We start from the raw sequence: 144,179 nt of genomic DNA on the forward strand, positions 1-144,179 counted from the left end.
GGCCTACTCGTAGGCTTGCATGGTGAGGAGGTGGCGTAGCTGCTGCGCTGGCGAGCGACCGACGACGGCGGCGGCGACACGTTGAGCGCGACTCTGTCATCCTCCCCCCCCCCCTTTCTTCTGATGCCCGAAACTTCAGAGCCAAATTGCGGTCGATTTCCAATCCGACGGTCCCCAAGTGTCTTAACCGAAGTTGTAGATAATCTTGAGCTTTTCAATTCACATTTAAACCTTGGCCCGAGATAAACATCCAAAAGTCTTCAAATTTGAATTTTTCTCCGGCACATAAGTGAATCTTTTTGTTCTTCCATTCAGTTTCGTCAGTCTCCTGACAGTGTCATCTACCTCACTTTGTGAATCAATTTAGTGATCCAAATCCTTTTCTTCCAGTCCCACTTCTCTCCATTTGTGTTCTACAACATTCAAAGTTTCCATTTTGCCCATAAACACTTGGACCTTTTGTTCTACATTGTTCTGAAATCGGCTCCAAACTTGGCCATTGAATGCTGTTTCAGACTTAGTGAATTTCAGTAATGCAGTTTACAGTGACGAGATGCTAACTTTAGGCCTTCATTTGAAATAGCTCCCTCTGCTATTCTTGATCAACAACACCCAAATCTATTAGTCCAAAGTCCACACTTTAATATGGTGTAGTTGTTTTGATTCACGTATTTGAAAAATTCATCAGAAATAAATTTTGAAAATGGACTCTGCTGCTGTTTTTCTGAATTTTTCCTGTTGTCAGATGGCGAATAGTGCATTTCGGTTTTACTTTCCTTCTTTGATTCTTTTGAGATATCTAGGACCAATTCTGTTCCAATTTCTTGATCCTCAAGTTCTAATCACCCTTACAGGTCTATTCCATATTTTTGCCGAATTTTTCTGAATTTCAAATTCAAAATTCAAATTTCGGTCAAATTTGACCCGAATTTGATTTTTGGCCAATTTCTTTTTCTTTTCTTATCGAATTGCTTCCAATTCTTCAGAGTCACTTTGATGACTAAAATGGCAAGGTATTACAGCCTCTCCCCCTTAACAGAATCTCATCCCGAGATTCCCGGGGTTAAATCCTCGGCTTTGAGAATGGAAAGGAAACTGCGTCAGGTCAACTATTTTTCTCTTTTCTGTACAAGGATAGTGGGGTGATGGCTTTTGTTCATCTGTTCCTGACGGTTTCAAATAATTCAGGATATTTAGACTCTAGGTCTTCAGCCTGTTCCCAAGTAGCTTCATCCGGAGTATGATTTTTCCATTGTACCTTATAAAAGGTGATACTCCGAGTTCGGGTATCTCTTGTCTTTTGATCCAGAATTTTAATAGGCCTTTCCTCATAGGTTAGATCTGATTCGAGCTCAATTTCTGGATCTTCTAGAATCTCTTCTGGAACTCTTAAGCACTTCTTAAGCTGGGATACATGAAATACGTCATGTATAGAAGTAAGTTGGTCTAGTAGTGACAGCTTGTATGCCACTCAACCCTTTCGTTCCAGAATTTCATAAGGACCAATATATCTTGGGGCTAACTTACCCTTTATTCCAAATCGTTGTACTCCTTTCATCGGGGATACTTTCAAGTATACAAAATCTCCGGTATGAAATTCCATGGACCGTCTCCTTTTATCCGAATAACTCTTTTGTCGGGACTGGGCTATTTCCAAATGTTTGCGAATTTTCTGAACCTTTTCCTCGGTTTCCATAACCAGGTCTGATCCCAAATGTGTCCTTTCTCCTACTTCTGACCAATTCAAAGGGGTTCGGCATCTTCGACCATACAGGGCTTCGAAAGGTGCCATTTTAATGCTAGCTTGATAACTATTATTATAGGAGAACTCGGCTAGGGGCAAACATTCATCCCATAGCTTAGAGAAGGTAAGGACACATGCTCTCAACATGTCTTCCAAGATTTGATTAACCCTTTCTGTCTGTCCTCCAGTTTGAGGATGATAGGTAGAACTTCTAATTAGAGTAGTGCCCATGTCCTTTTGCAACTGTTCCCAAAATCTGGAAACAAACTGGGAACCTCGATCAGAGATAATTGTCTTTGGTACTCCGTGCAAGGATACGATCCGGGCTATATAGAGTTTAGCATATGTCGACACTGGATAGGTAGTCTTGACTGGAATAAAGTGAGTTGACTTAGTAAGGCGGTCGACAATAACCCATATGGAATCATATCCTTTTGAAGTGGTAGGCAATCCAACTATAAAGTCCATGGAAATATCCTCCCACTTCCAGACAGGGATTTCTGAAGGTTGAAGTAAACCTGCCGACTTTTGTAGTATGGGCTTAACTCTTCGGCAAGTATCACATTCGGCTACATATCTTGCAATTTCAGGTTTCATCTTGGCCCACCAAAACCTTTGCTTTAAATCTTGGTACATTTTATTGCTTCCGGGATGAATAGCGAACTTAGACAGATGTGCTTCTTCTAAGATCAACTTTCTTAGGTTCTCATCCTTAGGAACTACTATCCTTTTCTTGAAGTATAGTCCTCCATCTTCTTCTTTATTGAATTCGGGGATCTTTCCTTCTCCTTTTTGTTGATAGAGTATCTTAATCCATGGATCTTCTTTTTGAGCTGTTATAATCCTTTCCTTTAGGGTATCTTGTATCATAATATTCTGAAGGGTGCCTTGTTTTATTATTTCCAAACTCAAATCTTCCATTTCCTCACATAAGGTCTTAAGGTTAGACTGGACGGTAGTGCAGTGGCATTGGGCCTTTCTGCTTAAGGCGTCGGCCACCACATTAGCCTTGCCAGGATGATAATGGATTTCTAATTTATAGTCTTTAATCAGTTCCAGCCACCATCTTTGCCTCATGTTTAAATCCATTTGAGTGAAGATGTACTTCAAGCTTTTGTGGTCAGTAAAGATACGACATTCACTACCCAAAAGATAGTGTCGCCATATCTTTAATGCATGCACTATGGCAGCAAGCTCTAAATCATGGGTAGGATAATGCTCTTCATGACGCTTCAGTTGACGTGAAGCATAAGCAATAACTCTGCCTTCTTGCATAAGAACACACCCTATGCCTGTTCCCGAGGCATCACAGTATACGTCAAAGGGCTTCTCTATATCAGGTTGAGCTAGCACCGGGGCTGTAGTCAGCAATTTCTTTAAGACTTGAAATGATTCTTCACACTCAGGTTTCCATTCAAATTTCACTTCTTTCTTCAATAACTCTGTGATTGGTTTGGAAATTTTTGAGAAATTGGGGATGAACCTACGGTAATAGCCAGCCATCCCCAAGAAACTTCTTACTTCATGAACAGAGGTCGGTGATTTCCAATCCAATATGTCCTTGACCTTTCCGGGATCTACTTCAATTCCTTTTTCGGACAATATGTGCCCAAGGAATGGAACTTTCTTTAACCAGAATTCACATTTACTGAACTTGGCATACAACTGATGTTCCCGGAGTCTATTTAGAACAATACGCAAGTGTTGCGCATGTTCCTCTTCATTTTTAGAAAAGACAAGGATATCATCTATAAAGACGACCACAAATTTATCTAACTCCGGCATGAACACTGAATTCATGAGGTACATAAAATGCGCTGGGGCATTTGTCAGTCCGAAAGACATAACCAAGTATTCATACAGTCCATATCGGGTTGAGAAGGCTGTTTTAGGTATGTCTTCGGGTTTTATCTTAATTTGATGGTATCCTGACCGAAGGTCGATTTTTGAAAAGACCTTGGCTCCAGCTAATTGGTCAAACAACAAGTCAATCCGTGGCAACAGATACTTGTTTTTAATGGTTACCGCATTCAAAGGGCGGTAATCCACACATAATCTTAATGTGCCATCCTTCTTTTTAACAAATAGAGCAGGGCAGCCCCATGGCGAAGTGCTAGGTCGGACAAATCCTTTATCCAACAATTCTTGGAGTTGTATTTTTAATTCTGCTAAGTCTTTAGGTGGCATTCGATACGGTCTTCTCGAGATAGGAGCAGTGCCTGGTTCTAACTCAATGGTAAACTCTACCGCTCTATCAGGCGGTAGTCCAGGTAGATCTTCTGGGAACACATCTATAAACTCATTAACCACAGGAATAGATTCTAGAGTCACTGCTCTAGTCTTTTGACCATCTGGTCCAAACAAGGATGAGCGGGTATTTGGAGCTCAAAAGGGTGGCCTTGGTCATCTTTCATACTAACGACCCGATTATCCATATCGATTTGAACTTTATGTTCCTTCATCCAATTTACTCCCAAAATAATATCTATTCCTTGATCTTCCAGAATTAAAGGATAAGCACCCACCTTATTTCCTTCTAGGTTTAAAATCACATTGCGAGCTACTTGATTTGTATTCTGTGTAGCTCCAGTAGCTTGAATAGCATATTTGACATTTAATGTATGTACTTCTAGTTGGTGTTGCGTAACAAACCTTCTACTTATAAAAGTATGTGATGCACCCGAATCAAATAAAACCATGGCAGGATAATTGTTAACAAGCTACATACCTGCCAGAATAGGCTCTCCTTCTGGAATTTCCTCCACGTTCATATAATGAGCTTGTCCTGTCTTTGTGTTCACAAACTTACGACGGACAAACTTCTGCCCAGTGCCCTGACCCGAGGTTTGAGCCCTTAAATTTGCGTTTCCCCCAACCTTGGGAAAACGACAGTCCCGGGCAAAGTGTCCTGGCTTTCCACAGTTAAAACAAACCTGTGGATTCCCTGGAGGAGTAGGGTTACGAAACCCGAGAGGTGGCGCATTTCCAGGATGAGGAGCATTATTGGGAGTTCTAACATTCTAGGGCTGGAAGGGTCTCTACTGAAATGAAGGTCGATACATGGGTCGAGGAGGACCTCGATATACCACCTTCATTCTTTGTGGAGCACTCCCAAAGGTTCCAAAAGGAACATTCTTCCTTTTCAAAGCTTCTTCTTTCCTTAAGGTTTCGTCTAGGATTCTCATCTTTTCTTCCGCGGTAATGGCTGTACTTACCGCAGAGCTATAGTCGGCAAAAGTGCAGGTGGACAACTTCTCCTGCATTCTTGCATTGAGCCCTCAAAGATAACAATCTCTTTTTCTGGACTCGGTATTGACATGTTCTGGTGCATATTTGGCTAAGTGGTCAAACTCATTAGTATACTCAAGAATACTGCGGTTCCCTTGCTGTAGCCCTAAGAATTGCTCCAGTTTCATCCGCATGATACCTTCCGGCACAAACTGTGTCCTGAAGGCTTCCCTAAAGTTCTCCCATGTAACCTCCCTTCCAACTAGCTGCCTAGCCAGATAGCTGGTCCACAAGGTCCCAGTGGGACCTTGGAGCTGGAGTCCTGCAAACTCTGCCTTTTGAGTGGTGGTGCACTGGGGGATTACTCGAAACTTCTGTTCCATTGTTTGAAGCCATTCGTTAGCTTCAAGGGGATGCTCAGCCTTCAAAAATATTGGAGGACGAGCCTCTAGGAACTGGGTGTACGATACACCCCGCTCTGGATCCCGCCGATTTCCACCGTTACCGGTGTTCTGTACGATCATTTGAAGTAATCGAGCCTGTTCGGCCCCTGAGTTCATAAGGCTGGCTATAACATCTGCCAGCGTTGGAGCTCTCGGTAAATTCTCCTCCTGGCCCCCTGACCCTGAAGCTCGTGGACCTCTTGGATCCGTCATGCTGTCAGAGTAAACAGAACATTAATATTTAGGGTGCATTTTATCAACAGTTCCCTGCACACTAATATTTCACACATCACAGCATGACCATACATAAACCACACTTATATACATATTTATTTATAGTACATGACTTGAAGTTACTCTTTACAAAACCACCGTGCTACTCTGTCCATCACACGTATCTTACATAAATATATTACAACATCTCTTAGATAAGGTCTCGCTTCAACCATCGTAAGGGTAGATGCCAAGTTCTTCGGCATTGAGTCCTAGTCGGGCCATTGCTGCTTGCAAAATATCTTGGTCTACTATCATCAACGTTTGCCCTGGAGGAGCGACAGGTGGGGCTTGATTCACTGAGTTCTCACTTCCTGATTCCGGCCCGGGGTCGCTCGAAGTGTAAGAAGTATAGGATGCAGAGGTACTAACTCCGGAATTTCCCTCCATCTCTTCGGGATCTTCCTCTTCTTCCCCATCTTCTTGCTCCGCTTCTTCCCACTGCTGCATCGGCCCGTAGCCTTGTGGATCTAGCCCATCGGCGTTGGCATTGGCCCAGGCAAATTGTTGATTTCCCACGGGAGCTTCACCCTAATCATCTTCCATGTCAACATCAAACCCTTCTAAGTTCTCATGAGCGTACAGATCAATCTCAGGAGCTGCAGGTGGAGCAAGATCTTCCTCCACTCCTACCACATCCACTAACTGGTCTGCTTCTTCTGGGTTCGGTGGCTAGGGCTCTTCTGGTGGTGGAGGCGGTGGAACATTGACGATGTTTTGCGCAGGTACCTGGGCCTGCATCTCCTCCAAAGCCAGACAAAGTGATAAGATCTCATCCAGCTGCTGGAATCTTTCTGCTTCAAGCCTATTAACATTGGATTTGGCTTCCTCCCTTGCTCTATCTGCCATGCTCCTGCTGGCCTCTATGAATCCTTGCATCACCCTGAGTTTCTCTTCATATTCGTCTATTCTTCTGGACTGTTCCCTCATTATTTTCTCCATGTCGTGTTCCCTTGTCAATGCCGCCTTTTTGTACAATTCCTTATCATGTCGGGCGCCCATTAACTCCATCTTGGCATCTTCATTTTTCTGCCTCTGATTGTAATACTCTCTAATGCAAGACTGATGTAAGTTGTACATAGCCGTCATGTAGTCAGAAGCAGCAGCAACCAAGATGTCGTGCTCTACACGAGAAGAGTTCTTCAGAGCTTTAATTCTCCTCTTCCAGATCCCGTCATCTTGATTCTTGATAGGATAGAACCGAGCAGAGCTCGATCCTATCTCTACTTTATGCTTTTCACATAACTCGGTGAGAGCAGTCATAGCCGCCCTTTCAATTGTGTCATTGAACTCAAAGCCTGATTCCATTACTTCTTCTAAACGCCAATTGGGATTGGTGTCCTCATCTGGAATATGCACATAAACAGTGCAGTACTGTTTGTGACCCGTATCTTCCTTCCTCCAATAATATTCTGGAGGGTTATGAAAGCCTAATTCCTGCAGCATCTTCCTTAGCAACTGCACAAACCCTGGCTTATCCAGATAATGGCCGCGGGTCCATCCATCTTGATCGGTGTAACCTTCTTGAAACATCCTATAAAAGAAACGAGGTCAGGTCTAACGGCACTCACCAAACCCAAAAGTTTTTAAAATATGCTTATGCAACATGATGCAACGATTCCTACGGACTCACAGACTCATATACACACTCGTAAAGAAATTGGTGGCATCGTAATCTCTCCCTAAATAACAGACTACCGAATACTAGCGACACGCAGCAAACAGTTAGCATCTGCAAAACAAACAACCAGTTAACACTACTGCCACCTGTGACTCATGTTTTCTTTATTTTAAAATAGAGTCTTAGTTTTTAAATGGTAATATCTGTTGATTATCCCAACCTACGACTCTGATACCAGCTGTGGTGGAACTGTCCAACTTAAACTGGTTTAAATGCGGCACTTATCCGAAATGCACTTAAAACAGTATAAGTCCGGTCGTTCGTCGAGTGTCCCTAGGACTCCTCGAAAGATCCACGTTGTGTCTCATAGCCATACATCAGGATAGTATCCGTGATGGGATAGCATCAACAAATATTATATTTTTACATACATACAATAGGTACGAGTTATTACAAGACTTAGTTTGAAGCAAACTTAATAGTGCAGTGTTAGTTGGAGTTCTAGGACTTAAAACATAAACGGTTCAGGTGGAGATGAGCATTTAAAAACTTCTTCTAAGGGTATTGTGAGACTCATAACAATACCCTAGGGCTTTGGGGCTTCCTCCTCGGTAGACTCCTGCGGTGCTTCTGAAAAGATGGCCACAAGGGATAGCCCTGAGTACGGGGTACTCAGCAAGTCTTATCCGACTAACCAATATAATAGTTTTTCTTTGGAAGTATATGCTAGCTTTTTGGTGTACTTGGCTGATATATTTTTGCCGAAAAGCTTACTACAAGTGATGCCTTAGTTTTATCTTTTATTTGAGTTAAGTTGTTACCTAACCATTCTAGATGATGAGAAAAGATTAAATGCAACAGTAAGGCATTAAGTCATACATCAATCATTATCAGAAGGATATAACATTCATGGATTTATGCTACGATGCTCAACAGTGATCAAGTGCATTCATAACCGAGAATTGCAGCGATCCGGATCATATTACATCCTGCAGGAGAGTACCCTGATCACTAGTTATATACGACTGTCCAGGTCGTACGTAATGACCTTTCGATTAGCAAAATCAATGATTGGGAATAAGACTACCCGGACCCAGGGACGCACCCTCACATGGGACCCCACGTCTGGCCCGATCACCATGTGAGTTTCGGGCTACGCCCCTGCCAATCTCCAGCACGTCAAGCGCGGGTACGAAGTATTCCCGATCAGAGAGTTTACTAACCTACTGGGCTTTACTGGTCCCATACCCAGTAAGTGATCAGATGATTATCACTTGATCAAAGGTTAAGACAACGAATCGAGCCTTAACCAAATTAATCTAGCAGACATAACTACATCCCTAGCTTCTGTCTGCTTCTCAATTTCCAAGTCATCTTCCCATAAATAACATGTATGACTCAAAAAGTTTCCCTTAAGGTTAGTAAACCAAGCATTTAAGCAACTAAGCAATTCTAGACTTGGGTTATCTACTAAAGGTTTGAACAAGTGGCAAAGATGTCCTTAAAACAAGGTATGATCATGCACAAGAATAGGTTTCAAGCAACTCCTAGACTTAGTGCATACATATAGCAAATAACTGAATATAGGACACATGAAATATCGACTTCAAAATAATATGTGTAATACACCGGGGCTTGCCTTGTTCGGTTAAAAAGTTAGTACTGTCCGAAGGGTTGGCCTCGCAGGGGACCAATTCAAAGACTTCTTCAAACTCCGAAGATCCTTCTGAAAATTCCAAGTAATCTCCTTCTGGCGCTTCGGGGTCTATAGCACAACATATGCAGGGGTTAGGAATGCAAATTTTTGAATACAAGACTATACAACTTTCCTTCATGATAAAGTTGCAAGCCAACAAGGACTATACAATTTATCATGATAAAGTTGCAAGCCAACACACAAAAACCCGAAAAGATTAGCCCACAATTTTTATTTCCTTACTCAACCTTACTTAAGGCTTTTTCTTTTATTTTTAGAAAAGGTTATAATTATTTTCTAACTTGAAAACCCTATTTCCTATGAGTTAAGAATAATTTGTGATTATGAAAATGTTATTCCATATTTTATGCATTTTATAAAGATTAAGTATTTATTTAATTACCTTAAAAGAAAGGCATTAATAAATACCTAAATTTTTATTATTTTTCTAGGGTATAAAAATTTTAATGCATAAAGGAAAATAAAACAAGCCTAACAAAATTGGTTTCACTAATTTTGGACACTCCTAGAAATTTCTGTGATTTAAATGGTGAAATTCGGATTTAAACTAATTATTCTATAAAGGAAATCTAATTTTTCCCGAAAAACTCCCCCGGCGACTTTTCTCACGCGGCTCGACTCTACCTCCTCTCACTTGCACTGGGCCCGTGGCGCGGACCCACCCCTTCTCCTATTCCTTCTACCCGCCGGCCTCCTTTCTTCCCCGGCCGGGCCTTACTAGGCCGATTCCTCTTTCTCCTTCTTCTCTTTTCACCCGCGACGGCCCAATGGCCCTCTTTTCTTTTTCCTTTCCCTCGCGAGCGTGGCCTGTCTTCCACTGGGCCTCCGGCCCCTTTTCTCTCCACGGTCGACCGCGCGCGCTCCTGCAGCCCAACTGGCCTCCGCGTCCGGCCGGCCGACTCCCTCTCCCTCTCTTCCCCACTGACGCGCGGGCCCAAGGCTCCAGCGCCTTCTTCTTCCTCCCGCCAAATGCCGCGCGCGACAGGGGGCGGCCGGTGACGGAACTAGGTCAGGAAAGCATCTCCGTGCCTTCAGCACCCGCGCGGGCAACAGTTCCTCGGGAGATGGCCGGAGCCATTCCCTCCACGGCGGCGGGCAGTGGCACCCACGGCCGATCGCGGCTACGCGCGACGACGGCGCAACCTACCCCAACGGCTACTACTACACCATCCTAGGATCCTAAGGACCTGCCTAAGTGAAGCGTCCCCACATAAGTAGAGACTAAATGTGATCCAATTATCAGTCCCAGGAGGCTGATAACACATTTATTCAATAGATAGTTCAGAAACCGTACAACTCCCGAAGGAGCGGGCGGGCAAGCCACACCCAAAGCAAGACTAAAGCGATAACAATACAAATCCAAGTTGCAGTCCAGTCGGACTCCGGGCTGCAATCGGAACTATGCGTCAGCGGAAGCATCCTGCAAAAGGGCCAACACCGCAGGCAGCGTTGGGTGCAGACGCAACCTCCTACTCGAAGTCCTCAGCGACGAAGTCCGGATCCTCCTCTGGAGTAACAACACAAGGGTGAGCACAAAGTACTCAGCAAGCCCAACCCCATCCACGGAGGGGGATACAACAAAAATATGTATACGAATAATCAAGGATTAAGCTATGGTTTATTTGCAGTAAAGCTGAATTTTCAGACACATGCAGGTTTTCATTTCAAAGGAGTTTCGTGAAAACATTTTCGTAAATGATAAATCAAGTGGGGTGGATCCTACACAAAGGATCCAAGTTTTATCGCTACCGGACTCCCCGTCCGCCGTAGCGCACGGCACAACTGCCGGACACTTCCAAAATCCCACACACCCACACACGCCGTAAATACCAGTCATCCCCCAAAAACTAGTTGTGTGATGGAGCCGTAACTCATCCAATGTCGTGGACACGGCTACCCGGATAGGTTTTTAACTCTGCAGAGGTTGTACACTTTTCCCACAAGTAGGGTACCGTATCGCGATCACCTTAGTGACGGTACGGATCCTAACAAAGCCATTACCCACCTTAGCCAATACTGACTAGTCAACTCGGAAGCACCCAAGGGGTTAACAACCCATCCACGGGGTCGAAACCGGGACCTAAGTCACCAAGAGCTTAGTTCTGTTCCAAGGGCTCCCGCTGCTCACCAGCACACCTGAAGCCTAGCAGTTTAGCTAGTGGGGTTTATGCTAAGCCGTTGCCCATACGACGGTCGAGTGGTTGCACGATGATGGAATTAGGCAGGATGACACATCAACTCGGTCCTTAGCCATGACAAGATGGATATCTCCCACTCTGCTCAACCACTAAGGTACGAGCCCAACAACCCGGCATTCCACACAAGAAACACCCATCCATCTCATCCACCACCACTCTTTACACCCGAAAGCCCAACTCCGCAGTTAAAACATACTCACACATTTATTTTCCGAATAAACAGGTGTAGTCATGTTTGAATTTGGATAATGAGTTCCTAAGCATTCTAGCAGTATTTATCATCTAAACAGAGCAACTCATATTTAGAGATAAATATGGGACAACAAGGAATAACCATAACAATCAAGGGGTGGCTATCCAACTAGGTCTTGCGATAAAACAATATGCATCTTATAAAACAGGCCAATAGGTTGTGTCTGAAAAACTGGGTATTAAATATGCATCAAAGGGTGAGATTGGACTTGCCGTTCTCAAAGCCTTCCGGGAGCTCCTGCTCGCGGTACTGGTCCTCGGGCTCGGGCTCGCGGTCGAACTCCTCCTCGCGCTCCTCCTTGGGTACTCCGCCATCTACGGCACACACAAACGAGCACACAATAAATAAAAAGGAAAAAGATTTTACCCGTTGAGCTCCGAACAGGAAATATGAACAAAAAATAGGTAGGAAGGGCATTTTCATGGAATTTTGATATGCCTCGGCGGAAATATATGAGAGGGGGCCGTGGTCGAATTTCGGATCGATTGGAGGAAGTTTGGCGCATGAAATGAAGGCTTAAAGGAGTATTAGAGGCTTTAAAATAGAGTTTAGGACTAAATTGTGAAAACCGAGGACCTATTTGTAATTTCTCTAAAGAGTGGAAGGGCTTATTTGTGGAAGTCTCTGGAGAGAGGTGGAGGGACCGGGTTGTAAATAAAGGAAACTAGAGGGGCAGATCGAAATTCAGGCCTTCTTCCTCCTTCTTTCATTTGCTCCAGAACAGAGGAAGGGGGGGGGGTGCACGGCCGGCGGCAAGCCGGCCGGCTTGACCCACCGGCGACGAGGCCAGGTAGTGCGGGATGGGGAGGAGGGGTAAGGGGGCCCATTTGACCCCTTACCTTGGGCGATTGGGAGGCGGCACCCAAGGGGCGGCGGCGGCAAGGAAGGCAGCGGTGGGAGCTTGGGTGGCGGCGGCGGTTGGTGCTGAGGGGGCGGAAGGAGGAGGGCCGGCGGCTTGGAGATGGTGTTGGAGGTGTGGGGGAGGCGGCCGAGCTCGGCCCCTCTTATATAGGCGGCGAGGAGGGCGGCACCCGAGGCGGCGGGGCTGGCGATTTGACGGCGGCCGAACCTGTCCGGCCGGTGGCGTGCCGGAGTGGTCGTGCGCGTGGTAGGCGTGGCGGGGAGGCGCGAGCGTCGAGGCGTACGGGGGCAGCGACTGCGCAGTGAGTCGAGCCGGGGGGGGATGTGCGGCGGCCGACGGGCGACCTGGCGGAACCGGCGGCGCTCGGCGCGGCACTTGCGGCCCAGGCGCACGTGCAAGCGGCGAACGGGAGGACGGCCGGGCGCTGCTGTGCGCGCGGCGCGCGGAGCGAGGCGGCCGGGCGCAAGCGGCTGGGAGCGGGCGGGCGCACGCGGTCGGCCGGGAGCGGGCGGGCGCACGCGGTCGGCCGGGAGCGGGCGGGCGCACGCGGTCGGCCGGGAGCGGGCGGGCGCACGCGGTCGGCCGGGAGCGGGCGGGCGCACGCGGTCGGCCGGGAGCGCGCGGGCGCACGCGGTCGGCCGGGAGCGCGCGGGCGCACGCGGGCGGCCGAGCTTGCGCCGGTCAGCGCGGCGCTCGTGCTGGTGGGGCTGAATCGGCCGGCACGGCCTGGGAGGCCAGGCATCAGGCGCCAGGGGCCAGGCGCTAAGCGCCAGAGAAAAAGAATGTCCGGCAGGAGAGAAAGGAAAGAGAGGGAGCGAGGAAGAAGAAGAAGAGGGAGAAAACGAGAAAGGGAAAATGGAGTGGGAAAAAGGAGAGGGGCAGCTCAGCAAAAGTTGCGGGATTTAGACGGCTCGCGCGACGGATTGGACGGGCACGCGGCAAAAATTACGGGGAGCGGAAAAAGAGGACTGACGACGTCGGGCCAGAACGACAGGTTCGACGGAAGGGAGAAGATTTGATGGAGCTCAGCGGTCGGAAAATTGCGGTCGATTTCCAATCCGACGGTCCCCAAGTGTCTTAACTGAAGTTGTAGATAATCTTGAGCTTTTCAATTCACATTTAAACCTTGGCCCGAGATAAACATCCAAAAGTCTTCAAATTTGAATTTTTCTCCGGCACATAACTGAATCTTTTTGTTCTTCCATTCAGTTTTGTCAGTCTCCTGACAGTGTCATCTACCTCACTTTGTGAATCAATTTAGTGATCCAAATCCTTTTCTTCCAGTCCCACTTCTCTCCATTTGTGTTCTACAACATTCAAAGTTTCCATTTTGCCCATAAACACTTGCACCTTTTGTTCTACATTGTTCTGAAATAGGCTCCAAACTTGGCCATTGAATGCTGTTTCAGACTTAGTGAATTTCAGTAATGCAGTTTACAGTGACGAGATGCTAACTTTAGGCCTTCATTTGAAATAGCTTCCTCTGCTATTCTTGATCAACAACACCCAAATCTAGTAGTCCAAAGTCCACACTTTAATATGGTGTAGTTGTTTTGATTCACTTATTTGAAAAATTCATCAGAAATCAATTTTGAAAATGGACTCTGCTGCTGTTTTTCTGAATTTTTCCTATTGTCAGATGGTGAATAGTGCATTTCGGTTTTACTTTCCTTCTTTGATTCTTTTGAGATATCTAGGACCAATTCTGTTCCAATTTCTTGATCCTCAAGTTCTAGTCACCCTTACACCTCTATTCCATATTTTTGCTGAATTTTTCTGAATTTCAAATTCAAAATTCAAATTTCGGTCAAATTTGACCCGAATTTGATTTTTGGCCAATTTCTTTTTCTTTTCTTCTTGAATTTCTTCCAATTCTTCAGAGTCACTTTGATGACTAAAATGGCAAGGTATTACAGTGTCGCATTTCTATGATGTCTCAATGTCGTCGTAGATGGAGAGGACACTGTTTGGAGACAACATCTTGAGGATGAGGTAGGTGTGGTGTGGAGTCGCCATAAACCTCGCGAGCATGGGCCTGCCAAAGATGGCATGGTAGAAAGTCTTGAAGTTGTCCAACTCGAAGGTTAGGTGCTTCGTACGGTAGTTGTCGGGCGTGCCAAAGGTGACAGGCAAAAAAACTCGGCCAATAGGATAGGATCCTTTGCCAGGCACGATGCCGTAGAAGGGGTCTTCATAGGGCTAGAGGCAGTCGAAATTGAAGTCCATGCTCTTTAGGGTTTGGGTGAAGATGATGTTGGGCCCGCTACCACCGTCAATCAGCACTTTGGGGAGGAACGCTCGGTCTATGGTTGGGCAGACCACCAATGGGTAGGACCCGGGATATGGAATGTGTACCCAATGATCTTCCTTGGAGAAGGTTATGGGCTACTCTGACTAGCGCTATTGACCGTATGGAGACGAAGTGGACCTCTCGTTGGTGCAGCTTGTGCTTGTGGTTGCTGCAGAATGCCTTAGGGCCACCCACGATGATGTTGACTTCACGGTTTGGTCACTGGAACTCCCCACTCTGGTCAGCACTGGCCTAGTGGGTGTCTGGGTTTGGCTGGTCACAGCACTCCTCCCTGCGCTGGTCGTTACGATCGTTGGGTCGGCGGTCATTGCGATCATCGTGGCAGCGGTCACGGTCGTCTTGATCGTCATGGTGGTGGTCGCGGTCATTGCAGCAATGGTCACCTGGGTCATCACTGTCAATGTGGTGGCGGTTGTCGCAATGAATGCCCTCCCTGCGATATTCGTTGCGGCGAGGTCCTTTGTACTCCACCGACGCACCGAGCTCTTTCTTGAGGACTGTGCAATCCCAAAGATTGTGATGTGCGTCCTTGTGGAAGGGGCACGAAGCGTTGAGGGTGTCATCAAACTCTTCCCGGAGGAAGGTCGTTTGCCTAGCAGGGTCGGCTTCAGCAGTGAGGACCTTGGGGGCCCTTTTTCAAAATCGGGAGGACTCCGATCGTTCTTGATGTTCATCATGGGTCAGCCTAGGTATTGACGACCTGCATCATCTACCCGACCGTCTTGGGGGCAGCCTTATACAGCTTGCAGAACATGTTGCAGTTCATCAGGCTGAAGCGGAAGTACTAGATGATGTCGTGGTCCTCGACGCCAGCCAGCCTGTTGTGGTTCTTGAAGAAGCGGTTCAATTACTCTCGGAGAGTTTTGTTCTTCCTCTGATGGACTTGACCAAGATTCTCCGTGTTGCCAAGTCGGCTGTAGGTGGCCTAGTAGTTCGGGGTAAAAGCTCTAGTGAGCTGACCATAGCTATTGATGCTGCTTGGCGGGAGGTTTTCTAGCCACAGAGGGGTGGGACCCATCACCACCGGGAAATAGGTGGCCATCTAGTCGTAGGTGCCGTTGGCGGCTTTCACCGCAGTGCTGTACATTTTGAGCCATATAGTGGGGTTAGAGCGGCCATCATACTTTTCCTTGATAGCCATCTTGAACAAGGCTGGCCATGCAATGGCCCTGAGGTGGGGAGTGAAGGTGGTGAAGCCATCGATCACTGTGTCATAGCCGTCCTCAAGGTTGTACACGACTGGTGGTGCCCTAGGGCATCCACCGCTGCTGCACCTGGGCAGGACGTAAGCATCTTTAGGGGTGGCGTACATGCGGTTGTAGTCGGCACGACGATGCATCTGATCATCTTGTCATCGGTGGTCCTCTCGTTCCATGTTGTGGTTGTGTCCAGGAGCACCGTAATCACGGTCGTACTCAGCGCGGTGGTGGAGCTCGGTCTCTTCCCGCTCGTGGTGACAGTTTTTGAGGTCGGCGCGGAAGTCACGGCGGTCGCATACCTCTTCACAAACATCAGGTTGCTGACCTTGTCTGCCATTGTCCTCACCATCGCCTCTCCTGCCACGGCGGTGGTTGTCGTGGTTGTCCAGTTGACGGTTGTTGTTGGCGGGTGGGTTGGCAGGTTGCTCCACCAAGTTCTTCATGGACGGGCTCTAGCCAACCTCCCTCGTAGTTTCCATGGTTGCCTCGGTAGTGACCGGATCTGCTATGAGTAGATCAGCTTCGAGAGTGCTGGGTAGATGTGGACAGGGAGCATGCTGACCGGCTATGGGCCCGTTCTTCGATCTGGGCATTAGCAACGCGAATACGTGCTCGGATCCGCCGGAGTGGCTCCGAGTCTAGAAGGTTTTCCAGGTCAGCAAAAGCAGCCCCAAGGTTGGCCTGGGGTGTAGTGAAGACATTATGGGCAGCCTCTTCGAGGTCGGTTTGTATATTGCGGGCGCGCGGGGGGCGCCTGCGTTTGCCCCGGGCACCATCCTGGTCGGTGTTATGAAGGACCGAAACTGCGACCAGACGAGGGGTGAATGGGAGCCTCTAAAATTTCTTTCGAAAACTTAGGCCTGTGTCCAAAAAACAAACCACAAATTCAAAATAAGCGGAAGAGGAGAGATCCACGAGCCAACTAGGTGATTGGATGCCAATGGTAAAGACCAATAGACACAGTGAGATCCTTAAGAAGCAACTGAGCCAAAACCTCAACACAAACTCCTTGAAGACTACACAGTATCTGACTGTTCTGCGGAGAACAGGCAGACGGTCCACAGCATAGGGGAGAACGGTCCGGCCCTAGACTGCACAGTCTCTAACTATTCTGCGGACGAAATGTGAATGGTCCGTGGCAAGAGAGCCGTACGGTCTGGACCAGGTGGACGGTCCGCATGCTGCCACCAAAATTCGCCCACGAACACCACGAACACCAATTCGCCCGAATCTCGATCAAATCAAAACCAAATGCAACCAAAATTGAACCAAGGCATTACAAGGCAGTAGGGAAGCTACTCCTAAGAGATCATCGCTCAAAGATTTGTCAATCAACGGGAAATTCAAATCTCGTGAAAAGCATCACTTTCTCAACTCCAAAAATTGAATCACCCCGATCTATGAACTCGTGAGGTTTTAATCAAAATCCTTTGGTGGAAAGGTTCAACTCACGTCCTAGTTCATCTCAAGACAACCGCTTTGACTCAAAAACCCGCACAAATCACGAATCAAATAAGAACACGAAAGGGGTGGAGAGGAAGCAAATAACACGAAGAACACAAATGGGAATTGCACAAAGAGATCATCCCCCAAATCCCGGAGGACACGAGGAGGTTAGGGCCTCCATTCCCGCAACAAACTTTGGTTCAATTACACGGATTAGGTGCTCAAATCATCCAAGGACCTCTAGAGTGATAAGCTAGAGAGAGAGAGAGATTAGACCCTAATGAAGGGCTAAAACTAGAGAGATGGAAGAGATCATGAAATAACCAGCCTCCCATCCCTATTTATAGTTCAGGACGAAAGACTAAACTACCCCTACAACTACAACTAGGATAACTACCCATGTAGGGGCATTTTGGTCCAAGTTTTCCTACGCTCATCGGTCGGACACGCCGCCTTCATGACTTTGCTTCACCTCGACGCAACCTTCACGATGACGCCATGTGCCCTCCTTCTCGAAGCTCTGGCCGTATCGGGCTCACCCTCGGTTTTGAGGCCCAAACCGGCAAACCTACCTGCGCGTGGTTTTAAGGCCCAAACGACCCAAACCGTCCATCTCGGCTTGGACGCCACGCAACCTCCTCGATGGCAACGCATGTCCGGCCTCCGCCAAGTCTCCTGCTTGACTCGACCAACGCTGTCTCCATCCCATCATGTTCTCTTGCCATTCCATGCACCATGTGGACCGCCCATGACTCCGCCCAGACTCCACGGGTCCATCGGTCCAAGCCTACTCGCGTTCATCCTTCACCGCCCTTGGTCCATTAGCATGAACCTTTCGCTTGACCTTCACCGCACATCGTCAACCGTCACACCGCATCCTACACCTGCACATCACAAGCCAAGAGCAACATCATTCCAACAGAACATTGTCAATTACTCATCATCCAACGGTGACCACCATTGGTCCTCAATCTCCCCCTTGATGAGTGCATTGACAACACCCAACACAAATTCATAGTTTGAAAAAGAAAACAAAAAACTCAAAATAGAAAATCTCAGTCCCCTAAGACAAGGGCAACGGCTCTACACAACTGAGATTAAATCACATGATCCCTCAGGAAGAGGTAGAAAAGGGCTCAACACCAATCATGTGAAGATCACAAGCTCAAGTCAACCGTCGGCTCCTCAAGAAAAGGTAAAAAGCTCAATACAACCAGCAAAAGAGTAAAAGAGCATAAAAACTCACAAAACTCCCACTGAACATATGCACTGCCCCTCCCCTGACACTACAAGGTTTTGTCACTAAAGCCACGGGGTTTTTTTGCAACAGGTGATTTTCGTTGTAATACATAGGGCTTATTACGACAATAGTCCTTGTTGGTTGTAATAGGGTGCCATATTGCCACCATTTTTGTAGCGTTGTGATTACAATTTTAGTGGTTGCAATAGGTACGCTATAGCACAATGAATATATGTTGGTTGTAATTGCGGCGACGTTATTGCCATGCTATTTTATAGTGGTGGTAATAGTTGTCCATATTACAATGATTATAACACGCTGTGATAAGTACTATCGTGCGTTGCAAAAGAGTCTTCGATATAGAAACGAACACAGTGTTGTTGCAAAAGAAATCTTGTTTATTACAATGAAAATGGTGTTGTTGCAATAGAAATCTTGGTTATAACAACAAAAATAGACAATGTTGCAAATGAGTCTTAGATAGTGCAACACTAACATGTATCGTTGCAACTAGTATTAGATATAACAATGAAAATGGTATTGTTGTAAAAGAAATCTTGGTTATAACAACAAACACTTGAATCATTGCTAGACAGAAGGTGCTATTGCAATAATATATAGTCGTTGCAATGTAGGGGAACGCATGGTTGTAATAGATGAGTTTGTGGGTGCCGCCAGCTTGGTTACGTTAGTGGGCCTTTATTTTAGCCCACACATATGGCAGGCCTTTCTTTCACGAGTTGAGAGGCCTAATCCTGATCTATCTCCAAGCGTCGCCTCCTCTCCTTCTTCACATGACACCTCCCCTTCTTCACATGATGCTGCCTTCGTCACGCGATTGCCGCCTGCCGTCACCTTCCCTAGCGTGCGAGTTGTCGAGTGCCAAGGAAGAGTCCCCTTGTTAGTCCTCCACAACCTCTCGACGTGGGACAACACGGGCGTTGTCCGATTCCATCCTCTCAATGCAAGGTATAAAATTGATCCAGATCTATCGCAATTAATGTGCATGCTAATAAACTTGAGTTCTTCAATTTGTATATATATTCATTCAGTTTTTATAATACTTGTTGATAATAATGATACCGATGGAGGAACCTACATTTTATGTAGGTTATTCAGGAATTGTATGGTAGTACAAACCTATGCTTAAATTATTAGTTGGGTTTTTTGCAATATGGCACATGATCATGAGGATCGTAGTTGGATGGAATTGTTACATACATATGCTGCGTGGCAAAATGGAGTTGCTAAATTCATTGAAGATACCTTTGATAGTACCTTTCCAGGATAGACTGTGCCCTGTCCATGTAGTGGATGTCGTCGCATGGCCTATCAAAATAAACAAGTTGTTGAGTTGCACTTGAATGCTAGAGGGTTTGATCCGTATTACAAAAAATAGCATCATACTGGCAGATCTACTAAACGTATTGTTGTGGACGATGATGATCGGGACATTTGTGAAGGTGAAGAAGGTGATAATGATGATGGCATCTCATCCACTAAACTGCTATCATCGCTAATTAGTGGTGCCATACATGGTGAAATTGGAGGTGGTAATATTGAGGAGCCAAATGAGTCAGCAAGGAAATTTTTCAAGTTAGAGGAAGAAGCTAGGAAAGAACTGTACCCAGGTTGCAAGGAGGCTACCCAAAAATCTTTTATTGTGAGGCTATATCAGATTAAGTGCATGTTCGGTATTAGCAACAATGCTCTAGAGCAAGTACTATTATTATTCTACCATGTGCTCCCCAAGGACCATTGTGTCCCAGATACCCTGGACAAAGTTCGAAAGGTAGTTCGAGACCTTGGCTTGGAATACAAAAAGATTCATGCTTGTGTTAATGATTGTGTGTTATTCCATGGAGAAGTGTATGAAAAGCTGAACGCATGTCCAAAATGTGGGGAGAGTAGGTGGAAAGATACATATTTAGAGTGTGGTGCTGATGACACTGGTGGAGTAAAGAAGAAGCTCTTACCTCATAAGATACTGAGGTATTTTCCACTTATTCCTCAACTACAGAGATTATATATGAACAAGACCAGATCAGCGCATATGCGTTGGCACAAGGAAGAATTGGTTGAAGATGGGAAAATGCGGCACCCAGCTAACTCAAAGGCATGGAGGCACGTAGATTCCAAGTATAGTGCATTTGCAAGTGATCCACGTAATGTTAGGGTGGGACTTGCATCAGATTGCTTCAATCCATTTGGGATGTTGAATCTGACTTACACTACATGACCAATAATCATAATTACTTATAACCTGCCTCCTTGGTTGTGCTTCAAACAATCGTATTGGATGATGTCAATGCTAATTCCTAGGCCTAAATCTCGAGGAATTAACATTGATGTATATTTGCAGCCTCTGATTGATGAGCTTAAAGAGCTATGGGAATGGAGTTGATACTTGGGATGCGGAAAAAAAGGAAAATTTTACTCTACATGCAATGCTACTTTGGACAATTAATGATTTTCCTACATATGCGATGTTGTCTGGTTGCAGCACAAAAGGCAGGTTTGCTTGTCCTTATTGTCCTAAGGATACTGATTACTTGTGGTTAAAATATGGTCCAAAACATTGCTACATGGGCCATCATCATTTCTTGCCTACGAACCATAGGTGGTGGAGGAACAAGGTCAACTTCAATAACAAGGTAGAAATGAGGGAGACTCCAGTGCCCCTCAGTGGTGCACAAGTAGTGGAGCAGTACAAGAGTTTCAAGCAAGTCACTTTTGGAGTGACGACTTCGAGGAAGAGGAAGCAGCGCGATGAAGATAATAGATGGCACAACTGGAGGAAGAAGAGTATTTTCTTTGACCTTCCTTACTGAGATTATCTGCTTATACGCCATAATCTCAATGTGATGCATATTGAGAAGAATATATGTGAGAGCCTGCTAGAGACTATGCTTGATTTAGCTGGTAAAAGTAAGGACGGGTGAGAAGGCTAGACTCGATATGCAAGAATTGGGTATAAGGCAGGATCAACATATATGGTTCGATGATAAAGGAAAATACACTTCGCCACTAGTGTTGTACAAGTTAGATGATGATCAAAAGGAAATTCTGTGCAATTTTCTTCAAGGTGTTAAGATGCCCGATGCTTGTGCCTCAAATATCAAGAGATGTGTTGATGTCAATGGTTTTACAGTTGCTGGACTTAAAAGTCATGACTACCATGTTATATTGCAAAAACTTTTACCCTTGGTGGTGTGCCAAATATTGCCTGATGAAGTAGTGATCCCATTGATCGAGATCAGCAGGTTTTTTAGTTTGGTATGTTCAAAGGAGCTTGAGGAAATTGAGATGAAAGAACTTACCAAATCGATTGGAGAGACCCTTTGTCGGCTTGAGATGATATTCCCTCCAGCATTTTTTTATATTATGATGCACTTACCAGTTCATATTGCTTGGGACGTTGAACTCGAGGGCCCTATTTCCTATAGATGGATGTATCCAGTTGAGAGGTACCTACGTACCCTCAAAGGCTATGTTAGCAGAGGGGTACATCTCGGGGGAGTGCCTTACATTCTGTTCTCAGTTCTTTGAAGGTGTTAGTACAAAGCTGAATCGGCCAGAGCATCAAGAAAGGAGCATTGTTAGTGAACCACCAGCTGGTCTAAGTGTATTTGTGAGCATGGACTTGACTAGAAAAAAAAGTAGTCATAGGCACAATATGGAGATACCTTCTCCTGATGACTTGTGTAGGATGAGGCACTACATAATATCCAACTATGATGAGGCTACTCCATGGATAAAGTAAGCTACATGCCTATGTGTTTTTTATATTTTCTTCACTATCTAACTGACATAAGTTTATTGTTTCATCAGTGAGCACATGGACGAATTGAGGAACACCAACTCGCATAATGTTGATAGAAGGCACAAGGCTGAATTTGTACATTGGCTCGAGCGTAAAGTGAGTCATATATATTTATGTTCAATTTTATTCATCACACTTGAATATATATGTTCGTAACATATTTTCTAAATATTTCTGAGTATAGATCAGGAACCTACATGCAGAGGGAAAAGCAGATCAAATGATTTATTCTCTGACTCGTGGTCCTAAACAAATAGTTAGTGTGAGGAACAGGTGTTCCATTAATGGGTTTTTCTTCCAGACATCAGATGTAGAAAAAAATCTGTCAGCATAGAACAATGGTGTTATCATCAAGGGTGATGATGGCATGGAATGGTATCGAGTGATTAAAAAAATCATCATCCTTGATTTTCCTAACCAGCATGAAGTCAGATTGTTTGAGTGTGACTGGTATGATGTTCCTACACCAACTAAGAGCAAATCCAGAGGGTATAGTAAAGATAAATTTGGAATTATCGATATTGATAGCACTCGGTTTCGCTACTCAAATAATCCATACATCCTGGCAACACAAGCGGAGCAAGTGTGTTATGTGAAAGGTGGGAAGTAAGGTACTAAATGGTGCAGTGTCCTCAAAATGAAACCTAGGACCCTGTTTGCCATGCGAGAAGTAGAGGACAGTGATAATAATGTTGGTGATACCAATGTGGAGTCGGTTATCCTAATAGTGGAACAAATTAATGTTGAGGACCAGCAGGAGGCTTTGACAAACTGGATTACGCTAGATATGCAAGGGTTAACTGGTGATGCATCTGTAGTTCAAAAGGTGGTGCCCATGCCTGAACCAGATCGTGCAGACATATCAAAAGATGAAGATGATTTTGATGACACCTACATTGGTGATGGAGTTGTTGCTCCAGTCAATATGCCTGGAGAAGATGAAGATATTTTCTTTGTGTAATTTGGACATGCAAAGTTTACTTCGTGAACTAATGTGCATTTGATATGTCGAATATTCTATGTTATCATGAATAGTGTGCATTAATGATGGATTGATTTAATTAATGATATATATGTGGCATCAATTTTTGTTTTGGATCTTCCGTTGTATTAAAAAAATAAGCATATGCTGACGGCCAACATTTTCGTTGTGCTACCCCACAAGCAAATGACGACGACATATTTTCCGTTGTGATATCCATTGAGCGTATAACCACGATCCATATTGTGTTGCACTACCCTGTACGTATATAACCACGACATATTTCGTTGCGATATGGTTGAAGCATATAACGATGGCACATACCTCGTTGTGATACCTTGTAAGCATATAACAACGCTTTCTCATCGTTGCGATATCCGTTGAGCATATAGTTGCGGCACCCTGTATTTGTAACACGACGACATATTTCGTTGGGATATGGTTGATGCATATAGCAACGACTAGTACTTCGTTGAGATATCCTGTTAGCATATTGCAATAGTATAAGTCTCATATTACAACAACATTCTTACGTTGTATTAACGCTTGTTTGCAACAGCGCAATGTCGTTGCAATAGCCACTATAGCAACGACGCCTATCGTTGCAATTACCAAAATTGCAACGACAATGGGCATTGTAATTTTCACTGATTACTACGACACATGTCATTGCAACAACTCACCCTTATGCCAACGGCTTCCTGTGTCGTTGTAATACCATATTACAACACATGTTTAAGCAACGACAAAATTTTTAAGATAACGACACAAAATCATTGTAATAGCTTGCTATTGCAACAAAACGACCCATATTGCAATGATTTCGTGCTGTGGCGCTAGTGACAAAACCTTATAGTGTGAAAACATGCATACATGCAATCGCTCACAAAACTCCCCCTGAACATATGCATTGCCCCTTTAAAGATAAATGAGTTTGAGTAAATTTCTCTCCCCCTTGTTGACAATGCAAACATCAAGATGAGCATGAGAGTACAAAATGCAAATGATGAAATACATAATCTATGAAGCTTCTCAAATATACCACAAAATACCCTCAAAGTCTACAAGAGAGAAAAATTCTTGCTGGATCAGAAAGAGCAAGAGCATCGCCATTAAGAAGATATTATGTTATAACCAGGAGGTGAGGCAAATATCAAGTTTTAGCAATGTATAAAAAGATCACCAGATGAGCAAACACCTAGTCAAGAATCACCCAAGCAAGAATAAACTAGTCCAAGCCCATACAAGGAACATACATTCTTAATAAGAGATCAGTACAAACACCCACATATGCATCACAAGTCATATGAAGTTTGTTGAAACTAAGTGCCTACTTATTTTGGTAGACATCTTGTAACAACTAAGCAAGCAAGAATATTAACATGAAGCACAAAACTTTTGTGAGTTATTGAATTTTTCTTTTAACATCATTTTTCATCATTCACACAAAAATAAAGTACATGAAGTGCCTTTGCGGCACAAAGAAGCCCTGCTTCTACAAGGAATGCATCATGGGCTAAACATTTGCAATGATACCTAGATCTTTGACCCAATTGAGAAGAACATTAATTCCAACCACAAGCTAGATATGGAACCAGCATTCAAACAAGGGCAAACCATAATCAAGCATCTACTCATGGGTGATAGGTAAGTTAATAAAATAGAATTTAGCATTGGATTTCAAAAACAGTTATCTCATCATGTATATAATATCATCAAGGGCATAACTGCACATTGCATCAAACATTACCAACCAAGGCACTAGCTCACAAGTAGCATAAGATAGTAGTCAAGGCATATAAGAGAAGCTTATCTAGTGCAATATGATACACATGCAATGAAAAGCCAAACAAGCATACTACAAAGAGCTAAATAGAAAAAAATAGCTATACGAGCCACGACGAGCCACCGACGAGCCACGACGAGCCGCCAACGAGCCACGACAAGTCGACGACGAGCCGCGGCACGAGGGCGATCTTGCTGCACGTGGACGAGCTGCTGAGGAGCTGCTGGACGTCGACATGATCGACTACGTACGACTACGTTGATCAACTTCACTGCATCGACACAAATCTACATCTTCCGCACTAGTAGTGTGTCGAGTGGTAATCCCGTGATCCTTATACGGCAGTTTTCCTAGTTTACGCGGTAGAAAATTTTGATTTGCGCTAGTGTAGCCTACCTCGTATCCCTACAGTGGTATCAGAGCCGTAGCTGTTTAGTTTTGGATTCGGGATGTGTGCATATGGAGATATGCGAGTTTTCAATTCGATCTATGTCCTGGTTTCGTGTTCTTGCTGCAATGGTAGTGTAACGACATACTCCTACCGGTCGGGTTTCCGCCATCGGAGTTAAGTGATACACGTAATTCCAGTTGTAGTGTGCGAAGATCAATGTGATTGGTCGAATCAAAATCCAGGTTCATACGCCAGGCGCATGAGATGTGCAATAGTAGATGGGATCTACTGTCGGGGTCGGGATTTTGCCATGTGCGTATGCTTCAGTAAATCAGCCGTAACTTTTCGGTACGATCTCGGATCGGGGCGAATTTATATGAAAATTGATCTACAGAAAAAGTTACACATGAAATTCAATGGCATTGCCATTTTCGGCGAAATTAGATTTCCCAAATTCGGCTTGGAAGATGGAGTTTCAGGCCTCGGAAGTTTGGAACGTTAGGACGCTTAACTCTGTTTTGCAGGATGTATGTATCTTGTGATCAGTATGGCCCCTTTGTGTATGTGATACATGTGTGTAACTCATTCGTGACCTACGTGTCACGCATACGGCAACACGACAGGAGCCATATGTGTTGTCACTTTAATGTATTTAATGGTCTGCGTACCAATCTGTGATGATCCAAGCACCTATGTAATCTTCATTACTAGCCTTTTACTAGCTATTAGGTGTAATAGCATGTTCTAGTTCTTGGAGGACTCATCACCAGGAGGATGGCGCACATGGAATATGGAGATGGAGATCACCATGGTGAACAGGTTCTATGGAGATGGAGATCACCATATGTAAACGGGCTATACTGTGTCACAACTGTGTGAATGCTATTCTATTTATGTTTTACTTTCTGCATGCTATGATGTTAGAAGTAGAACGATCCCTCACAAAGTTTAAGTTAGTATGCCCTCCCAACTAAAACTTGCACCGTCCCATGTCTTGTACAATTAGTGGTGGGTCTATGAAATTAGGGTGCCACTAGTTTTCCTTGATTAGACGGGTTTGTGTCGGACACTTACACGCATAAGGGTTGGTTTGCTTAACAAGGTTAACTTAACGGTTAAGGACCTTGGGGCATAAAGGTTGGGCGCTGAGACATGGAGATGTCACCCAACAATAGGAGTCATATATGATATGATTAGCAAAAGTTGCTTACCGATCTACCTTGTTTGCTAGCGGTGATGCTAAAGCTCACTAGTAGACTTGTTAGTTGTGGATCCTGAATCACTAAGTATCAATAGAGGGATATTGATTTTAGTGGGAGTAGATTCTGTTAAAATAGTTTAATGTGATTTGCTCTATCATGGATACGTTTGTCTTAGTGTATTTTGCATTACTTTTGTTGTAGATTAAATGAAACCTAGCACCACTACACCGTTTGCTTTGCGTTCGGTCCTTGAGAAGGACAAGTTGAATGGAACAAATTACTCGGATTGGATCCGTAACCTGAGAATTGTTCTTAGGGCTGAGAAAAAGGAAGATGTTCTAGACAACCCACTGCCAGAAGAACCTGCTGATGATGCACCTGCTGATGCTAAGAATGCTTACAAGAAAGCATGTGATGCTAACCTCGAAGTAAGCTGCCTTATGCTTGCTTGCATGGAACCCGAGCTGTAGATGCAGTTCAAAACAAACCATGAGGCGCACGATATGATCGTGGCGCTTAGAGACATGTTCCAAACACAGGCCAGGACTGAAAGGTTCAATGTGTCTAAGGCCTTTGTGGAGAGCAAGCTAGCAGAAGGCGCAGCAGTAGGACCACACGTAATCAAGATGGTTGGTTACACTCAACGGTTGGAGAAGCTGGGCTTCCCACTGGGCCAAGAGTTAGCCACTGATTTCATTCTTTCGTCTCTTCCGCCTAGCTATGGGAACTTCATCTCGAACTACCATATGCATGGGACGGAGAAGGGTCTAAATGAACTGTGTGGTATGCTCAAGACAGCAGAGGTAGACATTAAGTAAAGCGCTAGTACCAGCCATGTGATGGCTGTACAGAACAAGCCTACCTTGAAGAAGAAGGGCAATTCTTGGAAGAAGAAGGGTAAGGCTGGAGTGTCCAAGCCAAACCCAGCGCCCAAGGCTAAAGCTGGACCTGCTCCAGATAAAGAGTGCTTTTATTGTCACGAACCTGGTCACTGGAAGAGAAACTGCAAGCAGTACCTAGCTTCGTTGAAGAATGGCGGAAGTAAGAGTACTTCTACCTCAGGTACGCTTGTTGTTAATGTTATAGACAACATTTTTCTCGCTGATACAATTATTAATTCTTGGGTATTTGATACCAGATCGGTTGCTCATATTTGCAATTCGATGCAGGGAATGATAAGAAGTAGAAGTATGGAAAGAGGAGAAGTTGATTTCCGCGTTGACCGTCGGGACGATGCAACTCCACCTCCCATCAGGATTTATTATGGAGTTGAATAATTGTTATTTCATTCCTAGTTTAAGTCAAAACATTTTGTCACCTTCATGCTTGATGAAGAATGGTTATTCATTTGCGAGTGAAAACAATGGTTGTGTGATCTCTAAGAATGATATGTTTATGGCTTTTGCACCCATTGTGAATGGATTATTTGTTTTAAATCTTGATGGTTCACCTATCTGTAACGTAAGTGCTAAAAGGCCTCGGCCTAATGATTTGAGTCCTACCTACTTGTGGCATTGTCATTTGGGTCATATAAGTGAAAACCGCATGAAGAAGCTCCATTCTGATGGACTTCTAACTTCGTTTGATTTTGAATCATACGAGACATGTGAGGCTTGCTTGCTATGCAAGATGACCAAGACGCCTTTCACAGGATTTCCTGAGAGAGCAGTAGACTTGTTGGAACTCGTACAGAGCGATGTATGCGGACCAATGAGCACGATGGCTAGAGGAGGATTCCAATACTTCATAACTTTCACTGATGATTTTAGTAGATATGGCTATGTCTACTTGATGAGGCACAAGTCTGAAACCTTTGAAAAGTTCAAGGAATTTCAGAATGAAGTTGAGTATTTGAGCCACGAGTTTAGCAATCATCTAAAGAGTTGCGGAATTGTTCCACAACTTACGCCGCCTGGAACACCTCAGAGAAACGGTGTATCCAAGCGACATAATCGAACTTTGTTAGACATGGTTCGATCAATGATGAGCCAGTCGGACCTACCGTTGTCATTTTGGGGATACGCTCTAGAAATAGCAGCTTTCACACTTAATAGGGTACCATCTAAATCCGTAGTTAAGACACCATATGAGATGTGGACTGGAAAAGTTCCCAGTTTGTCTTTTCTAAAGATTTGGGGATGTGAAGTGTTTGTCAAGCGACTTCAGTCAGACAAGATCACACCCAAGTCAGATAAGTGCATTTTTGTGGGATATCCAAAGGAAACTTTGGGATATTATTTCTACAACCGGTCAGAGGGCAAAGTGTTTGTCGCTCGGAATGGGGTTTTCCTAGAGAAAGAGTTTCTCAAAGGAGAAAAGAGTGGAAAGACAGTGCATCTTGAAGAAGTTCAAGATGAGCCGATTGGGCAAGAATCAATGAGTGATGCTAATGTAGCAGAACAAGTTGAGATACCCATGGCAAGAGAAGCACTGCCACAACCACGAAGGTCGGCAAGGCTCCGCGAAATGCGGGAAATATTATTGTTGGACAATGATGAGCCTGCGACATATGCAGAAGCAATGATGGACCCAGACTCCAAAAAATGGCAGAGTGCCATGCAATCCGAAATAGAGTCCATGGGAGACAATCAAGTTTGGAACTTGGTTGACCCGCCTGATGGTGTTAAAGCCATAGAGTGCAAGTGGATCTATAAGAAGAAAAAGGACATGGCTGGAAATGTTCACATCTATAAAGCACGACTTGTCGCAAAAGGATTTCGACAAGTTCAAGGAGTTGACTACGACGAGACTTTTTCGCCCGTAGTGATGCTTAAGTCCATTCGGATTATTCTAGTTATAGCTGCATATTTCGATTATGAGATATGGCAGATGGATGTCAAGACAGCTTTCCTGAATGGAAACCTAGCTGAGGACGTGTATATGATACAGCTTGAGGGTTTTGTCGATCCGAAAAATGCTGGAAAGGTATGCAAGCTTCAAAGATCCATTTATGGATTGAAGCAAGCATCTAGGAGTTGGAACATTCGTTTTGATGAAGTGGTCAAAGGGTTTGACTTCACCAAGAACGAAGAAGAGTCTTGTGTTTACAAGAAGGTTAGTGGGAGCTCTGTAGTATTTCTAATATTATATGTGGATGACATATTGCTGATTGGAAATAACATTCCTATGCATGAGTCTGTAAAGACTTCACTGAAAAATAGTTTTTCGATGAAGGACTTAGGAGAAGCGGCATATATTCTGGGCATTAAGATCTATAGAGATAGATCGAGAAGGCTTATAGGATTAAGCCAAGATACTTACATTGACAAAGTGTTGAAGTAGTTCAGCATGGAAGAGGCAAAGAAAGGGTTCTTGTCTATGTCACATGGCATACATCTCAGCAAGACTCAGTATCCTTTGACTGCTGATGAACGGGATCGCATGAGTAGAGTGCCATATGCCTCGGCTATTGGATCTATCATGTATGCAATGATAAGTACTCGCCCAGATGTTTCATATGCGCTAAGTATGACAAGCAGACAGCAGTCTGATCCAGGTGAGAGTCACTAGACAGCAGTGAAAAACATTTTTATGTACTTGAGAAGGACTAAAGATAGGTTCCTCGTCTATGAAGGTGAGGAGGAGCTCATTGTAACAGGTTACACCAATGCTAGTTTCCAAACCGACATAGATGATTCAAAGTCACAATCAGGATTTGTGTTCACGCTAAATGGTGGTGCTGTTAGTTGGAAGAGTTCCAAGCAGGAGACGGTGGCCGATTCTACGACAGAAGCCGAGTACATCGCGGCTTCGGAAGCCGCGAAGGAGGGTGTTTGGATAAGGAATTTCCTCATTGAGCTTGGTGTGTTCCTGAATGCGTCCAGCCCATTGAATCTCTATTGTGATAACATTGGGGCAATTGCGCAAGCAAAGGAGCCAAGGAACCACCAAAAGAACAAACACGTAATGCGGCGATTTCATCTCATTCGAGACTTCGTTAACCGGGGTGAGATCAAGATATGCAAAATACACACGGATCTGAACATTTCTGATCCGTTGACAAAACCACTCCCGCAGGCTAAGCATGATGCGCATGTAAGAGCTATGGGTATTAGGTACCTTTTAGGTTTACTCTAGTGCAAGTGGGAGACTGTTGGAGGTATGCCCTAGAGGCAATCATAGAGATGATGATATTCCATTTGTATCCATGATTTATATTGTGTTCCTTGAATATCCATTAAAGGCTACTTGAATTGATTTACAATTATGTGAATTGTGTGTGAAACTCTTTACTTGTATGGTTATTCTAAAGTTGTCCCTAGTCGGAGTTCATGTGAGGACACACATGAATATTAGACTAGCACATGTATTAGTTGATGACTATGTTTCATAAGTCATGGACATGGAGATGTTGAACTAATAATGTGGGCACATGTGGAGACATGTGCTAGGACTGACCCAACACGAGAAGTAGTTCTCTCTTTAAACAACATATACGCTTTGTCCTTAGACCTGAGATTGTCGCATGTATTCAAGATGTGGATCGACCTACTTAGGGGCTACCAAATGCTACGCCGTAATAGGGTAGTTATATAGGTAGCTTTCGGGTTTGTCAAGAAGCATGCTGTGAGACATGGTCAATCAAGATAGGATTTGCCCCTCTCTGATTGAGAGTGATATCTCTGTGCCCCTCGAGTGATCGGATCCGAAAATGCATGGCCATGCTACATACGGTTAAGAGTTAACCTACAAAGGGATTCCGAATCACAGGATCGAGAAAGAGCGGTCAGCTTGAAGCTAGACCAAATATCGTGAGGCAAAGGGAATAGCATGTATATAATGTTGTGATGGTTCGTCTGATATGATCTTCGTGTGCATATAGGAGTTGGCACGTCTTGCTAGAGGCCGCTACCGACTATATGGCCGAGTAGGAGTACTCGGGCCATGTCTATATATATCCGAACCCATAGGGTCACACACTTAAGGGGCTGGAAGCCCAATTCGGATGTGATCCAAGTTGGATTAGGTTTAGAAGTACTAATGGGCCTCAGACCCAGACGCCCATTAGGAACCTCTATAAATAGAGGGGTGGGGGCGCCCTAGGGTTTACACCTTTTGGCGAAACACATCTGCCGCACCTCCCACGCCCTCGCTTGTTGCAACTCATGGATCTAGCAGTCCGGCTTGCGACGCTTCCTCCCTGCACGTGTGGATACCTTGGAGGTGTTGCGCCTGCAGCACTTGGATGAGCCACGACGAGCCGCTGACGAGCCATGACGAGCCGCGGCACGAGGGCGATCTTGCTGCACGTGGACGAGTTGCTGAGGAGCTGCTGGACATCGACGTGATCGACTACGTACGACTACGTTGATCGACTTCGCTGCATCGACGTGAATCTACATCTTCCGCACCAGTAGTGCGTCGAGTGGTAATCCCGTGATCCTTATACGGCAGTTTTCCTTGTTTGCGTGGTAGAAAATTTTGATTTGCGCTAGTGTAGCCTACCTCGTATCCCTACAGTGAACAGTCTGGCCCTAGACTGCACAGTCTCTGCCTATTCTGCAGACGAAATGCGAATGGTCCACGGCAAGAGAGCAGGATGGTCCAGACCAGGCGCACGGTCCGCATGCTGCGAGACAGAACCCCCCAAACAAACCTACAAACACCAATTTGCCCGAATCTTGATCAAATCAAAACCAACTACCACCAAAATTGAACCAAGGCATTACAAGGTAGTAGGGAAGCTACTCCTAAGAGATCATCACTCAAAGATTTGTCAATCAACGGGAAATTCAAATCTCGTGAAAAACACCACTTTTTCAACTTCGAAAATTGAATCACCCCGATCTATGAACTCGTGAGGTTTTAATCAAAATCCTTTGGTGGAAAGGTTCAACTCACATCCTAGTTCATTTCAAGACATCAGTTTGACTCAAAAACCCCCCACAAATCATGAATCAAACAAGAATGCAAAAGGGGTGGAGAGGAAGAAGCAAAGAACATGAAGAACACAAACAGGAATTGCACAAAGGGATCATCCCCCAATTCCCGGAGGACACGAGGAGGTTAGGGCCTCCATTCCTGCAACAAACTTCAATTCAATTACACAGATTAGATGCTCAAATCATCCAAGGACCTCTAGAGAGATAAACTAGAGAGAGAGAAATTAGACCCTAATGAAGTGCTAAAACTAGAGAGATGGAAGAGATCATGAAATAACCATCCCCCATCCCTATTTATAGTTAAGGACAAAAGACTAAACTAGCCCTACAACTACAACTAGGATAACTACCCACGTAGGGGCATTTTGGTCCATGTATTTCTACGCTCATCGGATGGACACACTGGCTTCACGACTTTGCTTCGCCTCGACGCAACCTTCACGATGACGCCAGGTTCCCTCCTTCTCAATGCTCCAGCCGCACTGGGCTCACTCCCGATTTTGAGGTCCAAACCGGCAATCCTGTCTGCGTAGTGGTTTTGAGGTCCAAACCACCCAAACCGTCTATCTTCGCTTGGCCGCCACGGGACCTCCTCGATGTCAACGCGTGTCCAACCTCCGCCAAGCCTCCCGCTTGACTCAACCGACGCCATCTCTATCCCGTCATGTTCTCTTGCCATTCCGTGCACCATGTGGACCACCCATGACTCCGCTCGAACTCCTCGGATCCATCTGTACAAGCCTACTCGCGTTCATCCTTCACCGCCCTTGGTCCATTGGCATGAACCTTTCGCTTGACCTTCACTGCATACCGTCGACCATCACACCGCATCCTACACCTGCACATCACAAGCCAAGAGTAACATCATTCCAACACAATGTTGTCAATCACTCATCACCCAAGGGTGACCACCATTGGTCCTCATGTTGTCACCATCGTCGCGCGGTGGTTGGCGCTGGTCCCCTGCTGCCTCCTCAATAGCAGCAGGTTGTTGGTGTTGTTGGGCGTTGACTTGCTTGTGTTGGCGCCATACTGCACACTCCTAGTTCTTGGCATTGTGGCCTACTTCCTGAGAAGAGGTTTCGCCATCCCTGGGTTTATCATCAGTGGAGAGCATGAATGCTTCATGATCTGGCATGGTGGAGTTGCACTCGACGTTACTTCCATAGGGGTTTGGAGTCAGAATGATGCGAGGGATCTTGAATTCACCACAGTCCAAAAATTGGGCGGGTACGGGTGGGTCTCCAGATTGGATCTGAAGGGACTGCACGAGTTTAGCGAAAAATGCGGCAGCTGAGTTCCTCAAACTGAAGGGGGTGAGGGAAGGACCCTTCGTTGACCTTGTTGGGCGTAGCGTCATCTCCAAGAGATTAATGCACTAAGAAAATGTGTTGCTAATGCGATCTATGCTGGGTTACAAGGTAGGCTACGCTAGCGCAAAATAAAATTTTTCTACCGCATAAACCAGGAAAACTGTTGTATATGGATCACGGGATTACCACTCGACGCACTGGTGCGGAAGATGTTGAATCGCGTCAGGGCAACGAAGTTGAGCAATGTAGTCGATCACGTCAACGTCGAGCAGCTCGTCCACGTGCAGCAAGGTCGTCCTCGTGCCGCAGCTCATCGTCGACTCGTCGTGGCTCGTCTGCGGCTTGTCGTGGCTCATCAGCGGCTCGTCGTGGCTCATCGACAGCTCGTCCAAGTGTTGCAGGTACAACACCTCCAAGGTATCCACACGTGCAGGAAGGAAGCGTCACAAGCCGGACTGCTAGGTCCGCGAATTGCAACAGGGCGAGGACGTGGGAGGCGTGGCCGATCTATTTTCAGCCAAAGGGATGAAACCCTAGGGCACCCCACCCCTCTATTTATAGAGGTTCCTGACAGGCCTCTGGGTCCAAGGCCCATTAGTACTTCTAAACCTGATCCAACTCGGATCATATCCGAATTGGGCTTCCAGCCCCTTAAGTGTGTGCACCTATGGGTTCGGATACGTATAGACATAGCCCGAGTACTCCTACTTGGCCCAATAGTCAGTAGCGGCCTCTAGCAAGATGTGCCAACTCCTATACGCACACGAAGATCATATCAGATGAACCGTCACAACATCACGTACATGCTATTTCCTTTGCCTCATGATATTTGGTCTAGCTTCAAGCCGACCGCTCTTTCTCGATCCTGTGATTCGGAATCCCTTTGCAAGTTAACTCTTAACCGTACATAGCATGGCCATGCATTTTTGGATCCGATCACTCGAGGGGCCAAGAGATATCACTCTCAATCAGAGAGGGGCAAATCCCATCTTGATTGACCATGTCTCACAACATGCTTCTTGACAAACCCGAAAGCTACCTTTTTAACTACTCTGTCATGGTGTAGCGTTTGATAGCCCCTAAGTAGGTCGATCCACATCTTGAATACATGCGACAATCTCAGGTCTAAGGACAAAGCGTACATGTTGTGTAAAGAGAGAACTATTTCTCCACACATGAACTCCGACTAGGGATAACTTTTAGAATAACCATACAAGTAAAGAGTTCCACATACAATTCATATAATTGCAGATCAATTCAAGTAGCCTTTAATGGATATTCAATGAACACAATATAAATCATGGATACAAATGGAATATCATCATCTCTATGATTTCTTCTAGGGCATACCTCCAACAATCTAACCACGCGATCAGGTCGGAGGGTGTGGGTGGGCGGGTCGCAGCAAGAATGTTAGGAATCCTCTTGGAGAGGGAGAGATTACCAACCTGCTGGGCAAGCGGTGTGATGATCCTCGGGTGAAGATCTTGCTCCATCGAAGTACATCCGACGGACGCTGAGCCGGCAGCAAACGCCAAGTCATCGAAGAAGGCGGTAAAGTCAGAGTCCACTAGCATGCTCCTAAAGCAGAGCTGGATCAGATTGGCGAGGAGGTCCTTCATGCTTTCGGAGAAGATGATGTCAGGGTGAGATGCCATCGAGCTCGCTGGGGAGGATCTCACAATCTCCCCTACCTGGCGCGCGAATTGTCAAATTTAGTAGCCCGACAGTCAAGCAGGGGGTTACCCAAGTGGTTGATTTGTAGGTAGGAAGGATTGCGAGACCAAGAACTCGAAGGTCATCATGAGAACATGAGGGACACGAGGGTTTTAGACAGGTTTGGGCCTCCGGAGAGTAATACCCTACATCCTATATGATAGTGGTTTGTATTGCTTGAGAGTTGAGATCATATGGGATAGGATGAGTTACCCTTATGGGGTGCCCCTGGTCACCTTTTATAGGCTGATGACCTAGGGTTACAAGTCGGTTTGAATCTACCATAGTCAGTTGTTACATGGAAGAAAATCTGAGTCGGATTACAATATGTATCCCGCAATATCCGGGCTGATTTGAATCGCCCAGTCTCCTTGACTTGTGCTCCAAGTATCTTCATGTCCTTAGCCCACACGTTCTGGTAGGGCGGGCCCACTTGTCGGGACCGGTCAGTATCCTGGTTAGTGAGGGCCCATGGGGTACCAATATCCCGCAGTAACACAACCAGTCCTTTCATCGACAGCTAACCTATAGAAGAGGTTAAGATCAATGCTGTAATTTGTCTCTTGAGATTATGACCTGGATGCAGCTATGTTAATCTCCGTTCTTTGTGAGACAATTATCTTGTAATAGTTTGTGATATGTGATAAACAATATGGTAGTAGTTGTCTCGATGGGGAATAATAATTTGTTTTCTTGTATACATATTTATGTGTTCTATTTATTGTTTTGCCAACCGGATCGGAATTGAAATAAAATCAATTATTTGTCAGGCCCAATTGGTTAAATTTATGTTTGCCTTAAGCGGCCTTAGCCTACATATAATTGGGCCAAAAGTTAATTTCATTCATAAATCGAGACCAAGAGGGCCGCAAAAAATTTGCACAACTTTTGGGCTCGACCTAACAACAAATGAGCCTACCGGAATCAATTTTTGACTATCTGAACAATATTGGCCTGTGGGAATAAATTTGACCTCGATCTAATAAAAGTGGGCCTACCGGAATCAACTTTAGGCTATTTGAACAACATTGTCCTATGAGAACAATTTTGGAGTCGACCCAACAACAAATAGGCCAAATTCATTTTATGATGGAACAATTTGTCACAATTGTCATGCCACATCAGATTCTATTGATCGTGGCAAAATAGTAGGAACCAATTTATGATGTTTCTATTTGACGATTCATATGTGTCATAATCTTAGTGACGCAGCAAAATAAGGAACGTCAGTAGTTGCGGTTTATGATGTTTGACTAATGACGAACGGTTTTCATCACTCCCACGTCATAAATCATGTTTTATCACGCAAAAACGCGTTCATGACACTTTTTGGTTCCTCATAGGTCGGAAGATTTCTTGTAGTGAGAGAAACACGCTCAGGTTTGATCCAGCACGTGGGATTGAGGTCGGTTTGATATGAGGGACTAGGTGTACCTCCCTTGAATCCATGGACCCACCAAATGGAAGAAACGCACTGAAGGGACGATCTTGGTGGTGATCTGGTGATGAACAATCCATCATTGATATGCAATAATTCATGAGTTTTGATTCATTATTTGGGCATGTAAATGACCTTAAATTAAAAATATTCAACTGCAAATTTGTAGATCTCGTGAAGCCATACAATTTTCATATAAAGTTTGTCTTCATCCAAGTTTGTATGCAAAAGTTATGAATTTTCTATACAAGGTACATTCGAATTGCATAGGTGGCAATCTTATTCGTGCTGGCGTATTTTCGAGCCGGCATGAATAACATATTATCCTTGCCGGCTCAATTTTGACATCATGGTTTGGGAAGACGGGTTTGGAGTGGAGCACTCAGTTGTGTTCTTTGGCCAGTACCATTTGGGTTGTTGTGTTGCCTGTAATTTCACTTTCTGATCTTTAGGTTTTGGGTTGCTATATATGTTGAACATGGCTTGTAATTTCTGGTCTGTTCCTTTCGGGTTCATGGTCTGTAGCTTCCTAGACACCGGAAACTTGCTCCTTTTACTTGCTAGCAGTGTGGCCTACAATTGTGGAACAAACTTTGGACTAGTTCATATGCTTCAATGTCAATGTTCGTATGCATGATGTATCAGTGCCCATGCTCTTATGGATCATATATCTTGTGATCAAAGTTGATGCACCAACAATAAATTTCTAGCTATCATATACAGATTAGTGATCTATTTATTATATAACCTCCATTTGAATGATCTGCGTTGAACCGTTAGTTGCTAAAAGTATAAATATATCTCCTACTGGTTGGTCGGTAAAGGTTGCCCAATCAGTTGGATGGCAAAACATGTCCGTGAGTATTTATCCTGTGGCCATTTGACTATCAGTTGAAAAAGCGAGTTGGTAGGTACAACCTTATCCTTACATCACATGCACCGATTAATAGTTGTGGTTGCTATAATTCTATTACGGACGAATCGTTTATCACCATAACGACTTATACCCACCACAATTTTATCATGATCTGAGGTTGTGGAATAGTCTACTCACCTGATATAAGTATATTTTCACATTTATAGTTGCAGCTTGTATGATATAGTAGTTCTTGTTACTCTAATCCCAAAACTATTGTGTGAATGAATGCAAACACTATAGTGTTGATCATGCTTTTTGGAAGATTGTCCTAATTCATCCCGCCCCCCTTAATTAGGTCCTTCGAGCACCCATTCCTTACACATCTACGTTCTAATATTGTATATAATTATTTAGTGACTTCTTTCAGTTTGCAATCATCTCTAGTAGTGTTGCTCCGATCGCTCTCACTACTAGTGACTTTAGATCCCCTTTAGTCTCGTTTTAATTTCGACCCGGAAGAAAAGGGGCTGCGCCACAGTAGGCTGGAATGGGGCGCACCTTTACTCTCGGTTCTTTTTGGCAACCGGGACTACAGGCCACCCTTTAGTCTCTGTTAAAACGGCTAGTTTCCGAGCACCGATGGCGCCACCCTTTACCCCCGGTTGGAGCCACCAACCGGGACAAAAGATCCAACCTTTTGTCCCAGTTGGAATTACCAACCGGGAGGGCGTTACCAACCGGGAGTAAACACCAACCAGGACAAAAGCTCTAATCTTTTGTCCTTGTTGAATTTACCAACCGGGATAAAATCTTATCTACAAGAGGCCTTTCTTCCTCCTCCACTCCTCCAGCCTGAGCCACTCCACTCCACAAAGACAGAGAAGCTCGTCCTCTCCATGGCGCCGAAGCAAGCATAGGGGAGGTGCTGCTGAATTTTTTTTCTCATTTCCGTGGGGATTTCACTCATCCAAAGTGTTGTGAAGGTTAGCTACTTCATGCTCCGTTCATTTATTGTTGTTAAGCTTTGTTTTATACTTTAGACAGGGAGAAAAATGAGTTTGTTTGTTATTCAGCATGTAGAGGATATGTATTTATACATATTTTTGAGCTACAATGTGATGGATAGTTTGAATGTGAGGGAGAATGGACAGTAAATGTGAGGTAGAATTGAGATTATTTCAATTTTATGTATTAGGGAAAAATTAGAGTAAATATGTTTTTAATATTTATAAATTAGCCATATAAATTGTAAGTGTAATTTCATACTTTAGTACATTTCAAATACACGTATGGAATTAGCCATTTTTAGAATAAGTAAATTATGTGGGAAATATTGAAATTTTTAGTAGTTTCGTTATTTGTAAATTAAATATGAGCTAAATAATTTGTGTATTTCTATATAAACTTTCAGCAATATTTGAGTTTATCGTAGTGTATCATGTTGTTTTCTTCTGAAATTTTAATTTGTGTATTTCTATCTAAAATTTTAGCAATGTGATGGATAATTTTATTGTAATCCATTTTATTGATGGCTTGCGTAATACGATGCAGATGGACCGGCAATGGATGTATAATGAGGATAGGCAGAGCAAGGTGTTTATTGTTGGCATGAATAATTTTCTTGAAGTGGCCAAAGCGAACAAGCCAGAGAACGGGTTCATATCTTGTTCATGCGCCCAATGTAGTTAGCAAAAGTGCTATTCAAAGGCTTCCTGGGGTAAGATACGGTTTCACGCCTAACTATTTGGTTTGGACCCGTCACGGCGAAAGAGGGGTTGTAATGGAAGACGGTGAAGAGGAGGAGGATGATGACAACATTACGAACTGTGCTATAGGCCAAGCTTTTGTAGATACTACAATAGGTGAGGCTGATGAAGATGAATTTGCAGAAGATGGCCATACAGATGACCTCGGTCAGGTGCTTAGGGTTGCACACAGAGATTGTGAAACTGAGAAGGAAGCATCAAAGTTGTAGCGCATGATAGATGATCACAGGAAATTGCTACACCCAGATTGCCAGGGAGGCTATAAAAAGTTAGGTACCACACTAGAATTTATGCAATGGAAGGCCAAAAATGGTGTGTCCGATAAGGCATTTTAGGGGATGTTGGAAATTGTCAAGAAGATTCTTCCCAAGAAAAATGAATTTCCATCCACAACATATGAAGTTAAACAGATTGTTTGCCCTCTGGGATTAATGATAGATGATAGTGATGCAGTAAAATAATTATTTAAGAAGGTAATATAACTAGTGTAGAATTAATGAGTCATTCAAAATTATTGTAAATATAATTGCTAATTAAATATATTTTTGTATGTATTAATTTTTGCTTCATCAAATCCAGCGAAACCCGACGAGATTCGAAGCCTACAAGTTCCACCGATGAGAAGAAATAGAATAAATTTCCAAATAGAAGCTGAAAAGAAATAGTATAGAATTTATGACTAGTTAAAACTTATTGTAAACAGACTTGCTACTTTAATATATTTTTGCATGTTTGAAATATGTTATTTCTTGCTTCCTGAAATCTAGTGAAAACATAAATAGAATAAATTTCCAAATAGAAGCGAAAAGAAATAGTATAAAATTTATGACTAATTAAAACTTATTGTAAATAAACTTGTTAATTTAATATATTTCTGCATGTCTGAACTATGTAAATTTCTTATTTTTTGGTTCCTGAAATCCAGTGAAAACATAAATAGAATAAATTTCTAAATAGAAGAAAAAAGAAATAGTATAGAATTAATGACTAGTTAAAACTTATTATAAACAAACTTGCTAATTTAACATATTTTTGCAAGTTTGGAATATGTAAATTTCTAATTTTTTTGCTTCCTGAAATCCAGTGAAAATATAAATCGAATAAATTTCCAAATAGAAGAAAAAAAAATAGTACAGAGTTTATAACTAGTTAAAACTTATTGTAAACAAACTTGCTAATTTAATATATTTTTGCATGTTTCAAATGTGTAAATTTCTTATTTTTTCTTCATGAAATCCAGTGAAAATATAAATCGAATAAATTTCCAAAAATCAGTCGGGAGATGAAAAATAAAAGAAGGCCCCCATTTATCTCGGTTATGAAGTAGAACTGGTATAAAAGGGTACTTTTATATTCCCACCTAGAAGTACCCATTTATCCCGGTTGATCATAAACCGAGATAAAAGGGGGCCTTTTATCGCGGGTGATCATAAACCGAGATAGCCCTTTTATCTCGGTTTGTATTAGAAACCGGGGTTAAATTGCCTTTAATCCCGATTTTAGTTACAAACCGGGATAAAAAGGGGTACTGTAAAAAAGTTATAGTGTCTTCTACACCCCCCCGCGCCCAACACTTAGTGATTTTTTCACTCGTTCTCGTCATCCTCGTCCTGCCCATCGCCGGCCTGCTCCGTCTCCGTCGTCGCCACCATCATCTTCGCCCCCAATCATCGACGGCGTCCTCCTCCGTCCCCGTCGCTGCCGCGGGCGCGTCCATCCCTGTCGCCGCGACCTCCGCGCGTGCCCCTCATCGCGCACCAGCGCCACCTCCTCCCCGTCATCGTAGCCGTCCCTGTCGCCACGACCGCCGTCCCCGTTGCCAGCCAGCCTGCCGCCTCCCCCGTCGATGCCGAGCATCCTCATCGCCGTCGCGCCCCCCTCCAACTCCGGCCGTCCCCCCGAATTAATTTTTGAAATTTGGTAGATTACATACAAAATAAATTTTGTATATATTTAGGCCCCATTTGGATCATTGCAATTGTTTGTAGAATATTGTTGTACACTTATAATTAATTCTTAGAAATTAATTGAACTTTGGTACAAATGTTTAGAAATTTTTGTTGAAATGCTTAGAAATTAGTTGAAATTTAGTACATTTTGTATACATTTTGTATGTGACATTTTTGATATTACATTTTGTATATTAAATTTTATATATTTCAAATATATTTTGTATATTTCAAAAAAAATTATTGAAATGAATTTTTTTCATGGTTGTTCTATATATAATTTCATGTACAAAGTAGTTGAAATCGATGGCAGACGACGATGCCAGAAGGTATCTAATGGAGCGGATTATTGCTGGTGATAGTAGTTCCAACCTTCCCATAGCATACACCCATGAAGATGGTAAGGAAGAGCCCGAGCCCCAGCAAAATGTTACCATGGCAGAAGGTTCCGATGAGGTATAGATCATATTTTAACCCTCTCTATATATAATATATGATCTTATTCATTATTACTATGTACTAATTAATTAATGAATCTTGAACTCTTAGCCCTCTGGATCGACAAACAATTATTTGAAGCCCCGAGGTCTTTCCAAGGTGAAGACTGGAACAAAAAAGGCTATCATCACGGAAGTCACAGAAGAGGGCAAGCTGGTTGCTCCCAAAATACTGGCAACACAATACGTGAGTCGGATTGGGGCAATCGTAAGGGAGAACGTGCCCCATCAGAATAAGGGAATGGAAGGGCAAAACGACTAATCCACACGCTCTTCAGGATATAGAAAAGAATATGCTGTGGGAAGAAGTTAACAGACATTTCACATTTGCCAACGGATATATTGAAAATGATGTTAAAGCATGGACACTAAAGAAGCTGGCCACACAATTTCTGACATTCAAGAAGATGTTGGATACCACCTACATTAAGAAGGGCCGAACTCTAGATTTTACTGTGTATCCACAATGTAAGAACCATTGGGAGGCATTTGTACAATACAAGAGCACCAAAGACAGTAAGAACAAGGTCGCCCAGAACACAGGCAATGCTAGGGGGAAGGAGTACCATCATAAGCTAGGGCGAGGTGGTTATGCCAAAGCAACTCCCAAATGGAATTAGATGGAAAAAGGCCTGATTGATCGGGGTATCGTATCAGGGTATCGTATCAGGAACAATTGATTGGCCCGAACGATTGAAAAATTTGTATTACGCTCATGGAGGTGAGATAAACCTAGATAATGGGATGCTGGTCTTCGAAGAGCTGTTACGTGAAGTGGCCACAAAGCTTGACTCTATTATTAAAGATGTTAAGGATGGGACATTGATAATGTGTCGAGAGAATGATGAGCTCACAATGGCCCTCGAGAATCCCAAACACCCAGGACGTACCCGAGGGTTTGGGCTTATTTCGTGGACGTTTGCATTCCGAGGCAACTTGGATATGTACACAAGCCAGAAACCGAAGGAAGGAGCAAGAAGATGAGAGGTGGCGGCGCACGATAGAATCCAAACTGCAATCTGTAGAAGTAAGAATGCAGGAGGGAGGTAGTAGTCGAATGGCTAACGAAGTTGCCAGCCCTTCTCAACACCTAGGGAGCAACTGTGCGTCCATAGGGCTCCTTGAGCCACATACGCCAGCATTACCCGTGGAAGAGCAACTATTCCCTGTGGATGCCATCACGCAACGCACCACATGTAAGCTGCATACACCAATTGGCAACCTCAGCATTAAGGTACATATATATACATAATATTTATGCACCGAAGCCTCGGAATGCCTTGGCAATTTGAAGTTTAAGAACTTCATTTTCTTTTATATATCCAGGTGGTGTACGGGAGTGCCTTGCCAATCCTGCCAAATCATATATGCCATGGCATGGAGATTCCACCTGGCTATGCTAGTGTTGGCGTAGAGAGAATCGCTGATAGCCAATTTGAAGGCCTAGAGCTCGACTTCGCTTGAGGCGACGGGTCAGCAACACTAGGAGAAGTGGTTCACGGAGTCATTCTATGGCGCAAATGCTACATCATCATCCCCGCCGTAGAGGCACCTCCTGAGAGCTCAAGACCACTCTCCGCAAATCCACAGCAGAGACCATCTCCTCAAACATCCAGACCATCATCTCCACCACAACCTGCTCCACGATTGGCATCACCATGTAACCATCGCTTTGATCAAGGTGTAACGGCCTCGGACAAAAATCCTTCACATCAATCTTAATTCGAGCCCCTGATCACCTGTCTTAGTTTTTCCAAGCCTAAGTGCTCAACCTCCAGTCCGGTCCCGACCCCTGAGACCCGACCCCTCTCCGCTGGCCTCCAGTTCCGACCCCACCGACCCCAACTCACCCGCGGGATCCTTCTAAGTCTTCCCCCAACACCTCCCTTCAATCTGACCGGTGGGCCCACGAGATCTTTTCCCCCAAATCTTCCGCGACAGGCGCACTCGAGTTGCATGCTCACTTCAGAGTTTCCCCGCCGCGTGGCTCAACTCCTTCAACGCCCGCCGCTCCGCCTCGTCTTCGGCCCGCGACCGGATGGATTCTCGCGCCCTTTTCCCCAATCACAGCGAAAGCCCCTCTCGAACCTTTCTGCAGCACCTCGCCACCCGCGCCCATCATCACAACGCCGAAATCCCGGCCGCAGAGCCCGATGTTGCCCATCTTTTCTGTCACCTCGCCACAGTCACGCCGCCCGATCTTCGCTACACGACGATTCCTACTCCGCCAACCCAGACCACGGCAGCGACAGCTCCTTTTCCCGCCCTGCCAGAAGCCGCCCGACAATCTATTGCTCCGCGCTCGCCCGCGCGCCCGCAGCCGCCTGTCTTCTCACCTGTGCGCCCTCGTTCCTAGCGCTGTTTTCCCGGTCACTTCCATCAGATCCACCGCACGATGACGGCCGCCTCCGCCAAATCTCAACCACCGGCAAACCCGCGCCTGCGCTGCCCTGACGCCAGTGCCCCATGACCGCCGGCGTCATCCCCGAAGTCCTACTCCACCGCCCTCGTCGCTCAATCGCCACCCGGGCAGAGCACTCCATTGCTTCTTCCCCGGCCTTCGCGCCGTTCCCCTTCTCACTCCCGCGCCGCTATAAAAGGGAATGCGCAAGCCCCGCTGGAGTTTCCCTTGCCCTAGCTGCCATATCTCTTGCTCCCTGTTCGAGCTCACAGTGCCACCACCTAAGTCTGAGGAACTCTCCTCTCCGCTCCACACCACTTTCCCCCAATCCACCCAGCCGCTTGCTCCTCCGTGCTGCGTAAGAGCTTACTTGTGATCCACAAGAAGCACCGCAGCCGCCGGAGCACCGCCGGACATCTCCGCTGCAAGTCTTAGTGTTCTAGTTCCTCTGCCCGAACCTGCTCTTTCCCGACCCCAAGCTTTCCTTGTAAGACGAAGGTAAGCTGCCGACCCCTTGTCCGCCTCGCTCGACCCTGTCTGTTCTGTCGACCCTTGTCCGCTTCGCCCGACCCCTATTATCCACCCGACCCCGGTTCCGTCTCGCCCGACCCTGTCTGTTCCGCCGACCCTTCTCCGCCTCGCCCGAGGACTCGGCTGTATCTTTTTCTTCGAATCGAGGGTGTATGTGTAAAACTTGGGGACCTTTCAGCATTGGGTCTGAGGACCCCTAGCACACCAAATCCTCTAGATTAAGGGTCAGATCCTAAGTTCCCTTCCTCCGACCCTTACCTCTTGATCTCCACCAACTCCATTGAACCTTCCCACCCTCCTGTAACTTGTCGCAAGTTTCTGGGCTCATACTTGCAAGTGTTGCTGTTGAAATAACCGTCTATGCTAACTCTTGCATTGCATTCGTGTAGAGCTGCATCTCGCCGACGGCTGCTACAAGCTGCACCCGGCGCTAGAAGACGACGGTGTAGCTGAGCTCCTGCCCCCAGAAGCCGTAGCTACCCCAGGAGTCGAGCAGTTCCCTTCCTCTTTGCTCGAAGGCATGCCCCGGATGCATGAATCCCCTATGTTTTGCCAAACTGGCGCATGCTCTCTTGAACATGCTTGTGCATTTACGTATAGGAGTTGTTTGGAACCCTAGATGCATAACATAGCTCCCCTGATCTAAACACTAGCTGTTGGACCGAATAGATGCTTGCTTAAATAGGAGTTGTAGGAGTGATTCCCTGTCACTCGCGAGTTGTAGGAGTTGGATGTTTACCCTTCTGTCACAACTATAAGGACGATGGACGGGGCAGGGCTTGAGGTAACTCTTTGGTGGTCGGATGATCGCCCCGTCTGTCTATGGAACTTGCTAAGGCCCGACAGTGGTGGTGTTCGTGATCAAGTGTTTGAAGGTACTAATCTCATACCTAGTATGGGATGGGGAAGCCTAGTACCTGATTGAACTAGGGCGTGGCTTATATGTTGGGATACGAGGTAGGCTACACTAGCGCAAATCAAAATTTCTACCGCGTAAAACCAGGAAGAACTGCCGTATAAGGATCACGGGATTACCACTCAACGCACTACTGATCCAATAGCCGAGGCATATGGCACTCTACTCATGCGATCTCGCTCATCAGCAGTCGAAGGACACTGAGTCTTGCTGAGATGTATGCCATGTGACATAGGCAAGAACCCTTTCTTTGCCTCTTCCATGCTGAACCGCTTCAACACTTTGTCAATGTAAGTATCTTGGCTTAAACCTATAAGCCTTCTCGATCTATCTCTATAGATCTTAATGCCCAGAATATATGCCGCTTCCCCTAAGTCCTTCATCGAAAAACTATTTTTCAGTGAAGTCTTTACGGACTTAAGCATAGCAATGTTATTTCCAATAAGTAATATGTCATCCATATATAAGATTAGAAATACTACAGAGCTCCCACTAACCTTCTTGTAAACACAAGACTCTTCTTCGTTCTTGGTGAAGTCAAACCCTTTGACCACTTCATCAAAACGAATGTTCCAACTCCTAGATGCTTGCTTCAATCCATAAACGGATCTCTGAAGCTTGCATACCTTTCCAGCATTTTTCGGATCGACAAAACCCTCGGGTTGTATCATATACGCGTCCTCAGCTAGGTTTCCATTCAGGAAAGCTGTCTTGACATCCATCTGCCATATCTCATAATCGAAATATGCAGCTATAGCTAGAATAATCCGAATGGACTTAAGCATCACTACGGGCAAGAAGGTCTCGTCGTAGTCAACTCCTTGAACTTGTCGAAAACCTTTTGCGACAAGTCATGCTTTATAGATGTGAACATTTCCATCCATGTCCTTTTTCTTCTTATAGATCCACTTGCACTCTATGGCTTTAACACCATCAGGCGGGTCAACCAAGTTCCAAACTTGATTGTCTCCCATGGACTCTATTTCGGATTGCATGGCACTCTGCCATTTTTCGGAGTCTGGGTCCATCTTTGCTTCTGCATATGTCGCAGGCTCATCATTGTCCAACAATAATATTTCCCGCATTTCGCGAAGCCTTGCTGACCTTCGTGGTTGTGGCGGTGCTTCTCTTGCCATGGGTATCTCAACTTGTTCTGCTACGTTAGCATCACTCATTGATTCTTGCCCGATCGGCTCATCTTGAACTTCTTCAAGATGCACTATCTTTCCACTCTTTTCTCTTTTGAGAAACTCTTTCTCTAGGAAAACCCCGTTCCGAGCGACAAACACTTTGCCTTCTGATTGGTTGTAGAAATAATATCCCAAAGTTTCCTTTGGATATCCCACAAAAATGCACTTATCTGGCTTGGGTGTGATCTTGTCCGACTGAAGTCGCTTGACAAACACTTCACATCCCCAAATCTTTAGAAAAGACAAACTAGGAACCTTTCCAGTCCATATCTCATATGGTGTCTTAACTACGGACTTAGATGGTACCCTATTAAGTGTAAAAGCTGCTGTTCCTAGAGCGTATCCCCAAAATGACAACGGTAGGTCTGACTTGCTCATCATTGATCGAACCATGTCTAACAAAGTTCGATTACGTCACTCGGATACACCGTTTCTCTGAGGTGTTCCAGGCGGCGTAAGTTGTGGAACAATTCCGCAACTCTTTAGATGATTGCTAAACTCGTGGCTCAAATACTCGCCTCCACGATCAGATTGTAAGGCCTTAATTTTCTTGCCACGCTGATTTCCAACTTCATTCTGAAATTCCTTGAACTTTTCAAAGGTTTCAGACTTGTGCCTCATCAAGTAGACATAGCCATATCTACTAAAATCATCAGTGAAAGTTATGAAGTATTGGAATCCGCCTCTAGCCGTCGTGCTCATTGGTCCACATACATCACTATGTACGAGTTCCAACAAGTCTACTGCTCTCTCAGGAAATCCTGTGAAAGGGGTCTTGGTCATCTTGCCTAGCAAGCAAGCCTCACATGTCTCGTATGATTCAAAATCAAACGAAGTTAGAAGTCCATCAGAATGGAGCTTCTTCATGCGCTTTTCACTTATATGACCCAAACGACAATGCCACAAGTAGGTAGGACTCAAATCATTAGGCCGAGGCCTTTTAGCACTTACATTACAAACAGGTGAACCATCAAGATTTAAAACAAATAATCCATTCACAATGGGTGCAAAAGCCATAAACATATTATTCTTAGAGATCACACAACCATTGTTTTCACTCGCAAATGAATAACCATCCTTCATCAAGCATGAAGGAGACAAAATGTTTCGACTTAAACTAGGAACAAAATAACAATTATTCAACTCCATAATAAATCCTGACGGGAGGTGGAGTTGCATCGTCCCGACGGTCAACGCAGCAACTCTTGCATTATTACCCACGCGGAAATCAACTTCTCCTCTTTCCACGCTTCTACTTCTTATCATTCCCTGCATCGAATTGCAAATATGAGCAACCGATCCGGTATCAAATACCCAAGAATTAATAATTGTATCAGCGAGAAAAATGTTGTCTATAACATTAACAACAAGCGTACCTGAGGTAGAAGTACTCTTACTTCTGCCATTCTTCAACGAAGCTAGGTACTGCTTGCAGTTTCTCTTCCAGTGACCAAGTTCATGACAGTAAAAGCACTCTTTGTCTGAAGCAGGTCCAGGTCCAGCTTTAACCTTGGGCGCTGGGTTTGGCTTGGACGTTCCAGCCTTGCCCTTCTTCTTCCAAGAATTGCCCTTCTTCTTAAAGCTAGGCTTGTTCTGTATAGCCATCTCATGGCCGGTACTAGCGCTTTTCTTGATGTCAGCCTCTGCTGTTTTAAGCATGCCACACAGCTTATTCAGACCCTTCTCCGTCCCATGCATATGGTAGTTCGAGATGAAGTTCCCATAGCTAGGCGGAAGAGACGAAAGAATGAAATCAGTGGCCAACTCTTGGCCCAGTGGGAAGCCCAGCTTCTCCAACCGTTGAGTGTAACCAACCATCTTGATTACGTGTGGTCCTACTGCTGCGCCTTCTCCTAGCTTGCTCTCAACAAAGGCCTTAGACACATTGAACCTTTCAGTCATGGCCTGTGTTTGGAACATGTCTTTAAGCTCCACGATCATATCGTGCGCCTCATGGTTTGTTTCGAACTACATCTGCAGCTCGGGTTCCATGCAAGCAAGCATAAGGCAGCTTACTTCGAGGTTAGCATCACATGCTTTCTTGTAAGCATTCTTAGCAGCAGCGGGTGCATCATCAGCAAGTTCTTCTGGTAGTGGGTTGTCTAGAACATCTTCCTTTTTCTCAGCCCTGAGAACAATTCTCAGGTTACGGATCAAATCCGAGTAATTTGTTCCATTCAACTTGTCCTTCTCAAGGACCGAACGCAAAGCAAACGGTGTAGTGCTGCTAGGTGCCATTTAATCTACAACAAAGTAATGCAAAATACACTAAGACAAACGTATCCATGACAGAGCAAATCACATTAAACTATTTTAACAGAATCTACTCCCACTAAAATCAATATCCCTCTATTGAAACTTAGTGATTCAGGATCCACAACTACCAAGTCCACTAGTGATCTTTAGCATGACCGCTAGCAAACAAGGTAGATCGGTAAGCAACTTTTGCTAATCATATCACATATGACTCCTCTTGTTGGGTGACATCTCTATGTCTCGGTGCCCAACCTTTATGCCCCAAGGTCCTTAACCGTTAAGATGACCTTGTTAAGCAAACCAACCCTTATGCGTGTAAGTATCCGACACAAACCCGTCTAGTCAAGGAAAACTAGTGGTACCCTAATTTCATAGACCCACCACTAATTGTACAAGACATGGGACGGTGCAAGTTTTAGTTGGGAGGGCATACTAACTTAAACTTTGTGAGGGATCATTCTACTTCTAACATCACAGCATGCAGAAAGTAAAACATAAACAGAATAGCATTCACACAGTTGTGACACAGTATGGCCCATTTTCATATGGTGATCTCCATCTCCATAGAACCTGTTCACCATAGGGATCTCCATCTCCATGTTCCATGTGCACCATCCTCCTGGTGATGAGTCCTCCAAGAACTAGAACATGCTATTACGCCTAATAGCTAGTAAAGAATCTAGTAATGAAGATTACATAGTTGCTTGGATCATCACAGATTGGTACGCAGACCATTAAATACAATAAAGTGACAGCACATATGGCTCCTGCCGTGTTGCCGTACGCGCGACACGCAGGTCACGAATGAGTTACACACACATGCATCACATACACAAGGGGGCCATACTGATCACAAGATACATACATACATCCTGCAAAACAGAGTTAGGCGTCCTAACGTTCCAAACTTCGGATGCCCGAAACTCCATCTTCCAAGCCGAATTTGGAAAATCTAATTTCGCTGAAAATGGCAAAGCCATTGAATTTCATGTGTAACTTTTTCTGTACATCAATTTTCATATAAAATTCGCCCCGATCCAAGATCGTACCGAAAAGTTACGGCTGATTTACCGAAGCATACGCATACGGCAAAAATCCCGACCCCGGCAGTAGATCTCATCTACTATTGCACATCTAATGCGCCTGGCGTATGATCCTGGATTTCGATTCGACCAATCATATTGATCTTCGCTCACTGCAACTGGATTTATGTGTATCACTTAACTCCGATGGCGGAAACCGACCGGTAGGAGTATGTCGTTACACTACCATTGCAGCAAGGGCACGAAAACAGGACATAGATCAAACGGAAAACTCGCATATCTCCATATGCACACATCCCGAATCCAAAACTAAACAGCTACGGCTCTGATACCACTGTTAGGATACGAGGTAGGCTACACTAGCGCAAATCAAAATTTCTACGGCGTAAAACCAGGAAGAACTGCCGTATAAGGATCACGGGATTACCACTCGACGCACTACTGGTGCGGAAGATGTAGATATGCGTCTATGCAGTGAAGACGATCACGTAGTCGTACGTAGTCGATCATGTCAACGTCTAGCAGCTCCTCAGCAGCTCGTCCACGTGCAGCAAGATCGCCCCCGGTGCCGTGGCTCGTCGTTGGCTCGTCGTGGCTCGTCGTCGGCTCGTCGTGGCTCGTCGGTGGCTCGTCCGAGTGCTGCAGGCGCAACACCTCCAAGGTATCCACACGTGCAGGGAGGAAGCGTTGCTAGCCAGACTGCTAGATCCGCGAGTTGCAACAGGCGAGGGCGTGGGAGGCACGGCAGATGTGTTTCACCAAAAAGGTGTAAACCCTAGGGCGCCCCCACCCCTCTATTTATAGAGGTTCCTAACGGGCCTCTGGGTCCAAGGCCCATTAGTACTTATAAACCTAATCCAACTCGGATCAGATCTGAATTGGGCTTCCAGCCCCTTAAGTGTGTGACCCTATGGGTTCGGATACGTATAGACATGGCCCGAGTACTCCTACTCGGCCCAATAGTCGGTAGCGGCCTCTAGCAAGACGTGCCAACTCCTATACGCACACGAAGATCATATTAGACGAACCATCACAACATAATATACATGCTATTCCCTTTGCCTCACGATTTTTGGTCTAGCTTCAAGCCGACCGCTCTTTCTCGATCATGTGATTCGGAATCCCTTTGTAGGTTAACTCTTAACCGTACGTAGCATGGCCATGCATTTTCGGATTCGATCACTCGAGGGGCCTAGATATATCACTCTCAATCAGAGAGGGGCAAATCCCATCTTGATTGACCATGTCTCATAGCATGCTTCTTGACAAACCCGAAAGCTACCTTTATAACTACCCTGTTACAGCGTAGCGTTTGATAGCCCCTAAGTAGGTCGATCCACATCTAGAATACATGCGACAATCTCAGGTCTAAGGACAAAGCATATATGTTATTTAAAGAGAGAAGTACTTCTCGTGTTGGGTCAGTCCTAGCACATGTCTCCAGATGTGTCCACATTATTAGTTCAACATCTCCATGTCCATGACTTGCGAAACATAGTCATCAACTAATACATGTGCTAGTCTAATATTCATGTGTGTCCTCTCATGAACTCCGACTAGGGACAACTTTAGAATAACCATACAAGTAAAGAGTTTCACATACAATTCACATAATTGCAAATCAATTCAAGTAGCCTTTAATGGATATTCAATGAACACAATATACAAATCATGGATACAAATGGAATATCATCATCTCTATGATTGCCTCTAGGGCATACCTCCAACAGTCTCCCAGTTGCACTAGAGTCAATCTAGAAGGTACCTAATACCCATAGCTCTTACATGCGCATCATGCTTAGCCTGCGGGAGTGGTTTTGTCAACGGATCAGAAATGTTCAGATCTGTGTGTATTTTGCATATCTTGATCTCACCCTGGTTAACGAAGTCTGGAATGAGATGAAATCGCCGCATTACGTGTTTGTTCTTCTGGTGGTTCCTTGGCTCCTTTGCTTGCGCAATTGCCCCATTATTATCACAGTAGATATTCAATGGGCTGGACGCATTCGGGAACACACCAAGCTCAATGAGGTAATTCCTTATCCGAACACCTTCCTTCGCGGCTTCCGAAGCCGCGATGTACTCGGCTTCTGTCGTAGAATCGGCCACCGTCTCCTGCTTGGAACTCTTCCAACTAACAACACCACCATTTAGCATGAACACAAATCCTGATTGTGACTTTGAATCATCTCTGTCGGTTTGGAAACTAGCATCGGTGTAACCTGTTACAACGAGCTCCTCCTCACCTCCATAGACGAGGAACATATCTTTAGTCCTTCTCAAGTACTTAAGAATATTTTTCACCGCTGTCTAGTGACTGTCACCTGGATCAGATTTGTGTCTGCTTGTCATACTTAGCGCATATGAAACATCTGGGCGAGTAGTTATCATTGCATACATGATAGATCCAATAGCCGAGGCATATGGCACTCTACTCATGCGATCCCGCTCATCAGCAGTCGAAGTGCTCAACCTCAAGTCCGGTCCCGACCCCTGAGACCCGACCCCTCTCCGCTGGCCTCCAGTTCCGACCCCGCCGACCCCAACTCACCCGCCGGATCCTTCTAAGTCTTCCCCCAACACCTCCCTTCAATCTGACCGGTGGGCCCACGAGATCTTTTCCCCCAAATCTTCCGTGACAGGCGCACCCAAGTTGCATGCTCACTTCAGAGTTTCCCCACCGCGTGGCTCAACTCCTCCGACGCCCGCCGCTCCGCCTCGTCTTCGGCCCGCGATCGGATGGATTCTCGCGCCCTTTTCCCCAATCGCATCGGAAGCCCCTCTGCAACCTTTCTGCAGCGCCTCGCCACCCGCACCCATCATCACATTGCCAGATCCCGGCCGCAGAGCCCGATGTCACCCGTCTTTTCCGTCACCTCGCCACAGTCGCGCCGCCCGGTCTTCGCTACAAGACGATTCCTCCTCCGTCAACCCAAACAACAGCAGCGACAACTCCTTTTCCCGCCCTGTCAGAAGCTGCCCGACAATCTGTTGCTCTGCGCTCGCCCGCGCGCCCGCAGCCGCCTGTCTTCTCACCTGTGCGCCCTCGTTCCTAGCGCCGTTTTCCCGGTCACTTCCATCAGATCCACCGCACGACGACGCCCACCTCCGCCAAATCTCAACCACTGGCAAACCCGTACCTGCGCCTCCCTGATGCCAGTGCCCCATGACCGCCGGCGTCATCCCCGAAGTCCTGCTCCACCGCCCTCGTCGCTCAATCGCCACCTAGGCAGAGCACTCCATTGCTTCTTCCCCGGCCTTCGCGTCGTTCCCCTTCTCACTCCCGTGCCGCTATAAAAGGGAATGCGCAAGCCCCGCCGGAGTTTCCCTTGCCCTAGCTGCCATCTCTCTTGCTCCCTGTTCGAGCTCACAGCGCCACCACCTAAGTCTGAGGAACTCTCCTCTCCGCTTCACACTGCTTTCCCCCAATCCACCCAGCCACTTGCTCCTCCGTGCTGCGTAAGAGCTTACTTGTGATCCACAAGAAGCACCGCCGGACATCTCCGCTGCAAGTCTTAGTGTTCCAGTTCCTCCGCCCGAACCTGCTCTTTCCCGACCCCAAGCTTTCCTTGTAAGACGAAGGTAAGCTGCCGTCCCCTTGTCCGCCTCGCCCGACCCTGTCTGTTCTGCCGACCCTTGTCCGCTTCGCCCGACCCCTCTTATCCACCCGACCCCGGTTCCGTCTCACCCGACCCTGTCTGTTCCACTGACCCTTCTCCGCCTCGCCCGAGGACTCGGCTGTATCTTTTTCTTTGAACCGAGGGTGTATGTGTAAAACTTGGGGACCTTTCAGCATTGAGTCTGAGGACCCCTAGCACACCAAATCCTCTAGATTAAGGGTCAGATGCTAAGTTCCCTTCCTCTGACCCTTACCTCTTGATCTCCACCAACTCCATTGAACCTTCCCACCCTCCTGTAACTTGCCGCAAGTTTCTGGGCTCATACTTGCAAGTGTTGCTGTTGAAATAACCGTCTATGCTAACTCTTGCATTGCATTCGTGTAGAGCTGCGTCTCGCCGAAGGCTGCTACGAGCTGCACCCAGCGCCAGAAGACGACGGTGTAGCTGAGCTCCTGCCCCTAGAAGCCGAAGCTGCCCCATGAGTCGAGCAGTTCCCTTCCTCTTTGCTCGAAGGCAAGCCCCGGATGCATGAATCCCCTATGTTTTGCCAAACTTGCACATGCTCTCTTTAACATGCTTGTGCATTTACGTATAGGAGTTGTTTGGAACCCTAGATGCATAACATAGCTCCCCTGATCTGAACACTAGCTGTTGGACCGAATAGATGCTTGCTTAAATAGGAAATGGTAAAAGCCGAGTGATTCCCTGTCACTCGCGAGTTGTAGGAGTTGGATGTTTACCCTTCTGGCACAGCTATAAGGACGATGGACGGGGCAGGGCTTGAGGTAACTCTTTGGTGGTCGGATGATCACCCCGTCTGTCTATGGAACTTGCTAAGGCCCGACAGTGGTGGTGTTCGTGATCAAGTGTTTGAAGGTACTAATCTCATACCTAGTATGGGATGGGGAAGCCTAGTACCTGATTGAACTAGCGCGTGGCTTAGACCCCTGCTGTCCCTGGAATGTGGTTCCCATGGTGCATCATGTGGGTGCAAGTGCAGTCAGAGTACGGTAGAGGCCGGGACTTTGGAGCATTGCCTGCCAAGGGAAGTTTGGACCTGACACGCGCCTGGGAATTGATGGGGACGGCCCACACAGGAAGCGGCCCTTGTGGTGCGCGGATGTCGTGAGATTAGGTTCGCCATGCATGGTTAAGAAACTTGAATCGATTCGTCTGCCTCTCACAGTTTGAGACTGCTTGATCGCTATGTCACCCTAAGTAAATAAGGAATCTGATGATGACATGGTTTTGTTGATATATATATACCTTTTGGTTGGTTCTATGATTGCTTAGAATAGGTTGCAAACTTAGACCGGATAATGAACTTAGAACCAGAGCTAAAACTTGAAAGTAGGGTTACATCTAGCGCTTTTGGCAAACAAACCCCTCAGCCAAAAAGCCATGCATGTCTAGAAGAGGTAGTTTAGCGCGCTCCCTATCGGTTAAGTCTTGTTGAGCTTAGTAGCTCAGCCTTGTTGTGGCTTTTCTTTTTCAGGTGAAGCCGCTGCTCCCGAGTCTTCTTCTGTTGTCACTTGGCCGCCTCAACTCCCTCCTGTTGGATGGTTGAGTGGGATCCCTCCTCGGACGGTGAGGAGAGGGATCACTGACATCCTGGCTGGCCTCACCAGGGATGTCCGACCCCGACGAAGTAGCTTCCGCTTGCTGTTTTACCTTCTGTTGTTTTTCTTTTGAACCTTGTAAACTCTGATGTGTTTTATGGCCAAACTAAATGGGCAATTTGTTAACTCGGTGGACTTGTTGTATTCTTTGGAACCGCTCACCTTCGTGTGGGTTTTGCTAATTGGTCCTATTTAAGTGGTTAAATCGGATGAAATCCGAAGGCACTTCGTGTTTACTCGGTTTAGGCATGAGCGTCGCGTATCATGCGGCTAAATCATGTTTAAACCAAGTAGATCCAAAGTGGATCCGCCACAGCTGGTACTAGAGCAGGTTAGCAATACAGAGAACACAACAAGCCCTAACACACTTCTTTGAAAAGATAAAAGTTGCAAGAAACTCTTTGAAAACTGTCTCGTACGATCGTTAAGGATGACTTTAGTGCGAGAGGCCCTAGGGGATTTTGGGGTTGTTTTAGGTGGCTAATATTTATTTGGTTATCTTGCTAACCCTTCCAGCACTTCGCCATGTTTATCATACGTGTGCTGAGTTCCGCATCACGAGTATGCGAGGGTTGATAGGGAGTTCTATTCAAAGGACCCTATCATCGTGGTTGTTTCGCCCACATCTATCATACGTGTGCAGGTTCCGTATGTAATCCATACGAAGGTTGGTACGGTTCGATTCCAACGAGCCTATCAGCACGGTTGTTCACCACGTCTATGATACGTGCGCTGATTCCGCATCACGAGTATGCGAAGGGTTATACGGTTCCATTCAAAGGGAACCTATTTCCACGGTTGAGTGCTGTCCATGCAGCCTTGAACGCATGGGTGCCGTTCCTATAGTGAGCGGTAATGTTTGGGAACGCTTTTGTGGGTGCTGGCACGAAAGGTTTGTGTGGTGGTGTTTTTCTGCAGGTACACTAACCGCGTTCGCTTAGGAGACGTTGCTAGAACCGACTAGCTATTATAGGGAGAGACGTACTGGTTGCCTTGCCACTGGCACTAACCGCGTAAGACCAAGTTTTGGCAATTGTTTTGGTTGAGAACGAGGTAGGCCGTGCATGCGACCTAAGCTTAAGAATCTGTTAAGTCACCCTCCTCAAAAGCAACCTTGCTCGGAGAAGCTCTTCTTCGGTTCTAAGGATTTCTACTTTCTTCCAGCTTGTTCTCGGTTAAAAACCGAATGCTTTCTCTGTCCGACCCCTTTTTGTGTGGATCGCTTGCCGACCCCTTTTTCTCGGGATGATCGCCTAGCCCGACCCCGTGGCTTAAGTTCGGATGTAAGGGAATTCCAGGAGCCTGGCTATGGATCGCCCGAAGTGGAGTACAATGCCAAGATAAACGCTAACTAACATGACAATGAGAAGAGTGTACCTCCCTTATGAGGACGTGAGTTGCATTATCAGCAAGAGTTGCATCAGAGAATTTAACTTATGCGTTCCATCTGTTGGAGTACTTCTAAGATTATGAATTTAATGGAATGTTAACTCTTGCAGATGGCGCATCGCACTAGATCTGGTTCTCTGCCCGGCAGCAGCGAGTAAAGACAAGATCTTTCCCCAACCCCGCCCTCGTCTCCACTAGAGGCAATCTTAGCGGCTCAAACCGAGCTGCTGAGGCATCTTGTACAAGGACAACAGCAGCCGCCCCATGGCAGAAGAGCTCAGCAGCAACCACATGTTGCTCGGTATGAAGACTTTTTGGGGACGCAGCCCCCATTGTTCCAGAAGACCCAAGACCCGCTCGATGTAGACGCCTGGGTTCGCACCATCGAATCCAAGTTTGAGCTTCTCACAGCCCCGTGCCCCGACCATAACAAGGCCCGATTTGCAGCTCAACAGCTGCGTGGTTCCGCCCGGCTCTGGTGGGACCACTACCATCCTATGTTGCCGGCCGGCCATGTGGTCAGCTGGAACGAGTTCAAGGCCGCGTTCAGAGCGCATCACATTCCAGAAGGTCTCCTGGAGTGCAAGCTCAACAAGTTCCTAGCTCTTACCCAGGGAAACTGAGATGTCCTGCACTACGCCCAAGCTTTCAATGACTTGTGCCGTTATGCCGGCTATCATGTGGACACAGACGAGAAGAAGCGGGATAGATTCCGCCGAGGACTAAGTTTGGAGCTCAGAGAGAGGTTGAACCCCATCAAGGTGGATACCTACAACGAGTTGGTCAACCTGGCCATCTCGCAAGAGGATTGCATGCAGGCTCTCAAAGCCGACCAGAAGAGGAAGGCCTCCGTGGCATTTCCGAGCCAGCCAACTCGAAGGTTCAGGATGGTTCCCCCACAAGCGCCCAGCCGACCCCAGCAGTCGGGAAGGTGGATTGCCCGACCCCCACCAGCAGCAGCGCCCCGTTTTCCTGGTTTCCAACCACAGGCGCCCCGGCCAAGCCTGCCGCCACCTCGCCCTGCAACTGGTAACCGCTGCTTCACCTGCGGCAATGAAGGGCATTTCGCCAAGGACTGCCCCAGAAATCAGAGCCCGCGCCCAGGGCAGAGCAATGCAACACCCAACCAAGGAAAGAGGCCCAAGGTGCAAGTTCGCCAAGGATGACTAAACTTTACCCATGCAGCAGAGCTTCCCAAAGGTGCGCCGATAATGACGGGTACCTTTCTGATTCACAGCTTTTCAGCTTTGGTTTTGTTTGACTCGGGAGCTTCACATAGTTTTATCGGGAGAGAGACCCGTGACAAGTGTGGGTTACAAGAATGCCAAACCAGAGAGTCTTTTAGAATATCCACCCCGGGTGGAATGATCACATCTGATAGGATAAGTGTCAATGTGCCTATTCAGCTAGGCCAAAACCTTTTTAAGGAGAATCTTATCATCCTTGACCTGGACGGAATAGATATCATTCTTGGAATGGATTGGATGACCCGGCACCAAGTGGTTCTAGACCCAGCCGCCCGAACCTTCCACATCAACTCGCCCTTTTATGGCAGTTCTACCCTGTTCTTGAACCCTCCTAAATCCGCACTTCCTTGTGCGTACCCTCTATCGGAAGCCCGGCTTGAAAGCCTCCCTGTTGTCTGTGAGTACCCGGATGTGTTCCCAGAGGACTTGCCCGGCATGCCGCCCAATAGAGATGTGGAGTTTTCCATAGAGTTGATCCCCGGCACCGCTCCGATATCCAAGAGACCCTATCGGATGCCGCCTGCTGAGTTGGCCGAGTTGAAGACCCAGTTGCATGATCTGTTGGAAAAAGGCTTCATCCAACCCAGCACATCACCTTGGGGTTGCCCCGCCCTGTTTGTGAAGAAGAAGGATGGGAGTCTACGCATGTGTGTGGACTACCGACCCCTCAATGCGGTGACTGTCAAGAACAAGTACCCACTTCCACGCATCGATGTCTTGTTTGATCAGTTAGCTAGAGCAAAAGTGTTCTCCAAGATCGATCTTCGTTCAGGTTATCACCAAATCAAGATCCGACCATGCAACATCCCCAAAACAGCCTTCTCCACAAGATATGGACTCTACGAGTACCTGGTCATGTATTTTGGACTCACCAATGCACCCGCCTATTTCATGTACCTCATGAACTCGGTGTTCATGCCCGAGCTGGACAAGTTTGTAGTGGTGTTCATTGATGATATCCTCGTGTACTCGAAGAGCGAAGAAGAACATGCCAACCATCTTCGCGTAGTTCTCCAACGGCTGAGAGATCATCAACTCTATGCCAAGTTCTCCAAGTGTGAGTTCTGGTTAGATAGTGTCAAGTTTTTGGGACACACTATCTCCAAGGATGGCATAGCCGTCGACCCCAGCAAGGTACAGGAAGTCATGGACTGGAAGCCTCCCGCCTCAGTGCACCAGATCCGAAGTTTCCTTGGACTGGCAGGCTACTACCGGCGTTTCATACCGGATTTCTCCAAGATAGCTAAGCCGATGACAGAACTGCTGAAGAAGGAGGTCAGATTCATGTGGGACGAAAAATGTGAAGAAGCCTTCAAAACCTTAAAGCGCTTGCTGACCACAGCCCCAGTTTTGGCTCAACCCGACCCCTCTAGGCCGTTTGACATGTACTGTGACGCCTCTGGCACTAGACTTGGGTGTGTTCTTATGCAAGACAACCGAGTCATTGCCTATGCCTCACGGGCGTTACGACCTCATGAGCTGAACTACCCGACCCATGATCTTGAGTTGGCAGCAGTGATTCATGCCTTAAAGATATGGAGACACTATCTGATGGGCACCCACTGCAACATCTACACCGACCACAAGAGCCTCAAGTACCTCTTCACTCAAGCCGACCTCAACATGCGCCAAAGGAGATGGTTGGAGTTGATAAAAGACTATGATTTGGAAGTTCACTATCATCCCGGCAAGGCCAATGTGGTGGCCGACGCTCTTAGCCGCAAGCCCTGTTGCAACTGCTTGTTGGCAACAACCTTCACCGAGACTTTGTGTCACGAGATGGGAAAACTTAGTCTGGAAATTGTTCCCCATGGAACCCTCGACCACAGAGCTCTTGAGTCTGTTTTGAAAGACCAGATAAGGTCAGCACAGCTAGAGGATGCGGAAGTGCAACGAATCAAAATGAAGATTTCATTGAAGGATGAAGGGTATAAGCATTTCCGACAGGATGAGACTGGGAAGGTGTATTATGGAAACCGGCTTGTTGTACCATCCGACCTCAACCTTAAGAAGTAGATCCTAGATGAAGCTCATTTCTCCAAGTTCTCAATCCATCCTGGAAGCAATAAGATGTACCATGATCTCCGTCAAACCTTCTGGTGGAGTGGAATGAAGCTGGAAATTGCCCGGTAAGTTTCAGAATGTGACACCTGTCAACGTGTCAAAGCTAGCCATCTAAAGGTAGCAGGTACCCTGCAGCCCCTACCTATTCCCTCTTGGAAATGGGAAGACATCAGCATGGACTTCATAGTTGGACTGCCCCTTACATCACAGCGACATGACTCCATCTGGGTTATAGTGGACCGCCTGACCAAGTCTGCCCACTTCCTTCCTGTCCACACCACTTACACGGCCAAGAAGTATGCGGAGTTGTATCTTGACCGCATTATTTCCCTACACGGTGTGCCTGGGACGATCATTTCTGATTGAGGAGTTCAGTTTATAGCACGCTTTTGGGAACAGCTACAAGCATCAATGGGCACCAAGCTCATCCGTAGCTCAACCTATCATCCTTAAACCGATGGTCAAACCGAAAGAGTCAATCAGATCCTTGAAGACATGTTGAGAGCTTGTGTCATCCATTATGACAAAAATTGGGACAAGTGCTTGCCCTTGGCAGAATTCTCCTACAACAACAGCTACCAGGCCAGTTTGAAGATGGCACCATTTGAAGCCTTATATGGCCGGAGATGTCGGACACCTTTGAATTGGTCACAAACTGGAGAAAGACAAATCTATGGCCCTAACTTAGTGGTAGAAGCCGAAGAGCAAGTAAAGGTAATTCAAGCAAATCTCAAGGCTGCCCAATCGCGACAGAAGAGTTATTTCGACAGGCGAAGAAGGTCCCTACAGTTTGATATTGGTGATCATGTGTATCTACGAGTTTCCCCGACCAAAGGAGTGCAACGGTTTGGAGTGAAAAAAAAGTTGGCTCCCCGCTACATGGGCCCTTATGAGATTGTGGAGATCTGTGGACCCGTTGCTTACCGGATCCAACTCCCAGAACAGCTATCGGCCATACACGATGTTTTCCATGTGTCTCAACTGAAGAAATGTGTCCAAGTCCCAACCGAGATCTTAGAGCAAGAGCAGCTTCAGATCGAGCCCAACCTAACCTACGCTAAGTACCCAGACAGAGTTCTTGACCATAAGGAGAGGCGCACCCGACGCCAATTGGTTAAAATGTACAAGATCTTATGGAACAACGACACGGAGGATGAAGCAACGTGGGAAACAGAAGAGTACTTGAACAAGCACTTCCCCGGTTTTCTTTCCAGCCAAGGAGGTAAAGGCTACACACCCCCACCGGTTACTTCTACATCCAAATCTCGAGGCGAGATTCTTTCTAAGGGGGGTAGGCTGTAACGGCCTCGGACAAAAATCCTTCGCGTCAATCTTAATCCGAGCCCCTGATCACCTGTCTTAGTTTTTCCAAGCCTAAGTGCTCAACCTCCAGTCCGGTCCCGACCCCTGAGACCCGACCCCTCTCTGCTGGCCTCCAGTTCCGACACAACCGACCCCAACTCACCCGCCGGATCCTTCTAAGTCTTCCCCCAACACCTCCCTTCAATCTGACCGGTGGGCCCACGAGATCTTTTCCCCGAAATCTTCCGCGACAGGCGCACTCGAGTTGCATGCTCACTTCAGAGTTTCCCCGCCGCGTGGCTCAACTCCTCCGACGCCAGCCGCTCCGCCTCGTCTTCGGCCCGCGACCGGATGGATTCTCGCGCCCTTTTCCCCAATCGCAGCGGAAGCCCCTCTGCAACCTTTCTGCAGCACCTCGCCGCCCGCGCCCATCATCACATTGCCAGATCCCGGCCGCAGAGCCCGATGTCGCTCGTCTTTTCCGTCACCTCGCCACAGTCGCGCCGCCCAGTCTTCTCTACACGACGATTCCTCCTCCGTCAACCCAAACCACGGCAGCGACAACTCCTTTTCCCGCCCTGTCAGAAGCTGCCCGACAATCTGTTGCTCTGCGCTCGCCCGCGCGCCCGCAGCCGCCTGTCTTCTCACCTGTGCGCCCTCGTTCCTAGCGCCGTTTTCCCGGTCACTTCCATCAGATCCACCGCACGACGACGCCCACCTCCGCCAAATCTCAACCACTGGCAAACCCGTACCTGCGCCTCCCTGATGCCAGTGCCCCATGACCGCCGGCGTCATCCCCGAAGTCCTGCTCCACCGCCCTCGTCGCTCAATCGCCACCTAGGCAGAGCACTCCATTGCTTCTTCCCCGGCCTTCGCGTCGTTCCCCTTCTCACTCCCGCACCGCTATAAAAGGGAATGCGCAAGCCCCGCCGGAGTTTCCCTTGCCCTAGCTGCCATCTCTCTTGCTCCCTGTTCGAGCTCACAGCGCCACCACCTAAGTCTGAGGAACTCTCCTCTCCGCTCCACACCGCTTTCCCCCAATCCACCCAGCCGCTTGCTCCTCCGTGCTGCGTAAGAGCTTACTTGTGATCCACAAGAAGCACCGCCGTCGCCGGAGCACCGCTGGACATCTCCGCTGCAAGTCTTAGTGTTCCAGTTCCTCCGCCCGAACCTGCTCTTTCCCGACCCCAAGCTTTCCTTGTAAGACGAAGGTAAGCTGCCGACCCCTTGTCTGCCTCGCCCGACCCTGTCTGTTCTGCCGACCCTTGTCTGCTTCGCCCGACCCCTCTTATCCACCCGACCCCGGTTCCATCTCGCTCGACCCTGTCTGTTCCGCCGACCCTTCTCCGCCTCGCCCGAGGACTCGGCTGTATCTTTTTCTTCGAACTGAGGGTGTATGTGTAAAACTTGGGGACCTTTCAGCATTGAGTCTGAGGACCCCTAGCACACCAAATCCTCTAGATTAAGGGTCAGATCCTAAGTTCCCTTCCTCCGACCCTTACCTCTTGATCTCCACCAACTCCATTGAACCTCCCCACCCTCCTGTAACTTGTCGCAAGTTTCTGGGCTCATACTTGCAAGTGTTGCTGTTGAAATAACCGTCTATGCTAACTCTTGCATTGCATTCGTGTAGAGCTGCGTCTCGCAGAAGGCTGCTACGACCTGCACCCGGCGCCAAAAGATGACGGTGTAGCTGAGCTCCTGCCCCCAGAAGCTGAAGCTGCCCCAGGAGTCGAGCAGTTCCCTTCCTCTTTGCTCGAAGGCAAGCCCCGAATGCATGAATCCCCTATGTTTTGCCAAACTGGCGCATGCTCTCTTTAACATGCTTGTGCATTTACGTATAGGAGTTGTTTGGAACCCGAGATGCATAACATAGCTCCCCTGATCTGAACACTAGCTGTTGGACCGAATAGATGCTTGCTTAAATAGGAAATGGTGAAAGCCGAGTGATTCCCTGTCACTCGCGAGTTGTAGGAGTTGGATGTTTACCCTTCTGTCACAACTATAAGGACGATGGACGGGGCAGGGCTTGAGGTAACTCTTTGGTGGTCGGATGATCGTCCCGTCTGTCTATGGAACTTGCTAAGGCTCGACAGTGGTGGTGTTCGTGATCAACTATTTGAAGGTACTAATCTCATACCTAGTATGGGATGGGGAAGCCTAGTACCTGATTGAACTAGGGCGTGGCTTATACCCCTGCTGTCCCTGGAATGTGGTTCCCATGGTGCATCATGTGGGTGCAAGTGCGGTCAGAGTACGGTAGAGGCCGGGACTGTGGAGCATTGCATGCCAAGGGAAGTTTGGACCTGACACGCGCCTGGGAATTGATGGGGACGGCCGACACAGGAAGCGGCCCTTGTGGTGCGCGGATGTCGTGAGATTAGGTTCGCCATGCATGGTTAAGAAACTCGAATCGATTCGTCTGCCTCTCACAGTTTGAGACTGCTTGATCGCTATGTCACCCTGAGTAAATAAGGAATCTGATGATGACATGGTTTTGTTGATATATATATACCTTTTGGTTGGTTCTATGATTGCTTAGAATAGGTTGCAAACTTAGACCGGATAATGAACTTAGAACCAGAGCTAAAACTTGAAAGTAGGGTTACATCTAGCGCTTTTGGCAAACAAACCCCTCAGCCAAAAAGCCTTGCATGTCTAGAAGAGGTAGTTTAGCGCGCTCCCTGTCGGTTAAGTCTTGTTGAGCTTAGTAGCTCAGCCTTGTTGTGGCTTTTCTTTTTCAGGTGAAGCCGCTGCTCCCGAGTCTTCTTCTGTTGTCACTTGGCCGCCTCAACTTCCTCCGGGTTGGACGGTTGAGTGGGATCCCTCCTCGGACGGTGAGGAGAGGGATCACTGACGTCCTGGCTGGCCTCACCAGGGATGTCCGACCCCGACGAAGTAGCTTCCGCTTGCTGTTTTACCTTCTGTTGTTTTTCTTTTGAACCTTGTAAACTCTGATGTGTTTTATGGCCAAACTAAATGGGTAATTTGTTAACTCGGTGGACTTGTTGTATTCTCTGGAACTGCTCACCTTCGTGTGGGTTTTGCTAATTGGTCTTGTTTAAGTGGTTAAATCGGATGAAATCCGACGGCACTTCGTGTTTACTCGGTTTAGGCATGAGCGTCGCGTATCATGCGGCTAAATCATGTTTAAACCAAGTAGTTCAGAAGTGGATCCACCAGACAAGGTCTCCATCTCCACCACATCCTAGTGGTTGGAGCGACGACGACGACAACAACACCTCTTCATGATCACCTTCGCCGGGACTAAGAGCACCATTTAAGAAGTCGCGATTACCGCCTCCTAAGCTAAGATAGCGTAAGAAGAAAATAAAGGAGCCTGAGGTGTCTCCTGAGGAATGTTGGGAAGCAATGACTCATGAGGAACGCTGGACCAAAACCTAAGTGCAAGCTAGTGAGAGGTTGAGGAAATAGAGGGAATTAAGAAAAGCAAGGGAGATGGAGCCATCGCCAGTGGATCGAAGAGAATTACATAAATTCATCAAGGCACAAGAACAAGTTAAGAAGAGTCAACCACTACTATCGAACTATGAACAGCCGTTAGTCAAGGTTGATGAGAAGAAAAAAAGAAAAAAGTCGAGCTGCCAGCTGCACCGCCAAGTGAACCGAAATGGACCTTTGATCTAGGCAAGCCTATGGTTAGCCCTGATTCGCTAAAGAAGCTATAAATGAAGATGTACGAATTCCATCAATGGTACATGAAGTTGTCTACAGATGAGAGGGAGATGTTGGGCCTTAAGATAAAACCGATAAATTTTCATGGCGAAGGTGAGACAGTCCTGTGACTACATTTCAAGGATATATACAAAGTGTACCATCATGGTGCCCTAGATGTCTCTCTGATGAGCGCCTAGACTCTGTAAGTGTCCATTTATATCTACATTTGAATTTTGGCTCATATCATTTTTTTTGCATGCGTCGCCGTACTAATTAACTTCATCTTCCATTTTATATATAAGATGCTAATTCGGACGTGCCGACATGAAGCGTACCTCCATGTTGGCTTCATGGATCCATCCCTAGTAAACCAAGCCTAGATACGAGATTTTCCAGAAAAAACGTTGCTGGCAGTATACAATTCCCTAGATAGACAAAAATTAAAGGATCACATACTACTTCCATACAACTTCAAGTAAGTGTGTGTATACCGTCTATTTTCGTTCTCTTTTTCTTTACCTGATTAATGTTAGTTACCTCGAACATTTACATACGCAGCTCCCACTAGATCCTCATTATTATTGGCAGCTCCCACTGGATCCTCATTATTATTGACATTGATCAAAGTGATGTCACTGTCTTCAATTCGTTGAGGAGAGATCCGAAGGAGTACCAAGACGTGAAAGATACGCTAGACATGTAATAATTCTGAACCTCTATCTCTATACAAAATTTTGTTTCGTAAATTTTCACCTAACACTATATTATTCATTATTTTAATCCGCAGAGCATTGAGAGAATTCATCAGGGCAGACAGATCAGGTCAATTCAAAGAAAAACTTACATGGAGAACAGACTTCTAGATACGTATGAAGTCTACAGATTTTGTACATTCTATAGCATGAATATTTAATAACTTAATTATTTTTCCCCACTAAAGTGCATAGGAACCTGGGAATGATAATCTATGTGGCTACTATCTGTGAGCACATGCACAATTTATTGGGACCCAAGACCATCAAGGCCACGGAGCACGAATTTAAAGTATGTAAAATAAAATTATTAATAGTACTTTATTTTCTATAATTGTTAGTGTAAAATTCACATATATGTATCCAAATTGCAGATGTGGAATATTCAATGGGACTCTTGAAGAAGGAAAGAGTAGCGGTAATATGTGAAGGTCTCATTGGATTCCTGGTGGACAAGGTGATAAATCCACAAGGAGACTTTCATTACGATGGACAAAAATTAGACGCTTCGAGCACCTCGACAGGAAGATCATCGTAGATATATATATAGTTTGATTTAGTTTGTATATATATGTAATACATACGCTAATTAGATTTGTATATAGTACACTAAGAATTTTATAGTATTTGAATAAATACTTGTTTGATTCATTTAAATACTAGTTTAATTTGATTGATAATTTCATTATAAAAAAACTCTCAACTACTAAAGGTTAACTAAAAGGGTACGTGATGCATGAAATAATAGGCGCCACGCAGTAGTTTGATTCGTTTAAATACTAGTTTGATTGATTTCATTATAGAAAAAACTTCTCAACTACTAAAGGTTAGCTAAAGGGGTACCTGATATGCACGAAATTATAGGCACCATGCAGGCGCGTGAATGTCGCTGTATGCACGCACTTTAGTCCCGATTTGTTTTACAAATTGTGACTAAAGAGGCGACCTTTAGTCCCGGTTTGTAACACCAACAGGGACTGAAAGGGTCTGTCCAGCGCTTGGCGTGGCAGCTCTGTTAGTCCCGGTTGGTTTTACAAACCGGGACTAAAAGGGGATCTTACCAACTGGTACTAATACCGAGTTCTCTAGTAGTGTCTCTATGTCTAATTTTTTTTTCCGCCCTTGCTGCTAGACATGTTTTTGACCTGTGAGCTCGGACATTCAGGGCATTTCTTTATAGTGTTGACAAACAGACATCAACATGAAGCAGCCAGTTCTGCATTCTTCCAGGCATGTTTTTTTTGACGTTTCATTCCTTCTCGGTCGCCTTGTGATCCGGAAGATTGATGGTTATGTATTTTTCTCAGATGGAACTACTGCATAAATGTTGGGTCTCTGTCTCATCTGTGCTTCCCCATGTCCAACTTGCGAGCTGTTTTCCGCAAGACCAGTTAAATACTGCTTGGCGACGGGGACATGATTATTGTTGATGTGCCACCACGAAAAATCTTGCTGCCAGTTCTGCATTACTCATTAAGACTTCCACAACCTCTGTGTGTGCAACGGGGAGTATTTTCTATGCATGCTTTTTGACTTTTGGTTTGTAGTCGTTTTCTATCTGTAGAAGTTTCTATTGTACCCATCCGGAACTAATTCATATCGGCCACTGGGCCTCTGTGTATCAGCTACTCATTCTCCTCGTGACAGGGACTAGTGATTGGTGAGGCCGGCAGCGGTGCATTATTTTTCCTTTGCATGGTTTTTGACGTTTGGTTTCTCGTTGTTTTTTAGATGGATGTTTATATTGCCCTCGGTAGCAACTAAAATGTTGGTCCTCTCTCCGCCATTTCTAATTCTCCAGGCATGTGACGACGATAATTCTGAATAACAACGCATGCATCTTTGACTTCATCTGATAGCCACGGCTAAGGATCGGCGTCGTCAGAATGGAATGAACATAGGCCCATCTAAACTCGTTTTCTTTGCAACGCCACATCCACAAGAAAATTTCCAACCATAACTCAGAAGAAACAAAACCGAGATGCTATCAATTGCCGCTCGTAAGTCCAAACATGTGCTTGAGGCCTGTCAATTGCCGATTGGCCGTACATTCTGAGGATCTTTCGTTCACATATTCCAATGCACACTCTACTCATCAAGAACAGAAATAGAAGGATGTGACCGGCGTATATTGTTGGAAATATCAACTAAGTGTGAACACAAGCTTAATGTGAATGTGACTTAGGCTATATTTAATAGCCCACAATTGTTTACCTTATCTTAATCGGAGATAAGGTTCCTCCTAGAAGACACTAGGTGTCACTAGTAGAGAACTCGCCTTCAATCCCGGTTGATAGGGAGCAAATCTCCCGAAAAACTATCCGGGATAAAACAATCGAGATAAAAGGGAAGGTCTTTTATCCCGGGCCACTCAACCGGGACTAAAGACCCCCTTTAACCCGGTTGGGAATACCAACCGGGATAAAAGAGTTTTCCAAAAAAAATCAAAAAGCACGCGTGGGCGGAGGCCCGCCTCGGCTCCCGCGCCGCCACCTCCGTGCACCGCCGTCGAGCCCCCATCCCGCCGCCGCCGAGCCACCGCATCCGACCACCACCTGCACCACGCGCCGGTGTGCCTGCTCCGGCCTCGCTCGCCCGCGCTGGTACGCCTGCTCCGGCCCCGCCGCCTCCTCCTCCGCCGCATCCACCCGCCGCTCCTCGGCCGCCGCCACCGCCTGCAAAAACTCACCACAACAACACTGACACTGCACTGAGCTCGCCGCCGCCGCACCTCTTACTGCTGCTCCTCGCGCGCCGCTGCCGCCTGCAACAAAAAACTGCGAGAACTCACTACCACAACTACACTAACTTGGCCCCCGAGCTCGCCACCGGCCGGCCACCTCTTACTGCGCTGCCCTGCACTTCACCCCACTGCTGCTCCTCAATGGCAGTGAGGGGTGAGCATAGGGGGCGGTGGCGCCAGCCGGTAGGGAGGGGAGGGGCCCGCGGTGGCACCGGGAGGGAGGGGAAGGGGGGGCGGCGGCGCCGGAAGGAAGGGGAGGGGTGGCGGCGGCGCAGGGAGGGAGGGGTAGGGGGCGGTGGCGGCGTGGGGTGGGAGGGGAGGGAGCGGCGGCACCGGGAGTGAGGGGAGGGGTGGCGGCAGCGTGGGGAGGGAGGAGGAGGGGGCAGCGATGTCGGGAAGGAGGGGAGAGGGCAGCGGCGCCGGCTGGTAGGAAGGCCAAGGAGGGGCAGCGGCGCTAGGGAGTCCTACCGGCCAGTACACACGCCTTAGATAAGAAAGGAAGAGATAAGAAGCCTGGAGGGGAATAGGAGGGGAATAACGCGCTAAGGAAGGAAGAGAGAGGGTAATTGGAGGGGCGTACGGAAAACAAGGGTAGGGACTCTTTATCCCGGTTGGAAACACCAACCGGGAGAAAAGGGGGGGCCCTTTAGTCCCAGTTGGTGTTTCCAACTGGGGTAAAAGGTCCCTCCAGACCACTAGTCTTTACAACCAGGATTAAAGGGGTTCTTTAGTCCTAGTTGGTGAGCCCCTCACCAGTAGGGGGTGGTTTAATCCCGGTTGGTGAATCTTTTATCCCGAGCCAACTTTAAACCGAGATAAAATGGGGTGGATGGAAGGTGAGTTCTCTATTAGTGTGTTGTCCCCCCAATGTGTAGTGCTATAAAAGGGAATGGGCCCCATAGGACAAAGGCATCAATTCATGCTCTACTTCCTTTCCCTAACCAAGCCCAATCAAGTCTAGCACTACAACATTGGGAAAGAGCACCTACCAGCCCTAGAAAGAAGAACAGAGATGGGGAGCTCAAGTGGAGAAGGTATGTGCCTCATCCGATCTTATTTCTATGGTTTAATCTTGGTCTAGTTGATCCTAGCAATCAACAATATTATTTTCATGATCAAAAGTTTCTATATAAGAAAAATGATCATGTTTCTAAGTTCAATTTCATGTTCTTGCTCTAGTACATATACTGTGGTAGCCTATCATTATGAATTCCATGTTGAAGTTCATGTTGTCCATAGTTATGTTCAAAGTTCTCGTCATCCATAGCCTCTGTTTAGTTCAAGATCACAAAGATTCATGCTCTGATCATGAAATTCGTCCAGAAATGAGTTGAAGACCTAGGGTTTCCTCGGATTAAACATTGAAATGGAAGGGGAATTAAGAAATTAAGCTAAACCCTAAGTTTTGGTATTAAGAAATTAAGCGAAACCCTAGGTTTTCTCCCAAATCTGAAACCCTAGCTACAGAGCCATCCCAATATCCCCAAATTTTGATGAACTCTAAGCTAAAGAAAGGGTGGTGGACATACTTTAAAGGGCGTGGTGGTTGTCATTGACCACAGCGCTGCCGTGGCTGCCACCTCAGTAGCGAGCGAGCGCTCAGTGGACTTGGTCCCCTAGGAGCTTCACCATCCCTGCTGCCCAACGCGACGCTAGCCCTCCTCGTGTGCATGTAACATCTAGGAGGTTGCTACCGGCCGGAACTGAGGCTCATTGGCGATTTGTATGAAGATGTATGCATGGCTCCACTAGAAGCCTTTATTGTGGAAGAAAAAGAACATTTGGGATGTCGACTAAAGAAATTAATTTATGGATTAAAGCAAGCAAGCGTCAAGACAGTGGTATCTTAAGTTTGACAAAATTATAAGACAATTTGGTCTTTAAGAAAACAAAAGGGATAACTGCATTTATGCTAAGTTCACAGGGAGTAAATTTGCTACTCGAGACAAAGAGATTTCTCACCTCCAGATTTGAAATGAAAGATCTCAGTGAAGCCGCTTATGTTCTGGGTATAGAAATTTACAGAAATAGATCCAAAGGGATCTTGGGGTTATCTCAGAAGGCATACATTGAAAAGGTACTACCTCTGTATCAAATTTTTGTCACTGTTGATTTTTGGTCATGACGTTTAACCATTCTTTTTATTTAAAAAATTATGTAAGTATCATTTTATTTTATTTGTGGCTTACTTTACTATCATAGGTATTTTAAGTATGACTTATCTTTTTGTACATTTGCAATAAACTTTTGAATAAGACGAATGGACAAATGTTGCAAGACAAAGTCAATAGTGATAAATATTTTGATACGGAGGGAGTACTAAAGAATTACAATATGCATAAGTGTTTAGCCTCACCTGCTCCTATTGTTAAGGGTGATAAGTTTAATAAATTCCAATGTCCAAAGAATGAATATGTAGCTGCGCAGATGATGTCAATTCCACATGCTTCAGCTACCGGGAGCATAATGTATGCACAAATGTGCACTCACCCTGATTTGGCATTTGTAACCGGGATGCTTGGTAAATATCAGTCAAATCCAGGACCAGAACACTGGAAACTAGCTAAAAAGACATTTCGCTATTTGCATGGCACTAATAATCTCATACTTAAATATAGAAAGTCTGATAATCTGGAAGGCATAGGTTATTCAGATGCTGATTTTGCGCGATGTATTGATACTAAGAAATCCACATCAGATTACATCTTCAGACTTGCAGGAGGAGCTATGTCATGGAAAAGCTCCAAACAAAGTATTACTGCATCGTCGACAATGCAGGCTGAGTATGTGGCATGTTATGAGGCTACCGGGCAGGCAGTATGGGTGAAGATTTTTATCCCTGGACTGAGAGTGGTTGACAGCATATCTAAACCACTCACATTATACTGCGATAATAAATTAGCAGTAATCAATTCAAGTAACAACAAGTCAATGAGTGGTGCCAAGCACATTGACATCAAGTACCATGTTGTGAAAGAAAGGATACATGGTCAAACAATAAGTATTAAGTACATAAGTACTAAGATGATGCTAGTAGATCCACTCACTAAAGGCTTACCACCCATTATATTTAAAGAGCATGCTGCCGGCATGGGTTTGGTAGAAAAGCCCTTGATCCTGGAATAGTTGGGACAATTATAAAACCATCTCCCCATAAGCTTAAGAGGACTCATTTTGGGATTAGATGGGAATCATAGTCACTTAGTTCAATACTACTTAATTGACTATTGTAGTCTAGTGTCATGGTGTACTATTTGACCAATAGTGAGTCTGTAAGTTTCTATAAGCCTAATATAATGATCTTATGGAGCTCCTAAGTTAAACAAGTTAATTTTGAAATAAAGTGGTGTCCTATAGTCACTGTTTTATATGGTATCTTGTATTGACCGTTGTAATCTTTTGTCTTGGTATGCTATTTTTATTGAAAAGCGGACTTGTAAATTTAACCTTAGGATCAAGGGGGGTAATGTTGGAAATATAAACCAAGGTGAACAGAAGGCTACTGTTAATGTAATCTAGGCTAAATTTAATAGCCCACAATTGTTGATCTTATCTTGATTGGAGATAAGGTTGCTCCTAGAAGCCACTAGGTGTTGCCCCCCTAATGTGTAGTGCTATAAAAGCGAATGGTCCCCATGGGACAAAGACACCAATTCATGCTTTACTTCCTTTCCCTAACCAAAGCCCACTTAGATCTATCTCAACAACATTGGGAAGGGGTGTAACATCCCTAGCTTTAGTAAGCTTTTAAGAGGCTAATTAAAGTGTTTAAGAGTACATTTTTCACTTAGGTTTTAAACTTGCCAATTGATTGAAATACAAATGCACTCAACTTATGAAATGTCACCAAAAAGGGGAAAATTAAGTCAAACCAAGTCAAAAAAAAGCTAAGTGTGAAAAACACCCAAACTAGGATGTAAATGTAGAAAACATCTAAAAAATCCAAAAGACAAATTTAAATTAAGTTTGCAAACCCTTAAATGGCTAAAAATGCCCAAAAAGCACTAATCAGGGGCAGTTGGTAATTTCAAGATTTCATATAACAACGTAACTTTTTGCAATATAAAACTTGTAGAGCTTTTCAAAACAACCAACTTTTCTTATTTTAGTTTCCCCTGGTTTCGAGTGGAAGAGGTCCAAAAATTGGGTTAAAGTGCAGTGATTTTCAAACTTAATTCAAAATCCAACTAACTCTTTTGAACCAGCATTTTTCCAAACTTTTCAATCTTTTATCTCCTGAACTAGCAGAGTTTGGAGTATGAGGCCTTTGTAGGATTTTTAGTTGGAGCTTAGGAAAACAACTTTTGTTTTTGGGTTTTGCCAAGTTTGGATTCAAAAGTTTGAGAAAAACTCACCCAAAGATAGCCCCACGCCAGCCCTACGCGCACGCCACACGCGCCAGTGCGCAGTCACCACGCACGGTGTGCTCACTAGCGCCACGCCGCGCTGGCTCGTTCGTGCAGGCATGGACACCAATGATGGCCGTTGATGGGATGCATCAGCCCAGCCCCTCGCCCAACCACTCGCCAGCGCCATCCTATCCTCTGCATCGCATCCCGCCTGACCAATCGCTGCGACGAGCCCACGCGCGCCTCTGCCGCTCACCATGCACGTCGTCACCACACCAGTGCTCACCGCCTGCCAATGTTGTTGCTGACACGACCAGATGGCGCACCACCTCTGCCACTTCACGCACGGGTCTAAGGGAGGGAATCCTGCACTGATCTCCCTCTGCCACTCGTCGTTGAGCTCCTGCGCTCGCCGCACACCATCGCCACCCTATCCATGCTGTTAACCTCTGCACGCCAGTAGCCGGCCACACCGATGCTCCCCAACCCCAGCCAAGCCTCTCCGAGCACCCCTAGCACCCCCTCCGCACCCCGGCCAACTATAAAATCTGTTACTCCCCCTCACCGGCGCACGCGTGCAACACCACCTCCGCCAGAGCCCGGCACCACCACCTGACCATGGAGCTTGCCCTTTCAAGCCTCCCTGCCACCTCCTGAGCTCACCCGTGCACCACCCATGTGCCACCACAGCTCCTAGAGCCATCCCTCTGTAAAAATTTCAGAGCCAAACTCTTAGTGGAACTTGGGTTAAAAATAGTTATATGAAACCAGCCTTAGGGTGTTGTTTTATTTTTAATGATTTTTGTGGAAATCATATGAGTCTTAAAGTTTTACAATAGCTCATTCATGATGCTAAGGAGACTCTGTAAAAGTTTCAATACCATATCACACTTGATGTAACCAGAATAAATTTTTGAAGTTTTGGCTAGATAAATGGAATAAGAATGAATATTAAATGAAGGGTAGAATGGGAAAATGAACATCTAAGTTGTTAAGAAATTCAAAAATAGGGTAACTTTCCAAATGAATAGTGAGCAACCCTCAACTAACCTGACCTGTGAAATCTAAGTTGCTAAAACCTTATATGTGTAAACAATAACCATCAAAGTCAACCCCAGGTTTTAAATCACAACACACCTTACTTCATGAAGAAATGAAAGTTTGGAATCTTGTCTAGGTGAATGTGGTCTAAATGCAATTTACACCTGTGTTGTAACTCATGAAATGCATCTTTCTCGTGAAATCGTGAAACTTGAATATTGTATATGCATCTCGTGTAGAAGCAAACCTTACAGACAGGATGTACAAACTGCTACCGACTGCTGAGGAAGGACATGTCGAGCTGCACCACGTCGAGGCTGAGCAAGAGCCTAGCCAAGCGTCCAACGAGCTCCCTACTAACTTAGAGCAGGAAGGCAAGCCCTAGAGCATAACCCTGAATTTAAAGTTCATACAATATCTATGCTACTTATGTTTGTGCATTTAAGTTCATAGGAGTTGATTGAAAACTTAGTTGCATGATCTCAGGTACCTATGTTTGAAGACTAGTATGATAGGTCGAGTAGCTGCAATGCTAAATAGGACTCGATAAAAGTTGAGTGATTTCGAGTTATAGGAGTTGCTTCCTTACTTATATTACAACCATAAAGATGACGGGCGGGGCCAGGCTATTGGTCTGAATCGGTGGATTGCCCCGTCTGTCTAGTGATAAATGTGCTAAGGTCGAAATGTGTTGGCGTTCGTGGTCAAGTGTTTGAAAGTACTAATCTCATACCTAGTATGGGATAGGGAAGCCTAGTACCTGATCGAACCAGGACATGGGCATACCTCCCTACTCTCTTTGGAACGTAGTTCAACTGGTGCATCATGTGGGTACAAGTGTTGGGATACGAGGTAGGCTACACTAGCGCAAAACAAAATTTCTACCGCGTATAACCAGGAAGAACTGCCGTATAAGGATCACGGGATTACCACTCGACGCACTACTGGTGCGGAAGATGTAGATATGCGTCGATGCAGTGAAGACGATCACGTAGTCGTACGTAGTCGATCAACGTAGTCGTACGTAGTCGATCACGTCCAGCAGCTCCTCAGCAGCTCGTCCACGTGCACAGCAAGATCGCCTCCGGTACCGCGGCTCGTCGGCGGCTCGTTGGTGGCTCGTCCAAGTGCTGCAGGCGCAACACCTCCAAGGTATCCACACGTGCAGGGAGGAAGCGTCGCAAGCCGGATTGCTAGATCCGCGAGTTGCAACAGGGCGAGGGCGTGGGAGGCGCGGCAAGTGTGTTTCGCCAAAAAGGTGTAAACCCTAGGGCGCCCCCACCCCTCTATTTATAGAGGTTCCTGATGGGCCTCTGGATCCGAGGCCCATTAGTACTCCTAAACCTAATCCAACTCGGATCAGATCCGAATTGGGCTTCCAGCCCCTTAAGTGTGTGACCCTATGGGTTCGGATACGTATAGACATGGCCCGAGTACTCCTACTCGGCCCAATAGTCGGTAGCGGCCTCTAGCAAGACGTGCCAACTCCTATACGCATACGAAGATCATATCAGACGAACCATCACAACATAATATACATGCTATTCCCTTTGCCTCACGATATTTGGTCTAGCTTCAAGCCGACCGCTCTTTCTCGATCCTGTGATTCGGAATCCCTTTGTAGGTTAACTCTTGACCGTACGTAGCATGGCCATGCATTTTCGGATCCGATCACTCGAGGGGCCCAGAGATATCACTCTCAATCAGAGAGGGGCAAATCCCTTCTTGATTGACCATGTCTCATAGCATGCTTCTTGACAAACCCGAAAACTACCTTTATAACTACCCTGTTACGGCGTAGCGTTTGATAGCCCCTAAGTAGGTCGATCCACATCTAGAATACATGCGACAATCTCAGGTCTAAGGACAAAGCGTATATGTTGTTGTTTAAAGAGAGAACTACTTCTCGTGTTGGGTCAGTCCTAACACATGTCTCCACATGTGTCCACATTATTAGTTCAACATCTCCATGTCCATGACTTGGGAAACATAGTCATCAACTAATACATGTGCTAGTCTAATATTCATGTGTGTCCTCACATGAACTCCGACTAGGGATAACTTTAGAATAACCATACAAGTAAAGAGTTTCACATACAATTCACATAATTGCAAATCAATTCAAGTAGCCTTTAATGGATATTCAATGAACACAATATACAAATCATGGATACAAATGGAATATCATCATCTCTATGATTGCCTCTAGGTCATACCTCCAACAGTCTCCCACTTGCACTAGAGTCAATCTAGAAGGTACCTAATACCCATAGCTCTTACATGCGCATCATGCTTAGCCTGCGGGAGTGGTTTTGTCAACGGATCAGAAATGTTCAGATCCGTGTGTATTTTGCATATCTTGATCTCACCCCGGTTAACGAAGTCTCGAATGAGATGAAATCGCCGCATTACGTGTTTGTTCTTCTGGTGGTTCCTTGGCTCCTTTGCTTGCGCAATTGCCCCATTATTATCACAGTAGAGATTCAATGGGCTAGACGCATTCGGGAACACACCAAGCTCAATTAGGAAATTCCTTATCCAAACACCTTCCTTCGCGGCTTCCGAAGCCGCGATGTACTCGGCTTCTGTCGTAGAATCGGCCACCGTCTCCTGCTTGGAACTCTTCCAACTAACAGCACCACCATTTAGCGTGAACACAAATCCTGATTGTGACTTTGAATCATCTCTGTCGGTTTGGAAACTAGCATCGGTGTAACCTGTTACAACGAGCTCCTCCTGACCTCCATAGACGAGGAACATATCTTTAGTCCTTCTCAAGTACTTAAGAATGTTTTTCACCGCTGTCCAGTGACTCTCACCTGGATCAGATTGGTGTCTGCTTGCCATACTTAGCGCATATGAAACATCTGGGCGAGTACTTATCATTGCATACATGATAGATCCAATAGCCGAGGCATATGGCACTCTACTCATGCGATCCCGCTCATCAGCAGTCGAAGGACACTGAGTCCTGCTGAGATGTATGCCATGTGACATAGGCAAGAACCCTTTCTTTGCCTCTTCCATGCTGAACCTCTTCAACACTTTGTCAATATAAGTATCTTGGCTCAAACCTATAAGCCTTCTCGATCTATCTCTATAGATCTTAATGCCCAGAATATATGCCGCTTCCCCTAAGTCCTTCATCGAAAAACTATTTTTCAGTGAAGTCTTTACGGACTCAAGCATAGGAATGTTATTTCCAATCAGTAATATGTCATCCACATATAAGATTAGAAATACTACAGAGCTCCCACTAACCTTCTTGTAAACACAAGACTCTTCTTCGTTCTTGGTGAAGTCAAACCCTTTGACCACTTCATCAAAACGAATGTTCCAACTCCTAGATGCTTGCTTCAATCCATAAATGGATCTCTGAAGCTTGCATACCTTTCCAGCATTTTTCGGATCGACAAAACCCTCGGGCTGTATCATATACACGTCCTCAGCTAGGTTTCCATTCAGGAAAGCTGTCTTGACATCCATCTGCCATATCTCATAATCGAAATATGCAGCTATAGCTAGAATAATCCGAATGGACTTAAGCATCACTACGGGCGAGAAGGTCTCGTCGTAGTCAACTCCTTGAACTTGTCGAAAACCTTTTGCGACAAGTCGTGCTTTATAGATGTGAACATTTCCATCCATGTCCTTTTTCTTCTTATAGATCCACTTGCACTCTATGGCTTTAACACCATCAGGCGGGTCAACCAAGTTCCAAACTTGATTGTCTCCCATGGACTCTATTTCGGATTGCATGGCACTCTGCCATTTTTCGGAGTCTGGGTCCATCATTGCTTCTACATATGTCGCAGGCTCATCATTGTCCAACAATAATATTTCCCGCATTTCGCGGAGCTTTGCAGACCTTCGTGGTTGTGATGGTGCTTCTCTTGCCATGGGTATCTCAACTTGTTCTGCTACGTTAGCATCACTCATTGAGTCTTGCCCGATCGGCTCATCTTGAACTTCTTCAAGATGCACTGTCTTTCCACTCTTTTCTCCTTTGAGAAACTCTTTCTCTAGGAAAACCCCGTTCCGAGCGACAAACACTTTGCCTTCTGATCGGTTGTAGAAATAATACCCCAAAGTTTCCTTTGGATATCCCACGAAAATGCACTTATCCGACTTGGGTGTGATCTTGTCCGACTGAAGTCGCTTGACAAACACTTCACATCCCTAAATCTTTAAAAAAGACAAACTAGGAACCTTTCCAGTCCACATCTCATATGGTGTCTTAACTATGGATTTAGATGGTACCCTATTAAGTGTGAAAGCTGCTGTTTCTAGAGCGTATCCCCAAAATGACAACGGTAGGTCCGACTGGCTCATCATTGATCGAACCATGTCTAACAAAGTTCGATTACGTCGCTCAGACACACCGTTTCTCTGAGGTGTTCCAGGCGGCGTAAGTTGTGGAACAATTCCGCAGCTCTTTAGATGATTGCTAAACTCGTGGCTCAAATACTCGCCTCCACGATCAGATCGTAAGGCCTTAATTTTCTTGCCACGCTGATTTTCAACTTCATTCTGAAATTCCTTGAACTTTTCAAAGGTTTCAGACTTGTGCCTCATCAAGTAGACATAGCCATATCTACTAAAATCATCAGTGAAAGTTATGAAGTATTGGAATCCTCCTCTAGCCGTCGTGCTCATTGGTCCGCATACATCACTATGTACGAGTTCCAACAAGTCTACTGCTCTCTCAGGAAATCCTGTGAAAGGCGTCTTGGTCATCTTGCCTAGCAAGCAAGCCTCGCATGTCTCGTATGATTCAAAATCAAACGAAGTTAGAAGTCCATCAGAATGGAGCTTCTTCATGCGCTTTTCACTTATATGACCCAAACGACAATGCCACAAGTAGGTAGGACTCAAATCATTAGGCCGAGGCCTTTTAGCACTTACATTACAGACAGGTGAACCATCAAGATTTAAAACAAACAATCCATTCACAATGGGTGCAAAAGCCATAAACATATTATTCTTAGAGATCACACAACCATTGTTTTCACTCGCAAATGAATAACCATCCTTCATCAAACATGAAGGAGATAAAATGTTTCGACTTAAACTAGGAACAAAATAACAATTATTCAACTCCATAATAAATCCTGACGGGAGGTGGAGTTGCATCGTCCCGACGGTCAAAGCAACAACTCTTGCATTATTGCCCACGCGGAAATCAACTTCTCCTCTTTCCACGCTTCTACTTCTTATCATTCCCTGCATCGAATTGCAAATATGAGCAACCGATCCGGTATCAAATATCCAAGAATTAATAACTGTATCAGCGAGAAATATGTTGTCTATAACATTAACAACAAGCGTACCTGAGGTAGAAGTACTCTTACTTCCGCCATTCTTCAAGGAAGCTAGGTACTGCTTGCAGTTTCTCTTCCAGTGACCAAGTTCATGACAGTAAAAGCACTCTTTGTCTGGAGCAGGTCCAGGTCCAGCTTTAACCTTGGGCGGTGGGTTTGGCTTGGACGTTCCAGCCTTGCCCTTCTTCTTCCAAGAATTGCCCTTCTTCTTAAAGCTGGGCTTGTTCTGTATCGCCATCACATGGCTGGTACTAGTGCTTTTCTTTATGTCAGCCTCTGCTGTTTTAAGCATGCCACACAGCTCATTCAGACCCTTCTCCGTCCCATGCATATGGTAGTTCGAGATGAAGTTCCCATAGCTAGGCGGAAGAGATGAAAGAATGAAATCAGTGGCCAACTCTTGGCCCAGTGGGAAGCCTAGCTTCTCCAACCGTTGAGTGTAACCAACCATCTTGATTACGTGTGGTCCTACTGCTGCGCCTTCTGCTAGCTTGCTCTCAACAAAGGCCTTAGACACATTGAACCTTTCAGTCCTGGCCTGTGTTTGGAACATGTCTCTAAGCGCCACGATCATATCGTGCACCTCATGGTTTGTTTCGAACTGCATCTGTAGCTCGGGTTCCATGCAAGCAAGCATAAGGCAGCTTACTTCGAGGTTAGCATCACATGCTTTCTTGTAAGCATTCTTAGCAGCAGCGGGTGCATCATCAGCAGGTTCTTCTGGTAGTGGGTTGTCTAGAACATCTTCCTTTTTCTCAGCCCTGAGAACAATTCTCAGGTTGCGGATCCAATCCGAGTAATTTGTTCCATTCAACTTGTCCTTCTCAAGGACCGAACGCAAAGCAAACGGTGTAGTGCTGCTAGGTGCCATTTAATCTACAACAAAGTAATGCAAAATACACTAAGACAAACGTATCCATGATAGAGCAAATTACACTAAACTATTTTAACAGAATCTACTCCCACTAAAATCAATATCCCTCTATTGAAACTTAGTGATTCAGGATCCACAACTAACAAGTCTACTAGTGAGCTTTAGCATCACCGCTAGCAAACGAGGTAGATCGGTAAGCAACTTTTGCTAATCATATCACATATGACTCCTGTTGTTGGGTGACATCTCCATGTCTCGGCGCCCAACCCTTATGCCCCATGGTCCTTAACCGTTAAGATAACTTTGTTAAGCAAACCAACCCTTATGCGTGTAAGTGTCCGACACAAACCCGTCTAGTCAAGGAAAACTAGTGGCACCCTAATTTCATAGACCCACCACTAATTGTACAAGACATGGGACGGTGCAAGTTTTAGTTGGGAGGGCATACTAACTTAAACTTTGTGAGGGATCGTTCTACTTCTAGCATCACAGCATGCAGAAAGTAAAACATAAACAGAATAGCATTCACATAGTTGTGACACAGTATGGCCCGTTTTCATATGGTGATCTCCATCTCCATAGAACCTGTTCACCATGGTGATCTCCATCTCCATGTTCCATGTGCGCCATCCTCCTGGTGATGAGTCCTCCAAGAACTAGAGCATGCTATTACGCCTAATAGCTAGTAAAGAATCTAGTAATGAAGATTACATAGTTGCTTGGATCATCACAGATTGGTACGCAGACCATTAAATACAATAAAGTGACAACACATATGGCTCCTGCCGTGTTGCCGTACGCGTGACACGCAGGTCACGAATGAGTTACACACATGCATCACATACACAAGGGGGCCATACTGATCACAAGATACATACATACATCCTGTAAAAGAGAGTTAGGCGTCCTAACGTTCCAAACTTCGGAGGCCCGAAACTCCATCTTCCAAGCCGAATTTGGCAAATCTAATTTCGCCGAAAACGGCAAAGCGGTTGAAATTCACGTGTAACTTTTTCTGTAGATCAATTTTCGTATAGAAATCGCCCCGATCCGAGATCGTACCGAAAAGTTACGGCTGATTTACCGAAGCATACGCATATGGCAAAAAATCCCGACCCCGGCAGTAGATCCCATCTACTATTGCACATCTAATGCGCCTGGCGTATGACCCTGGATCTCGATTCGACCAATCATATTGATCTTCGCTCACTGCAACTGGATTTACGTGTATCAGTTAACTCCGATGGCGGAAACCGACCGGTAGGAGTATGTCGTTACACTACCATTGCAGCAAGGGCACGAAATCAGGACATAGATCAAACAGAGAACTCGCATATCTCCATATGCACACATCCCGAATCCAAAACTAAGCAGCTACGGCTCTTGATACCATTGTTGGGATACGAGGTAGGCTACACTAGCGCAAAACAAAATTTCTACCGCGTATAACCAGGAAGAACTGCCGTATAAGGATCACGGGATTACCACTCGACGCACTACTGGTGCGGAAGATGTAGATATGCGTCGATGCAGTGAAGATGATCACGTAGTCGTACGTAGTCGATCAACGTAGTCGTACGTAGTCGATCACGTCCAGCAGCTCCTCAGCAGCTCGTCCACGTGCACAGCAAGATCGCCTCCGGTACCGCGGCTCGTCGTCGGCTCGTCGTGGCTCGTCGGCGGCTCGTCGGTGGCTCGTCCAAGTGCTGCAGGCGCAACACCTCCAAGGTATCCACACGTGCAGGGAGGAAGCGTCGCAAGCCGGATTGCTAGATCCGCGAGTTGCAACAGGGCGAGGGCGTGGGAGGCGCGGCAAGTGTGTTTCGCCAAAAAGGTGTAAACCCTAGGGCGCCCCCACCCCTCTATTTATAGAGGTTCCTGATGGGCCTCTGGATCCGAGGCCCATTAGTACTCCTAAACCTAATCCAACTCGGATCAGATCCGAATTGGGCTTCCAGCCCCTTAAGTGTGTGACCCTATGGGTTCGGATACGTATAGACATGGCCCGAGTACTCCTACTCGGCCCAATAGTCGGTAGCGGCCTCTAGCAAGACGTGCCAACTCCTATACGCATACGAAGATCATATCAGACGAACCATCACAACATAATATACATGCTATTCCCTTTGCCTCACGATATTTGGTCTAGCTTCAAGCCGACCGCTCTTTCTCGATCCTGTGATTCGGAATCCCTTTGTAGGTTAACTCTTGACCGTACGTAGCATGGCCATGCATTTTCGGATCCGATCACTCGAGGGGCCCAGAGATATCACTCTCAATCAGAGAGGGGCAAATCCCTTCTTGATTGACCATGTCTCATAGCATGCTTCTTGACAAACCCGAAAACTACCTTTATAACTACCCTGTTACGGCGTAGCGTTTGATAGCCCCTAAGTAGGTCGATCCACATCTAGAATACATGCGACAATCTCAGGTCTAAGGACAAAGCGTATATGTTGTTTAAAGAGAGAACTACTTCTCGTGTTGGGTCAGTCCTAACACATGTCTCCACATGTGTCCACATTATTAGTTCAACATCTCCATGTCCATGACTTGTGAAACATAGTCATCAACTAATACATGTGCTAGTCTAATATTCATGTGTGTCCTCACATGAACTCCGACTAGGGACAACTTTAGAATAACCATACAAGTAAAGAGTTTCACATACAATTCACATAATTGCAAATCAATTCAAGTAGCCTTTAATGGATATTCAATGAACACAATATACAAATCATGGATACAAATGGAATATCATCATCTCTATGATTGCCTCTAGAGCATACCTCCAACAACAAGTGCAGTCATGGTATGATGACGTTCTGGGACCATGGGGCATTGTATCCAAGGGAAGTGGGCCTGACCACATGCTTGGGAATTGATGGGGACAGCTGGCAAGTGAAGCAAACCCGACATGGTACGCAGATGTCGTGGGGTTAGGTTCACCTTACAAGGTTTTTAAAACTGGTTTCGAATCATCTACCTCTCACAGTTTGTGACTGCTTGATCATTGTGCTGCACTGAGTAAGAAGTGGAACAGAGAATGATTGTCTTAATGATGATGCTTGGAGTAAAATGTCTTGAACAACATGCTTGCTTAGAACAGGTGCTTACCTAGAATGAATAATCAACTAGAACCTGATGTTAAAATTTGAAAGTAAGGATCTATTTTAGTTGCTTTTGGCAAAAACACCCCTTAGCCAAAAAGCCTTGCATGTCTAGAAGTTGGTGGACTAGCTACCACCTAACAATTAAGTCTTGCTGAGTATTAGTATACTCTGCCTTGCTTGTGGCTTCTTTTTCAGGTAATGTGGTAGATGTCGATGTATGTGCTGCTAGTTTGACTTGGCCGACCCAGCTCCCTCCAGGTTGGACGGTCGAGTGGGACCCGTCCTCGGTCTGCGAGGATCGTGGTAATTGATGACATGGTCAGCTTCACCATGAAATCTCTACTCCAACGTCTAGTTGCCATTCTTTTTCTGCTACTCAAACTCTCAACAATTTACTTATGCACTTTTGAACTATTGTGGTGTAATAATTAAATTGAGACCTATGTTTTCATCTTCTGGAATGTTGTAATATCTGGACTCGCCTTTGTGTGAGCATGCTTTTCGTTTTGATCCAAAACAAGTGGTTTATCAGGTATAACCCAACAGACTACCAGGTTTACTTGATTAAAGTGTCGGTTCGCATGTGAGGCGAAGTTGAGTACACTTTAGTTAGGTTAATTTGGGTGGTTTTGCCACAAGGAGCTCCTACCAGCTCTAAAAAGAAGAACAGAGATAGGAAGATGAAGTGAAGAAGATATGTGCCTTATCCCATCTTATTTTTGTCGTTTAATCTTGGTCTTGTTGATCCTAGCAACCTAACATATATATGGCAGCCACAAGCAATGTCTGAATAACAAAATTGTAGTCAAAGTCAAGCAAGCAGTTAGAACCTAAAAAAACATTCAAGACACCCCATATTTTCCCACTGGTGGAACATATGCTACCAAACATCTTTGGAAGGGGCTAGGGCTGCCAAACTGCCAAGGCATTTCAACAAGTAGCATGTTAAGAAAACTGTCTATGAAAATTGTTGAAGATTAGGTTGCATGCATATTAAATATTGGCAGTTCATTTATATTTTAAAACACGCCTCGTATGGATGCTCCCACAGGCCTCATATGTACAAATAGGAGTCAGTCGCTATTATTTTATTTAATCACACTAGCTAGGATTTAAACTTAAGACCTGCCTTTTTATCGAATCTTTGAATGATAGACATTGTGATTAGTCCATTTCATTACTATCTACAATATTATATTGAGTTGCATGCACCGATCAGCTCAACACAAAAGTTTATGCTTAAAAGGTGGGTCATTCATTTATACTTCAACAAAATGAACTGATTACAACATGTGGCGCACATCATGAAAGGTCGCATGTATAAAAAGGATTATAGCATGCAGTCATGATTGTTGGTGAATGGTCTCTGTCCGAACTAACTTTGTCCATGAATTATTTATTCTTATTGCGTTCTCACTTTATCATCAAATACAAGGAATCTAAGTATTCAAAATATTTATCCTCAAATATAAGGTATTTTTGGCCTATGCTTGTTGCCAATGCCTACCGACCAATGGTCAATACACATGGTTCAAAAATAAGATAATGGACGTGCATCGAGGAGTGTACATAAGGGTTGGAAATATAGCCTCCTCCTGTAAACACTATAATCAAAGTTTGCATGGAGTCAATCATTGTTGATGGGTGATCCACCGATAAGTTGATCGTAAGGCAGATGCGTCTTCTTCAAGGATCAGCAAGGGGCGGATGCAGTGCTGTCGATCAGCAAGGGGCGGATGCAGTGCTGTCCTAGTAGGTGTGTGTATGGAAGAGCACGAAGAGGTCACAGAGGCTTGTGCAGTGAGTCTGCACAGTCACAAGGGATGCTTCAGTGTGAAAAGTGCATAGCGCCGGATCATCCTATGATGGGTTTTGTTAGGATACAAGGTAGGCTACACTAGCGCAAATCAAAATTTTCTACCGCGTAAACCAGGAAAAAACTGCCGTATAAGAATCACGGGATTACCACTCGACGCACTGATGCGGAAGATGTAGATTCGCATCGATGCAACGAAGTCGATCAGCGTAGTCGTACATAGTCAATCACGTCAACGTCCAGCAGCTCCTCAGCAGCTCGTCCACGTGCAGCAAGATCGCCCTCGTGCCGCGGCTCGTCATCAGCTCGTCGTGGCTCGTCGGCAGCTCGTCGTGGCTCGTCGGCGGCTCGTCGGTGGCTCGTCCAAGTGCTACAGGTGCAACACCTCCAAGGTATCCACACGTGCAGGGAGGAAGCGTCGCAAGCCGGACTACTAGGTCCACGAGTTGCAACAGGCGAGGGCGTGGGAGGCGCGGCAGATGTGTTTCGCCAAAAAGGTGAGTAAACCCTAGGCCAGCCCCACCCCTCTATTTGTAGCGGTTCCTAATGGGTCTCTGGGTCCGAGGCCCATTAGTACCTCCAAACCTAATCCAACCAGATCACATCCGAATTGGGCTTCCAGCCCCTTAAGTGTGTGACCCTATGGGTTCGGATACGAATAGACATGGCCCGAGTACTCTTACTCCGCCCAATAGTCGGTAGCGGCCTCTAGCAAGACGTGCCAACTCCTATACGCACACGAAGATCATATCAGACGAACCATCACAACATTATATACATGCTATTCTCTTTGCCTCATGATATTTGGTCTAGCTTCAAGCCGACCGCTCTTTCTCGATCCTATGATTCGGAATCCCTTTGTAGGTTAACTCTTAACCGTACGTAGCATGGCCATGCATTTTTGGATCTGATCACTCGAGGGGCCCAGAGATATCACTCTCAATCAGAGAGGGGCAAATCCCATCTTGATTGACCATGTCTCATAGCATGCTTCTTGACAAACCCGAAAGCTACCTTTATAACTACCCTATTACGGCGTAGCGTTTGATAGCCCCTAAGTAAGTCGATCCACATCTGGAGTACATGCGACAATCTCAGGTCTAAGGACAAAGCGTATATATTGTGTAAAGAGAGAACTACTTCTCGTGTTGGGTCAGTCCTAGTACATGTCTCCACATGGGCCCACATTATTAGTTCAACATCTCCATGTCCATGACTTGTGAAACATAGTCATCAACTAATACATGTGCTAGTCTAATATTCATGTGTGTCCTCACATGAACTCCGACTAGGGACAACTTTAGAATAACCATACAAATAAAGAGTTTCACATACAATTCATATAATTGCAAATCAATTCAAGTAGCCTTTAATGGATATTCAAGGAACACAATATAAATCATGGATACAAATGAAATATCATCATCTCTATGATTGCCTTTAGGGCATACCTCCAACAGGTTTTGGCTGCTGTCTGTCTCGTAGGTGTTGTGATCAACGATCGGTCTGGCAAGAATAGGGAAATGCACCGGCCAACCTATGCACAAGTTTGGCTGCTCTCTTTCTTGAGTTGCTTTGTTCACCAGTTTATCCAGTGTGCACCGTAGGGGCCACTTATGAGTTGGTAATGTTGGCTCGGCTCGTGATCGGCTCAGTTTTGGCTCTGGATGTTTTTATTTATACACCAAATAGTCTGGTGTGCACAGTGGAACATCATCCTTGGATGGGTCGGTGATGTGTAAGTGACCGTTGTAAAGTGGATTTTTAAGGTGCACAATATAGTCTGATGATCACAATGTTGACACAATGGATCAGTCAGTGATGGCGTTTTCAGTGCATGTGAAGACAAGGCTAGTTCTTTTCCTTGGCTTATAAATACACCTTGGGCTAGCTCATTTCAATTCTCTGGGTACTTGCGGAAGTTGATAGGTTTATTTGGAGGTCAAGGGAAAGTTAAGCGTTAGGAGTGATTTAAGAGTCTCTTAATTCAAGATTAAGGGCATCATTAGTGTTTGGAGAGTAGCAAATGTGTTGTACATATATCTATGAACCCACCAGAAGGGTTGGACAGCCCCAAATATGAGGCTGGACACGAAGACACATCTGACATGAAGACTATGGCGCAGGACGACGTAGTCTACATGGAAAGACAGGAGTTAGTCGAGGATTAGGAAAGTACTCATTGTAATAAGAGTAGGACTTCTCTAGTCATATCTGACTAGTATTCTTGTAAACAACCGACCAGTAACCCTGCCCCCGTGCATATAAGGCGAGGCAGGGACACCCTCTAAAGCAATCAAATACAACCAACACACGGGACGTAGGGTATTACACTATTCAGTGGCCCCAACCTATCTAAATCATGTGTCTATGTTTACCTTTGAGTTCCTGATCTCGACGAGCCCCACCAACCAAAACACTACCTCGGGCAGCCCCCTCGGTAGGTTGTTGGGTCTAAACACCGACAGCTGGTGCGCCGGGTAGGGTACCTCACCGAGAATCTACTGGCAAACTCAATGGCACAAGTCGTCATCAAGGCAATCGTCACATTTGAAGAAGGCACAATGTTCATCTTTGGCTCCTGGGTTTGTGTCATAGATGGCTCCGAAAGCTTTCGCCACCATATTGTGCTGGCCTCGGAGAAGAAGCAATCAACCATGAAGCTCTAGCGCAAAGCTCTGGAGGATCTCGTCGAGAATTTTGGCGAATTTGAAATTTCTAACCTAGTCAGAGGTTGGGGGGACGAGTCCGAGTACAACTTTACTTCTTCTTCCAGTCGGATTGACTTGCACAAGCCGGCATAGTAGCCATCGTGCGAGTCGAACTACTCCCTAAGTCGATTCCCGTTCGGACTCCGCAACGCGGCCGTTGTCTACCAGACGGCCTTGTCCAGATCGCAATCTGATACAAATGGATCGAGGACCTCGATTACTACTCAGATCCATACGAGGAGACTCCTTTGTCCGGTTCGCAGTAGGGCCTGGTAATCAAATCAACCCCGCAAGGCAGATTCGTATATTGGCTCAACATGAAGCCATCCGCTCTAGCCAAGGACGATGACTCGCGTCTCATTGCCTACCTTGACACTCTCTCTGATATGAACCCGCTAGGGTTGATTCCTGATCTTTCGATGAGAGAGGCATGGATAACTTGATTGGTGGATGGAGACGACGTTCACGGCCCAACTACAGCCTTCCAAGCTGCACCTTAGCAACCGATACACCACCTCTAATGGCTGCCGCGATCTTGTGGAGCACATCACCCGGCCACTAGGGCACTCGTCCTGCAAACAATCGAAGAACTAGCAAGAACAAGTATAACAAGTACTGAATTTACTAGATGAAGATGAAAGTTTCCAACTCAATATCAATAAGGTGGGGTTCCGAAGACAGGAAGACGGGCGGCTGATCCAGCACGCGCGCTTACAAGAGGGTAGCAAGAGCTAAACTTGATCTAATCAAAACCCAATCTATTTGTGGCGGCTCTAATCCTTATTAATACCTAGGAGGATGACCAGGGGGGTGTTGGGGTCGTGCTCCAACCCTAGGACATGTCCCTAATGGACCCAACTTGATACACGGCCCATTGGGCTAAAATAAGGTGACGCAGCACTAGAAAATCTCTCGGTAGTAAATTGGCCATTGCGACCGTCTTAGACAAGATATGGACTTAAGTCCAGATCCATATTAAAATAGACTTCATAAAGAATCCGTGAAGTACTTGAACACCCCAATCGGAGTCCGTATGCAACCGTGGTGATCATCACAAATTGGTACTCTCCTGGAGTCCGAATCCAGCCTGCGCGAGTCCTTTTCCCTTTCGGTCTTCTCTCTGGTTCCTAACCAAAACAAGAGTGCACGTGTCTCCATGGTCTAAATAGGATGGACAAGAACTCAAAAGTGAACTTACTTGATGATTAAGTTGACGAGCACGGGCGCGAGTAATAGGACCAGAAACTGGTACTTGTGTAGGTGTGGATGTATCGTTGGTGTTGATGTCCTCATCATCCTCCACTTCTTGCATTTGATTTGTCCTCGACTCAAACTCTTCATATTCTCCCAAATATGGCTTCAAATTTGCAATGTTAAATGTGGGACTAACCCCAAAATTGGCAGGCAGATCGAGCTTATATGCATTATCATCAACTTTCTCCAACACTTTAAAGGGTCCATCAGCCCGAGGCATCAATTTAGACTTTCGCAGTTCAGGAAACCTATCCTTTCTCAAGGGCAACCAAACTAAGTCGCCAGGTTCAAATATTAGTTCCTTTCTACCTTTATCACCGGCAAACTAATATTTAGCATTCATACGCTCTATATTTTCTCTAGTTGTTTCATGCAGTTTTAACATCAATTCAGCACGCTTAGTAGCATCAAAATTTAATTTTTCAGAAGATGGCAAAGGCATCAAATCAATAGGAGCACGAGGCAAGAAACCATATACAATATGAAATAGGCACATCTTTGTAGTAGAATGCAGCGAATGATTATAAGCAAATTCAATATGAGGCAAACAATCTTCCCACATCTTAATATTTTTCTTTAAAATAGCCCGTAACATAGTAGACAAAGTTCTATTGACAACTTCAGTTTGACCATCAATTTGGGGATGACATGTAGTAGAAAATAAAAGCTTTGTTCCTAGTTTTCCCCATAAAGTCTTCCAAAAATGACTAGGAAATTTAGCATCACGATCAGAAACAATTGTGTTGGGCACACCATGCAAATGAACAATTTCTCGAAAGAACAAATTAGCGATATGGGAAGCATCATCAGTTTTATGACATGGTATGAAATGTGCCATTTTAGAAAATCTATCAACAACCAAAAGCACACTATCACGACCCTTCCTAGTCCTTGGCAAACCGAACATAAAATCCATAGAAATATCTTCCCAAGGAGCACTAGGAACAGGTAGAGGCAAATACAAACCGTGTGGATTTAATCGTGACTTAGCCTTTTGGCATGTCGCGCAACGAGCAACAAACCTCTCCACATCTCTTCTCATCTTTGGCCAAAAGAAAATGACCAGCAAGGACATCCTCCGTTTTCTTTGCTCTAAAATGCCCCATCAAGCCACCTCCATGCGCTTCCTATAGCAACAACAAACGAACGGAGCTAGCTGGAATGCATAGTTTGTTAGCTCTAAACACAAACCCATCACTAACGATGAATTTGTTCCATCCTTTTCCATCTTTGCAATGCGGCAACACATCTTTAAAATCAGCATCATTAACATATTGGTCTTTAATTATTTCTAATCCAAAGATTTTGTAATCAAGTTGATTCAGCAAAGTATATCTCCTAGACAAAGCATCAGCAATAACATTCTCTTTCCCTTTCTTGTGTTTAATAACATAAGGAAAAGGTTCAACAAATTCAACCCACTTAGCATGTCTACGGTTCAAATGTCCTTGACTACGAATATGTTTCAAAGATTCATGATCAGAATGAATAATAAATTCTTTGGGCCACAAGTAATGCTGCCATGTTTCTAATGTGCGAACAAGACCATACAATTCCTTATCATAAGTAGAATAATTCAGAATAGGCCCGCTCAATTTTTCACTAAAATATGCAACAGGTTTGCCTTCTTGTAACAAAACACCACCCAATCCAATTCCACTAGCATCACATTCAAGCTCAAAAGTCTTATTAAAATCAGGGAGTTGGAGGAGGGGTGCATGTGTCAACTTATCTTTCAGCATGTTGAAGGAGTTTTCTTGTACTTAGCCCCAACTAAAAGGCACTCCCTTCTTCGTAAGATCATTCAATGGTGCAGCAATGGTGCTGAAGTCCTTCACAAAACGACGATAGAAACCAGCAAGTCCTAGGAAACTACGCACTTGTGTGATAGTCTTTGGTTCAGGCCAGCCCTATATAGCTTCTACCTTAGCTTCATCAACCTCAATTCCCTGTGGAGTCACAACATAACCAAGAAAAGACACTCGATCGGTGCAAAAGGTGCACTTCTCAAGGTTACCAAATAAACGCGCATCTCGTAAAGCATTAAAAACAACACGTAAGTGATCAAGGTGGTCATCCATAGATTTGCTATAAATCAATATATCATCAAAATAGACCACAACAAATTTTCCAATGAAAGCATGCAGAACCTCGTTCATTAATCTCATGAAAGTACTAGGTGCATTAGTTAACCCAAAAGGCATGACTAACCACTCATATAAACCAAATTTAGTTTTAAAAGCAGTTTTCCATTCATCTCCTAATTTCATACGAATCTGGTGGTACCCACTACGCAAATCAACTTTGGAAAACACAACAGCACCACTAAGTTCAACAAGCATGTCATCCAATCGTGGAATAGGGTGTCAATATCGAATGGTGATATTATTGATAGCTCTACAATCAACACACATACGCCATGTTCCATCTTTTTTACGCACCAAAATAACTGGAACAGCACAAGGACTAAGAGACTCACGCACATAATCTTTGTTGACTAGTTCTTGCACTTGTCGCTGAATTTCTTTTGTATCTTCCGGATTTGTCCTATATGGCGCACGGTTTGGCAAAGATGCACCAGGAATAAGATCAATTTGGTGCTCAATCCCTCGTATCGGTGGTAGCCCCGCTGGGATCTCACTTGGAAACACATCAGCATACTCCTACAAAATGTTAGCAACAACAGGGGGCAAAGAATGCTGCATGCCGTGAACCGAAATCAAAGCATCCTTGCATACCAAAGCATAGGTAACAGAAGTGGAAGCAACCAATTCATTAATATCAGATTTAGTAGCAAACAAGCAATGTCCTTTCAATCTTATCTCATCTTTCTTTCTACTAACAGATTTGACATTTTTTTCGCTCTCGGTTTTAGTTTTCTTAGCTTTAGCAACATGATCACGCACAATAGCTTCAGGAGACATAGGAAGCAAAATAATTTTCTTATCATGGTGTATGAGAGAATACTGATTTGATCTACCATGATGCATACAATCCGTATCAAATTGCCATGGTCTACCTAGCAGAATATGACAAGCTTTGATAGGAACAACATCGCATTCAACAATATCATGATATGATCCAATAGCAAAATTAATTCGCACCAGTCTCGTTACCTTATCCTTACCACTATTGTTGAGCCATCGAATATGATATGGATCTGGGTGCGGTTTGGTTGTAAGTGCAAGCTTCTCCACCATATCGCTGCTAGCCAAGTTGTTGCAGCTACCTCCATCAATTATCAAATGGCACGAACGCTCTTTAATGACACACTTTGTTTGGAATAGTGTATGCCGCTGATTTTGCTCCGCCTTCTCCATTTGTGCGCTAAGCACACGCTGCACAATGAGGCTCTCATAATGATCTGCATCCTCTGCACCAATCTGCTCTTCTAGTTGTTCCTGACTACCTACATGGTCAGCAACAAGCAAACCAAGTGTATCTTCATCAAATCACTAGCAGAGGAATACCCACCATCTTCTTTGACCACCAAAACACGCTTGCTAGGATAGTCACGCTGCACGTGTCCAAAGCCCTTGCATCGATGGCACTGAACATTTCTTGTTCTACCCGTGGATGCAACTGAAGTGGTACTAGTGGCTGGTTTCTGGGTAGTCTTGGTTGCTGAATTTGTGGCAGGAGCACGTTGCTTGTCGCTGGATGGAGATGGTGGTGCCGGCCGACTCGGAGAGGGAGCGGGTGGAGGTGCACGTCTGGTCAAAGAGGTAGTCATGCGCGGCTGCCATGATGTAGATTTTCCTGCAGAAATATTAGTCTTGGTACTAGCACGTCGCCCCTGCACTTCCCTTTCAGCTTTACAAGCAAGATGAAACAAACGGGTTACGTTAGTATAATCTTTATAAGCAAGGATGTCCTGAATTTCACGGTTTAAACCACCAAAAAATCTAGCCATAGTAGGTTCCTCACCCTCCTCTAAGTTACAATGCAGCATACCCATTTGTAACTCCTGATAATATTCTTCTACACTTTTAGCACCTTGTCTCAATTGTTGCAACCTATTTAAAGGATCACGTGCATAGTAAGAAGGAACAAATCTAGCTTGCATGACCCGTTTCAAAGCATCCCATGTTTGTGGCATGTTATTAGGATTTTTCTTGCCATCTTCTATCCACCAAACAGAAGCAAAATCAGTGAACTCACTAGTAGCAGCCCTAACACGTGTATTTTCAGGAAACTCATGACATGCAAACTTTTGATCAACAGCAATTTCCCAAGTAATATACGCATCAGGGTCATATTTACCATCAAAAGGAGGTATATTAAATTTTATCTTACTGAAAGCATCATCATTATTATGTACCTCGCGTCGTCCGTAACCCCCCATACCTCTGCGATTATTGCGTAGTCATCGGCGATCATGAGCATCTGGGTCATCTTGTTCAGTATCAGCATCCCAATTGTCCTCGATACGCTCATCCTTGTTGTTATCTCCATCATGCCCATTAGTGGTTTTGGCGTGCATCTCATCAAAGCATCTCAAAATAGCAACAAGGCTTTTGTCAATACGAGCGACTGACGTCTCCAGCCCTGTAAGCTTGGTGTTGGTGGCAAGCTGCGTAGCCTCCAACTGCCCAATCTTCTCATTCGTCACCTGCAAATCATCATCGAGCCCCTTGATGCCCTTGGTGCGGGGACAATGTGGCATATTCTGACTATCCTCTGATCCTGTCATGATTAGATGAACAAAGGCAACAAAAAAATAGGTGAAGAAATACAAACCCTATAGCTATTAGGATGTAGCTACTGCAAGGTGCTCACTCTCAACCCGTTACATAAGCTCTTACCAATTCTTACCTTGCTCAACAGGAGGGGATGGCTACCAACAAGTCTGCAACCGTGGAATGAAGTGTATCGATGCCGCAACAACAGGACCTGCCAAGCTGTAGTCGAAATATATGGAGCTATAGGTGGGCTGAAGCAAGGAAGTACTAGCACCACGTTAGTCACAAAAGCAAGCTGAATAATCATTCAATGGTGGTACTGTGCTGGTCCTAGACTAGACCATGCTAGAGACGCGAGCATGGACACAAAGGAAGTCACAAGACACCACCGAAAAACAATAGAGAAGCACAACGAACAACCCCTTTTCTTCCTATTTTTTTATCTTTCTTTTCTTCTTTTCTTTTCTTCTTCTTTTTTCTTTTTTTTCAGGGGATCCTCCAATCTGATTATATGAACAAAAGGACTTCACAACAGTCACACACCACACAAACGTTTTCCATAAGGATAGGGGTATTCCGAAAGGATAGAAATCAGATTCGGACTCAAGACAGCAACAAGGCAGCTGTTAATTCAGACTCCAAACTGATTCCAACTTGAACTCAGCACCACATGGGATTCAGTCTTAAACAAACTCAGAGTCCTACTCGAACTTGAACACAAGGATGTATTCAGATCCAACCAACAGAAGGTTTTATATGGTAGCACACGGCTGTGACCGGAACATGACAAGAATTCAAAACTCTAAAGGACTAAAACTAAGACCAGCAACTCGACACAACCGATGCAACCGAAAACTCAACAAGCCCTAACTAAGCAGTGCTAGCAAAGGCTCAATGGATTTATAGGATTGTGGGTAAACTAATCTACTAATTTTTTTAGCTTTTTCTGGACTATGGGAAAGTAAAACAGCGAAGGATTGGAAGTCTCTCACCGATAAACCTTGCTCTGATTACCAACTGATATGAACCCGCTAGGGTTGATTCCCGATCTTTCGATGAGAGAGGTGTGGATAACTCGATTGGTGGATGGAGACGACATTCACAGCTCGACTACAGCCTTCCAAGCTGCACCTTAGCAACCGATACACCACCTCCAATGGCTGCCGCGATCTTGTGGAGCACGTCACCTGGCCACTAGGGCACTCGTCCTGCAAACAATCGAAGAACTAGCAAGAACAAGTATAACAAGTACTGAATTTACTAGATGAAGATGAAGGTTTCCAACTCAATCTCAATAAGGTGGGGTTCCGAAGACAGGAAGACGGGCGGCTGATCCAGCACGCGCGCTTAGAAGCAAGTAGCGAGAGCTAAACTTGATTTAATCAAAACCCAATATGTTTGTGGTGGCTCTAAAACTTATTAATACCTATGAGGATGACCAGGGGGTGTTGGGGTCATGCTCCAACCCTAGGATATGTCCCTAATGGATCCAACTTGATACACAACCCATTGGGCCAAAATAAGGTGACGCGGTACCAGAAAATCTCTCGGTAGTAAATTGGTTATTGCGACCTCCTCAGACAAGATATGGACTTGAGTCTAGATCCATATTAAAATAGACTTCATAAAGAATCCGTGAAGTACTTGAACACCCCAATCCGAATCCGTATGCGATCGTGGTGACCATCACAAGTTGTAATGTCCTGGAGTCCGAATCCAGCCTGCGCGAGTCCTTTTCCCTTTCGGGCTTCTCCCTGGTTCCTAACCAAAACAAGAGTTCACACATATCCATGGTCTAAATAGGATGGACAGGAACTCAAAAGTGAACTTACTTGATGATTAAGTTGAGGAGCACGGGCGCGACCAGAAACTGGTACTTGTGTAGGTGTGGATGTATCGTTGGTGTTGATGTCCTCATCACTCTCGTACCAGAAGGGAGCTCCTCTATCCCCTATCCTAGAAGAAGGTGGCTCTATGGAAGTCATCACCTCTAGTTCGGGAAGCTTCTCACTAGAGCGGGAAGTTTTTGCTATTCTTACAAACCAAGATGATGATCAAGAAGAAAAAGAAGTTAGGAACGCTCAATGTGAAAGCCATCCAGATGATGTCTCTCAAGATGAACACACTGCTGACATCGTTGGGGAAGAAACTAAAGCTCGAATAACTCAACAGAGGGCTAGGAACGCGTCGCGAGTAGAGCATCACTGCCATCTTACAGTAAACCTACCAATCTAGAATCTGGATTGAGCTTTCAAAGTAGTTCAAACTCCTCATCACCGTACTCCTCTAGCCACCAGAACGTCCATAGATCTCATCACCCGTGCAATGCCGCAAAACAAGTACACTAACCAACTAGTGGACCTAGCCGAACTTCCGTACGGGCAAATCGATCGCATGAACCCCATACAGTCAATCCAACCCTCCAGGTCCCACGGGAGCTAGCATGGTAGCAGCCATAGAGGTCCTCCCACAGGGGGAGCTAGAGGCACCAGACCAAGTCAAGACGGTGCCGCAAGACCAAGTCAAGTCGAAGGCAGAAGACCTAGCCAAGCAGGAGCTAAAGGGAGCCGGGCAGGACCCTCGAGTGGCCATGACCACCGTGGGGGCATACTAGAATGCCCAGCAGAAGACCTCCACAACAAGATAAATGCCAGCCGTGATGCGTGTACCATCATTGAGGGCCGTCGCCACGAGCGTGAGTAGGAAGCTGAACAACCGTGAGATGACATCGATGGGTTCCCCGCCTTTTCCAGACGCGTGAGAAGGATGATTCTACTCGAGAAGTTCAAGCCCCTGAGTATCAACAAGTACAACGGCAAGCAAGATCCAGTGCAATGGCTCCGGTTTTACTCACTGTTAGTACAATCAGCTAGCAGAAACAATGACAGTAAAGTAGTCTATTTTCCCATCTGCATGGTGGCGGTGCCTCTCACATGGCTCAAATCACTGGAGAAGAACTCCATCGACTTGTGGCAAGGCCTGAAGGCGGCGTTCACCAATAACTACGTATGGGAAATGCAGCATCCTAGAACCAGAATCGACTTGTCCCAAGTCAAGGAACAAGAAGGTGAAACTTTGCGGAGGTATGTATGTTGCTTCTTTGACAAAAAGGCCACAGTTGTGGATGTTACGGAGCGCAACGTCATCGACTATTTTGGCCTTCGCAACTGCCAGATGTTCCAAGACTTTGGCAGAAGATGCCCCAGTGGTGTTAAATATCTGAAGATCATGGCTCAGACTTGGGTGGATGAGGAAGATCGGGAGATCGAAAGGTTTGAGTCCAACCGCAATAAGGGCCAAAGCAACAACAATCAAAACAGCAATGGCCAACGCAATGACAAGAACTGCAACGATCACCTAACAACGATAACCGAAATAACTAATCGAGATGTAAGAACCGCAAGTGCAAGCCAGATGACACAATCGCTGAACTACTACGCACGCCTAAGAGTAGCGGTTACAACAATTCTGACAGGCCTTCATTCAACGAACTCCTATAGAAGCAGTGCCCATGGCACTCATACCACAAGCACTCTACGTGGGACTATTTCAGCCTCCAGAGCCATGAAGGACACACCAGAACCATCGGGCACCAAAGACAAGGGCCAGGCCAAGGAAGATGAAGACGACGAGACCAACAGCAAGTTCCATAACCCATCCAACATAGTCAATGTCATCTTCGGTGGAACCCTGGGCACCGCCACCAAACGGTCCCAGAAGCTTACCCTACAGGAGATGATGTCCATCCAGCCCATGGCGCATACGTTCCTCATATGGTTCGAAGTGCCAATTACCTTCGCTAGGGTGGACCAATGGACTAGTTTCTTAGATCCTTGGTGATATCCTTTCATCCTGGACCCGGTGGTCATAGGCTCCAGACTCACCAAAGTACTCATCGATGGTGGCAGCGGCTTTAACATCCTATTCGCCAAGATGATGAAGAAAATGGGCCTCAACATCACCGACATGCTCACCCCGATGAATTCTCCATTCTACGGTATCGTCCTAGGCAACATGGTTGTACCCCTCGGACAGGTGGTTTGGCCAGTTACCTTCGGGATCAAAGAACACTACGGATAGAGTACATCCAGTTCGAGGTGGTGGACATCAAAACATTGTATCACGCTATCCTTGGAAGACCAGTATTGGCCAAATTCATGGCCATCCCGCACTACGTGTACTAAGTGCTCAAGATGCCGGGACCCAAGAGAGTACTTACCCTGTGCGGAGACTCAAAGAGGTCATACAACTGTGACACGAAAGCCGTGGAGCTTCCAGCAACTCCTCAAGTATCAAATTCGATGATGCAAGTCTTCGCGGTGTCCAAGAAGTTGTCCCTGTCAAAGCTCGAGATACCAGAAAAGAAGTTGGGGGCAACTAAGGTCAAGCTAGCACGCGAAGTCGACATCAAACTCATTGACCTTGAGACTAGTGATAGCTCCAAAACAGCCCTAATTGGCGTAGGGCTAGATCCTAAATAGGATAACGCGCTGGTCAGCTTCCTCCGGACCAACCGAGATATTTTCACATGGAAACTAGCAGACATGTCGGGGGTGCCCAAGGAGCTGATCGAGCACTCACTCAACGTGAATCCAAAAGCCACACTGAAGAGACAACGCCTACGACAATTCGCCCAAGACAGAAGGGAAGCCATCAAAGCAGTGCTAGCCAAACTACTCGCAGTGGGCTTCATAAAAGAAGTTTTCCATCCAGAGTGGCTCACCAATCCTATCCTGGTCCGAAAGAAGAACAACAATGAGTGGAGGATGTGTAAAAAAGTCGACTACACAGACCTCAATAAGCACTATCCAAAGAATCTCTTTGGGCTCCCTAGGATTGATCAAGTGATCAACTCCACAGCTGGATGCGCCCTCCTCTATTTCCTAGATTGCTACTTAGGGTATCACCAAATAGCTCTCAAGGAAGAAGACCAGATAAAGATCGCATTCATCACCCCATACGAAGCTTTCTGTTACACAACAATATCATTTGGGTTGAAGAACGTAGAAGCCACATATCAACAGGCAATCCAGGAGTGCTTCAAAAAATAGCTACACCTCCATCCATCTTTTTAGCTTGTATAGGTCAAGTGAGGTTCTTAGGTTGTTACTCTTAGTGATTGGCATGACCTAGATGGCTTGGTGGCGATGTTCGTCTTGGTAAGCTCTTAATATAAGAAGGAGTCTTGCTAGTAGCCCCAAGAAGTGTTGTGCTCGGTTTTGGAATCGGACGATCTAGAGTGGACAATGGATTACTTGACAACGACACGCTTACGATGTCCATATATTTGTTCCATTGTTTCACGGTACAATTAGCAACCAAATCACTCAGTCTTTGATCTCTTTCTATTATCTGTTCAAATAGGATCCTTTCTTGTGCTTTGGTACAGTAGCTATATTGGTAATGATAATGAATTTATAACAGCACAGGAACACTACTGGATCACTCCTCGGCCAAAGCTGTTAACCCATAGCAGAATCCAAACATCAGTTGTGTTCTCACGAGTAATAGACGATGACAACAACAACATAGCCTTTCAGTCCTAAGCAAGTTAGGGTGGGCTTGAGTTGAAACCCAACAACAGCCAAAAATTAGGGTTCAGGCACATTAATAGCTGTTTTCCAAGCACTCCTATCCAGGACTAAATCTTTGGGTATATTCCATCTTTGCAAATCTTTGGGTACATTATTGCCTCTTCCCATGTCAATTTTGATCTTCCTCTACCTGTCTTCATATTACTATCACGCTTTAGGGTTCAACTACGCACCGGTGCCTCAAGAGGCCTTCGTTGGACATGTCCAAACCATCTCAGCCGGTGTTGGATAAAATTTTTCTTTAATTGATGCTACCCCTAACCTATCATGTATATCCTCATTCCGGACTTGATCCATTCTCGTATGACCAGAAAATCCAACACAAGATACACATTTCCGCAACACTTGGTGGACTTATCATGAGTAATAGAGTAGAGATTAATTTATCTTCCCAACCAATCACAGACAGCAGAGATATAATATGTGGGATTCACGCAAATATCAGAAACCAAGGAAAATATAGTAGTAGTTGTATCACAACAGGATCAAATTTCGAAATCAAACAATTACTCAGCCAAATTGATAGCAGTTATAACTTGGTTGGCAAGGTAAATCCATTTGATAAATCAATTACAAGCTGTAGGAATAATTGAGGGGGATCGGCTTACAGTTGAAATGCAATTCAAACCCTAGATAGGTCTTCTACTCGTAGCGAAGAAGATTGGGATTCCGTAGGAATCCATGGCTAGTTCGAGACAGATCTTGATCGCGCACCAACACAATGCAAATCAAAGTAGAGATCGGCAGTCATCACCATGGTAGGGACGCTAGCAGCGCCACGCGTTTGCTGGAGAGGAGAAACCCTCGACGAAAAACTTACTGATAAAAATCAAGTCTAACTGTTTCATGGCCGGCCCTAGGCTATCTATGTGGACGCAACACTACTAGATAACTCACCTTCCATCCAACCCTTCTTATCCTGATTGACTTTTGATCTAGAACTAAACTGCCTTTAGTCCCAGGTCAAAAAAGAGCCACTGACGAGGGGAGCTTCAGTCCCGGTTGTAAAGACCAACCGGGACTAAAGCCCCCCTTTAATTCCAGTTGTAATGGCTAAAAAATCTAGCACCGACGGTGGGAGCTTTTGTCCCTGTTGGAAATTCCAACTGGGATAAAAGAGAAGGCCTGCACCAGGAGAAGATAAGCAGCGTCCCTTATCTTCTCTTAGTGCAGGCCTTCTCTCTCTTAATTTCTCCTCGCGCAGGCCTTTCTTTCTTCCTAGCTCTCTCACTCCTCATCTCCCATTCTTTCAGGCGGAGCGGCGGGCGAGCGGTGGCGTGGTGCGGACGAGTGTGGGCGAGCGAGCGGTGGCTGACGTGGGCGGCGGGCGGGTAGCGGGCGAGCGGTGGGCCGGCGTGGGTGGGCAAGCGGCGGCGCGGTGCGGGCAAGCGGCGGGCGAGTGCGAGCGAGCGGCGGTGGGCAAACGGCGGGCAGGTGGTGGGCGAGCGAGCGCGGGTGAGCGGCGTCAGGTGTGCGGCGAGCCTTTTTTATTTTTTGGATCTTTCTAGTCCCGGTTGGTAAAGCCAACCGAGACTAAAGGGAGACAGTCCTGGCCCGGGGCTAAAAAGAGTCCCTTTTAGTCCCAAATAATTAGTTTAGTTTCGGTTATAATTAGTTTAGTTTCGGTTAGTCTTTCAGGATCTATATCTCTTACCAACCGAGAATAAAGCTGGGTTTTGCAGCAGTGCAGCCGAAGCTGACGCTGCTCTTAGATCCGGACATCGGATAACTGCTGCCTCCTCTGCTGATACGTACACGCACAGAGGAAGCTGTCATCTAGTTCTAGCGGTGCCGCGCCCCCCGGCGCTGGCGCCTAGCTCGGACTGCTCGGTGACGGCGCTCCGATTCATGGAGGCTCTCGTAACGTGGAGGCCAGAGACGGCCTGAGGAAGCCCCTGCATGCCTATTTTACCAGACCCCAGTGGCAAATCCATGGAGGGGAGAGCAAGGCAAGCATGATGAAGAGCTAGGAGGTGAAGAAGGCACGAGAAAGGTAAAGTGTGTGTGGAGGATTTTGCGTGGAGGGAAAGAAGCCACGTCACTGACAAGAGAAATAACCAGATGGTATTAAGATATAGACGAATGGATAAGAGGCTCACGTGAGAGATAACCAGATGCTATTTTTTTTCTAATCCATCGGAGACCGCTTAATAGCATTACCGAATTAAAAATATACCTTCATAACACGATATTGTCCCTAGTTATTTATATTTATTTATCCATTCCCTTTGGACAAACAAGACATGCACCTTTCGAATTATGAGGGTCACCAAACATGCTTACTGGTCGATCAAGTTTGCACGGGAACCACTTTATATGGTGACGCCACTAGGTGAAGCTGGTTCTTTCTTCTTGCCGTTGCGCCAACCAACATGTCCATGTCAATCTCATGCATACCACTTGGGAGACTCCAGTCAACGTAGTAGAGCAGGCGTGCAATAATGAGCTCTAGGGAAACCAGCCCAAAGGTATCACCAGGGCATCTTCTTCTACCCATCCCAAATGGCAAGTACTCGATCCGGGAGCCTTTGTAATCGATCGTGCCATCCTCAAATCTCTCCGGCTTGAACTTCTCTGCATCATGCCAATACTCGGGATTTCTTGCCATAGCCCACGTATTGACCATGACCCTGGTGCCCTCCTTGACTTCGAACCCACCAATATCGCACGTTTCCCGACAGAGATGGGGGATCATCAGTGGCAGCACTGGGTTTAGCCTCATGCTTTCCTTGATCACCATCCTAGTGTAGTGTAGCTCGTCCATCATGCCTTCATGGTCTTGTGGGTTCTTGTTGTCGAATACTTGTCTCACCTCAGCCTGTGCCTTGATCATTACCTCTGGGTTCCTCATGAGTTCGGACATGACCCACTCCGCAGCTGATGACGTTGTCTCCGTCCCACCAGTGAACATATCCTACACGGAATCGACTAAATGATCAAGACTGAAATAAAAGGGTACAACAGCTAGTATGATTCACCACAAAATTATTACCATAATAATTGCCTTGATGTTTGTTGTGCCCATGGGGAATTCAAGCTCCTCCTCGTCCCTGATCCGAAGGAGGACGCTCACAAGGGAATCACCTCGCAGTGCCTCACATTGAGTTATGATCTTGTCAAAGACGGCGTCCAGCTGACGGTGTGCTCGCCACATCCTACGCCTCCGTCCAGAGATGACGTCAATGAACCTCAGCGATGGGAAGAGGTCACCGATGGTGAAGCCCCCACTGAACTGCATTCCCACATCAAGCCCCGACAGGAACTGCTCGCGGAGTTCGCTGCTGCAGACATGGCCGAATGCCGCCTTTGCAGTCATCATGTTGGAGCAGGACAAGAGCAGACTTCCGAGATTGACTGGCTTGCCACGTTGGCCAGCGGCTTGGATACTTCTAATGAGGGACAAAGTCTCGTTATCCCTGACAGGTGCGAGCTGCCGCACCATCTTTGCACTGAGGAGCTCTACAGTGCAGAGCTTGCGCAGTGTCCGCCAATATGCACCGTATGGCGAAAAGCCGATATCGAGGTTCCCATAGCAGAAGATCTCCGAGGCAACAATGCTTGGCCGCGATGCGAAGATGATATCCTTTTCCCGGAGCACCTCCTGCGCGGCTGCCGGTGAGGATATCACGACGGTGTCGATCTGGCCCATCCGGAGGAACATCACAGGACCATACTTCTTGGCAAGGTCGCGTAGAGCGACCTGCGGAAGCGACTTGAGGAAGTGGTGGAGGCTTCCGATCAAGGGGACGTTCCACGGGCCAGGTGGCCGCCTCTTCTTGGAGCTTGGCGTTCGTTTCCGGCTGAGCAAGGTCACAAGAATCGGCAGGGAGAGGAGGGAGAGGAAGATAAGCGTTGCTGCACTTAGCTCCATGACGATGGCTTGTTTAATTTTACTTTGCAGTTTTGCTTGAGAACCAGCAGCAGCAGTTCATGGCCTTTTATAAGCCCTTGTCGTGCCAACTATCGGACATGCTCCTCACCTGTACTATAAACTTAAACCATGATAGTATTACTTAAGAAACTTCCATATTACATCCATATCATATGGCCAATTTTTCCAAGCACGTGATACGACCGGTTTAGGACGTGTTACGTCGACACCATACTTGCGGCGTGGGAACCAATGGAAAAAGCTGACTGCAATAGCTTTATAACCAACCAAGCACAACTACCGTCCGTTTTGTAGGGTCACCACAAGTTTGGTGATGTGATGAGTCATCGCTGGGAAGCACCAACACACTCTTTTTCTTTTGTAGACCAAAATGTTGTGCGCAAATTGCGGATACGACACGGAAGTTGATAGCTTTTTCTAACCTAAATAGATATCATATGGTGAATTTTTCCAAGCACGTGATATGGCAGGTTACATTAGACCAAATGTCGCGCACAAAATTTTAATATGGCATGGACGTTGCTAATCTAACCGAAATCCATTTCAGATGCGAGCTATGAAGTCCTCGCGCGCGAAGTTACATGCTTCCCCATCCCAAAAAAAACAAGTCAATCTAAGATTTAAACTTTATCCAAAAATAAATCATTATACTTAATTTGGCATATCTGCGTATGCATGTGGGCATCCAGCCATTAATTAGCGCTAAATATAGCTAATAAGAAGGGACAATCAAGATCATTTTACCACCTTGTTAATCTATCCTAAAATTCCTAGGATGATTTGTTTTTTTTTGTATGGAGCGAGTATTTCGGATCAGTGCATGGTGGACGCGATGTAAGAAACATGATCCCATTAGGCTATAGTTTGTGATTTTGGTGATTGAATGACAAAATAGTCATTGAGGCTAATGGTATGTCAAGCATGCACTTTGTAGATTTTATAGGTCCAAGAATGCGAACCAATCTATGGCCAGATCGAAATCACAGTATTTAATCCATGTCAAGGTATCTAGGATTATTCTATGGTATCAAATTCACGTTATTTGAGCCATGGTATTCAAGTAGCGGGAGTCAAATGATAGCCAGAATCTAGAGATGGTATTCAAGTGGCGGTATTCCAATCAGAAAAATACACAGCATCAGATGATCCGACGATACACTGGAGCAAGCATCGGAGAGCAATTGGTACAACGCGCAGAAGGGCTCCGGATTATCTGATGGGCATCGAACGAATGGATGGGATTATCCGATGACTACAGAACGCAGCTGTATATGAACAGGACCACCGGATGTTCCGACGGTGCTTATTTTGTGAGCATAGGATGAACCAGTGAAAATAAGGCATGCAAGAATGAAGCACCGGATGATCCAGTGCTTTTGTTGAAGTTACTATTAGACTAAGCATATTCACTTTAATATCATCCAGAGAGTTTCAAGCATAATCTCTTCGTCAGCAGATTATTGCGCCCATCGGATGAAGCATTGTAGCAAATTGGGGTAGGGGATCCAACAGCTATATGTGCGCCAATAGGGTGCACTGGATAATTGGATGCCTACCCCAAGTGACCATCGGATTATCCGATGCTCACAGTTTCAGCTAGCCGTTAGAGAAACAACTTCCTTGATGTCTTGGGCTATTTGTACCCGCTCTACATGCCCATTTGAAGTTGCTGGTGTATGCAAAAGTTCATTGAAGGCCAAGAATACATCCATACCAAAAAAAATACATCCATACCACCAAAAGAGCAAAAGTGGTAGTCTTAGCACAAGTTTAGAAGAGTGATTAGTACTAGAATAGGCCTAAAGTGAGTGAGTGGAGGGTGTTGCTACTTTGTGATTGGTTCAAGGAGTGAACCACCATTGTAAGCTTGGTGCACCAGCACCTTTGGGTCTTTAGTAGCTCGTCAGCAAGTCTTTGACCCCCTAGGTTGGTGTCGAGTGGGGACAATGTCCGTGTGGGGGATGCGAAGACTCCCTCCTTCGCGGAGAAGCTTTACAGTGGAGACGGCATCAAGTGGACCGGAATAGAAGGAGTGGTGAGCCTTGCCTTTGTAGCAGGCTTCTCATCCGGCTTAGCGAGAGCCTTTGTGGCGAGCTTAAGATCTTTACTGGAAGAGACTTGGTGACTGGAAGTATATCGATGGAGCTTCAACATGGACTAGGGGCATTTGCCTGCCAATACCATATGATAAATTATTGTACAAGTTTGCATCCTTTCTAACCCACTCCTTTTACATTTCCGCATTTCATAGTTGCAACTTGAGTGCCTTTACATTCTTAAAGTAGTTCTTGGTAGGATTAGCTATACGTCGCAAAACTCTTTGTGGGAGGGATGTTTACAACCATAGATGCATATCTAGATACAATAATCTAGTCTATATTTTGATGCAAATAGTGAAAGTCGTCATAGGCTAAGATTTTTATATTTGTCTAATTCACCCTCTCCCCATTTTAGGCTAAGAGCATCTCTTCCTTTCACCTGGCTAGATTAATATTATCTCTCCTCCCTTTTCCCTCCCACACAGTAGCTCTCTTTCGTCTTATGTTTTCTTTGGTAGCCATCAGTGCAGATGAGCTCCGCCGAGGGACAAACGATGGTGTGGCCCACTGATTCCGCAGCTGCCCATCTCCACATATGCACAAAATCCTCAACAGCTAGTGAGTCCAAGGGCAGTAGTGGCCGCAAGCTCATCGGTCGAGGACTGGCAGATGAAGGCTAGTAATTGTGTGGGCCGCACAGTGGCAAGATGCGTCAAGCTGCATCGGAAGCAGCTAGCGGCGGCAGCCATGAGGCGGGCTATATGACTGGAGGCGTGTTAGAAGCAGCCGACAATGGAGTGGGGCACATAGCCGCAACCTTCTTGTATGTTTTTAATATTTTTTAAGTAACATTTTAGTGAAACACTTGTCTAATAAAATTTCTAAAAAATTTAACTAATATTTATCTGACAAAGTAATTTAAATAACTTTTGCATATAAAACCTTTCCAAAAATTATTTAATTTCTTAGATATATTTTTGAAAATATTAGTTCTTAAGAACTTTTTTCTGAAAAGTTGTTACTGTAACAATTTAATGAAATGTTTATATAATTTTTTCACTAAATAAATTTTAAACAATATATATTTATATTTTTTGTTAACATTTTTTTTCATTTTTAGCATTTTGTCCTATGTTTACCATGTTTGTGTTCATGGTGATTAGGGACCGGATAAAAAAGAGAAAATGTGAGCGTGCAGGAGCCACAGAAAATATGAGCATGCACGAACCACAGTGAGGACAAATAAATTCTTTCTGAATTTATATGGTGTTTTGTCTGTGATATATAATATGCACTTGGTCACATTAGAACCAGATAAAATGTTAGCGAAAGAAGGTGAGCGATACATATCCCTGACAAACAGCTATATAGTAACTTGCTGAAACAAAATAAGAGCATCTAGATTCATGCTTGTGAAATATATAATCCACTGATGAACAATTCATATCCCACTCCGACCTGTTATTTGGTTTTTCTAGTTCACTTGGTGAAGTAGTTGGTAATGATGATATCACTAAAAAATTTTCTCTGTGGCCTTGCAGAATTTAAGTGCTGCCGGGGAAAAAAATTACATGCTGGGAAGTTATACATTGTGGCAAATTCTAACCTTTGGTTTAGTTCCAGCCAAGCTAATAATCAAGTTTAAAGATATCTAAACATACATGGGTGAGACACCAGATGTCAAAGAAACATGCCCGGAAACTTGACTCATCATTCACAAGTTCATGTCACACAATTGACAATGATACAACGGATTTGTCCACAACTAACTATGGTTATGACATCACAAGACCATTCCCTATTTTTCGATGTGCACCGCATATGACTATTCAAACTGATACAGCGAGCTCGGAAGAACATCAGACAGGGATGTATATGCGGGACTGCATGTGGACTATTTAAACTGATACCGCGAGCTCGGAAGAACATCAGACAGCGATGTATATGCGGGACTTTTCTAGATACTTGTACACGTTTCTTTTCCAAAAACATGTAAACGAGTGAGCTAGTCATACAAGGGAACTGAAAATTCACTCCTATAGTTTCCACAATCAACATTATTCCATGCATCATATGAGTATTGAAACTGATGGTCCAATGGCGGGATTGCACGTGCACGACTTTTTATTGTTAAAAAGAAAAGTGAGAACAGATATGTTGAAAGGGAGATTGCGTGCATGTTTGAGTCTATGTATACATACGAACAACTGAAACAGGCTCTCCCTAGACGTACACATCAATGCTGCGGTAACATATACTCACTACTAAAAAACCATTTTTTAGTAGCGGTTAAATGCCATTTGAAGAGGCTGCTACATGGGCACATTTAAGCAAGAGCCTATGGAAATGACCCATTGCCGAGGTGATCGCTCACTAAGTAGGGAACTGATCTTACATGCGTCTCCTTTTGTCCCGGTTTAAAGTTGGTCCGGGATAAAAGGGGGCGCGCCACGGTAAGCTGAAATGGAGTGGAGCTTTACTCCCGAATGGTATTTGCAACCGGGACTAAAGGCCCCCTTTAGTCTAGGTTGTAACGGCCAGAGTTCAGAAGTCGGTGGCGTGCCCCTTTTCTCCTGGTTGGAGCCTCCAACCAGGACAACACCAACCGGGATAAAAAGTTTAGTCACGGTTGGTAAGGTGGCCCTTTTGTCCCGATTGGAATTACCAACCGGGAGTAAATTTCAACAAGGACAAAAGGTGTCTCTTTTTGTCCCGGTTGGAGTTTTTAACCGGGATAAAAACTCATCCCCCATTATATCCCAAGACAGAGGCCTTTATTCCTCCTCCAGCCCGAGCCAGTCCACTCCACAAAGACAGAGAGCTTCACTTACTCTCCGGTGGCGCCAAAGCAAGGGAGGTGCTACCCAAATTTTTTTCCCCTCATTTCCGTGGGAGTTTCACTCATCCAAAGTGTTTTGAAGGTTAGCTACTTCATCCTCTTGTTATGCTTTGATTTATGCTTTAGAGTGGGAGAAAAATGAGTTTGTTTGTTAGAAAGAGGGAGAATGAAGAGGATTTGTATTTATACATGTTTTTGAGCTAGAATGTGATGGATAGTTTGCTTGTTATATACGATTCGTATTAGTTAAAACAACTTGATGTGTAGAATGGAGATGAATAGTTTATTTGCTAGAATGTGAAGTAGAAAATGGAGAGGATTTTGAGCTAGAATGTGAGGGAGATTGGAGTGTAAATGTGAGGCAGAATTGAGAGGATTTAAATATTAATTATGAGGACAAAATTAGTATGTCATATGTGTCATATATAGTATTTATCCTTGCAGCGGTTTAAGAATGATGCTACCCTTGTCTAGACGGTTTATCTTGTCGAATTCAATATGGTTTTTCAAATCCATACTTGTTGAACTTGTATACCGTGTTCATCTCGGTAAGCATATTCTCTGCCGAGCAGCAACGGACGTCAAGGAGGAGCTCCGATTCTACGAGAAAGAGCAGATATGGACATCGTGGAAGACCGTGTCCCCTTTCTCATAGAGTCAAAGCTCTTCCATGACGAAGTATGGTGCCACCTAGTGGAGAACATGCTCGCTGAGATGATCATGATCTTCAAGTTCAACAAGTTCTGCAAGCATACCTTGTTCATCTCGGTAAGCATGTTCTCCACCGAGTAGCAACGTACATCAAGGAGGACCTCTGATTCTACGAGAAAGAGCGGCAATGGACATTGTGGAAGACCGTGTCCCCTTTCTCGTAGAATCGAAGCTCTTCCATGATAAAGTATGGTGCCGCCCAGTGGAGAACATGCTTGCCGAGATGATCACGGTCTTCAAGTTCAACAAGTTCTGCAGTGCTAAGGTATGAATTTTTGTACATAGAGATGGATTCTGCTACTGGAGGTAGTGGTGATGGTGGGAGCGATCGTCGTTCCTCTCGAGGCAAGGGGAAAACCATAATTGGCCCTGATGATAAGCTGAAGAAAATGAGCACATGGGAAAAAGCAATGCTTTGTTTTTTGCAGAGACGTCATGAAAATGCTGTTGCGGCGGGTTTGAAACCTCCTTTTGGTGGTCGTTATGCTCCACCATCAGTCCCGGGTGTTTCACGTCCACTTAGTACTACCGTTGCAAGAGGCACAAATAAACCACAAGATGAGGCTGGGTTAGCGGAACCTTCGTCTTCGCCGCCCAAGGATGCTTAAAGTCATCCTTGATAATACTTAGTGGATGGCTTGTCGTAGTGTATCATGTTGTTTGGATCTGTAGTTTAAATATGTGTATTTCTATCTATATCTAAACTTTCAGCGTTAATTTGCACTACAAAGTTTGACATGCTTTCAATCATGAATAGCATGTAGATAAGTTGTAAAGCGTATAAAAAAAATCATAATCCATTTTTATGTGTAATCCATTTTCAAGTGTAATCCATTTTATGCGTAATACGATGCAGATGGACCGGCAATGGATGTATAATGCGGACAGACGGAGCAAGGTGTTTATTGATAGCTTGCATTATTTTCTCGAAGTGGTCAAAGGCAACAAGCCAGAGAACGGGTTCGTATGTTGTCCATGCTTCCAATGCAGTAACAAGGAATATTCAAAGGATTCCTGGGGGACTATTCACAGCCATTTGTTTAGATACGGTTTCATGCCGAACTATTTGGTTTGGACCAAGCACGGCGAAAGAGGGGTTATAATGGAAACTGACGAAGAGGAGGAGGATGATGACAACATTTCGGACTGGGCTGCAGGCCAAGCTTTTGTAGATACTACAATGGGCGAGGCTGATGAAGATGAGTTTGCAGAAGATGGCCAAACTGATGACCTTGGTCAGGTGCTACGAGATGCACACAGAGATTGCAAAACTTAGAAGGAAGCAGCAAAGTTACAGCGCATGATAGATGATCACCAAAAATAGTTGTACCTAGATTGTCAGCAAGGCCATAAAAAACTAGGTACCACACTAGAATTTATGAAATGGAAGGCCAAAAATGATGTGTCCGATAAAACATTTCAGGGGATGTTGAAAATTGTCAAGAAGATTCTTCCCGAGAATAATGAATTGCCGTCCATAACATATGAAGCTAAATAGATTATTTGCCCTCTGGGATTGGAGGTTCAGAAGATACACTCATGCCTTAATGACTGTATCCTCTATCATGGTTCTGAATATGAGAAAATAGATGCTTGTCCTGTGTGCGAAGCGCTGTGGTATAAGATTTGGCGAGATGATCCTGGTGATGTCGAGGGGCAGCCTCCCAAGAAGAGAGTTCCCGCGAAGGTGATGTGGTATTTTCCTATAATACCATGCTTGAAGCGCTTGTTCAGGAACAAGGCAAATGCTAAGTTGATGCGATGGCACAAAGAAGAATGTAAGGAAGATTAGATGTTGAGACACCCCGCAGATGGGGCCCAGTGGAGATCAATTGATAGAGCATTCCTAGACTTTGAAAGTGATGCAAGGAACATAAGGTTTGGTTTAAGTACTGATGGATTCAATCCATTCGGTGAGTTGAGTAGTGGCCATAGTACTTGGCCTGTGACCCTATGTATGTTCAACCTTCCTCCTTGGTTGTGCATGAAGCGGAAGTTCATTATAATGCCAGCGCTTATCCAAGGCAACGACATTGACGTGTACCTATGACTGTTGGTTGATGAACTTTTACAGCTTTGGAAGGAAGAATGTGTACGTGTGTGGGATGAAGCTAAACAAGAGATCTTTAATCTACGAGTATTGTTGTTCGTAACCATCAATGATTGGCCTACACTGAGTAACCTTTCGAGACAGACAAACAAGGGATATCGGGTCTGCACCCACTATTTAGATGACACAGACAACATGTATTTAAAGCACTATAAGAAGGTCATCTATATGGGTCATCGTCGATTTCTCCCTGCTCACCACCAGCTAAGAAAGAGTGGGATGCATTTCAAAGGGGCGCCTGACGATCGAAAAAGTAAAAACTTGCACACCGTAATGGAAAGTGTGTCTTTGAGATGATAAATGATGTAAATGTAGTCTTTGGAAAGGGTCTTGGTAGCCAACCTATTTCAAACGATGATAACAGGCGTGCACCCATGTGGAAGAAAAAGTCAATATTTTGGGAGCTACCTTATTGGGAAATCCTAGAGATCCGCAATGCAATAAACGTGATGCACCGATGAAGAATCTTGTGTGAACGTGCTAGGCTTCATGGGTGTTTACGTGATGTACCTGACAAAGAATCTTTGCGTGAACATACGTCCCTTACTGACGCAAGCCACCGGCTTGCTGACGCAAGGGTCTTTTTCTATTTTTTAGTTAGAAAATCAATAGAAATTTGTAGAAAATCAGCATATTAGTAAAAGATCAATAGGAAATTACTATTATTAGTTGAAACTCAGTATAATAAGTAGAAAATTGTATAAATTTGGTAGAAATTCTTAAAAATTACTAGTAATTTGTAGTAATTTAGTAGAAATACTTAGAAATTAGAAGAAATTTGGTATAAATTCTTAAAATTAGTAGGAATTAGTAGAAATTTTCTAGAAATTCCAATAAATTAGTAGAAATTTGTATAAATTTGGTAGAAATACTTACAAATTACTAATTTGTAGAAATTTAGTAGAAATACTTAAAAATTAGAAGAAATTCGGTAGAAATTCTGAAAATTAGTAGGAATTAGTAGAAATTTTCTAGAAATTCCAATAAATTAGTAGAAATTTGTATATACACTTGAAATTTGGTAGAAATTAGTAGAAATTTGTATAAACACTTCAAATTTGGTAGGATTCATTCAAGACTGTCATGTATGGTTTCATGTTATTCTATGATTTCATGTATATACCTTAACATACATGTAACTAAGGCGATTTCATGTAAGTTTCATTTCTTGTGAGCTGCCTATTTCATGGTTGTTCTATGATTCAAGACTGTCATGTATGGTTTCATGTTTACGTTTCAATCAGTTTGTTTTTTTTCCATGGTTGTTCTATGATTTCATGTATATACCTGAACGTACTTGTAACTATGATTTCATGTGTGTTTAAAGTAGTTGAGGTGGCAGACAACAAGACCGCAAGGTATCTAATGGAGTGGATTATTGCTAGTGATGGTAGTAGCTCCAACCTTCCGATAACGTACACCAATGAAGAGGGTACCCAGGCGGACATGTTCCTCAACATGTCCGGCTGTGACAATGAAGAGATTGAGCCCCAGCAAAACCTTGCCGTGGTGGAAGGTTCTGGCAATGGCAATGAAGAGCTCAAGCCCCAGCAAAACCTTACCATGGCGGAAGGTTCCGGTAAGGTATATATAATTTCCATTGTTTTATCCCATCTATAATGTCTTTTTGTTATTACTATGTACTAATTAACGAATCTTGAACTGTTAGCCCTCTGGATTGTCGAAACATAAGAAACCCTGAGGTCGTACAAGGGTGATGAATGGCAGGCTTGTCATCGATTAAGTCACAGAAGAGGGCAGTCTGGTTGCTCCCAAAAAAGTGGCAAAGAAGTATGTGAGTCAGATCGGGGCAATCGTAAGGGACAACATGCCCATGAACATTAGGGAATGGAAGGGCAAAAGAACTAATCCATACGTGCTCCCGGATACACAAAAGAATATGCTGTGGGAAGGTGTCAAGAGACATTTCACATTTCCCGAAGGATATATTGAAAAGGATGTGAAAGCGTGGACGCTTAAGAAGATGGCAACACAATTCCAGACATTCAAGAAGATGCTAGATGCCAACTACCTTAAGAAGGGCCGAACTCCAGATTTCGATGTGTGGCCAAAGTTGAGGGACCACTGAGTGGCATTTGTCGAATACAAGAGGAGCGAAGACGGTGTGAAACAGATCCAAACCAACACTACAAATGCTGGTAAGAAGGAGTACCATCATCGTCTAGGGTGAGGTGGTTATGGCATAGCAATTCCCAGATGGAAGAAGATGGAACAAGACCTAATCGATTGGGGTATCGTACCAGCAACTATTGAATGGCACGAATGATCGAAAAATTGGTATTACGCTCATGGAGGCTTCCTGAGCCAAGAGTATGGGACGTTGATATTCAATGAGACAATACGTCAAACGCCGAAAGGCTCATCAAGAACATTGAAGATTCTAAGGCTAGGAAGTTGAAGGTGGACCAAAAGAATGATGAGCTCACATTGGCCCTCGAGAATCCAGAGCACCCAGGACGTTGCTGAGGGTTTGGGGTCATTCCGTGGAAGTTTTCTTTCCAAGGTGATAGTGCATCGTACAGAAGCCGCAAGAGAAGAAAGGAATAGATCGAGGAGAGCTGCTGGCAGATGCTAGAATTCAAAGTGCATTCACAAGAAGTAAGAATGTTGGAGGAAATCAATCATTGAGTGGCCCATGCAGTTGCGGAGTTGGCCCAATCTGGAGCATTGTCGGATCCAAATTTCGCCATCCCTTCTCAACGTCTCTTGAGCAGTTGTGCTTCTACAGGGCTCCCTGATGCATGGACGCCAAGATTACCCGTGGACGAGCAACGGTTCGTTGTTGATGCCATCACACAATGCACCTCATGTGAGCTGCATACACTAGTCGGCAACCTCACTATTAATGTATAATTATACATAATATTTATGCAATCTTCTCAATTGATCCACACCTCAGGATCAGAGTTTAATAACTTGTTTACTTCTGCTATATGTACAAGTGGCATACAGGAGTGCTTTACCAATCCTAGCAGGGAAGACAAGCCATGGCATTGAGATTCCACCTGGCTACGCCAGCGTCAGCCTAGAGCAGATCACTGATAGCTAATATGAAGACCTAGAGCTCAACCTCCCGGGAGGCATTGGGGAAAGGACACTAGGAGATGCGCTTCACGAGATCATTCTATGGCACAAACACTACATCATCATCCCCAGCACGGAAGCACCTCCTCAGAGCTCAAGACTACTCCCTGCAGATCCCCAGCGGCGACCATCTCCTCAAAGCTCAAAACCGTCATCTCTAGCACATTCGGCTCCAAGACCGTTGCTTCCAGCTCGATCAAGGTCTCCATCTCTACCACATCCTGGTGGTGGGAGTGATGAAGACAATAACAACACCCCTCCCCAATCACTGTCACCGGGACTAAGAGTTGCCCCGAGGAAGGAACTTGCAGCACCACTTAAGAAGTCGCGACCACCGCCTCCCAAGCCAAGACATAGAAAGAAGAAAAGAAAGGAGCCTGAAGTGACTCATGAGGAACGCTAGGAGGCAATGACTCATGCGGAACAGTGGGCCGAAATCCAAGCAGAGGTCAGTGAGTGGTTCAAGAAATAGGCCAAAGAAAAAAAGCAAGGGAGATGAAGCCACCAACAATAAATCGAAGAGAATTAAATATTTTTATCAGGATGGAAGAAGGAGCCAAAAAGAGGGTACCACTACTATCGAACTACGAACGAGCATTAGTCAAGGCTGATGAGAGAGAAAAAAGGAAAGGAAAGTCATCTTTGAGTGGTGCTGTCCCCAACCTCGAGCACCTACCAGAAAAAAACGCTGAAAAGATAGTAGCAATGCCCCTGGATCAACAAGCACAAGTATTGAAATTCATGGAAGAAACAGGTATGGGACTTGATGAATGTCTAGGGCAAGTTGAGCCGCCAGTTGCACCGCCAGTTGAACCGAGATGGACCTTTGAGCTAGGCAAATCTCTTGTAAGGCTTGAATTGGTATGGAAGCTATCAATTAAGATGTATGAATTCCATCAATGGTACATGAAGGTGTCTGCCGACTCAAGGGAGATGTTCGATATTAAGGTAAAACCGATAGATTTTTACAGCGAAGGCGAGAAAGTTCTGTGGCTTGAATTGAAGGATATATACGAAGTGTACCATCATTATGTCTTGGACGTCTCTCTGATCAGCGCCTGGGTTCTGTAAGTATCCGTTTATCTACATGCAAATTTTGGCTCATATCATTAGTTTTTTTGTGTGCGTCATAGTACTAACTTCGTCTTCCATTTTATGTAGGATGATAATTCAGACGTGCCGACGAGAAGTGTACCTCCATATTGGCTTCATGGATCCATCCGTAGTTTACCAAAAATAGATACAGGTATCGTCGAAAAAACCTTGGTGGAAATATACATTCATGACAAACAAAAATTCAAGGATTTCATACTACTTCCATACAACTTCAAGTAAGTGTGTGTATACTGTCTACTTTTGTTTTCTTTTTCCTTACCTAATTAATGTTAGTTAGCTCTAATATATATGAACATTTATGTATGCAGCTTCCACAGGATCCTCGTTATAGTTGAGCCCGAAAGAAGTCACGTCACTGTCTTCGATTCATTGAGGAAAGATCCGGTGGAGTACCGAGACATGCAAGACATGCTAGGCTTGTAATAATTCTGGACCTTTATCTCTATGCAAAAGTTTGTTTCCTAAATTTTATCCCGGTTACACTATATCATTAATTATTTTAATCCATAGCACATGGAGACAATTCATGAGGACACACAAAGGTCCATTCAAAGAAAAACTTACATGGAACACAGACTTCCCGGTACGTATGAAGTCTGCACATTTTGTACATTCTATAACATGAATATTTGATAACTTATTTTTTCCCCACTTAAGTGCTTAAGATAGGAACCCGGGAATAATCTATGTGGCTACTACATCTGTGAGCACATGCACAGTTTTGTGGGACCCAAGGGACTAAAGATGACATCGCAAAAATTTAAAGTACGTAAAATAAAACTATTAATAGTTAATTATATTCTAGATCCTTATATTTAATTGTTCGTATAACATTCACATATTTTCAAATTATAGATGTTAAATATTCAACAAGGACTCTTGAAGAAGGAAAGAGTAGCGGCAATATGTGAAGGTCTTATTGGATTCCTGATGGACGAGGTGATAAATCCACAAGGAGAATTTTATTACGATGGACGAAATTTAGATGCTCCAAGCAACACCTCGACGGGAAGATTGTAGATATATAGTTTGATTTGTATATATAATACGCTAAGATCGATTTGTATAGTATGCTAAGAATTGTATATATAGTAATTGTATAATTACTAGTTTCATTCGTTTAAATACTAGTTTGATTTCATTATAGAAAAAGTCTCAACTACTAAAGGTTAACAAAAGGGTTGGGGTACGTACGTGATGCATGAAATTATAGGCACCATGCAGCCACCTGCATGGCACGTGGCTGCAGGACTTTAGTCATAGTTGGTTTTACCAACCGGGAGTAAAGAGCCTGTCCCGCACCTGGCGTGGCAGGCCCTTTAGTCCCGATTGGTAGCTTTACTCGCGGTTGAAGGACCCGGGACTAAAGACCCCCCCCCTTTGTCTCGATTTGGTTTATCCCTGATGGATTTTCGGGAGATTTGCAGCCTACCAACTGGGACTAATACTGAGTTCTCTACTAGTGGCTTAAGACGGAACCTACACAAATGTAACTCATAACTAGCTGACTGTGGAATTGAATTTTCATAGGTGGCTGATTTAGGAGCTATCGGCAGGTGAATTTTCATAGGCAGCTCGGCCAACCTCACGCGGGACATCACTTGACGTGCGTCCATGACGCTTCACAAGACAAAGGCTACAAGATCAATCATTTTTCTTTGAGCATTGCGTAGCCTCTCAGCAACCAGATGACAAAAGCACTTGGACGATGCTTATCGAACTCAGCATTCGTGTTGGGCTGCCACTCAACTTCATACCACTCGAGGGCTTGACATTTATAGAAACCTGGGTACCCAAATAGAGGGCCTAGTCTATGGCGGAACCGCCCAAATTAACCTGACTAAAATGCACTTAAGTCGCCTGACACGTGATCATGCACTTTAAGCAAGTCAACTTGGTCGACCGTCAGATTTCATCCGATAAACCACTTACACATGATTGAGAAGCATTGCTCACACAAAGGTGAGTAGCACAGAGATTACAATATTCCCATCACATTAACGTGGTTCAACAATTTATTACATCAGAGTTTTTCAAAATTCAAACAAGTTTGCAAGGTTTGACCAAACGAAGTAAAACAAGTGAAAGCTAAATGTCGATACACAATATCATAACAAAGCCGATCATGACATCAATAATCCCTGCCCTCGCCGTCTGAGGAGGGATCCTACTCAACGGTCCAGCCCGGAGGGAGCTGGGTAGGCCAAGTGGTGCCAGCAGCCAAACTATTAACATCACCTAAAAAGTTAAGCCACAACAAGGCTGAGCAACTAATACTCAGCAAGACTGACCCATCGGGTGATAACTATTTTCACCAAACGTAGACATGCAAGGCTTTCTGGCTTTGGGTTTGCTTTGCCAAAAGCATCTATTGTCAGTCCTTACTTTCAATATTTTAGCTTAAGTTCTATGTTCTTTAATCAGTCTAGATTAGCAACTTATACTAAGCAAGCATAGTTTCCAAGCAATTAAAGAACAAGCATCAAGATTAATATCATCGTCATGTTCCATCTTTACTCAGTGCAGAATAGCGATCAAGCAGTCCCAAACTTTGAGAGGCAGACGAATCGATTCGAATTTATTAACCATGCATGGCGAACCTAATCTCACGACATCCGCACACCACGAGGGGTCGCTTCATTTGTCAGCCGTCCCCATCAATCCTTTAGGCACGTGTCAGGGCCAACAACCTTTGGCATGCAATGCTCCATAATCCCAGCCTCTGCCATACTATGACCACGCTTGCACTCACATGATGCACCATGGGAACGACGTTCCAAGGACAGCCGGGGGAGTATGCCACGCCCTAGTTCAATCAGGTACTAGGCTTCCCCATCCCATACTAGGTATGAGAATGGTACTTTCAAACACTTGATCACGAACACTGACACGTTTCGACCTTAGTCCAAATTCATTTAGACAGATGGGGCAAACTACCAAGTATCGAACATAAGCCCGACCTCGTCCGTCGTCCTTATAGTTGCAACATAAATAAAACATTCAACTCCTATAACTCGCAAGTGACAGGAAATCACTCGACTTTTACCGGGACCTATTAAGCATTGCAACTACTCGACCTTAGCAACTAGTATTTAGATCAAGGTACTAAGTTCATGCATCTACGGTTTCAATCAACTCCTACAAACGTAAATGCACAATCATTAGCATCAACAATTGGCATAAATTAAAAAAAGGGAATTCATGCACAGAGGCTTGCCTTCAGGAAAAGTTAGCGGTTCTACGGGGTCTTGATCTACCTCGGGCTCACCCTCCAAGTGATGAAGCTCCACGGCAGGTTCTTCCTTCGGTGCAAGATGGAGCTCGTAGGTTCCGTCGGCGAGATGAGGTTCTATACGACATGCACATGTAGTAGTTTAGTTGTATTCGCGCGAGTACCCAAACGATGCAAGGCATGGCTTAAAGTAGAAAGGAAGTTGCATATAGGCCACATTCACCTCGACAAGGTTTTTACTTTCTTTAACTACAAAAAGAATGGTGGTCGGGTTAAACTTGAGGTTCACTTTGATGGCAATTTTGTACATATATAGCTTCTTACAACTTAGAGTTGCACAAAGAGAGTGGAATGTCATGTTTGGGGTGGTTCGAGTGCATTAGGAGAGTTACTTACTTCTGAATATTTTTATATACCTCTTCCAATTCCACTTATTTAGCGTATTAGGATTTGTGCTTATTTTTATTCCTTTAAGTCGATTAATTAACCAAAAATGATTTCATAAACAAACAGCAGCTAAAGGTACTGAGAAATTTACAGCACCTCACTTAAACCATTAATAAGTTACTGTAAAATTTTGGAAGCTATTGGATTACCGCAAAAGGAATTATAAGCATTTCATTATTAAAGGTAGCACGAGCTTAATCTTTTCTATCTCCAAACTTATAGTGAATCAGAGGCTGAAATTTTACCAGTATGTTGAAGGTGTGTTACAGGAGCTTTGGTGAATGTTTCATAATTTTCAGAGAAGGACAACTATTTTCCCTATTTACCTTGTATTTAAACATGCTTAACAAGGAAGGTGATTTTCTTTCTGATTTTTACCACAACTCATTTTTTTCCTGTAAACTTTACTGCAAAACAAAGTCAACCCAACTGGTTTCACATTTTTTGGAGCTCTGGATCAAAACTTATGCAAAAAGGAAGATTTAACCCTAGATTCCCATATAAAGTTAAAGCAGTGACTTTAAGTTCTAGATCAGAGCCCTAATTATTTTTTTAAGCTTCTACTCATAGGAACAAGCACCACAAAGTTGGTTTTACATTTTTCTCACTTTTCTTCTATTTGCTATGATTTAAAAGGCCTAAACCAGAACTAAAAGCATAGGATATCATTTACGTCCGTAACATGAGCAAACTTATTTTTGTGAGAAACTAGACAGAACAAGGATTCCAACAAAAGTGATTTGGCCTTTTTCTAATTTTCTATGACTTACTAGGCATTTACAAAGTTTAACACTTTTTCTATCGATTTTTAATCTAAAACCGTGGCAAACTTGCATTCTACCCCCTAAGTCTATGGTTTAAACATGTAGGGGTCCCTGAGTTTTGCGACTAGGCCCCTGGAAAGATTGGGGAAGATCCAATGAGATCCCTGTGGGTGTGCATGGCGGCGACGGCGAAATCCCCGCCGGTTCGCCAATGGGGACCGGGCAACAAGTTGCCGAAGAGGCTCAGGGGCTCACCTGAGCTCGACTGGGCGGGGTTGGGGCAACGGAGATGGCCCGCGAGGGTCAAAAGATAGCAGCGGCGATTGGGCTTGGCGGGTGGCAGTGCAGCGGCATTCCGGCACACCGGCGGCGTCGGGAAGGCCACGAGCTGCTCGGAGACGTGCGCGGAGGGGTGGCGAAGCGGGCGGAGAAGTCGTCGGAGCGCGGGGTGGTGCGGAGGTGGGAGCTCCACAGGAGCCTAGCAGCGATGCAGAGGAAAGCAGGGGTGTGGCGAGCGGGTGGTGGCAATGGAGTGGCGCTAACGGCGAGCTCGGCCCTTTTATAGGGTAGAGGTGGAGCAGAGGGTCGAGGCGGGGCTCCGGTGGCGGGAGGATAAGGCCGTGGGAAGGCGGGTACGCGGGTGAGGTGGCCATTGGCCAGCGACGCCATTGGCCGGGGGAAGCGGAGCTCCGAGTGCGCTCTTGCCGTGGTTGGCCTCGGGCGCAGTGTGGCGTGCACATCTGGTCTGTCGAGTGGGTGAAGCGGAGTGCCAAGGCTCTGGTTGGATGAGCGGGCGGAGGCGCGGGACTACGGCGGCATGGCGGTTTCTCCGGCGAGTAGGTGAAGCTCTGGTTGGGCGGAGCGGGATCGCGGTAGGGGTGAGGGATGTGCTCGGCTGGTGGTTGGCCAGCCTAGCGCTCGCCCCATCTTGTCGTAGGTGTGGGTTGGGGGTCGAGGCTCCCACCCTGTCGCTCTCTCGCTGGGGATAGGGCGCGGGCAAGCTGCCGGTGGCCGGTGGCCACTCGGCGCGCAGCGCGTGGCTGAACATGCCCGGGCGCGCTGGCATCGAGGTAGTGTCGGGCACCAAGCTTGACCGGTTTTGGAGGCTCTCCCCTCAAGATTTTAAACTTAACGTTCGAATTTCCTTTAAGAGAACTTGTAAAACTCTGGTTGTAGTTCAAACTTTATTAAAAGTGTTTGTTCAGATTTTGAAAGAATTTGGAGATATCTCGAGCTAAAGTTTGCCAAAAACTAAAGTTCTCAGACTTGGCATTTTGGCCGAGTGAGTGAAAATCAGGAGTTTGGCTATCTTTGAGTCGACTTTAGGGTAGATTCTGAGTTTAATTCGACCAAAGTGTTATTGAAGGAGTTGCTCTCCAATTTGAGGACTTCAACTTCTATTAAGGGTTTTTCTTGAGTTTAGTTCAAAAATTTGGAGGAACGCCCTCACCAAGAGGCGCACTCTGGACGGTTTCCAGACTTGGTGTTGGAATGCCCCGAGGGCTGAGTTGACTGTTTTACCCGACTTTGACCAAGATTTTGAGCAGGTTTGGATTCAATTTGGACCTGGGTCAGTGTAACAAAGTTGGAACACATTCAAAGGACTACAACTCTTATTAAAGGCCTGATTTGAGGTTAGATATGAATTTGTTAGATAACAGGTTGCAAAGTTGAAGGAAAACTCGATTTCTAGGACTTAGGTGGTTTATAGGGTTCTATAATATTCCTGTTTTGACTCCTGTTTTTGACCTTCTCTCACTCTGAATTAGTCGAAGTGTCTTTAACAAAAGTTGTTTGAAATTAAATGTTTTACAACTCTTATTTGGGAAAAAAATTATGTTTGCATATAAAATCTCAAGTGACTAACCACTTGTTTAGGTTTAAAAACACTTAATTAAGGTAGAGTTGTTACAGCCTATCTCCCTTAAGGAAATCTCGTCCCAAGATTCAGGTCCAGAAAGAAACTAGTGTGGCTGGTGCAACGTACCTCCCTGGTCGAAAAGAAAACCGCGGAAGTTAGTGTTGAGATACTCTTTTGTTTCCCAAGTTGCTTCATCTTGCGTATGGTTACTCCACTGAATTTTGTACATTTTCACCATTTGCCTATGAGTATGTCTTTCTTTCCGGTCAAGGATCTTAACAGGATATTCCTTGTATGATAAATCGGGTTCGATCTCCAATTCTTCTGGGGCAAGGATTTCGGTTAGAACTCGAATACACTTCTTGAGTTACGAGACATGGAAAACATCGTGTGTCACAGCAATCTTCTCTGGGAGTTTAACTCGATACGTTGCGGGTCCACAAATTTCCACAATCTCATCTGGACCAACATAGCGTGGAGCCAACTTTCCTTTCACTCTGAAATGTTGTACGCCTTTGGTCGGTGATACTCGAAGGTATACAAAATCCCCAACCTCAAATTGGATAGGTCTTCTTCTTTGATCAGAATAGCTCTTTTGTCGGGACTGGGCGGCCTTAAGATTTTCTCGGATAACTCTCACTTTTTCTTCGGCCTCCATGACCAGGTCAGGTCAATACACTGTTTGCTCTACTGGTTGCGACCAGCTTAGCGGGGTTCGGCATCTACGTCCATACAAGGCTTCAAAAGGTGCCATTTTCAAGCTGGCTTGGTAGCTATTGTTGTATGAGAATTCTGCTAATGGCAAACATTTATCCCAATTCTTGTCATAATGAATGACACAAGCGCGTAGCATATCTTCTAATATCTGGTTAACTCTTTCAGTTTGTCCATCGGTTTGAGGGTGATATGTGGAAATACGAATCAGCTTAGTGCCAAGTGAAAACTACAATTGCTCCCAAAAGCATGCTACAAACTGACTACCTGGATCAGAGATGATCGTCTTAGGTACACCATGCAAGGAAACAATTCGGTCAAGGTACAGCTCCGCATATTTCTGTATGGTGTGGGTGGTGTGTACCGGAAGGAAATCCGCTGTTTTGGTAAGTCGGTCCACTATAACCCATATGGAATCATGCTTGTGAGAGGTACTGGGCAATCCGACTATAAAGTCCATGCTTATGTCTTCCCACTTCCACGAGGGAATAGGCAGCGGCTCCAAGGGGCCAGCTACCTTCAAGTGGCTTGCTTTAACTCGTTGACATGTATCACATTCTGAAACGTATCGTGCAATATCTGGTTTCATTCCACTCCACTAGAAATTGTGTCGGAGATCGTGGTACATCTTGGTACTACCAGGGTGAATCGAAAACTTGGAAAGTTGTGCTTCATCCATAATCCATTTCTTAAGATTAGGATAAGTCGGGACAACCAGTTGAGCTTCATAATGTACAACTCCCTTCCAATCCTGTCGGAAGTGCTTATATCCCTCATCTTTCTGAGCGAGTTTCTCCTTGATAAGTTTTATCTCTTTATCTTCCAATTGTACTAAAACAATCTGGTCATGTAGGGTAGGCTCAAGAGAAATATGACTTAAGGTGCCGTGGGGAACAATTTCCAATTTAAGCTTAGCCATCTCATGACATAAGGTCTCGGCATAGTCGGTCGCAGACAAGCAGTTACAATGGATTTTGTGGCTGAGAGCATCTGCAACTACATTTGCTTTGCCTGGATGATAATGTACTTCTAAGTCATAGTCCTTGACCAATTCTAGCCATCTTCTCTGATGCATGTTGAGGTCTGCTTGAGTGAATATATACTTGAGACTCTTGTGATCTATATAGATATTTCATCGAGTCCCCATAAGATAATGTCTCCATATTTTCAGAGCATGAATGACTGCTGCTCACTCAAGATCATGGGTAGGATAATTCAGCTCATGTGGCCGTAGCGCTCGCGAGGCATAGGCAATGACTCGGCTGTCTTGCATAAGAAAACATCCAAGTCCAGTGCCAGAGGCATCACAATAAACGTCGAACGGCTTAGTGGTGTCTGGCTGAGCTAAAACTGGTGCAGAGGTCAGCAATTGTCTCAGGGTGTGGAAAGCTTCTTCACATTTGTCGCTCCACACAAACTTATCTCCTTTCTTCAACTGTTCCTTCATTGGCTTAGCTATTTTTGAGAAGTCAGGAATGAATCGACGGTAGTAGTCTACTAAATCGAGAAAACTTCAAATTTGATGAACTAAAGTGGGAGGCTTCCAATCCATTACTTCTTGAACTTTGCTTGGGTCTACTGCTATGCCATTGCTGGATATGATGTGCCCCAAGAATTTAACACTGTCCAGCCAGAAGTCACACTTGGAGAATTTGTCATCGAGTTGGTGATCTCTTAAGCGTTGGAGCACAGTATGAAGGTGCTCTGCATGTTCTTCCTCATTCTTCGAGTACACCAAGATATCGTCGATAAATACCATGACGAATTTGTCAAGTTCGGGCATGAACACCGAATTCATGAGATACATGAAATAAGCCGGCGCATTAGTAAGCCCAAATGACATGACTAAGTACTCATAGAGTCCATACCGTGTAGAGAAGGCAGTCTTAGGAATATTGCACGGGCGGATCTTGATTTGATGGTAACCAGAACGAAGATCAATCTTGGAAAACACACTGGCTCCAGCTAACTGATCGAACAGAACATCAATGCGGGGTAGTGGGTACTTGTTCTTTATCGTCACCGCATTGAGAGGTCAGTAGTCCACACACATACGTAGACTCTCGTCCTTCTTTTTCACAAACAAGGCGGGGCAGCCCCAAGGTGACGTACTTGGACGAATAAAACCTTTTTCCAACAAATCATGCAATTGAGTTTTCATTTCTGCTAGCTTTGCGGGTAGCATCCGGTACGGTCTCATTGAAATTGGGGTAGTGCCTGGTTATAACTCAATAGCAAACTCGATATCTCTATCAGGCGGCATACCTGGAAAATCATCTGGAAACACATTGGGATACTCACACACTACTGGAATGTCCTCCAAACGGGCTTCAGTTATGGGATAGGCACAAGAATTTTTGTACTCGCGGTGGGGTAAGTGTATGATTGAGCTACCATAAATGGGTGAATTTATGTGGACTGCTCTGGCAGGGATGTCTAGTGCCACTCGGTGCCGAGTCATTCAATCCATACCCAAGATAATATTTATCCCCTTTATCCCAAGGATAAGGAGGTTTTCCTTAAAAAGGGTTCTCCCCAATTTGATAGGCACCTTGTGGCTCATTTGGTGTGAGGCTACTTTCCCACCCAGGGTAGAGATTATATATGCACCTTTTGTGTGACAAAAACCTAACCCACACTTAGCACTGGTTCTAGTCCCAATCAAACTATGGGATGCTCCCAAATCAAACAGAATAAGGACGGGTTGGTTATAGATAGAAAAGGTACCCGTCATCACTGGTGCACCTTCCGGAAGTTCGGCAAGGGTGGTGAAGTTCAGCCTGCCTTGTCGGATCTGAACTCTAGGCTTCTTTCCCTTGCTGCCCAGTGCATTGCTCTGACCGGGCTATTGATTCTTGTTGCGGGGGCAGTCCTTGGCAAAGTGCCCTGGATTCCTGCAGGTGAAGCAGCGGTTTCCAGTAGCAGGGCGCGGCGGCATTGGAACAATAGGCTAGGGCCCTTGCGGCTCGAATCCAGGGAAACGAGGTGCTGCCTGCGGTGGGGGTCGAGCAACCCATCTCCCAGGCTGTGCGGGCCTGCGAGACGCCTGTGGGGGAACCATCCTGTACCTCTGTGCAGGTGGGCTGGGTGCCAGCATTGGAGCCTTCCGCTTCATGTCGGCCTTGAGGGCCTTCATGCAATCTTCCTGGGAAATTGCCAGGTCCACCAGTTCATTGTACAAATCCACCTTAATGGGATTCAACCTTTCCTTGAGCTCCAGACTCAAGCCTCTGCAAAAGTGGTCCCTCTTCTTCTCATTGGAGTCCCAATGGTAGCCTGCATAGCGACACAGGTCATTGAAAACATGCGCATATTGCAGGATGTCGCGGCCTCCCTGGGTAAGAGTCAGGAACTCATTGATCTTGCGCTCTAGGAGACCCTCTGTGACATCCTGGCCCAAGGCTTAATAGGATTGATAGAATACTCATACCAACAAGTTGCAACTTCTTTTCCGGAAGCTCATCCTCAAAGAACTCCGAGGTTAAGCGTGCTTGGCCCAGAGCAATTTTGGGATGGGTGACCGACCGGGAAATTATTCCCGGGTGCGCATGAGTGAGGACAAAGTGTGCAGAAAAGACTTGTGCTGGTCTGTGAGGGAATTCTTGATATCCTAGAGAGCTGCTAGGTATAAGCGGGCCTGGCCCCGGGGGGGGGGGGGACGCCACACCCTGAACGCCACCTTGAACTCCTCCCAGCTGACGATGTGGTCGGCCGGCTGCATGGCGTGGTACTAATCCCACCATAGGAGGGCAGAACCACGCAGCTGCTGCGCGGTGAACCGAGCCTTGTTCTCATCCGGGCAATGGGCGGTGAGGAGGGAGAACTTGGACTCGATGGCATGAATCTAGACGTCGGCGTCGAGCGGATCCTCCGTCTTGTGGAACAGAGGAGGCTGTGTCCCCAGAAAGTCCTCATAGCAAGCAACATGAGGTTGCTGATGAGCTCTTCCTCCCTGGGGCTGCTACTGTTGCCCCTAGGAGATGTGCCTCAGCAGCTCAGTTTGAGCAGCCAAGATTTCCTCTAGGGTGGGTGGAGGCGGAGGTGGTGGAGGCACCTGCCTCTGCTACTGGGAACAGAGCCGAAGCGTGTGCAGTGCACCATCTGCAAGATTCACCTTTCCATTAGTCACATAATCCCAAAAGCTTGTCCAACTATAAGGAAAAATTTATGTGCCAAATTGTTAAACGCTAGTCTTGCCGATAGTGCGAAAACAACAATCATATCTTTTATTGAGTAGGTGCATATCTCTTCTTCGAAGTGTACAAGGTTCTCATCCTTATTCGAGGGTTAGGACACGTCATACACAACCACTTCCATTTTACACTTGTTGACCAAAAAGGAAGGAAAAGGTGTCGTTTAGTCGATCTAGCAAGTTGCTGTCCGGGCTGATTTTTCAGCAAGCTGAGCAGAGGGGTTTTGGCTCTAATGTGAGTTTGACAGATCCAAAGGAGCTGAAAATTTACGAGCAGTTAGAACAGAAGTTTTCACACAACTTTGGTATTCAAACTTTGGATACAAACGAGTGGAGACAGGGGTAAAACTGAGGAGAAACAGCCGCTGAATTTCTGCCATTATTTTTCAGACATTACACTAATTGGTAGCAACGGCAAACCCTACATGGAATCAGTTTTTCAACACCCGAATAATCAACTCAAGTTAACCTATTACATCACTGGCCAAAAATATAGGTCGCCAAGGAGTACAACAAAAGAAATCGCTCACAACAAGCCGATACATCTAAAAGTCGTCAAGGTTGCCTACGGAGGCAAAGCTGAGTGCAGGAGACTGAGCGTCGCCAACTCGAGGCTATGGAGCGGCCTCCTCAAAGTCCATACTCGAAAAGCCCTCGATCTCCTCAGGTTCCTCCTCCTGAGCCATAGGCTCATCCTGTTGCATCTCTAAGGTGTGAATATCATTAAGCTCATCGTGGTGCTCCTGTAGGTGCTCATTGGCGTTTGCCAGCTCCATGTTCACATCATAGAATTGGTCGGCCAGCATCTCCATATCATGCTCCATATCTACTATCTCCTCCTCCAAACTATTAATCCGGTTTTGCATATTAGAAATCTGGACATCCTTCTGTACTAACTCAAGTGACAAGTCCACCATGCCATTCTGCACGGTAGTGAGGGCAATCTGGTTGGCCACGGCCATCCCAATCACAGTGGTCATCGCCCTGCTCTGCATCTCAATCATCCGGTAGAACACATTCATGCAGCGAGAGGAAACAAAGATCGTGCGCTGTGGGTCCAACACACCTAGCAAGTCCATGTGCTCCATGCAGTCCAACCAATCCGGATCTCTCCTATCTCTGGCAGGGAACAACCCAATTGGGTCTAACACAATCTCCAGGGGATGTGCCCTGCAAAACTGTATCAGTGCCTGCAAAGCTGCAAACTCCAACGTGTCCTGCAACATGTGTCCCTCAGCCACAACCTCCAAAAGTGGCCACTGTGGCTGGTCTGGAGGTGGGGGCACCTTCACGTGCATGCAGCTCCAAGGAATCCCGTGGTCCTGGTACGCGCGTCCCGCATAAACAGGCGGTGACAGGTACCTAAAGGAGTGTAGGGTGTCCCACAGTATGGCTGGAAAACCCTCGTAGTGGAGGCACCTCGAGTGAGTGGTGCCATCCGCACCAACCACAACGTACACGGGGTGAGCCATCTGTAACAAAAGGACAAGTGAGAAACGGAATCAACACTCGGAAATCAAAACAGATTTCTAGCAGTTAGAGAAAAGCTCATAACTCAGCAAGTATTTATCCAAAATTTCTCAAATTTTACCAGAATGTTCTTTATATAGTGTGTAACAAGTTTGGTATTCAAAGGTAGAGCTAGAACAGATCCTAACAAGTTGATAAGCTCAGATTTCCATTAAGTGGTACATGCTGAAATTTTTCAAACTCGAGCCAAAGTAAACTGAGCATAACTCCAAAACCAGAGACCTAATGAAGCTGAAATTTTAGCAACAAGTTATTTATTAAGTTTTGAGAAACTTTGCTTAAGAGACTCCTAGCATAAAAAGTTTTAAGGTGGTCGAAACAGTAAAATTCCAACTGGTGTGCACTCAGGGCTAACAGCCAAACAGGGGGTCACAAAACCGATCACAACTTTCAACCTAAGCGGTAGTATTTTGTGAAACAATTTCAGCAGGTTATTTAGGATATTTAACACAAATTTCTTATACCAAGTTTCATGTGATATCATTTGGAACAACCTGAAAGATTTTATCAAACGTGCATGGCGAAAAAAGGACAGCTAGAAAATCCTTATCGCGGTGCATTTCTTTTACGACATACACGAGCTCGGATTTATTTCTTTAGGTTGCAATTTTGATTTCCCAATGCATGCACGTCCTAGTCATCCTCACAACCAAAATAATTGCCAAAAAGCTTTGGACTTACGTGGTTCGTGCCGGTGGCAAGGCAACCAAACGACTCTCACTATAATAACTAGTCGAGTTGCTAGGCATCATTTCCTACGTAAATGTAGTTAGTGTACCTGCAGAAAATCACATCACATCTTGAACTTTCCATGCCAGCACTCACGAAAGCATCCCCAATCATTACGGTTCACTATAGAAACGGCACCCATGCGTTTAACACTGCATGAACAGCGCAACAACCGTGAAAATAGGTTCCTTTGAATAGAACCATATAACCCTTTGCATTCTCGTGATGTGGAATCATGCACATGTATAATAGACGTGGGCGAACAACCATGACGATAGGCTCGTTGGAATCGAACCATTCCATCCTTCGCATGAGTTAACAAACGGAACCAGCGCACGTATAATAGACGTGGGCGAAAACAACCGTGATGATAGGCTCGTTGGAATCGAATTCCCAACACCCTTCGCATACTCGCAATGTGGAACTCTGCACATGTATGATAAACGTGGTGACAAGTGCTGGAAGTTAGTAAATAACCAATAGTTATTAGCCACCTTAAATGACCCAAAATTTTCCTAGGGCTTCTCGTACTAAACTCATCCTTAACGAACTTACGAATTTTTCAACTCGTTTCTTGCATATTTTATTCAGAAAAAGTGTTTTAAGGTCTGTTGTTCTCCGTACCGTGCTTCAAGCTCTGATGCCAGCTGTGGCGGAACCATCCACATTAACCTGACTAAAATACACTTAAGTCACCTGACACGCGATCATGCACTTTAAGCAAGTCAACTTGGTCGACCGTCGGATTTCATCCAATAAACCACTTACACAGGATCGAGAAGCATTGCTCACATGAAGGTGAGTAGCATAGAGATTACAACATTCCCATCACATTAATGTGGTTCAACAATTTATTACATCAGAGTTTATTAAAATTCAAACAAGTTTGCAAGGTTTGACAAGACGAAGTAAAACAAGCGAAAGCTAAATGTCGATACACGATATCATGACGAAGCCGGTCATGACATCAATAATCCCTGCCCTGACCGTCCGAGGAGGGATCCCACTCGACGGTCCAGCCCAGAGGGAGCTGGGTAGGCCAAGTGGTGCCGGCAGCCAAACTATTAACATCACCTGAAAAGTTAAGCTACAACAAGGCTGAGCAACTAATACTCAGCAAGACTGACCCGTTGGGTGATAACTATTTTCACCAAACGTAGACATGCAAGGCTTTCTGGCTTTGGGTTTGCTTTGCCAAAAGCGTCTATAGTCGGTCCTTACTTTCAATATTTTAGCTTAAGTTCCACGTTCTTTAACCAGTCTAGATTAGCAACTTATACTAAGCAAGCATAGTTTCCAAGCAGTTAAAGAACAAGCATCAAGGTTAATATCATCATCATGTTCCATCTTTACTCAGTGCAGAATAGCGATCAAGCAGTTCCAAACTGTGAGAGGCAGATGAATCGATTCGAATTTATTAACCATGCATGGAGAACCTAATCTCGCAACATCCGTGCAGCACGAGGGGTCGCTTCATTTGTCAGCCATCCCCATTGATCCCTTAGGCACGTGTCAGGGCCAACTGCCTTTGGCAAGCAATGCTCCATAATCCCAACCTCTGTCGTACTATGACCGCGCTTGCACCCGCATGATGCACCATGGGAATGATGTTCCAAGGATAGCCGATGGAGTATGCCACGCCCCAGTTCAATCAGCTACTAGGCTTCCCCATCCCATACTAGGTATGAGATTAGTACTTTCAAACACTTGATCACGAACGCCGACACGTTTCGACCTTAGTCCAAATTCATTTAAATAGACGGGGCAAACCACCAAGTATCGAACATAAGCCCGACCCCATCCGTCGTCCTTATAGTTGCAACATAAAAAAAACATTCAACTCCTATAACTCGTGAGTGACAGGAAATCACTCGACTTTTACCGGGACCTATTAAGCATTGCAACTACTCAACCTTAGCATCTAGTATTCAGATCAAGGTACTAAGTTCATGCATCTATAGTTTCAATCAACTCCTACAAACGTAAATGCACAATCATAAGCATCAACAATTGGCATAAATTTAAAACAGGGAATTCATGCACCGGGGCTTGCCTTCAGGAAAAGTTAGTGGTTCCATGGGGTCTTGATCTAGCTCGGGCTCGCCCTCCAAGTGATGAAGCTCTGCAGCGGGTTCTTCCTCTGATGCAGGGTGGAGCTCATAGGTTCCGTCGGCGAGATTATCTTCTATACGGCATGCACATGCAGTAGTTTAGTTGTATTCGCGCGAGTACCCAAACGATGCAAGGCATGGCTTAAAGTAGAAAGTAAGTTGCATATAGGCCACACTCACCTCGACAAGGTTTTAACTTTCTTTAACTTCAAAAAGAATGGTTGTCGGATTAAACTTGAGGTTAACTTTGATAGCGATTGTGTACGTACATAGCTTCTTAGAATTTAGAGTTGCACAGAGAGAGTGGAATGTCGTGTTTGGGGTGGTTCAAGTGCATTAGGAGAGTTACTTACTTCTGAATGTTTTTATATACCTCTTCCAATTCCACTTATTTAGCGTATTAGGATTTGTGCTTCTTTTTATTCCTTTAAGTTGATTAATTAACCAAAAATGATTTCATAAACAAACAACAGCTAAAGGTACTAAGAAAATTACAGCACCTCACTGAAATCATTAATAAGTTACTGTAAAATTTTGGAAGCCATTGGATTACCCCAAAAGGAATTATATGCATTTCATTATTAAAGGTAGCATGAGCTTAACTTTTTCTATTTGCAAACAAACAGTAAACCAGAGGGTGAAATTTTACCAGTATGTTGAAGGTGTGCTACAGGAGCTTTGGTGAATTTTTCATGATTTTCGGAGAAGAACAACTATTTTCCCTATTTACCTTCTATTTAAAAATGCTTAACAAGGAAGGTGATTTTCTTTCTGATTTTTACCACAACTCATATTTTTCCTGTAAACTATACTGCAAAACAAACTCAACCCAACTGGTTTCACATTTTTCAGAGCTCTGGATCAAAACTTATGCAAAAAGGAAGATTTAACCCTAGATTCCCATGTAAAGTTAAAGCAGTGACTTTAAGTTCTAGACCAGAGCCCTAATTATTTTTCTGAGCTTCTGCTCATAGCAACAAGCACCACTAAGTTGGTTTTACATTTTTCTCACTTTTCTTCTATTTTCTATGATTTAAAAGGCCTAAACCAGAACTAAAAGCATAGGATATCATTTACGTTCGTAACATGAGAAAACTTATTTTTGTCAGAAACTAGACAGAACAAGGATTCCAACAAAACTGATTTGGCCTTTTTCTGATTTTCTATGATTTACTAGGCATTTACAAAGTTTAACCCTTTTTCTACCGGTATTTCATCTAAAACCGTGGCAAACTTGCACTCTACCCCCTAAGTCTATGGTTTAAACATGTAGAGGTCCCTGAGTTTTGCGCCCAAGCCCCTGGAAAGATTGGGGAAGACTCAATGTCTTCCCCGAGGGTGCGCACGGCGGCGGCGGCGAAATCCCCGGCGGTTCGCCGGCGGGGACTGGGCAACAAGTTGCCAGAGAGGCTCAAGGGCTCACCTGAGCTCGACTTGGCAGGGTTGGGGCAACGGAGATGGCCGGCAAGGGTCGGAACACGGCGGCGGTGACTGGGCTTGGTGGGTGGCGGTGCAGGCAGCGTTCCGGCACACCAGCGGCGTCGGGAAGGGCACAAGATGCTCAAGGACGTGCACGGAGGAGTGGCGAAGCAGGTGGAGAAGTCGTCGGAGCACGGGGTGGTGTGGAGGTGGGAGCTCCACGGGAGCCTAGCGGCGACATAGAGGAAAGCAGGGGCGCGGCGAGCGGGTGGTGGCAAAGGGGTGGCGCTAACGGCGAGCTCGGCCTTTTTATAGGGTAGAGGTGGAGCAGAGGGTCGAGGCGGGGCTCCGGTGGTGGGAGGATAAGGCCGTGGGAAGATGAGTGCGCGGGCGAGGTGGCCATGGGCCAGCGATGCCATTGGCCGGGGGAAGCGGAGCTCCGGGCGCGCTCTTGGCATGGTTGGCCTCGGGCGCAGTGTGGCGTGCGCATCTGGTCTGTTGGGCAGGCGAAGCAGAGCGCCAAGGCTCTGGTTGGATGAGCGGGCGGAGGCGCGGGACTACGGTGGCGTGGCGGTTTCTTCGGCGAGCGGGCGAAGCTCTGGTTGGGCGGAGCGGATGCACAGCAGGGGCGAGGGATGCGCTCGGCCAGCGGTTGGCCAGCCCGGCGCTCACCCCATCTTGTCATAGGCGCGGGTTGGGCGTCGAGGCTCCCACCCAGTCGCTCTCTCACCGGGGATAGGGCACGGGCGAGCTGCCGGTGGCCGGTGGCCACTCGGCGCGCGGCGCGTGGGCGAACATGCCTGGGCGCGCTGGCATCGAGGTAGTGTCGGGCAGCAAGCTTGACCGGTTTTGGAGGCTCTCCCCTCAAGATTTTTAAACTAAACGTTCGAATTTACTTTAAGCAAACTTGTAAAACTCTGGTTGTAGTTCAAACTTTATTAAAAGTGTTTGTTCAGATTTTGAAAGGATTTGGAGATATCTCAAACAAAGTTTGCCAAGTGAGTGAAAATCAGGAGTTTGGCTATCTTTGAGTCAACTTTAGGGCAAATTCTGAGGTTAATTCAACCAAAGTGTTATTGAAGGAGTTGCTCACCAATCTGAAGACTTCAACTTCTATTAAGGGTTTTTCTTGAGTTTAGTTCAAAAATTTGGAGGAACACCCTCGCCAAGAGGTGCACTCTGGACGGTTACCACACTTGGTGTTGGAATGCCGCGAGGGCCGAGTTGACTGTTTTACCTGACTTTGACCAAGATTTTGAGTAGGTTTGGATTTGATTTGGACCTAGGTCAGTGTAATAAAGTTGGAACACACTCAATGGACTACAACTCTTATTAAAGGCCTGATTTGAGGTTAGATATGAATTTGTGAGATAACAGGTTGCAAAGTTGAAGGAAAACTCGATTTCCACGACTTAGGTGGTTTATAGGGTTCTAAAATATTCTTGTTTTGACTCCTGTTTTTGACCTTCTCCCACTCTGAATTAGTCAAAGTGTCTTTAACAAAAGTTGTTTGAAATTAATAGTTTTACAACTCTTATTTGGGATAAAATTTAAGTTTGCATATAAAATCTCAAGTTTTATTTTAAACTCCAAAAAGAGCTTCTTAGGGTCAAAATGGACATTTCACCTCTCTTGCTTAGTGACTAACCACTTGTTTAGGTTTAAAAATACTTAATTAAGGTAGAGTTGTTACACAGTCGACCACTAATGGGCTGGCCCAATGTGGCGGAACCGCCCAACTTAAACTGGTTTAAATGCGCCTAATTGCTGTCGGAACAGCAATTATCCGAAACGCACTTAAAACAGCATAAGTCTGGTCGTACGTTGAGTGACCCTAGGACTCCTCAAAAGATCCATGTTATGTCTCATAGCCATACACTAGGAGCGCTTCCATGATGGGAAAGCATCAACAAATATTACATTTTTACATACATATAAGGGGTACGAATTATTATAGACCATAATTTGAAACAAACTTAACAGTGCAGGTTAGAGGGGTTCTAGGAGTTTTAAAACATAAACTGGTCCAGATAAAAGATAAACATAAAGTTTTATTTCTAGGGTATTACGAGACTCGTAACAATACCCTAGTTTTTCGAGGCTTCCTCCTCTGCGGACTCCTGCTGTGGCTCTGAAACAGCAACAAGGGATAACCCTGAGTACGGGGTACTCAGCAAGGCTTACCCGACTAACCAATATAATAGCTTTTCTGGAACTTCATGATAGCTGTTTAGTGTACTGGCTGACTCACCTTTTGCCAAAAGAGCTTACTAAAAGTGAGACCTTAACTTTATCTTTTAATTCAATTGAGTTATTACCTAACCAGTCCAAGTGATGACAAAAAGATATTTTTGCAAACCGTAGGAAAAAAATTAAGTCATACAACAAATTAATATTGGAAAGACATTGCATTTATGAGACTATACTACGATGCTCAACAGTGATCAAGTGCATTCATAACCGAGAATTGCGGCGATCCGGATCAATTTACATGCTGCAGGAGAGCACCCTGATCACTAGCTATGTACAATTGTCCGGGTCGTACATAACGACCTTTCGATTAGCATACCCAAAGATTGGGAATAAGACTACCCGAACCCAGGGACGCACCCCCACATGGGACCCCACGTCTGGCCCGATCTCCATGTGAGTTTCAGGCTACGCCCCCGCCAATCTCCAGCACGTCAAGCACAGGTACAAAATATTCCCGATCAGAGAGTCTACTAACCTACCGGGCTTTACTGGTCCCATACCCAGTAAGCAACCAGGTGACAATCACTTGATCAAAGGTTAAGACAACGATCGGGCCTTAACCAAATTAATCTAGCAGACAGAACTAACATCTCTAGCTTCTGTCGGCTTTCCAAAATTTCCAAGCTATCTTTCCATAAATAGCATGTATGACCCAACATTTCACCTTAAGGTTCGGTAACCAAGTTACTTTAAGCATCTAAGCATTTCTAAGCTTGGGTTACTTACTAATTGTTGAACAAGTGACAAAGATGTCCTTAAAACAAGGTAAGATCATGCACAAGAATGGGTTTCAATCAACTCCTAGACTTAATGCATTCATATAGAAATTAACCAATAATTGGACACATGAAATAATAATTCCAAAGTAGATAAATATAAATGCACCGGGGCTTGCCTTGATCTATAAAAATAATAGCGTTGTCCGACGGACTGGCTTCACAGGGGATCAATTCGATGATCTCCTCAAACTCCGAAGGTCCTTCTGATAATTCCAAGAATTCCTCTTTAGGTGCTTCGGTGTCTACGATATAACATATGTTATTGATGCAACTTTTTGAATACAAGACTATACAACTTTCCTTCATGATAAAGTTGCAAACCAACAAGTAACTACACAATTTATCATGATAAAGTTGCAAGCCAACACACAAAAACCGGAAAAGATTAACCCATCATTTTTATTTTCTTCACTAATCCTACCTTAGGCTTTTTCTTTTATTTTTAGAAAATATTATAAATATTTTCTAGTCTCAAAACCTAATTCCTATGGGTTAATTATAATTTGTGAATATGAAAACATTATTCCATATTTTATGCATTTAATAAAGTTTAAGTATTTATTTAAATACCTTAATGAAAGGCATTAAAGAAATACCTAAGTTTTTATTATGTTTCCTAAGGTATGATTGTTTTAATGCATAAAGGAAAATAAAATAATCCTAATAAAATTGGTTTCACTAATTTTGGACACTCCTAGAAATTTCTGTGATTTAAAAGGTGATAAACGAATTTAATCTATTAATCTAATAAAGGAAAACCTAAATTTTATCCCAAAACCCCCGGCCTAACTTTTCTCACTCGCCCCCTCTCTACCCTCTCTCACTCGCGCTGGGCCCATGGCTTGGGTCAAAGTTCTCCTCTACTTCTCCTTACCCGTCGGCCCAAACTCGCGCTTCCAGCCTGCTGGGCCGACGCTACCCCCCCTCCTTTTTTTTCTTCTGGCAGCCCATCGGCCCACCTATCCTTTTTCTTCCTTTCTCCATGCGCCTGGCCTGCTAAACTGGCCCACGGCCCTTTCCTTCACTGACCGGCCCAGCTGCTCTCCTCATCTCCTTCTGACGCACGGCCCTCCCCTGGCGCCAACTCCGTCTCCTACCTCGCGCCCGAGCAGAGCACGGCAGGGGGCGGCGTGGCTCGACAGTCGGCGCCCCACCGGCGATGGGGCCGAGCTGGGGAGGCATCCCCAAGCCACAGCGCACCCGTGGGCGTTGGCGGCTCCCCGGGAGATGGTCGGAGCTACTCTCTCCATGGCGGCGAGCGGCTTGACCGACGGCCGGCCGTAGCCAAGCACGGCAACTGCACAACTCGGTCCTCTAACTGCCCCTACAGCTTCCTAGTGACCTACGGACCTACTTAGGACAAAACACCCGAAGAAAGATAGGCGGCAAGGAGAAGCTCACCGTGAGCAGGAGGTTTGGCGGCGGCGGGTGGAAACGGCGACGGCTAGGACCTCGCCGGTGGAGAAGTGGGGCAACAAGTAGGCACGGCTGTTGGCAAGCTGTTAGCGGAGGTGTGGGCGAAAGGAATCGACGGGGGAGGCGAGGTGGCGGTGGAATTTCGCCCGACGGCAGGAGTGTGCTTGCTGTAGTAAAAACGGCAGTGCGGTGAAACAGGTGAGCACGGCGGCGGGAGGAGTAATTATACGAAGTTTTCACCGTGCGCATGAACGACACCGTGGCCTAGCTGTAGACTTGCGTGGTGAGGAGGTGGCCCTAGGCGCTGAGCTGGGTAGCGGGCGAAGGCACCAGCGGTGACACGTCTCTTTCCCGCCATTTCTTTCTCCCCCTTTCTTTCTTTCACCCGAAAGTTCAGACTTTAGCCACGGTCGATTTTGCATCCAACGGTCCAAGAGCCCCTTAAGCAAAGTTGGAGATAAACTTGAGCTCTTTAATTCATATATAAACTTTCACCCAAGATAAACATCCCAAGGTCAACATTTTTAAGTTTTTCTCTCGGGTGACATGGAATTGTTCTGAACTTCAGTTGCAGTTCGTTAGGCTCTTATTCAGAGTCATGTATCCTTCTTTTAATCCAATTTCAGTGGCTTAAACTCATTCCATATAGTCCAACCACTGACCAATCATGCTCTACAACTAACAAGGATTCCATTTTGCACATGAACACCTATACCTTTTGCACTCCATTCCTATGAATTTCGCTCCAAACATAGCTACTTGCTGCTGTTTTCAGACTTAGAAAAGTGCAGGTTCAGTACTTAGGCCGAAATTAGCAGAGTGCTGACTTTGAGCCTCAAATTAAATTCGATTCCATTACTATTCCTGATCAACAACACCCTATTAACCTTGTCCAAAGATCATACTTCCTTGCTGTGTAGTTGCCTTTGTCCACTTACTTGGAAAATTTGGGAAGGTAGGGGTACCCCTAGAGAACAAATCCATCCTGATGTAGCACTAGCCCGATCTTCCGATAGGTATAGATACACTCGATTTTGTGGAGACCCGACGTTAACGATCCAGCTTCAAATCAAACACAATTCAAACCCTGCAACCGCTACACCACTGCTCCGTTGGTTATCAACCAAGCACAACTTGATTGACCTTACCGAAAAGACTTTCCCTACAAGCGAATCGAAGAACACAAGCAAGAAAACGGTAAACACACAATCTGAAATTGCAAATATGGATGAAGCAAAGATCAATATGGGGTTCAGCTCTCAATTCGAATGGACTAATCATCACAGGCGAGGAGAACAAGAACAGGGGTCCTGGATCACTGTAAACGGACTTGTCACCACAGTTACAATGAATCAATCTTAGTTTCTCGAAGGAAAACTAGAACTAAACAAAACCCAAATTCTAAAGGCGGTGGCTATTGAGTTTTATACCCAAAGGGACGTCCTAGGGTTGGGGCGACAAGGGGGAAGGCACCCATAGCATGGGCTTAAGGCCTGACACGATATAAGGACAAATTGGCCCAAACAGGTGGTGCAGCATCTTGTCATGGTCATACAGAATGATCCATTAACCTTCTGGAGCTAGGACTAGAACCAAAAGAACGGCGTCGTTGTCCCCTTTCCAACACATCAAAGAACGCCTTGTTTTGATGTCGTATGAGGAAGATATGGCCGAAACCGTGCAGACATGTCAGCTGAATCCAAACCGAACGCGACAACTGAGTTGGTGACGACTTGTGACTTGGGAAAGACCATGACTCGTGTGTGTCCAGTAGGGCGATGTCCTCATGATCCTCCCCTTCTTGAATTGGAGTCGTCCTCAACTTCATCCTATCATCAATCTCCTGCAAAAGGTTAGGGACAGCAGGATGCAAAGTACGAGACATAGGATTATCGGTGAGACAAACATCTCGACAAAGCATAGTATAGCAAGGTGCATCATGATTATCACATAAAGCAGCAGTAGCAGAAGTGGTGGTAAGATAAACACCCTCATTTAACTTAGTCCCATTATGTTTAGCGTGAGATGGATCTAATACAAGCTCATGCTTAACAATTTCAGCAAGCTCGCTATGATGTTTCCTAATATCCGCAGGAGATAAAGGAAGCAAAGTAATATTCTTGTTCTGATGCATGAAAGTATATTTATTAGTTCAACCATGGTGTAAAGCATCAATATCAAATTCTCATGGGCGGCCTAACAAAAGAGAGCATACTTGCATAGGTACAACATCAAAATCAGCATAGTCATTATATGAGCCAATAGAAAAATGCACGCACGCTAATCTAGTTACCTTTGTCTTACCACTGTTGTTGAACCATTGTAGTAGGTATGGTTTAGAATGCGCATGTGTGGGCAAGCCAAGTTTCTTGACAAAATTAGAACTCACCAAGTTGTTGCAACTCCCACTATCAATTATGGTGAGGACACGGCGATCCTTGACGATGAGAAACATGTGGAACAAATTGTGACGTTGGAGCTTCTCTTCCTCATGTCCCATGCCAAGGCAGCCAGAGAATCAATGGCAACCTCCTTCTCTTTCGTCTCCCCATCTGCAACAATGTTAGCAGCAAGAGCCACTTCATCTTCAACATCACTAGCACTTACATATCCAGTGCCATCAGCGAAAACCAAGTAAGCACTACGACAAGGGCAATCCTTCATGACATGTCCCATGCCCTTGCAGCGATGGCAAACAATGTTGGTGGTGCTGCTCATAGAAGCAACTAGGGACATGGCCTTCTTCTACGGTTGGGACTGCACAGAAGACAGATTGCTCATCTCAGAAACATGTGTAGAAGTAGGTGGTGTCGCTGGTGGCTTAGCAACAGAAGCCTTGGGCTTGTCTACGTCGGAATGCTGCTACTGAAAAGATCGTCCAGGGTTGGACCTTAAAGTGTGTTGTTGACGACGTCCCTGTACTTCTCTTTCAGCTTTAAGACCAAGATGATATAATTGGTTGAATCTGTTCCAATCTTTATAATCAAGAATATCCTGTATATCATGATTCAAACCACTAAAGAATCTAGCACAAATATCTTCATCATCCTCATGTATATCACAACGTGCTAAACCAATAACCAATTCCGGATAATATTCTTCTACTCCATTTTCACCTTGTTTTAAAGTTTGTATTTTCATACGCAAATCACGTTGGTAATAAGGAGGAACAAAACAAGATTTCATACACCGTTTTAATGCATTCCAAGTCTGAGGTGTAGGATTGGCATTATTAGTAGTAGTACAAAGACAATTTCACCAAAAGAGAGCAAAATTAGTAAACTCACTAGTAGCAAGTCTAACTCTATGCTCAGAAGGAACTAAATGAGAATCAAACTTTTGTTCAAACAGCAAGTTCCCAATCTAAATATGCCTCAGGATCAGTATTACCAGCAAAAGGAATCATGATAAATTTAGCTTTAGCGAAGTGAAGAATTGAAGAGTCTAGCTATAAACTGTAAATGAAGTGCTTTGCAGGAGGCAACCTGATCATCATGTAAAGAATAAGCTACTGGGAGGACAACCCTGAAGACATTCAAATTTTCAAGTAAGTGAGTTGCAAATTTTGCTACATCATACCTGGTAATCATTTAGTAAGTGGAACCTTCGGTCAAGACAATTTTTGGAGTTTTATTTGCTCAGTCATTTTCTATTCATCTCTTTTCATAAACCAATGACCTGAGTCATCCAAGTTTTTATTCAGTTTTTCCTGGAAAACCAGAACCAAATATCCACATCCTATTAGACTTTTCATTTTGACCATGATGTTTAGCCTGACTTGTTTTCATGATAGACACACGAGTAGAGCCTGCATTGTTCTTACTTTGTAATTTTTGATGCATGCTAGGACTCGCATGACCTTAAGATCTAGGTTTATTTAAACTTGAAAAACTCACCGATTTTCCAAGAATTAGAATTTTTCTCGACCATCTTTAATTTATTTCATTCAAAATTCCTCTCTCACTTTTGGCCAAAATTAGAACCTAAACCCACTACCCTGCGTTTGAAATCCAAATTGCTTCATCTCAATGCATGAGAATGGATAATATTGATGCAACCAAAATTAATGTAGTCGGAAATCCTCTCAACTTACAAATGTTTTTGATGCTTCATAACTCCTCTAAAACATATTTGAACTCATTGCTAGCTCTGATTTAATTTTTAATTTTTGAAATTAGAGGAGGATTAAGCATCTAAACATGATTTGGAGGGTTTATGAGCTTCATTAACACTAATATCTTGATTTGTGATCAAGGGAATCATTATGGAGGCATTCTCACCTACCACACATGCATAAAGAAACAAAGAGTAGGCTGCCATGCTTGTTTTTTGCAGCTCAAAGGACAAGGCATTGAGTGTAATTGAAAAAACAACAAGCCTATGATACATAGGTACATGATTTTGAGCAAAGTGACAAAATAAAGGAGTCGAGGATATTGTTTTGGCGGCACATGAAGACCTGAATTTTTGGTGCAATAATGAGCAAGTGGCCATGTGAAGAAAGATGGGAGCCAGAGGAGGCAAAAACATGCTAGGCCGATCGGCCGAGTATTCTTCAAGCTGATCAGCCTAGGGTCTTTTTAAGCCCCCTTGTGGTGCCCTTTTCCAGGTAAGTCATTCAGATCCTTGGTCATCATATTTTCCACCAAGAGCACCAAGAACACCTCTGGTTAGCCTCTGAAAAATTTGAAACTCCATCCACACACAAAAATTTCAGCAAATAAAGATTTCAGCAAGCACCTCTTTGTATTCCTTGCTCTTGTGCAATTTCTCATCGGCAAGAAACCATGACAAATTATTTTCTTTGAAGTGTGTAACAATGAAGAGCATCCGAAGGATTTTGGAAAGTTGAAGAAGTCGGGATCATTGACTGAAGCTTCATCTACGTCGATCGCTTCATGGCGGTACTCGGTCTCCGAGTCACGAAGAGGCGGTGACATCGACATGGAGGCACCATGCAGCGACCGCATGCTACTCGGTGTGATGAACACTAGAAGCTCTTCCATCCAGTTTGGTGAACCGCATGGAATTCCCAAAGCCCTACCACCAACTTCAAGGATAGCAACTCGCTCTTAGAGTGGCTACACTGAAAAGAAGTCGATATAAGGCTTCACAATAAAGAGCAAGGAGGAAGAGGAGAGGCTCAAGAAAATTGAAGGAAGACCTGTTGCCAACCACGACTTCAATGATGATTTTCTTCAGAAGATTGGTTTCCACAATGATTTCTACAAGGTTCTGAGCAACATTGGTTGGATGCAATTTACTCTCAATGGTCCCATCAGCATACAAAAGGATGTGGCTGTCGAGATGTTCATGACTATGAAAAAAGTCATGAGGTGGAATGATAAGATGACCGAGCAAATTCCATGTTTATCCTTTAGGATAAGAGATGAAGAAAAGATTATCACATATGGCGGCGTCACGGATGTTCTGGCTTTCAATCCACAGCCCTAGAACTTGGAGAAGTAGAAGAGGAAGAACTGAAGAAATTTTGAAAAAACAATTCCAAGGAAGATAATCGGCAAAGGAAAAATATTTGCAATCCTATCTTGCAAATATTTTATTTTTGGATGTTTCATCGTGTCTCTAGGAGGATGAAGGCGACCAAAATTATTGGCCCGGAGATGAACTGGTTTTATTGCACGGTTTTGAAGAAGCATGTCATTGACCCCTTCTGCATGATGATCAAAAGATGGCTCGTTGAAACTATGTTTGGAATTGGAGTTGTTCAGTGAGGCTACTATCATACTATGATAGCAACATGCTTAAAGCCAGATATTGAAAGGCTCCCTAGTTGGTTTATAAAAGCTGGAAGCATCGATGCAAAGACTATGAAGCATGCACATTTGATCGACGATGATAAAGAAAATGGCTATACAGTTGAGGTCACTAATTTTAAATTGCTCGAGAAGACTTGGAATTTATCATGTTGGCAAAGCCAACTGGCTAGAAGAGGGAGTATTATTCCCAGCAAAAAAAGGCAAAAGAGGGCAAAGAATCAAAGAAGGCTCATCCTTGCAAGCAGCTCTAGAAATACCACCACCACCACCCAACTCAAGCTACTAGCAGACGGAGTTCCAAAATGCACCAAGCTACGAGGGAGTTCCCGAAGGATGGCAGTAGGAGCAATGGCTGGAGCTGGCAGAAGCATGGGTGCAAGGCCCATTTGCACCACATTTTCATCAGCCGACGTATTAATCACGTCCGGAATTTTAGCATCCGGTGCATCCACCACCACCGCCACTGTATGCTTTTCATGGTTACATGCCACTGCCTTTTCAGGGATGCCCACCATATGCTCCATTGTCTGCTCAGTTCAGCCACCTGCCGAAGCCACAGAGAAGTGTGTGCATCATAGGTGCGTATGTGCAAAGAAATTTACGAGATGCAGATGCTATGAGGCAAGCCGCCGACAGGATTGAGGACGGAAATGTAAGCATCCCCTATCAGTTTAGCATGATTGGAATTGTGCCTCTAGATCAATATCAAGGTGGAGCGTAGGAGGTCTACAAGCAGGGATATCACAAGCACCAGTCGTAGGGAGAGCCACATTATGAGCCGCCGCAAGATGACCTAGATTGAAGACCTAAGGGACCAAATAAATATGCACATGTGTGGTTTGAGTTTTTCTTTCTTTTCTTTATTTGTTTCAGCATGTGTGTTGGGTGTGCGTAGTATTTTCTATTTTACTTTTCTATTTTATTTCCTCTTTATTTTTTAGTTTGTGTGTTTATTTCACCATGCCATGCTTAAATAAAATATGCATCACCTGAACAAAATGATATGTAATTAATTGTGATGGTTTTAGTTCTTGTCATGTTGAAAGATGATGGTTGTTGCCACTTTGTTTAATTTTCGTACTTGGTTATTGCACCATTGAACTAATGCTCTCTCTAATACAAATTGAAATTGACGTAAACACTAGCTTATATTTTTGTGAAGGTTATGATAATTTGGACCCATATATTTGTTTATTGCTCTCTATTTTAAATGGATCAAAGGCTCTTTTATTTTTGGTTACAAATCATGCTGACCTTGTTAATAATACTTCTTGGAATTGTTCTACCGATCCAAAGCCAAATATTTATATTGTGATAAACCGTAGATTGAAAAATTTATTTTTGGATGAATTGATTCAGGATCTACTTCTGTGGTAGAGACTTAGAAGGTGGTCATTCCTTTTTGTGTAACCTTTTATTGCTAGCCTTTCTATCCTTGCATTGTGAATTTCTACATTGGAAATCTCGCAAATTCGTTAGGCATCCAAACCTAAAC

At 45.1% G+C, this 144,179-nt stretch overlaps 1 protein-coding gene and 1 pseudogene across 1 annotated transcript; both read right to left on the reverse strand.

Annotated features, from left to right (window-relative positions):
• Positions 1-18,141: 18,141 nt before the first annotated feature.
• Positions 18,142-94,062, reverse strand: LOC140221842 (uncharacterized; annotated as a pseudogene).
• Positions 94,063-101,745: 7,683 nt separating this feature from the next.
• On the reverse strand, positions 101,746-103,581 carry LOC117842511 (cytochrome P450 99A2). Its single transcript, XM_034722985.2, has 2 exons — positions 102,638-103,581; positions 101,746-102,559 (listed from the first exon to the last, which is right to left on the reverse strand). Exons 1-2 carry the CDS (start codon positions 103,514-103,516, stop codon positions 101,936-101,938), a joined length of 1,503 nt encoding a protein of 500 aa, XP_034578876.1. The 5' UTR covers positions 103,517-103,581; the 3' UTR covers positions 101,746-101,935.
• Positions 103,582-144,179: the final 40,598 nt, after the last annotated feature.

The sequence above is a fragment of the Setaria viridis genome, chromosome 2, assembly GCF_005286985.2.
Source record: "Setaria viridis chromosome 2, Setaria_viridis_v4.0, whole genome shotgun sequence".
In the NCBI taxonomy this organism is placed as follows: domain Eukaryota; kingdom Viridiplantae; phylum Streptophyta; class Magnoliopsida; order Poales; family Poaceae; genus Setaria; species Setaria viridis.

Bases quoted from the DNA above. Each gene is read 5' to 3' on its own strand.
- LOC117842511 (XM_034722985.2), bottom strand. From the start codon at position 103,516: ATGGAGCTAAGTGCAGCAACGCTTATCTTCCTCTCCCTCCTCTCCCTG. The intron at 102,560-102,637 runs GTAATAATTTTG...GATTCCGTGTAG, and splicing joins ACATCAAGGCAATTATTATG to GATATGTTCACTGGTGGGAC.